The sequence below is a fragment of the Eleutherodactylus coqui genome, chromosome 2 (genome assembly GCF_035609145.1).
Source record: "Eleutherodactylus coqui strain aEleCoq1 chromosome 2, aEleCoq1.hap1, whole genome shotgun sequence".
Classification (NCBI taxonomy): domain Eukaryota; kingdom Metazoa; phylum Chordata; class Amphibia; order Anura; family Eleutherodactylidae; genus Eleutherodactylus; species Eleutherodactylus coqui.
In genome coordinates this window covers 163,307,626-163,451,804 of record NC_089838.1, presented here as the reverse complement: position 1 = coordinate 163,451,804, position 144,179 = coordinate 163,307,626, and the positions used below count along the sequence as shown (strand labels likewise).

The 144,179-nt window shown below is 42.9% G+C and overlaps 1 protein-coding gene across 1 annotated transcript; it reads right to left on the bottom strand.

Moving 5' to 3' along the window:
- Window positions 1-23,540: 23,540 nt before the first annotated feature.
- Window positions 23,541-110,352, bottom strand: MAPK12 (mitogen-activated protein kinase 12). Its single transcript, XM_066591869.1, has 12 exons — window positions 110,002-110,352; window positions 93,973-94,102; window positions 73,791-73,849; window positions 69,961-70,072; window positions 56,805-56,834; window positions 53,306-53,353; window positions 48,325-48,439; window positions 32,428-32,499; window positions 27,963-28,042; window positions 27,770-27,848; window positions 26,894-27,067; window positions 23,541-26,026 (listed from the first exon to the last, which is right to left on the bottom strand). The coding sequence occupies exons 1-12, from the start codon at window positions 110,121-110,123 to the stop codon at window positions 25,959-25,961; spliced, it is 1,089 nt and encodes a 362-aa protein (XP_066447966.1). The 5' UTR covers window positions 110,124-110,352; the 3' UTR covers window positions 23,541-25,958.
- Window positions 110,353-144,179: the final 33,827 nt, after the last annotated feature.

Genomic DNA, 144,179 nt, shown 5'->3' with positions numbered 1-144,179 from the left:
CTTGTTTGATCTTGGACCCATCCATTTGTCACAGGTAATTTTAATTAGCAGGAGACTGCATAAGGGTATAATTTGTGGATGTGCCATTTATGCTTTTCTCTACTTTTTGGGTATACCATATTTACAATAGTGTGAATGTAGAGTACTTTTGGTTGAAGTGTGGTTTTGATGACTTCTGTTTCTATAATAGGGTGTCTAAAAAGCAAAACACACTGGCCCCACGACCGACCGAAGCTTCCCTACAGAAGAGCAGAAAGTCTGTGGGTATCACTAGCAATCTTAATGACTTTTCCAGTGAAGTGGGATTCATATCCAACTTCAGGGCCATTACACACTGAGCAACCTTACAGCTTCATCTTTTTATAATGGTTATCACTAGAGATGAGCGAGCATACACGCTAAGGGCAATTGCTCGAGCGAGCATTGCCCTTGGCGAGTACCTGCCCGCTCGAGACAAAAGATTCGGGTGCCGGCGCGGGGGAGCGGTGAGTAGCGGCAGTCAGCAGGGTGGATCGGGGGGGGGGGGGGGGGGAGAGATCTCCCCTCTGTTCCTCACCGCTCTCCCCCGCAGCTCCCTGCCCGCCGCCGGCACCCAAACCTTTTGTCTCGGGCTGGCAGGTACTCGCTAAGGGCAATGCTCGCTCAGGCAATTGCCCTTAGCGAGTATACTCGCTCATCACTAGTTATCGCCATGTGATCCTACTCTGTGCATCGGGTGGGCTTGATTTTCTTTTCTTTCTAAGAGAATGACAGAATGTATTGGAAACTAAAGGTGTACGTTATTATCAAGCAATCATAACAGCTTTACAATTCATGCGTTAACAAAAATTACACATGACAAATAAATGATTTGCTTTCGACAGGTTCTGCAATATTGCCACAGGGAAATGATCCTACATGTAAACTTTATCAACAAATAAGCTTTTTTTCCCAGCTTTCACCGAAACATTCCAAGACCCATTTTTCTATTGGCAAAGATATAGAGGGCTTGTTATTTGTACAATATGTCAAACTGGTTAGGAGTGAAATCACTATGGAGACCTAATTTGGTCACATGTTGCACATAGAAATACACCTTCTCTGGGTGCCTAGATGGTAATATTCAAGCTAAGCCCTATCATAAATGTGGATAATATGCACCACTGTATGCCTGAAGGAACTATTGTTTTTTTTAAATGTTTTATAGACACAGCAAATCAACACTGGTGTCTTGTTAGTTCCTGACCCAGACACTCAGATTCTTTCCCATCAAGCCATTTAGTACAGGCAACATTAATTGGAATGTATAATAATTACATACTATTGTACATGCCAATGTACAACCGTACTGTATGTAATGTTAAAGTGTCATCACTAGCTGTATTATACCCTTTGATGCCAGTGGTTAAATGCCTGTGAACTATGCACAGAAGTATTGCAGTGTATTATGAGTAATCAGAGGATCAGGTTCCAAACTAGGACATTATACACACACACACATTATGTTTTGCAGCATTTGTAATTGCTCATAGAATGAAATGAATTATGCACAAGGAAGTGCTGTTTTTCCCCCAAACGGTTTCCTTCAAAAACATTTATAAACATTACACAACACATTTTATGTACCTGAATATTAACAGTGGTGTTGTGGCTCTTTTCAGATGCTGACACAGAAAACCCAGTAGCATTGAATATACATCTGGAATGCCTCCAGGAAATACAAAGCACCATTGATGAAACCAAGGCCAAACTTTTGTCTTTCACTGCTAAGCGGACATGATTTTTTTCCCTTTCTTCTTTAGCTGTACATATCGTACTTTTTTTTATTGCTAATTAATTTTTTGGCAATGTTCTAAAAAATATCTTGCTTAGTTGTATATTTTATACGCCACCTTTAGATTCAGTGCACATTCTTTCACGTTGCACCTTTGTCTCCATCGCTGCTCTCCTACTCTTGGTTCCGTCTCCCATGCCAAAAATGGCATTGACACAGAACCTTGGATGAAACTATAGCCTGAAATGTTTGAACCAGACTTCGTATAGGGACTCCGTATATAGAAAAAACGCCCGCGCTCTTTGGGACCTGAACACCAGAGTCAGGCTTTGGACACCGTTATTTTCAAAGTTTTATTCTAACAAATCCTCTGTGCAACGCGTTTCATCGTTATCCACAACGACTTTATCAAGCACAATAACTCTAGCATCACATATTCATTATATATATAGATAACTCACCCCTCGTTGGCAGCATCCCATTTGTTGCGGTGATAATAGGGGTTGGCGTCCCAGGCGTCCGTCTGTTGCTGGCGCCATGTCGGGATCAAATGATAGTATAGTTCTTCCGGGTAGATGACGTGTGTGAGGTCTGGGTGGAGCTACATGTACTGATGTTTCTATTTACGCGGCTATTGGTTGCTGAACTGTCAGTCAGGTGACGTCTGTTGTTTACGCTATTTGCGTTAGATACGTACGAATAGTGTGTAGTCTCTATCCTAATGTTTGCCGCGATGTGTGTCTGTTGTATCCCTGGCAACCGAGTGTAAACGTTGCTTGCGTTAACTACGTACGCATAGTGTGTAAGATACTTCATAGCTCGTGCTGTGTTGTATATCTGTTATACGACCAGGATAAATGTCTCTGGCCGTTTTTTATTATTATTTTCATTGTTATTATTAGAGAATTTTTTATGTGATCCTCCTCTGTTTATATATAGAGAAACCCCGAAGATTTCTAATTATTTGTAATGTCCTTACTTTATAAATCAAAGAGTTTTTTTAAAATGATAGCACACAGCACGAGCTATGAAGTATCTTACACACTATGCGTACGTAGTTAACGCAAGCAACGTTTACACTCGGTTGCCAGGGATACAACAGACACACATCGCGGCAAACATTAGGATAGAGACTACACACTATTCGTACGTATCTAACGCAAATAGCGTAAACAACAGACGTCACCTGACTGACAGTTCAGCAACCAATAGCCGCGTAAATAGAAACATCAGTACATGTAGCTCCACCCAGACCTCACACACGTCATCTACCCGGAAGAACTATACTATCATTTGATCCCGACATGGCGCCAGCAACAGACGGACGCCTGGGACGCCAACCCCTATTATCACCGCAACAAATGGGATGCTGCCAACGAGGGGTGAGTTATCTATATATATAATGAATATGTGATGCTAGAGTTATTGTGCTTGATAAAGTCGTTGTGGATAACGATGAAACGCGTTGCACAGAGGATTTGTTAGAATAAAACTTTGAAAATAACGGTGTCCAAAGCCTGACTCTGGTGTTCAGGTCCCAAAGAGCGCGGGCGTTTTTTCTATATACGGAGTCCCTATACGAAGTTGTCTTCAAGTGGGTCCTGCTAGCCAGCAGGACACAGGAGCCCAGCAGCCGCTAGGACACGCCAGATTGTCTTAAAGCCGACGAGGATGTGGAGGTGCTGGTGAGACCCCTTTACAGGGGTGCTCGCCAGACACCGGGTGAGTCAAACTAAATCTCTTTTTACTCATCTGTAGTTGTACTCTAATTCATTATTGGAGTAACCATATGGAGAATATATAGCTCCAAGCCAGCACGGGTAACGCCTCCCTGACATCTTTATTTGCATGTTTGAACCAGAGACTGGTTTGGTCTCCTTTTCACAAGCTTTTAGAAGTATTGGAAAACATGGTCTTCACACATTAAAGGCTACTGTTCTGTCAAGAGGCAAAGATGCAATGTGAATGGAGATTAATATTTTTTGATCATAACCCACAAATGTAACCATTTTAACAATTTAGATACACAATTATGATAAAACATGCAGAAAAACCAGTGCCCCTCTGAAAAAAAAAGCAAACACCCAAAGGGAGGACATTTTTTTTTCCAGCTGGCACCTGTCTGTATGAGGAAAGCATGTTGATATGTACGCTAGAGAGCCTATTCACACGACTGTATTATGGAACTGTGTGCTATCCTCTTCTCATCAAGTTTTGATGGGTAAGTATAAGCTATGCACTGTGGGGGATCCATGGAGATCAGACAGTACATGGATGGGTGTCCGACACAGACAAATTTGTTGTGCCCAAGAAACTCAAGACGTAACTCGCATCGATGTCCATAATTACGCCAAAAACAGACTCTTCAAGATGCTCTTGTGGCTTTCATTTTTCTTTTGGCTTTGGCAAATAAAAAAAAAGCAAAAGTGAAACAATTTTCTTTCATCCATCCAATCGTAGGAGGCAATAAACGTTGGTACATTTTCATAAACACACCTGCTCTCCTCTCTGTCTGATCCATACAGACTCCACTTCAAATGACTAGTATGAAAAATTCAAACTTGGGCAACTTTTTTTCTAGATGCGGTCATCAGTCGGCAGAAACTATGTTAAATTTCAATCAACGAATGATCGTTTAGCTTAAAATCGTTAATTTAAATCAGCTATGGGTACCCTAAAGAGCAGACCTGGGCAAAGCACGGCCCGCGGGCCACATCCGGCCCGCTGAATAGCTCGGACCGGCCCGCAAAGAGTGTCCTGGTGACTCACCAATGAGTCCGGTGTCAGCAACGGGAAGCAGCGAAACTATGCACTCCGAAGCCTTGTCCATTTTGTTCACTTCTGTGCTGTGCTAATAGTTATTCAGGCCTTACTTATTCAAGCACCTCTACCAATGACGTAGGCTTGAATAACTTTATTAAACAGCACATAAGTTAACAAAATGGACAAGGCTTCGGAGTTTGTAGTTTCACTGCTTCCCGATGCTGAGTAAGTGATGCCACTGTAACTTCTGAGTGCCAGGATGCTCGTTGCGGACCTTGGGGAGTGCCAGGACAATCGTTCCACGCTCGTCATTGGTAAGTGTCAGGACTTTTCCCTTTGCATTGTAATTAGAATAATAATACTAATATTCACTTTTTAATCTCTCTTCTTGGGGCAGCTCTCTGTGCCCTCTCCTAGGAGCATACTACTGTGTATTAAAAAAATCTATTTTCCGAGGTTAGCTGTTAACCCTTAAATATGGCGGCTAACATTAAAAAAAGAAAAATTGATGCAGAATGCCGAGTTTTTAACAAAGAATGGACTTCTAAATATCTATTTACTGAAACCAAAGGTAAAGCTGTGTGTTTAGTTTGTGGAGAGCAGATAGCTGTATTTAAAGATTACAATTTGCATCGCCATTATGAGACTAAACACGGAGAGAAATACAAGAACTTGACGGAGGCAGAGCGGGCACGGGTATCTGAAGATTTGCTAGCAAAACTGCAAAGTCAGCAAGGATTTTTTTAAAAGCTTCACTCATCCAGGGATGCAGCCGTAAAGACCTGCTTTGTAGTATCCTACAAAATTGCAAGAAACAGTAAGCCATTCTCTGATGGGGAGTTTGTCAAAGAATGTTTGGTGGACTCTGCAGCGCTAATTTGTCCTGAGAAAAAAGAAGCATTCGCAAATGTGCCCCTCTCCAGGCGAACTATAACGAGACGAAGACATAGCGGGGAATTTGTTGGTCTGGCCCTCTAAAACCATTCCAATTTCTCATGTGGCCCCATGGGAAAATTAATTGCCCACCCCTGCTAAAGAGAATCAGGCATTCTGAATTTCAAAATGTCTGATCCCACAGGGGGTTTGTGGCAGCTGCTTATTACACTTTTCCCCATAGAAAATACATGCATGTTCAGCTGCACAGAGTATGTATGGGGACCTTCTAAGGTGTAATACCCCTACTATTCAGCCATGACTATAAAATCTCTGGGAAGCGCTGCCATCTAGTGACCATGTGTTACCAAGTTGCCTTTCAGGCAGCTGAACATGTAAATGATACTGACCAGTATAGCTGCTATGTGATTTCCCAATCCTCTAAAATGCTGTACATAGACTTCAGTCTCTGGAGGCCTTGCAGTATATTACTATTTCAGCCAAATATCTGGAAACCATTTCAATTAACACATAAGTAAAATTTTAAAGAATGTAATGTCTAGGATGCCAAACAACTCCTTGATCTCCTGTGCCCATGATTCCTGTTGCCCGTTCCCTTATTTAAATAAAAAATGTTTTATGTTTTTTAGTGGTAAAATACATGTGGAAAAAGCAGAGAATCTGAATCACAAGAGGTTTTAGCACATATTAAATATAATCAGATGTCTCAAATTTCAGGGCGAAACTTTAGAATGCGCCTTTATACAACCTCTCATTCTCTACTTATTATTGTCTTCCCTGTTTTCAGCATTTACTTTACTTCTCTGCCCAATTAGCTCTATTACTGGTTGCTTTAGGACACGTGTCAAACACAAGGCTCGCAGCCCGAATTGGGTCCGCCACTTCTTTTTATGTGGCCTTCCAGCCATGCAGCGTTCTGCTCACCCAATCTGCAGGTCCGGTCCAGTGGCGGAAGTGCGGTCTGACCGCTAACCTCGCCCCTTGGGTGTCTGTGTGCATCGACCTGTACGCAGCGCAGACACCAAGGGGAGATGTCAGCGGTCACAGGCTGCACTGCCACTGCTGGACCAGACCTGCAGGCTAGGTAAGTGGAATGCCTGCAGGGATTCTGCCTGGTCCAAGGCCAATAGGGAGGTCGCTATTACTACGGAAAATACTATGGGGGGGTTCACATATTACAACTGAGGTCACTATGGGGCACACTATTACTACTGAGGCCCCTATGAGGCATAAGCGCATTTTAGTTGTGCAAATACGCCGCTCATTTGCGTGACCGAAAATCACTTACGCCTGCATTTTCCAGTCTTTCCAGCATGTTTTTGTATGCCCAAATACACTGTGCATTTGCATATGCAAAAATGGACGCAGACTGGCCCATTGAAATGGTGCAGGTTTCCTGTGTAGTCACTGCATATTTGCCCCAGTGCATTCACTGCAATGGTCTATTGTGGCGAATAATACAAAAATAGACCATGCTGCAGATTTTTTCATACAATCGTACATTGCGTGAAAATATATGTTTATGTGAACAAACCCATTCAAATCAATGCGTCCTATTCATGGAGTATTACGCGTTTAAAAATTGTGTAAATCCGCTCATGTGAACAAGCCCTTACTATACAGTCTTACAATTACAATGAGCCCTTTAGAGGCAGCCATAAGGCTGATGGGCCCTAGGTGAAAATGAGTGACACTTTTTGCTTTAAAAGACAAAAAAAAAAATCTGCTGTACCCTGAAATTACTCAAAGCATTCCAATTTAATACTGGGTTCACACAAGATGGAAATCTCACAGAATGCCTGCAGCAGGCCATTTAGCGCGGGATTTGAAGCGGCTTTTCAGCCTGTATTGCGTTGCAGAAATCTCTCCCCAAAATTGACATGTCGCGGATTTGAATTCTGCGCCGCATCTCAGTTTCCACGTGGCTTGTCCGCAGCAGACTGCAAATCTCGTCTACTTTGCCGCTGAGTCCCAGTTTTAAAAATGCATGCAGCATTTCCATGTGGAGGGTCCGTACAGAAATTCTGTAGCATTTCCGCCCGTGTGAACCCAGCCTTAGCCTCAAGCATTAAAGGGGTTGTCTCGCGAAAGCAAGTGGGTCTATACACTTCTGTATGGCCATATTAATGCACTTTGTAATATACATCGTGCATTAAATATGAGCCATACAGAAGTTATTCACTTACCTGCTCCGTTGCTAGCGTCCCCGTTGCCATGGTTCCGTCTAACTTCGGTGTCTTCTTGCTTTTTTAGACGCGCTTGCGCAGATGCATCTTCTCCCTTCGGCTGGTCTTGGAAGCATCGGCGTTTTGGCTCCGCCCCTTTTTCGCGTCATCGCGTAGCTCCGCCCCCGTCATGTGCCGATTCCAGCCAATCAGGAGGCTGGAACCGGCACACGTCATGGGGCGGAGCTACGCGATGATGCGTACAAGGGGGCGGAGCCAAAATGCCGATACTGCCGAGCGGAGCCGAAGGGAGAAGAAGGGAGAAGACGGATCTGCGCAAGCGCGTCTAAAAAGGCAAGAAGACACCGAAATTAGACGGAACCATGGCGACGGGGACGCTAGCAACGGAGCAGGTAAGTGAATAACTTCTGTATGGCTCATATTTAATGCACGATGTATATTACAAAGTGCATTAATATGGCCATACAGAAGTGTATAGACCCACTTGCTTTCGCGAGACCACCCCTTTAATATTTTTATATTATCATAAATCATTCCAAATTTAATGTGTTTATGGTTCCACAACATGTATCTCATATGCACACTATTGTTTGTCAAGGTTGTTTCTTTACAGCAACACCCAGTGGTCAACCAGCACAAACTGGAATTGTGTGCGCCTAAAGATTCCTGGTGCAGAAGTCCCACGCCCATGCACAATTAAGGCAACTTTACATGCTTCAAAATCATGTGTAGCAATTTGATGTTACTGTCGGGCGCTGTAAATATGTGCCCCCCCCCCCTCCCCTCCAAGGCTGTTCATCTCATGGCACGTTTCTCAGGATATCAAGAAACAGGTGAAAAGGAAAGGAAGGACTCCTTTGTAGCTTGTGATTGTGAAGAAAGCGTGCAACGTGCCTTTACATGTAGCAATCACTCAATACTGCAAGATGAAATCACAGTCACATGGTAAAGGCTTGTGGAGAAGTTGCACACCAGTAGATGGTTTGACATGGCAACACCCTTATAAATTGCAACACTTTGAGCTGCTCTATTTACTTATACTGTAGCAATTTGCTTATCTATCCGAATTAGAATGCCAGCGAATTTGCAATCACGGTTTTGAATATCTAATGTAATCAACTAATAAACTACCAGAATGAACTTGAAAATTGTGTCATCATACACATTATTAAAGTACTTAAAGCCATCTTAAAGGGGTTGTCCCGCGGCAGCAAGTGGGTCTATACACTTCTGTATGGCCATAATAATGCACTTTGTAATATACATTGTGCATTAATTATGAGCCATACAGAAGTTATAAAAAGTTTTATACTTACCTGCTCCGTTGCTGGCGTCCTCGTCTCCATGGTGCTGACTAATTTTCGCCCTCCGATGGCCAAATTAGCCGCGCTTGCGCAGTCCAGGTCTTCTCCTGTTCTCTATGGGGCTCCGTGTAGCTCCGCCCCGTCACGTGCCGATTCCAGCCAATCAGGAGGCTGGAATCGGCAGTGGACCGCACAGAAGAGCTGCGGTCCACGGAGGCAGAGGATCCCGGCGGCCATCTTCACCGGTAAGTATAGAAGTCACCGGAGCGCGGGGATTAAGGTAAGCGCTCCGGTGAGCTTTCTGTACGTCCCTGCATCGGGGTTGTCTCGCGCCGAACGGGGGGGGGGGGTTGAAAAAAAAAAAAAAACCCGTTTCGGCGCGGGACAACCCCTTTAACCCATTAGTGATGGCCAATACATCTTTTTTACTAACCTCATTATTGGGCTTTTAATCTGCACGTACATATTTTTAAAGGGAGGGCTTACTGGATCCTACTCTAGCCGTCAGATATGGATAAACCTCAGATCTTGGTAATTTAACTCCTTACATGCCACAATCAATAGCAGCTGCAGCATATAAGCAAATGACAGGGGGAGCGAGATCCTTCTGTCACCAACCGACCCCCGGCAGTGTGATTGCAAGGTACCAATATGTTCTCATGGCAACCGGAAGCCTGATAAAAGGCCTCCATGTCTACCATGTAACTCAGCCTATTAGGCTCGACCTCTGGCAAAGTCTAACAGCCTGTCGTCATAGGCTTAGTAGAATGAACTACATAAGTATTGCAGTGTATTATCTTAGCGATCAAACTATCGGATCTTCAAGTTCCATTGAGGGATTAAAGAAAAAAAAAAAAAAAAAAAGCATAAAAAATAACAGTTACGTTTAACGGAAAAAATAGCAGTTTAAAAAAACCACCACATTATCTCAACACGGATAAATGCTTAAAATACTAAAAAAAATTTTTTAAAGCAGCATATAATAGGTATTACCACATTCATATCTGACCCAGACAATGAAAATATTTTCTTATTTATTGCACATTGTGAACGCCGTAAAAAAAAAATGTGGCGGTCAAGCACATGTGGTGTTGCTGTTATCTACAATGGGACGGCAGAAGACAGCAGAGCACTTTTATGTCCCATTAAGGTGGAACGAGCTGTCAGGCAAATGTCAGACAGCGCGTCCCAGTGATGCTCACTCCGGTCCTGCGAGTATCGCTGGCATCCATGAAAGGGCTGCCGGCGGAGCAGGCCTGAAAGCGCTTTCCCCCCGCCCATCTCCATTCACTTTAAACAGACAGTGATTCAGAAGTGAATGACTGCTGTTTATACTGAATGGCTCCGTTCTGTTTTCTTCATGCATTTACATGGGGCCACTATCGCGGGAGCACGGGAATTAGACCAATTCTGAACGAGAATCGTCCCGTGTAAATGGACCTTGACTCTGCTAATTCAGTCATACCCTCAGCAGATTTATCCTGTGGATAGATGTAAAGTCAATTTGGGAATACCCCTTTAATGTTCGAATAGGCTTACATGTTAATATGTAAAGATCACACACAAACATCAGCTCAATTATAAAGAGTTTATTGTGTATCATGCAAGACAACACCATGCTGTATATACATCTATTTAAGGCAGACAACAATTGTTTAATTGTTCCTGAGTATATTCACACAATCAAATAAAGCAGTATGTAAATATTACCCAGTAAAATTACCAATTTGACACTTTTTTCACAGCAAGATTTACAAGCAAATACAGCCTGGCAAAAAAAGTACAACTCCAAACGCATATTGGCACTATATGACCAATAACCGCAGTAAGCCTTTTGTTATACAACACCGTGCGATTATGGTCATCTTCTATTCAAAGCATACAGATCTAGAACAAATTCTAAAACACAGGCTAGTCCTGTTTTAGTGGAAAATTAAATAGGAAAACCCCCCATACATCTAATGTAAAATCTGTAAAACAGTTGTTTGCTAGGATAAGCAATTACTCTTACATAAAGTGGGATGTAAAATGCTCCCCATTCATACTGTAGATGGCCAAGGGGGTCAAGTCCATTCGCTGATCTGATTCGCAGATGAGACTCGCCTATTCAAGTCAATCAGGATACAAGAAGAAAAAAAACGTCTTAGGATGCTGTTTGTATTTCATGAATTCATTGCTAAGAAATGCAAAAATTAGGCCAATTTATTTGGGTTTTTTTTTTTGCGCATTTTGAAAAAAACAGATGACATACTGGAAAAATAAAAACAGAGACAGACCACATACTGGTGGCACCTGGAAATATACACAGATAAACATCCATTTTTGCGGATGCAACACGGACAAGAATTTATACACTCATGTGCTTTTGGCCTCAGGAAGTTATTTGCAGGCTATTCAAAGTTACCATATTTAACATCCTGATGGCTCTTGTAGAGACTGTCAATGGTTTACAAGTTAAACGAAAATCAGAAGAAATCCCCAATATTGGCTTTGCTGGTGGCAGTGCTGAATTATTTCAGCTATTCTTCATCTACAATCATCTGTCACTGGACAAGTAGGATCATTTGTTAGTGCCTGCATTTCTTTTCTTTTACATGGCAAAGTAATCATCTAAAACAGAGTCTCCCAAACTGTGCTCCACGAGCGACAGTCAGGGGTTCCGACCGAGGGTCCATGGTGGCAAACCTATGGCACACGTGCCGACGGGTGCTCACCAATGTAGTGATTACCGGCCCGGACGTCGCAGCTCCCCACCGGTAATTCATGCAGCGACGCCTAACCCGATGCACGCTATGCTGTCAGTGAGCACCCAGGATCCTCCTCCCTCGAGTCCTCTCCTCCTTGGTTCCGCAGCAGAGGACAAATGATGAAATGTTCTGGCTCACACACTGACGCCAGAGTGCACCTGGGATCAGCACTGAGCCAAGAAGGAGCAGTGCTGACTGCAAGAAGAAGGAAAGTATATGGGCTGGGGGGCTATTATTACTGGGGCTACTGAGGGCGGTAATATTACTGTGGGGTTATTACTGAGGCCACTGTGGGGGTCACTATTACTACTGGAGCTACTATTGGGGTCACCATTACTACTGGAGCCAATACCGGGGATGCTATAACTACTGGTACCAATTTAGGGGATGCTATTACTACTGGAGCCAGCAATATAGGGGGTCACTATTACTACTGGAGCCACCAATATAGGGGGTCACTATTACTACACGGGGCAGAGTTGCTGCAGAATTTACAGTAGCTGTAGCAGCAAAGTGGATGACATTTTGAAAATCTTATCCCCACGCTGTGGAGAAAATCTGCACAAAACCCATGTGGATATTGACATGTGGTGCGGGATTTAATTCTGCAGCATGTTAATTTAAATATATATCAGTAGCTCATCCAGCGTTACTCTCTGTGTTGTCTTTTTTTTTCAACTCAGCCCTGTTCTTTTTATAAAGACGGAGGTAAAAATAATATGTTGTGATAAGCCACACACCAACCCCCCCCCCCCCTCCCTGACCACACCCACTGTTGGGCTCCACGAGAAACCTTTCCTTCGAAGAGGGCTCCATGGCTGAAAAAGTTTGGGAACCACTGATCTAAAATGTTAAGCCGCTCTAAAGGGAATCTGTTGGCTCAAACATGCTGTCCAAACTGCAGGCAGCATGTTATAGATCAGGAGGAGCTGAGCATATTGATATATAGTTTTATGGGGAAAGTTTCAGAAGAACTTGTATTTTAAGTATTTATACCTCAAAAAACTATACGTTACTCTGTTCAGCTCCTCCTACTCTATAATAAGCTGCCTGCAGTTTGGACAGCATGTCTGCACTGACCGATACCTTAATCAATATCTTTGAAAAAACATGGCACTGACAGTGGGGATACACAGGGGGTTGGTACCGATATTTAACAAAATGCAACTCTGAGCAGTCAAAATGGCCCCATTAGAAGCAAACTGATCCCCTTATGCACAGTGCAGCACTTTTTTTTTCTCCAAGCCTGTTAATAATCAAAAACCTAAAACAAATTGTTTAAAATTTCTCTAAATTGACATTCATTTGAAAAACAAGAGGGGTATACATTAAACACATACCAAAATGATAGAATCTATAAGTTCGTTTCACTGTAAACAATATTAAATGCAATACTTAGTGCAATCATGTATAGAACAAAATCTGCACACAGTAACACTCCAGCAGTATTGGATGAGCTCTGTTAATTCTACAGGAAAAGGTCATTAGAGTTTTGGATGAACAGAGCTCATTCTATGTTAAATGGCTGTAGGCTTTGGTCTGATACCTACCAAAATGATTTTGGTGTCACTTTAAAATGGCTTTAAAATGACACCAAAAACATTCATCCCTCCTTAGAGAACCGAAGCTACAGCCATTTGAATTGGTGTCGGGAATACTGAATTTACAACTGTCATTTTTAGTTAGTGTGCAGAGAAGTAGGGGAGAGCGGCCCTCAGCAGAAGCATTTGTGATTTTTCTGTATATCTTCATCACAGGGAAGGGGGCAACATGAAATTTTTATTCATGTTATCATCCTCTATCAGAGAGCAATCTTGTGTCAGCGCTTCCTAAATTGGAGGTTCAAAATCCTCTCCTCCATGAAGGAGCGGCTCACCCAATCAGAGGCAGCGCTTCCTGGAGGCGGGGTTTTTGAACCTCCAATGCGGGAAACATCAACAGAAGACTACAAACAGGTTCAGGGGACCTGCAGAGAAGACGTGCGGTGGAGCTAACAGTGGCTTTCAGGTGATGTATTTGGGTTTATGTAGCTAGGGCTTATATTTTAAATCCCCCCTCGCCCCCCCCTCCCCCCGAAAATCATGGCAAAAGAGCGCTACAGCGATATCGCACAGAACAACAATGCATTATTGATGCTTTTTTCTCACGTCTATCACTGTCGCTTGTGTGAAAGAGGCCTAAAAGGTAATATTTATACCACACTCTGAATGTCATTAATATAGATGATATAGCTTTTGTCCATTGCCCCCCGCAAAAAAAAAGTATTAATAAAAGTTAGACAATGTACCCAAAATTAGTTCCTATAAAAATTACGACTCGTCCGCAAAATACAAGGTGTCATACAACTACATTGACAAAAAAATAAAGTTCTGACCGTTGGAAGGCCAAAGGGGAAATAACTACCGGTAATAATTTTAGTCTTAGGAGGCAATAAATTAAGTCACGAAGTGGTTAAAGATGCACTTTAGGCGGCTGAGTTCTGTGTCAAATACATTTGTACATGACAAACATGTACAATAAAAAAAACCTCACATTTTCGTAAGGTTTTTTTTTTTTCAATTTCAACGTGCGCCAATTATATATAGCGCCTATATGGCAGCCACATAAAGATTGGTGATAAACATCAAAATGGGCAAGCTCTACCATCAAAAATATACTGTCTATAAACTTTGTTATGGCCGAATATATAAACAATACATAGTATACAATGCAACCTATGGAAGTCATGAAATGACATGATTGCCAATACTTTATGGGATAATGTAAAAGGTAGTACCTTACTCCACAAAAAACAGGCCTAAAATATTCTGGTTATGCCGTCTGCAAGAACTTAGAAATAAACATTTAAGGGCAAGCAATAAATACTAGAATAATTCTTAACAGAAAAGCAGCGTTGAAGTGATCTGTTTACATACGTTTAACAGAATCATAATTGAAAGATTTTGGAAAACAGATACAGGCTAATTATGCGCAGAAATATTCCAAGCAGTTTTATGATGTGTGAGAGAAGAAAAAGAAACGCAGGGGAGGGGAACCACATTTATTGTCAAAACATCAACGTCTGATTCTGCTGAGAGCTGAGTCTCAGACTGTAAACATGGGCACCAGGAACAGACTCACTGACCTTGGGAGGTATTAGCATATCTGGAAGGATGATTTACAAGTTAATGCATCTATATGCCAGGCACAAAAACCGCAGGCATTCAAGTAACTTTATAAATAAAATTACTTAAGTCCAGTCTTTTAGAAACTTGTTTCCGCATGAAGTAGTAACCATCAGGCCAGGAAGCAAGTAAGTTGAAATTTTCATTTTAGATGATCAGAAGAACTTGATAGAAAGAAACTTACATGTTGTACATACCGGAAATGGAGCGACCACTTTTCTCATAGAATGTCAATGAGCCATCTATGTCCAGATTAAAAATCTTTTACAAAAATAGGGCAATTTTCCTAATAGTGTATCACATTACGCAGTGTAATCTTGACCAGACAGTCTGAACATGGGCCATTATTATATTTATCACAGTGGCTTATGCTGTATGAAACCTTGTGGGTCTTACTAAACATGTCAGACTAACTTTGCACTACCCATTAGTCGGTTTACTTTGCAGTAAAGTTTTGCGCAGGGTGTGATATTGAAGTCCATGTCCCTTTCCAGTGCAGTTTTGGTGCAGTCTGAGTAATTTACTGAGCTCAGTCACCAGAATATTGACTAGGTTCCTAACACCTTAAAAGGGTTGTGTCATTTAAAAAAAAACAAAAAACAAAAACAAAAAAAATCAACACTTACCTACTCCTTTCCAGGCAGTTTTCTTACTACATCTTCTCCTAGCTACTCCAGACGTCACCTCCAGCCGGTCGGATCCTCCTCTTCTCGTTTTGGAGCGTCCATTAGCTGCAGTTCACTGAACGCTACGAGTAGATTTACTGCCTAGCAGCGAGTGCCAAAACATCGGCAGCCTGCTTTAGCGTGCGGAATATCTCGCCGCTAGCGTTTCATATACCATGTGAAACACTAGCGGCGAGACGTCACGCTAAAGCAGGCTGCCAAGAATTCGGCATTCCTTACTAGGCAGTGAACGCTACCTCACAAGTGATGTAGTGTATATTACACTACAAGAAGCAGAATGCCTATGATTGGACGCTACATAACAGGAAGAGGAGGAACCGGACACTGGAGGTGAGGTGACCCTGGGGACTGGAGGAGCCAGGAGAAGATTGGTGAGGATCTGGTAAGAAGGCTGCCTGGGGAGGAATGGGTAAATATAGGATTTTATTGTTTTAATGACAGAACCCCTCTAAGGATATTACCTATTTTTGCCATAAGGACCCAACGATTTTTGGGGGACTTTTAACCCCTTGAGTGGCACGCCCAGAAATTTTCCGTGACGAGCTCCACTGCTCCTAACGACATAGCCCGGAAGATTTCCGGGCTATGTATCACTATGGGAGCTGCAGAGCACAATGCCACAAGCTGTGACAGTGTGCTCTGCCTGCACAGACCCACAGAGAACAAAGCAAGGGCTTTGAAAAACCAGCAGAAGATATTGCCGATATGCCGGCAATCTCCTGCTTTGTTTACAGGTTGCCATAGAGACCATCGGCTTGTCAGAAGCAAGCCAATGGTCTCTGTGGCAGGGAGAGCTTGGTGCTTGGCTGTGAGAGGACAGCTAGGTACCTGCTCTTACAGCAGAGATCAGAGAAAACCTCCGATCTCTGCTGTGTTAACCCTTTACATGCGGCAGTCTATGTGACTGCAGCATGTAAAGGGCCGTCACCGCAGCATGTAAAGGGCTGTCACCATCGGACCCCCGGAATGTGATCAGGGGTGCTGATGGGTCCCTGTGGAAGTCCCCTAAAAGGGACAAAAAAAAAAAAAAAAAAAAAAAGGAAAAACACTTGTCTCCCTTTACTTTGTATTTTTGATTTTTTTACAATCACACATGTGGTATCCACGCGTCGTAATGACCCAGAGAAGTTAATACATTATTTAACCCCTTAATGACATGGCCCCTTTTTTTCTTTTTTCCCCATTTCTTTTTTTCCTCCCCCGTTTAAAAAAAATCACAACTTGTCCCGCAAAAAACAAGCCCTTATATGGCCATGTCAATGGAAAAATGAAAAAGTTATGGCTCTTGAGACGCAACTGCAAAATTAGTTGAAATTCAATGATTAGACCATTTTAAAAAACCTGCCCTGGTGGGCACGACAGGGTGGTAGGAAACCCGCCACTCAAGGGGTTAATCTCCACTTCTCAAAAGCCAGAACTTATTTTTCTGTAGAAAATATGAGAGCTTGTTTTTTGCGCGACAAACTGTAGTTTTTAGAAAAGTTTTACAATACATTATATGTACCAAAAAATGGTACCAATACAAAAGCTTATTTTGGACAGCAGGCTGAGAAAACAATTGTTTTTGGTTTTGTTTTTTACAGCATTAATCATGCAGCATAATATTTTTCTGTTGGTTGGTGCATTTACGATACCAAAATATTTTCTTTACTTTTGCACAATAAAACCTAGTTTTTTTTAATTATTTTATTTTACATTGTTGCATTCCAAGTCCCATAACTATCATTTTTCCATGAATGGAACTCCGAGGGCTCGGGTTTATTTTTTTCACAATGAACTGTAGTTTTTATTGCTACCAATTTAAAATCACTTTCATTGCGTTTTTTGGAAGGCAAAAATGAGCGAATTGCCACCGTAACCCATTGACCCTCTGCAATATATATCGCGGAGATCTGATGACATCAGAGGCAGTGCACTCTGTGAACCCTTTCCATGCCACAATGTACATGGATTGCTGTATGTAAGTAGTTAAGAGCTGAGATCTGTGTTGCAGCAGGAGGGTAGCAATCAGTCACTGCCAGCTCCTGCTGCGGGATGGTACAGGCTCACTTCTTAATCTACAACAGGATGTAAACTAAGTCCTGTGGATGGCAACTACTACTCAGGCAGGATGTAAACTTACACCCTGTGGTATTAAAGGGTTAAAGAGGAACAGTCCGCTCTCCTGATCGGTACGTTTTCATAAAAAGTTGTATTCCCTATGCGAATTCTGGAACATCTTTTCTCAACTGTGTTGTACTGTTCTGTTATTCCTCCTAGAACTTTATGAATATGTTCACACCCCGATGCTATCACTTGGAGGTTTGTCCCTACATACTCTGACATGGCACAGTCTTAAATAGCCAGCTCTGATTGGACAGATTCCCCTTGGAAATGGTGAAGACCACCATCCACTTTTATTCTTTGTTATTTCTCCTGAATATATTTGAGGGAAAAGCAAAAACACAGTTTCAAAAACCATGCTCCCAAGGTAATTTCATGGATAAAGCAAGAGTTTACTAAAAGAGGTGTAAGGAGTGGTGACAGGTCCTCTTTAATGATCAGACAATAACGATCACCAATTACATTGGTACAAGCAATTAAAAACACTTTACTGTACTTTTTTCCAATTTTGTCTAATCATTATATAAGTGTGGGGTTGTTTTTCACTGAGGTACGTAGAACATATTGGCCTTTCAGTTTATCAAGTGTTTTCAACATTGTTATAAGTTTTTATTGGAGCACTGCTATGTGGTAATCAATTCAAGCAAAACTGGACTTCTTATCCATGCTAAATAAATGTTATGTCTATAGCACATTTATGAACTGTGATATCAGTGAAGACCTATTCTAACAAAATATTAAGGGCTCACTCACACATGGTGGCCGCATATTACGCAATCCTAAAATCCCATCGATTTACATTGGGCCATTCAGACATGCATATTACGCGCATGTCCTATGTTGGTGTTTAATACGCTTGATATGGGGGTTGAAAATATGCAGTAAATACATGCATATTTAACTGTATACTGTGTGAAAAAACACAACTTATACATTGCCCCCATACATCTGTGTGAGTGAGCCCTTTACTGTCTTCTTAAGCCATGTCTAACTCCAGCCATACATTAGTTTCCAATTCCTCCCAAATATTTCATGCACATTTTGAAGGTTATAAGAAAAAAAAAGGGGGGGGGGGGGAATTTACCAGGTTCAAGGTACCCAAACCACAGGCAGGATGAACCCAAGACTAGTATGTTCATTTTCCTCAGTGTTTGTTTAAGGGAGAGTCTATACTGCTTTTTTGGACTGCTTATTGTGTACATCAAGAAAGCTCCTGTTATACATCAATATACGACAAAAAAAAGTGGGGAGTAGTGTAGTAAACACTTATTGCATTACTCTGACGAATGCAACAAGAAAAAAACTGATCTCTTTAATAGAGGCCTTAATAGCTTATGGGGGAAGGTAGTCACTATCACAGTCCTCCATTAGGCCGGCTTCACACTGGCGATAGGCGTTCTTGCGATGCGAAAGTTAGTGAAAACGCTTGATAATGAAAGCAATGATTTTCAATGGTATTCTCATTTGCAATGTCTTCACTCAGCCCTCGCAGCGCTAAGAAAATTTTGCGCTATTGCCCATTGTTTTCAATTAGCTCAGCGGCAGCAGCACGAGCCCCAGTAAAAACACAGGGAATACACGATTGGAAAAAAAACAGTAGTTTGATATGTGACCAGGCTTGAGAGACTGTCAGTCGAAACGTTGCCTGTTCTTTTAAACAGAGTAATAAAGATCAGTTTTATTGTATACACCATTGATGCTGCCACTTTATGAAACTTATTAGCTATGGCAAAGGATTTCTCCATCCCCACGAGGATGAAGGAATCCCCTGCCACAGTTGCGGCAGAGGTCCACGATGCTATCCCATTGCTTTCAATGGACCCGGCGCTGCTGCCACCCCATTGAAGCAGTGGGTTGCAGGCAACCCCTGCAGCGATGATTTTCGGGGAAAGGCTTCAAATATAAGCCCTTTCTTGAAAATCATCCCTAGCTGTAAAAAAGGAAAAAAAAAATATTCAACTCACCTAGATGAGCTGTCTGGCTTTTTTCTGTCCCTGGCAGTCGTCTTCTGGAGGCCGGGGATTGAAAAATCCCCGCCTCCAGAAAGCGCTGCCTCTGATTGATTGGTCATAGTGCTCAGCCAATCAGAGGTAGCGCTCAGCCATTTATTGACATCGCAAATGAGAAACCATTGAAAATCATTGGTTTCATTATCATGCGTTTTCACTCACTCGGACATCGCAAGAAAGCCTATTGCCAGTGTTAAAGGGGTTGTCCCGCGAAAGCAAGTGGGGTCATACACTTCTGTATGGCCATATTAATGCACTTTGTAATGTACATCGTGCATTAATTTTGAGCCATACAGAAGTTATTCACTTACCTGTTCCGTTGCTAGCGTCCTCGTCTCCATGGAGCCGTCTAATTTCAGCGTCTAATCGCCCGATTAGACGCGCTTGCGCAGTCCGGTCTTCTCCCTTCTGAATGGGGCCGCTCGTGCCGGAGAGCTGCTCCTCGTAGCTCCGCCCCATCACGTGTGCCGATTCCAGCCAATCAGGAGGCTGGAATCGGCAATGGAACGCACAGAGCCCACGGTGCACCATGGGAGAAGACCTGCGGTCCACCGTGGGTGAAGATCCCGGCGGCCATCTTCGCAAGGTAAGTAAGAAGTCACCGGAGCACGGGGATTCGGGTAAGTACTATCCGGTTTTCTTTTTTAAACCCCTGCATCGGGTTTGTCTCGCGCCGAACGGGGGGGCTATTGAAAAAAAAAAAATCCGTTTCGGCGCGGGACAACCCCTTTAAGCCAGCCTAAGACTGATACCTTGGAGAGCTCCAGTGATGTCACTGACCATATATCAAGGGATCTCGCTAGAACATAATGCAGAGTGAGTGCTCAGGATATTTTATGGCCACCCTGCCAGCACATTTTACAGTGATCTCTAGTAAAGCCTGGAGGTATGTTTGGGGGGCTTGCAAGTATGATATACAGCGATATCAGCCAATAGGCAACAATTTTCCTTCTCCCCCTCAGCTGTCCTTCTGGCTGTGTATGAACATCTACACAGTGATACAACAAAATGCTGCAGCCTATTGAACAACAGCGTGTTTGGTTGAGGGTCATTAAAAAAAAAAAAAAAAAGTGCTGGCTGTATGTCTGGTGGGCGATGCAAAGCACTTCATAGAGGAGCTGATCAGAGGAGTTTTTGTATACAGACACTGAGCATACTGCATGAACTGCAGCCTATGCTGATGCTACAGCATAGTGAGGAAAGGGTTACGCTCTGGTCGGCCGCTGAATTCAGGGCAGGGGCATATGGGATGGCTACACGGTCAAGTTATGTGACTATTCTGCCTTCAGTGCATGGACTGCTGAGACAGCAGACATACAGTGCTGCTGTTTTAATGTATCAAGAGGAAGGGAGGAGCACAGGCACCATAACTCACTGTATGCCTATACAGCGAGATACATCACAGCCTTCCGTGAAAGTTACAGGTCAAGAGTGCTCCCAAGATATGGAATGATCAAAACGTAGTGTGAATGCTCTTATTCTTAAATGGTGTGGTGTTTCAGAATAATCACGCATTGAAATTTGACTGAGAGCTGAGCTTTGAGTCACGGAGGCGGACCATGCTGGCCTATCCCCACCGACAGGAAGAGAGATGTGGGCAGGAGAGGCCAACACATCTAAGCTCGAGTCAAAAGCCAAAGAGCGGTTACTCTGAAATGCTGCAACATTTCAGAATAAAACATACATATGGATAATGAGCATACCTGTCCCGGGTTCATGCAGCCTGCAGTTCAGCCAGCATTAACCTGTTGACAGTTTCCCTTTAAATGCATTTTAAGTCAAGATATTTATTTTGTATTCATATACAAATATGATATATTACAGTTTTAGGAACTGTATTACCTCACTTTATCTGTGACATGGTTCCTTTTCAGTAGGAGGTATAATATAGGCTGCAGTATTCAGTGACATTAATATAATTAACTCACCCAATAAATCTGTCTGTTCATAAATTGAAAATGGAGTATGCTGTATAAAATGCATCACCATCAAAAGAATCCAGTTCAACACTGGTAACCCCAATTATGAAAATTATCAAACGTTGAGTCTTAAAAGATGAAGGTGAAAAGTGCACAATTATGATTATTCTCCCACAGGGCTTCGTTTAAGTCCATTTCAATAGAAATTAAAGTAGTAAAAAAACTAGGAACTTTGTTGCCTTGCTTAGACAAATTTTGTTGAAGCCCTTATTATAAAAGTATGCTACCATTCTGTAAGCCAAACATAACTTAAAAATGAATAAAGTATGTACTTTCTGTACAGAAGTGATCAATCGTTAAAGGAAATCTGTCATTAGATTTAAACTGGCCTCAGGGTAGCACAAAGTGTTGGAGACTAGAGATAAGCGAACGTACTCGGTAAGGCTGATTTCGCAATCGAGCACCGCGATTTTCGAGTACTTCACTATTTGGGTGAAAAGTACTCAGGGGCGCTGTGGGGCGGGGCGTGGCATGGTGGGGCGGGGGGTAGCAGCACGGAACAGGTGGGAGCTCTCTCTCTCCCCCCCCCCCCCCCCACTCCCCCACAGCGCCCCCGAGTACTTTTCACCCGAGTAGTGAAGTACTCGAAAATCGCGGTGCTCGATTGCGAAATCGGCCTTACCGAGTACGTTCGCTCATTTCTATTGGAGACCCTTACTCTAGTGCTGGGTCAATTACTTTTGTTGGTGCCGTTTTCATACTGTCACTGTTACCTGCAGCAGAAACCAAGGCTGGAGTCCTCCAGCCCCAGCTTTTTTCCCTGTACTGTACATAGGGATAAGTCTGTCAATCAGGAACTGATGGGCAGGATTAACCCACAACTTATGAATATCAAGGACTCCACAGCGCATGCATTACATGAAGAGGACTCCAACTTCCAGTGCAGCTAAATCAATGCTTACATGAAAACTACTGCAGCAAAAGCGACCCGTTGCTGGATTCAGAGTGTCAGTACATCATGCTGCTCTTACAGAGGGCAGCATAAACATGCTTGGCGATTAAAGAAATTGTAGCATCGTCCTCAGCTGGACAACCTAGTGGCCCTTCCCAGTACTTTAGATTCTAAAGGATGTGAGGGACAAACAAAAAAAAAATTGATTTGGTGGTTTTACATGTCTCAGCAGATAATTGGCTTATACAATTTAAAGATGCTCTATTATTTTAACATAGATTTCCAGGGCGTGGTAAACATCTCGCCTGCAAGGCTTTTATTTACATTTAAAAAAATACACAAAAATAACTGACTAGTTGATTTTGGCTGTGGTCCTTTTTGCCGATATTGTCTACAATACTGCTTCCCTCAACCCATAAGATCTATGCCTGGTTGGAATTACACAATAGAAATAAAACTACAGTTTGTTCATGGGGACTGTAGAGCTTGCAGTTTTTAAGCTGAGAATTTAAACAGTTTTCCGAAGTTGCAAGGAAAATTGTAAAGGAAGTTTCCATTCAATACTATATTTGTCAACATGTTGTAAGCCCATCTTGGAGACTAGCTTTCTGCTGCTCAAAAATCAGAATGATTTTTATTTATTTATTTTACACTTGATTTAAGAGCTTGTGCTATGCAAGTAGTCTGAATCCGAGAAACCTTTCCTCTTGCACATCCGGCAATTTCTTCTTACAAAGGATCCAAAAAGACTTCTGGGTTATGTAGAAGACTGTACACGTCATTTTACTGAAAACTGTTCTTGATAACTAATTTAAAATAGTCTCTCACATATAAAAAGGAAAAAAAATGTAACTTGTTTAACAGAACAACTGAAGAGTCGTGCATATCTTATGGTGTCACAGAACCTGTAATTAGAACACAATCAAGCCGTCAAATTGCACAGCTCTAAACTTGGAAATTGTGCCATGCACTTTGCATACATGGAACTCACAAGCTAACTTTATCATATGAACACGATTTACTGTTAAGCGGCTTTTTGAGTGTACAAAACTTACAGCCATTATAATTTACACGTGTTTGGCCTTTATTTTCAAAATGCACAGCCATCAAAAAATACAATGTAAACATTAAAATTCTACACTTCAGAAACCTGGAACCAAAAACCAGAGAGCTACTACAGGAGTCTATGTACTCTGCAACTGGGATTACATAAAATTTTCAAATATGGAAAGTCCTGGATCTAAAATTATAAAAAAAAGAGTCTCAGTAAAATTGTATCAAGATAAATTGAAATCTTAGTATGGTAGTCACTTGGCTTGTGCACACCATATGCCTTCTTGCTTTATTAGCATGTCCTGCTAGGTCCACGCGGATGTTTGCTCACAGATGATCCACTAGCACCTCACACCTTCCTAGATCTTCACCTGATCCAACACACCAAGGTATGTGATCACAAATCCAAATTGTGTCAAGGAAGAACACAAAAAAAGCACTGCGCAGCACCAAACACCTATCCCAACCTAGCAGGAGATACTAATATAACAAAGTAACAAGACTGATGGTGAGAGAACTCGCTAAAATTTCAAGAGGCGCCAGAACACCTTACTTGAGTGCAACAGTGTTACAAGTGATAGTCAATAATTACTTCAGAAAGATCACTGATCCAGGGATTTATTCTGATTGCCAGATTGGTGTTTCCCCTAAAATGAGGAAAATTGGCTTCTACCTCACAGGTTTTTTGGCTTCCTCTGGATCAACACTGGGGGATAATAAGCTGAACCCGTGCCTTTTGTTCAGCCTTACAAACTGTCCCTATGTTATGCATTTTATGAAAAAGATAAGCGACTGTCATAGCAAGATTTGAATTTATCTCGATCCACGATTTCACCATTTAATTGAGCTGCAGGACTTTCTACATTTACAAAATGTAAGTGGTTTCAAATAAGGGTACCACTATTCGTAGGATTTATGCTATTCTTCCACATTGAAGTGAATGGAAGCTATTCATGTTTTTACAACCATGGTTCAGGCACGGTATTTTATATAGTACCTGTGCTGTTTCTGAAGTGTCACTGCCTTACAGGCCACCTTGAACATTGTCAGCACTTTTCTTTAAAAGCAGGCCCATTCTGATAACATTATATGGAATGTCAAGTCCACTATGAGTGCCATCAACAGAATGCGGGTGACCTTTACAGCAGTCTGCATCTTGACAATGGAGTGACTAGGCAGGCAAGAGGATACTGCAAAAGCCTTTCATACTGCTCAGGCGACAGACTTCTGTACAGACAGGCAAACCAAGCAATGCTTTTAATGACACATGTAGAGAATCACCGAAACTGTGATACAAGTGCCTTCAACAATTTTGTTCACTTTCACTTCAATTTACACATTTCATTTGAAGATTTTGTACAAAACATTGGAAACGTACCTCCCCATACAATACAGTAAAGAAAGCAACATGAGAATATATCATTTTAGCTCATAGAAAATAAAGACATAGTAGAACAGCCCACTGCAATGTGCACAATGGTCCCGATGCAAATAAACAATATTACACATTATACTGCAAGTAAAAAGTAGTACTGGTAGTCTTGATAACATGCACTGCATTATATTACTGCTGCACCATTTCCAGCTAATGCCATCCTTTCCTTTTCCATAAATAACCGGCTTAGTCATTGCTCTGCTTTCACTTAATAATCTACTGTTAAAATGTTCTCGGAGAGGGAGGAACAGAGCAGTAATTTGTTTTTTTGGAAGTGTGCAATGCTAGTTCTCTGGTGATTAAATGATTACTGTACTGACCTTGGATTACTCCCCTGCACCTGCTACCATGTGTGCAGCGTTGAGCACAATGAAAGACGGAAGCTACATGGGGTGTGTCAAGTGGGAAGAGGGAAATTAAACACATTCTGATTATCCATTTAAAATGACAGCCTAACAGGGATTATCTCCCCATGGCAAGTTTTCTGGAAACGTTTGTGTGTATTTTTAGCCATGTAGGCATTAAACATGCTTCCTTCTGCTAATAGGACTATGCACAACATTATTGTAATTAATAGGAAAAATCTGTCCAGTAGACAAAATGCAAGCATTTCAATTGAAGTGTTTCTAATACTGCAGAGTGTATTGGAATGTGACAGGGCTTGCCCGAATCTACATCTACAGAAGTACAGTATACTAGCAATATTTCACTGCTACAGAGACAGAGCACTTTGCTTAGAACCACAGGAGGCTGGCAGAGTTGACTCAATGCTACTAGTATATTCACAATACTTCTCTTTGATACAGTACACTCTGCAGACAAAATAGGCAAGACAAAAATCCCCACTTTAAAAGGAAATACATAAAGGCACTATATCCCCAAATGGAATGAAAACTGACACGAATGATTGAAAAACACATAATATATCCAGTTTGAGAGTTCATGTCTAATAATTTATATCCTATTTGTGTTTTGAAGCCTTACACCCAACTATACAGACGTTTCCTTAGACTCTGACGCTGGTGGAACGAAGGTTGTCACTTCCTTGTAAGACAGACCTATGGGACAAAAGAAATAGGTCATGAACCCACCTTGAAATGACGCATTGGATTTTTATCTAGGCTACAGTATCAGATATTTTTACATATACGTATATTATTTTTACACATCCATATACCGTATTTTTCGCTCAATAAGATGCATTTTTTTCCTCCCCCAAAAGGGGGTGGGAGTCAGTGCATCATATGGAGCACTTATGACAAAATTCAAGCTGGCCGGCACTACTGCAGGATTTCACATCCATTGCAGGATAGAAGAACAGTTCTTTCTCATCTGCAGTGCCGCTTGTATGTACCACTGATTGCTGGTGGTGCTGCTGCTCCCCCACCTCCACCAATCAGCTTACTCCCTTCTTCGCACCATACCCTGAGCGCCACTGTTACAGAAGCTCTCCTTCGCCCTGAACTATCACCTAAAGTCCCTATTTCCCATTTTCCTCCTCTAAAACCTAAGTACATCTTATAGAGCCAAAACTAGGGCCAGTACACACACATATCTCCACCAGAAAGCTATAATAATCCTGAGTTTTTACTGCTTGATAACCCTCTGTACTTTAGTATGATGACGACTGCCACTTCTGAAAGGAGAGGTTGGTATAAAACTAATGCCAGTTGTGCACATACACTACAGCTAGAAAAATGAAAGTGCCCCTTACTATTTTAGCTTTGTGTCTCTGTCACAGATAGACTGCACTTATAAATCAATTTAAAAGAAAGCAGTAAATGGCACTTGACAAAGCTGGTGGGCAAAATAACCTCACGAAATGAACCAATATGATGCTCCCTGAAGTACGGAATTGTCTTAGGTCAAGACATGCAGAGGATCTCAATATGTAACAATTGCCGTAAAACATGGTCATCACTTACTCTTCCACTCATCAAGAGGAAGGTCTAGATTATCACATGAATCGTCATAAGGATCTGCTTCCATCTCATCATCAGAATCATGGAACTGCTCAAAGTACGGATGACACAGAGCATCAGTCGCTGTTATTCTTTTATCTGCATCCAGAACTAGCATTTTTTCCAGGAGATTCACGGCTAAAAAAAAAACAAAAAAAAAAAAACAGGCATCATTGAAATTAATTACATTTTTTTATTCAGTGTTAGTGAGAAAAGAATTAAGACAGGAACACATGAACACAAAATTTGTTTTACTGTAGGAGATACCAGGGAGTACATACTATAGAATGGATTTGAACCAAAAAAAACCCAAACAAACCAAAAACACAAATCTAATCAACACACACAAACCCTGCCCCTTTGTTATTTTTTACATCTTATATTTGTTGAAATTTACTACTTTCTCCTCATAACCTATGTGGGCAGAATAGTGCCTCCCACCAGAAATATGGAGATTCAAATGTTAGACATGCTAACAACTAACACCCACGAGGTAGCAATATTGGATTTGCTTTGGAGCTCCATTTTGGTTAATGCAATTGGTTTTGTCTGGCCCACTGTGGCACAACTCGAGAACCACTGTAAAGGGAGAGTGAGGGTTAAGCAACCCAATCATGTAGTTTGCATAACAACCATTCTATTTGTATCTATTTCATAGAGCCCTTCAATAGTAAAATCCCCACCTATCACTATAATAATCGTACATTGGTTCTGGCAATCAAATCAAAAACTCCACCGCCCCCCCCCTTCAAGTTATTGCTAAACCTAATAGTAATTTCTGGAAACCAGTTGATTGCATTTTTGATTAACTTTACCAAATGAACCACGATTTAAGATTACCTAGAGGGTTGGCATATCGCAGCAATAATCCAAAGTCTTTCTTCTGTACTTTTGGGAGACTCTTTATATAATTTTTTGCCTATAAAAAGACACACACAAAAAAAATTAATATTTGTGATTTAATTATGAATCAAATAATCTTGACTCAATACAGATTGGATGTGTGAACGTTTATACACAACCATTTACTTACATCAGGGCTTTGAAGTTTCTGCACAAAATCCTGAGTTGGCGTCCCTGTAATTTTCATGATTTCTGTCAGCTGATCCAGATCTACAGCATATGCTTAAAATCATAACGTATATGTGAAAGATTATAATCGGTTTTTTATTACCTTGAGAAGCGCTTTATGCTTAATACCAGACTTGAAAGGGATACTGGTAACTTTCTTTTTTCATTCATTATGTACTGTAACTAGTCACTGTGTGTGAGTATATATTTAATCCCCATTTAGATGAGGCAGATACATTGATGTAACAAAGTATCTCCAAAAGGAAAACGGAGCCAGTAGTTCTCTAAAAAGGATATGCTTTTCTTTATTAAATCAACTCTGCCATTACATATCGCACCTAAAAAGTATTAGCTCGTTCAAACGACAAATCAGTCGTTCACATTTCCAGTATAAGTGAATGAGAACGACAGAATGATCGGTATTTGAACGATAAGTGAACGAGCCAACAAGGATTTTTATGCTTGCAAAAAATGTAAGAACGATTTATCATTCGTCGCTGGCTGTGTTTAGACTGAACAATCATCATTTACTTTTGCCCCTTTAAATTATCGTTCAGTCTGAAAGGGCTTCAAGTCTGCTAACATTACCTTGTTTAGTTATTCCTTTCTAAGGGAACATTCTCTTCAATTGAGACATGTGATCTTATAGAACCCGCCCCAGTACTGGTCTGCTCGCTCATTCTCTCAAGGAGGTCACTACCTCAGTCCCCGGGGAAAGGTGACGCATGTATCAGACAGGAGGCTGCACTGCAAGGAAGTGCAGGACAGCAGAAGTTCAGAGTGTCAAACAATCAAGTGAACATACAGTGATGTGAAAAATGTGTTTAAAGTATTTTTAAAAATCCAGGGAAGTAGTAATAAAACAAAAATATAAAAATGTAGTAGCACTCAGGGCTGTGGAGTCAGAGTAGGTAGAAATGTACCGACTCAAATAAATAAGTGATTTTATAATGTATAAAAAAAATTAAATAAGATTTGAGGTCATCTATAAAGAAGGATCTGATGGAGGTGATCCCATTTCTGAGAACAAATTCATACACTGCACAAATATTGTTTACCATGTTTGTTCAAAACTTTTCTCACTTACTGATTGCATCTTTACAATTTTGAAAGTTGTGTGTTCTGAAATTGCATTCCAATAAATAGCACATAAAATATATCTGTATAACTTGATTAATTTAGAATAATGGTGAGGAAAAGCTTGATATTACCATTTTATACAGTAAATGTATCACTTCGATCACTTGAGTCATATGTAGAAGTAGTAGGTTTGGCTTACCGACTCCACAGCCGTGTTAGTACTTGCCATAAATTGATAGATAAGGTGGTTATTAATAAATGGCACTAATGCCATGTTATAAGATAGTACATAAATGAAGTCTTAGGCATGATTGGAAAATGTCAGTCATATTTTAGGGGATAAATAATTGCTGTCACTCTTGAATAGAAGCGTCAGTTCATAAATATACTCAATCGTTTAAAACAGCAAGTGCAGCTTGAAAAGCCCAAATTAATTTGCCCCAAATTTAGTCTTTACTGTGGCATACCACCACAGGCAAGAAATTGTTTCCTTTCTGTATGCAGCACATAACGTGTAAACACTAATTACAGCTTCTCTTTAGAAGAACACCGATTCCCTAAGTGACGCTGAAGAACTTGCAGAAAAGGGAAAGTACATTTATTTTTAGCTGCAGAGATTTTTAATTATCTTTCCAGAGTGCAAGTTCTTTGCCTTGTTTTAACCAACATATACTCAAACTTCGTCAATTAAGTAGTACACTGTCAATTTCCAGCTGTGTGCATCATAGGCCACTAATGGCACACTTGAACACACCACATCCTGTGCGATCACGAGTGTATGTTCAATACATTGTTGCAATAAGTAGTTAGAGAGTACAATAGTCAACTAGCACTAACCTCTAAATGCCAAGTTTGGTCTTCACCAGCTCTAGAGCCTAGAATGTGCAGTGCCGGATTCAATAAAGTAGAATTGATTTTTAATGTTTACTAGTGAGGTTCTAGATACTGAGATAATAGTTTGCTGTGCAACATTTGTATTATTTCTACTAAGTATTTCTAACGCTGATGGACTACCAGGTTGATGGATGCATAGACTGGACTACCAGTCTGTGGATGCATATTGATTTCTCCATTAAGTCACATTTACACTAAAAGTTATGGAAAACCTGGCACTCAATTTTTTTGCTTAAAGGGGTTTTTCAGCACTAAAGAAAATTGCATTTTTGGACGCCATATCCTTAGGATAGGTCATCATTGAATCAGCGGGAACATGCTATATGGGACGCCCGATCGGCTGTTCACTGGGTCACTGTCACGGTGCATACACGAAGAAACAGTTGATCCACTAAATTGTGCAGTTGCCTGGCTACAGACTCCCATCTGATCAGCTAATGATGGCCAATCCTGAGCATAGCTGGTGTCAACACCCAACAAGGCCAGTCAAATACCAGGGCCCCCAGCTGTTGTGCCTGTCTAAGCCCCTAAGCCAAGGTGTCTCCCACACCCACTTTTCCCATCTCCTCGCCACACAGGGATCATTGTAGGTAGCTTAGTTATATCCTCATTTTGGTTTCATAGACCACTTGGCTGCAGACCTCGGCAATGCATAAACTTGAGGGAGTGCAGAGTGACCTGTGGGGCACAAAAGAACCTGAAGAGAAACTGAGTGACAAGAGGGGACTATAGGAGCACAAGGAAAACTTGAAAAAGCACCCATGGGAGCACAAGGAGATTTGCGAGAGTACAGGAGGATCCACGGAAGACAGGGATTTGAGGGGGCACAGACGGACCCATGGGAACAAAAGGGAAGATAAAGAGGTCCGGAAGGACTTAAAAGGACACAGAGGAAGCAGAAGAACACAAAGGAGAATCATTAGCGGGATGGCGAGCTTGTGTGCCGAGACAAGTCATGGCTGGAAGAAATAGTCATGGTGGTCTGAGCATAAATAGAAAAGAAAATGGAAAATGCAAATGACCAATCAGGGGAGACAATCTGTGATCACTCGAGGTAACTGCACTGTAATCACCATCACTGTGTAGAACTGCTATGATATAGTGACCACATTAGAGATATACTAGAGCTGAGCCGCTGTATCTAAGCCCACCAGGTTAAAAAGGTGGCTTTATAGATATGCTGTCTTCAATGTATATATTTTTTGTATGCTTTGTATAATGAAACTATATACAGTATGATAGCAATTTTTAAACACTTTGCAGGTTATTATGCTACATTGGGCCAATTTTTAATAAATGTGAAAGATGCTGTTTTTGTAGATACAGTATGACGAATCTATTCTTTTTTTAAAATTATTGCACTGAATTTCATCATTTGGTCCAAAAAAGTAGTATATTCCTATATCGATATCTATCCATCATTACTATGCACTTGAAAACACTTCTACTGTACCACCTTGCATGATTGGGGCAGTTTATTTCCAGTCTCTATATAGACTCCAATTACTGTACCCTTGATGACACTTAATAAGGTAGAAACGCGTCGGGTATAGAATTCTTGGCATTTTTTTGAGCCTAATTATTCCATCCTGGGGTATATTTCACCATCAGACCCCAATATAGGGGGCTGGTATATTCTAATCCAGTACCCCATCTCTCCCAATAGTGTTTATGCTGCTAGGATAGAGGTAGAAAGTTGGCATTTTTGTTGGTTTGTCCCTTGTGATACACTATTGAGTCGGGCGATTTGTGATATTTTAATATTTGAATTTTAATTACCCTTTTGTGCTTGCCACTATCAGTGAATATAAGTTATGACGTATTGAAAGGCAATCTACAGAAGTTGTGATGTTTCAGTCCTGTCACTTAACTTTTTCAAACAATCATATTGCAGGAGAAGTCTAAAGGCTGATTTAGATGGGACGAGTGTCGGGCAAACGATGCCCAACGCTCGTCCCAGCAAATACTAACTCCCGTGCTGAACGGCTGCGATTTACACTGAACAAGGAGCGATCAGCTGATCGTCCATTGTTTATGCTACATGGGCGATCAGCTGCGCATTCAGTGTAAATAGCAGCCTTTCAGTACTGAACGGCTGCTGTGTTATGTCAATGGAGTGGGGCGGGGAAGCCAGAGGAAAGAAATCTTCTGCAGCCTCCCCGCTGTGAGCCAGCCATACTAGCTCCTGTGCAGGTGTCTAAACAAATTTTGTATGCACAGCACTAAATATTCGGATCTCTGTCACTGTAGAAAGGTACAATATTTAATTTTTCTTTTTTCAAATATAGTATCAGACAATAGAAGGTAAGAGATTCAGAGAGTTGAATCTGAAGCGCCAGTGGGAAAAAAAAACTATTTTTTTAAATAAATTTAGGAAGCCTGAGAGATCCCCAATAATGGTCAATACATTACCTGATGGTGGAATAAGGTTATACTCTGCAGAAAAAGGATACGGTCATTACCCTTGAAAAGAGGACGCCCAGTGTACATCTCTGCCATGATGCAGCCAACAGACCAGATGTCCACTAAAACAAAATGAAATGTTTAGCTCCAGTCTTAATCCATTTCAGCAGAACAAATCTTGAAGAGATCACTGAAGAGGTGATGTAAAATAGCAGAGAATTCCATGCAGGAAAAAGTGTCATCCACGCTTGCTTGCAAAATAAAATATATAATCTTCCTTTATTTAGACATATTTAAAATTGCCAGGTATACAGATCTCTGGACCAGACGCGTATCGGCTGCACAGAGCCTTCGTCAGTGGTATGACTGACGAAGGCTCTGTGCAGCCGATACGCGTCTGGTCCAGAGATCTGTATACCTGGCAATTTTAACCCCTTCATGACATTTTGGGCTTAAGGACGCAACAATGTTTGGCGGATTTTCTTCTCCGTTTATCAAAAGTCATAACTTTATTTTTCCGTCGACGTGGCCGTATGAGGGCTTGTTTTTGCGTGGCGAACTGTAGTTTTTATCGGTGCCACTTTTGGGTACATAGACTATATTGTATATTTTTTATTTTTTTTTTAAGGATAGCAGGGAGAGAAAACGCATCAATTCTGCCATAGATTTTTTTTATTTTTTTTTTACAGCGGTACTCATGCAGCATAAATGAGACATTCCATTTTTTCTGCGGACCGGTACGGTTACAACGATACCAACATTCTTACATTTTTTTTAGGTTTTCCCACTTTTCTGCAATAAAAACCCTTTTTCTGGGTATTTTTTTTTTCTAAATTGCTGCATTCAAAGTCCTGTAACTTTATTATTTTTTGATGTACGGCACTCTATGAGGGCTTATTTTTTGCGAGACAAGCTGTAGATTTTATTGGTAAATTCTTTTTTTAATCTTTGTTTTTTTTACACTGTTTGTGTCCCTCTGAGGGACTTTAACCACTGCCCTGATGATCGCTGGTATAAGGCATGGCAGAGCTACTGCTCTGCCATGCCTTATCGCTTGTACAGCGATTATAGGCATAGGCAATACAGGACGCCAGTGTTGCCATGGTGACAGGCCGGGCTCTCGCGATGACATCGCGAGTTCCGGCCAGAGACACAGAGGGAGCCGCGCTCCCTCTGTGAACTCTTTCCCTGCCGCGATCCACTTAGATCGTGGCAGGGAAGGGGTTAACAGCGGGGGGCGCATCTCCGATGACCCCCCGCTGTTGCAGCAGGACGCCGGCTGTGACTGACAGCCGGCTCCCGCTGCGGGATAGCGCGGGATCATATGTGATCCCGCGCTCTCTCCAGGACGTAAGTTTACGTCCTGTTGCGGGAAGTACCAGGCTGCCAGGACGTAAACTTACGCCCTGCAGCGGGAAGGGGTTAAATATGTCTAAATAAAGGAAGATTATATATTTTATTCTGCAAGCAAGCGTGGATGACACTTTTTCCTGCATGGAATTCTCTGCTGTTTAAGCCCAGGACCGGGGGCAGGTGAACCCGCTTGAGCAAGCAGTGGATCGTGAGATATATGAAGTGAGCAAGCTGACAGCACACTATTTTCAAGTGATGTAAAATACTTCCCAAATAAAAATAAGCAATTGTATTTACACACAAGGCAAAACTGTAAAACATTTTTTACTCAAAACTGGCAATATAGCCAGCAAATTAAAATAAAAGTCCTGCTGCCTGGGCATTAATAAGTCAGGCTTTTAAAGTATAAAAGCATTAATGGGCTGAACAGAGCCAAGCCCGTTCCAAGCTAGTCACTCTTGTGACTTCGGTGGACAACATAGAGATCTAGTCTGAATGATAGATCCCATCTGTAGCCATCTTTTTGATTGTTTCTTTGAAGCAGTAACTTCTTACACTTGACATTTAAAGGGGTTGTCCCGCGCCGAAACGTTTTTGTTTTTTTTTCAAACCCCCCCCCCCCCCCCCCCCCCGTTCGGCGCGAGACAACCCCGATGCAGGGGTTAAAAAAGAACACCGCACAGCGCTTACCTGAATCCCCGCGCTCCGGTGACTTCTTACTTAACGGTTGAAGATGGCCGCCGGGATCTTCTACCTCCGTGGACCACAGCTCTTCTGTGCGGTCCATTGCCGATTCCAGCCTCCTGATTGGCTGGAATCGGCACGTGACGGGGCGGAGCTACATGGAGCCCCATTGAGAAGAGAAGAAGACCCGGACTGCGCAAGCGCGTCTAATTTGGCCATTAGACGGCGAAAATTAGACGGCAACCATGGAGATGAGGACGCCAGCAACGGAACAGGTAAGTGAATAACTTTTGATAACTTCTGTATGGCTCATAATTAATGCACAATGTACATTACAAAGTGCATTAATATGGCCATACAGAAGTGTATAGACCCACTTGTTTTCGCGGGACAACCCCTTTAAGGTGTTTTCCCATTACTTAAAATTGCTTCGCAATCACTATTTCCTGGTTACTACTGACCAGGACCTGCGACTGCTATAGGTCACAGTTAGTGATTGGTTGCAGCAGACACAGTTGGTCAGCAGCAACCAGGAAGGACATAGTGGTTATGGAACAATTTTAAGAAGTGGAAAACCGCGCTTTAGAAAAAAACACCGACTATACGGGCACTAAAGATATTCATTAATACTCTACTTAGGATAGCTCCCTCTAATTATAGAGGACATGCACAGTCCAGTAGATAATGCTATATAAATACAGCAGATGAATAATAACGCATGATGATGCTACATTTTCTAATATAGGTTGATCTTTCACTTTAACCCTTTAGTGACCAAGCTTTCCCCCCCTCCCCCCATTTTCGTTTTTTCCTCCCTCTTAAAAAAAAATCGTAATTCCTTTATTTAGCCATCGATGTAGCTGTATGAGGGCTTGTTTTTTGCGGGACGAGTTGTATTTTTCAATGGTACTATTTAGTGTAAAATGAAATTGTGCCATCTTTTGGTGCGTCTTGTCTTTATGGCGCACAAACTGCAACAAAAATGACATAACTTTATTCTATGGGTCAGTATGATTACTAGGATACCAAACATTTTTTTCTTTTTCGCTGTACTACTTGTATTTTTTTCAAAGATATTTAATTTTTAAAATTCTGTCACCATCTTCTGCGCGCAATAGTTTTTTAAAAATTTTTCGTAGACATAGTTGTGTGAGTACTCAATTTGTGCGGGACGTCCTGTAGTTTGTGTTGGTTCCATTTTGGATTATATACGACTTTTCGATTGGTTTTTATTGCATTTCTTCTTGGAGACATGACCAAAAAAGCGCACTTCTGGAGCTCTATTTTTTTGTTCTTGACGCCGTTCATCGTGTAGGGGAAACAGTACATTACTTTGATAGATCAGAAATTTATGGATGCAGTGATACCAAATATGTATTTGTTTTATTTAGATTTTATTACAAATATGGCAAAAGGGTTTTTATTGCATTTTTAATAACTAGTAAAGTTTTATTCTTATTTTTACTTTATTTTCTTTTAAGCCGCCACAGGGGACAACAACTTGCTATGCTTTGATCGCTCCTGCAATATGATGCAATGCTATAGCATTACATCATACTGCAATCCGACAGGCAGTCTCCTGCGGGGATGGCTTGGTACGTATTCTGCCATGAAAGCCCTGGGGCCTTTCAGAAGGCAGCCAAGGGGCTGCCATGACACCTGCATGGCTCCCTGTGATCTTATCGCAGGGGGCTGTATGTGACCCCAGATCATAGTTCAGAGGATTTAAATAAAAAAAAATTGCGGCTCATCAGTACTGTTGTCGCCAGGTGTCAGTTGTAAGAAACATCCGGTATTCGTGATGTATGGGGGAAGATCACCCTGCAATCTCTCTTAATACATAAACCGCCGATACAGGCCATCAAAAGTCGTATTGTCTGTCACGCAGGGGTTAACCCTCCCCCAGCAGTTTAGGACAAGTCCTGCTCGTTCTGCAGGAAAAAGACATTAAAAGTAGAACAAGCCTTTTCTATCAGGGCTACCAACATGCTTTTGGGGTCATTTTAAAGATTCTTGGCTCTTACAGAACCGAAGTTACAGCAGTTTGAAGTGGAGTCGGGATACTGAATTTACCGCTGTCATTTTTGAGTGTGTGTGGGGAGGAAGAGGGGAGGAGGGTGAGTAAGCAGAGGACCAGCGGCAACAGAGAAGATCTGCGATTCTCCTGTATGTTTCCCTGTCACAAAGTGGAGGTTGACATGAATTTGTTCTCCGATTGTCACGTTTCTTTTTCCCAGAAAAGGAGTGACATGATAAAGATTTGTTCATCTAACTCCTCTACAGTTTAACCTTGCAGATGCTGCAGTCATTGCTGACCTTGGTATCTAAAGGTTTTCACAGAAAAAAGGTACCAATAAAAACAGGCAAGATGTCCCTCAAAAAACTGGCCTGATACAGCTCTGTTGACTGAAAAGTAAAAATTGTTTGGTCCTGTAATGTGGAGCCACAGTTTATAAAAAAATTAGAATAAAGTGTTTACATTGTGCAAAAGTGGAAAAACCTAAAACTCCAATAAAATGTGGTGTTGTCATAATGATAATAACTTGTGGAATAAAGATATCAATATTTATACCACACTGTAAATATCAAAAATTAAAATAAAATCACAAAAAACTGTGCTGAAATAGTGAATTTCTTTTCTACTGCCTTCAACAAAAATACAAGTTTTTCAATATAGTATATGTATCTGAAATTGATTCCTATAAAAACTAAAGCTAGTCCTGCAAAATGCAAGGTGTCATACAAGTACATTGACGAAAAAATATAAATTAAAAAGTTATAGCCACTGGAACCTAAAAGAGGATGCAATTTACTGGTCCTTAAGGTTAAATATTAGTTAAGTCACTAAGGGTTTAAAAATGAACTTAAGGCAACTGCGTTCTGTCAAATACTTTTACATGAGACACACACAAAAAATATAACACACACACAAAAAAAAGCCCTTTTCGGAAGGGTTTTTCCATTTTTTAAAAGGTGACTGTCGGGACGGTTGAAGTAGTTCAGTAATTTTTGTTACATGCATGGTTGAGGGTTATTTCTCCGCAGTAACAATAACATTTACAGATTTGACCTATTTGTAGAACATGACTAAGGCCCCTCACGCAAGCAGTTTTTTTTCTTTTTAAAGCTTTTTCGCGGGCATTTGAAATACCCGCAAACACACACTGTACTGAACCTTCATTGATTCCAACGGGGCTTCTCAGAGGAGCGTTTTAGCATGGCTTTTCCAACACCATGCTAAATGTCTGTTCTCTTTTTAACACACCACATCACCCATCGCAATGATAGGGTGCATTAAAACGCTGTGTACACCATTTTAAAATAGCAGTTTAGAGGGGGGCGGAGCCTGACCGGCGATGTAGACGGCCGCATCTCAGCTCCAACATTAACCCTGCAAAACATCCTGATAACGGGACCCAGAACCAGCGAAGAGTCACTACATATAGTGCGGGAGCACAGCGGAGATCAGCGCAGACGAGACAGACATCTGTGGAGAGGATGGTGCGCGGCAGAGAGAAAGGAAAGGAAGAAGCCGGCGGCCGACAAAAACAAGATGGCGCCGGCGGGAGAGAGCAGAGAACACACATACCGCGACCCATTACAAGCAGCGCAGACACGGCGCGAAAATTAGCAAGGTATGCCAGGGGGAGAGGGACAAAAAAGAGGAAGCAGCAAGCCCTAAGCAGCAGAGGGGAGACACAGAGGAGCAGGAGAGCCCACAAAGAAATCAACAAATGGCGGGAACAGGAGGGGAGGAAGAAGCCATATATGCAGGAACCTCAGCAAGTGAGAGAAGCAAAGACCGGACAGATACCGCAGACACAATAGCAGACCCCAACAAGCATAGCCAAGACAAAGACATACAAGACAGCATATACACTGCACAAGGCTCTGACAACAATATGCAAGATACCATAAACTAATGCAGGCAACTCCAATAACAGCAAGCAAAATGGCGCACAAAATCTAAATGACATTAACAATAGCAAACAAGACGGCACAAATAATGCAAGCACAGTTGATCACTGCATGCGAGATGGCATAAACACAAGCAAGACAGATAACCGTATACAAGATGGCATGAATACTGCAAGTGCATCCGGACACAGGGTACGAGATGGCATAAACCTCGCAAATGTATACAGCAACCGTGTACGAGATGGCACAAGCACCGCAAATGTATACAGCAATCGTGCACGAGATGGCATAAATAATGCAAACACAACGGATAATTGCATACGAAATGGCATAAACTACGCAAGCATATCCGAAAGCTGCACACAAGGTGGCATAAAAAAATACAGATGATCTGGCTAAACATAAGCAAAGACAAGAAGATGCAAGTAATACCAGAGAACCTACACTGAGACATTTTCGGTGAAATCACTAAATGCAATGTATCGCTGAACAACCTTAACATGCAAATGGGTGATATGCAAACTAATATAAACCTGCTACGACATGACGTGCAAAAAATATCAGAGCGCCTGACAGAAACAGAGCAACGTATAAGCGACGTGGAAGACGTAATACAGCGAATACAACGAGATGTTAAAAAAACCCTGCATGATATACAATATCTACAGAACAAAGTAGATTACCTAGAGAATAGGTCGAGAAGAAATAACGTGCGGATTGTGGGCCTCCCAGAAAAAGCGGAAGGAAGAAACCCTGCGGAATTCTTCGAAACGTGGCTGCCCGAGCTATTCGAGAGAAACACCCTCACCACGATGTTCGCAATCTAAAGAGCACATCGTGTACCTACACGACCCCTCCCCCCGGGGGCTCCTGCCAGGCCAATACTCCTCAAAATACGACATTATAGGGACCGCGATGTCATACTCCAAAAAGCCCGCGAGAAGGGCGAAATCCAATTTAATGGCACAAAAGTCTCCTTTTTCCCAGACTTCTCTACGGAAATACAAAAGAGGCGCGCAACATTTATAGAAATAAAAAAGACGACTACGAAACCTACAAGTACCCTATGCAATGCTGTACCCCGCTAAATTGAGAGTGGCAGCGCTAGGTACAACACACTTCTTCGAAAGCCCAAAAGAAGCCAGCACCTGGATAGATCACAATGAAGAACAAATCCGCAGATCACTGCGTAAATCACCATGAAGAGGCAACACCCAAAGAAACACTTATTCAGAGGGGACCAAAACTTCTGAGACGACAGGACACATCGCTTGGGAGAATGGAGGACTGGTACCCCGATCTGATTGGAAGGCAACGGATCCGTGAGTTCTATGTTGGGGATGTTCGTTGTTTGGTCTCTCTCATATATTGGGGAAATGTTAAATAATTCACAGATAGAGGGGATAATGTCATATGGTAGAAATATGGTTCAGGGAGGGATAAGGGGAAGAAATGTCAAAATAAATGTGCAGAGGATAAGGGGAAGAAATGTTAATATAATATAAATGTGCAGATGATAAATGTACTGAAAATAATGAAAATATATAGAGTAAAGGAGGATAAATGTATATATTTATGGATGAGAAAAGATAGGCCAAATTCTCGCTGGAGTGACCCGTTGAGGAGAATGGACAGTGTTGTGCATACATGTGAAAGGAGTGATGCAGGTGTGACGCTGATGCAGAGATATGGACCCTCCCAGTGCGGCTCGCTCATAAATATAAAAGGGAACGCCAACACCCAGAAAATAGTAACCCTGAGGAAAGTAAAAACTAAGGGAAATGAGTAGAAAGGTCAGGATTATCTCATGGAACGTGAGAGGAATGAGTGACCAGACAAAACGCTCGGCAATATTACAAGTAATCAAGGAGCAAGGCCCGGCCATTATATGCCTACAGGAGACACATCTATCAAAAGAAACCACAGACACACTTAAGTTGGGGGGATGGGACAAAGCTTCCACTCCACACACACGAGGTATTCCAGGGGGGTTAGTATAGTGGCGCACAGAAACATACCGTTCAAATGCTTTACACAGAAAATTGACCCAGAAGGCCGATTTATATGCCTACACTGTAGAATCTACAACTACATATGCATTATAGTCTCAATATATATTCCGCCTCCATATAATAACACAACAATGCGGCAAGTGATAGGATTTATCACAGATATGCCAGACATCCCAATCCTCATAATAGGCGACTAACTCGGTCATTAATCCGGTACAGGACAGACTACGGACAGAAAATGTAAGCGGGGAAAGAAACCTGACATCACTAGGTCGGCTACTAGAATAAATATCCCTGATAGATATATGGCGAGCACGAAATCCTACAAATAAACAATACTCATGCTACTCGACCACATATCAATCCTTGTCTAGAATAGACCTAGCAGTAGGGAACACTAAGTTATACAGTCACGTAACCTCAATAGAATATTTACAAAGAGTCATATCCGACCACTCCATACTACGACTAGACCTACAGCATAGTAATACTGGTAGCTATCCCCAAAAGAGATGGAAATTAAACCCGCACTGGCTAAACATACTAAATAAGGAAAATCTGAAAATAACTTTAGAGGAATACTTTGAAATAAACAAAGACACCACAAATGTGATAATCTGCTGGGAGGCCATGAAAGCATACATGAGGGGGGTATATATACAACAAATCACCCAGGCAAAAAAAGGACAGAGAAAGAGGGCAAAAACTACAGGAAAAACTGAAAGAAACGGAAGAAAAATATATAAAAGAACACTATAACAACACTTAATTCATGGAAAAAAGCCCAAGAGGCCCTTAATAAACACTCAGAGGCAGCGGCCACCAAAAATGGGTTCCAAAAACAGGCATATTATGAAGAGGGAGAAAGAACGGGCCACATGCTGGCAGTCATAGCCCGAGCACAAACTAGCCCCACGTACATCATAGAATTAAAAAAAAACACACAAGACGAGATAGTCAGGGACACAACATCCATAAGAGAGACCGCACAGGTCCTCCCTATACTCCTCAAGATTGGATAAATCGACGGAGCAATTGAGGAATATCTGGCGGGTATAGTAACACAGACTGACAGAAGAACAGAGAGAATTCCTTGATGCACCAATAGACTTGGAGGAAATGCAGGAGGCAGTAAAAGATATGCAAAATAACAAGGCCCCAGGGTAGGACGGTTTCCCGATAGAATTCTATAAACAATACGCAGATATTCTATTACTACATCTTTTAGAGACAATGGCGGAGGAAGAACAGAAGGGGGAATTGCCACAGACAATAAGAAAGGCAAAGATAACAATACTGCTAAAGCCAGAAAAGGACCCCCTGGTAATGGACTCATACAGACCAATATCGCTACTAAACGCGGATGTTCAAATTATAGCTAAAGTCCTAGCCAATCGGCTACCTAGGGTGGCACCCACACCGGTACATCCAGATCAAAGTGGGTTTATACCAGCAAGGTCAACGGCAACAAATATCCGCAGGGTATTTCTGAACCTACAAATACCCGTAGATAACACCGGAAATAGAATCATATGCTCCTTAGATGCGGCTAAGGCGTTTGATAGCGTCGAATGGCAATACTTGTGGAAAGTATTACAAAAAATGGGATGCGGCCCAACATTCGTGAGATGGGTAAAGCTACTGTATGCCGGAGTAGAGGCAGATGTGCTTATTAACGGGGGGGGGGGGTCCTCAGAGGTATTCCCACTATACAGAGGGACAAGACACGGGTGCCCATTATCACCACTCCTGTTCGCACTAGCAATAGAACCCCTCGCATGTAAAATACGAACACACCAGGGAATAGTGGGATTCCAAAGAGAAAACATGGAAGAAAAGATCGCCCTGTATGCGGACGATATGCTACTATTCCTAGGGGATGGGGAAAAATCCTTGGAAACTACCATGCAAATAATCAAAGAATTCGGGACCTTTTTGGGACTCTCCATCAACTGGACTAAATCTGAAATATTACCAATAGACACCCCCGAAATGCAAATCACTAATAGGGAAATAACCCTGAAATGTACCCCAACAATTAAATATCTGGAGGTTAAAATTACCAGAAAAGTTAGCGAGTACGGGAAAATAAATTTAGAGCCACTCATGGGAAGATGGAAACAAAAACTTCACATACGGCGCAAACTACCCATGACAATCATAGGAAGGGTGAACCTCATAAAAATGATATGGATGCCACAGTTGTTATACCTAATACATAATTCCCCCCACTGGATAACACAAAGATTCTTCCACAAGGTCAGGGGATTATTTAGAGAACTCATATGGGGAGGGAAGACCCCTAGGATCAAACTGGAATTGCTATGCAATGCAAAGGAAAAGGACGGACTAGCTTTGCCCAACCCGTTCTCGTATTTCATGGCCTCCCAGCTGCAACACCTCAGAGGGTGGGAGACGGAGGAGACACAGGACGCCAGTTTCAGGATCCTCAAAGGTTTTCTCACCGGGTCACATTTGTTAGAAACATTGGAACGTGGAGCATTTAAAAGAGACGGTCAGAATACGCCCACTATACTACTAATATACAAAGTATGGTGAAAGACCAGAAATATGCTTGGTATAACAAGCTGTACGCAATACACCCCCATATGGAATAACCCATACCTACCAGAGATTAGCAAATTACAAGGTTTCCAAGGGTGGAAAGACAAGGGAGTCATGAGAATGGTTCAGATACTGGAGGAGGGAGAGTTGAAAACCCTTGAACAACTAAGACAGAACCACGACATCCCCAATAGCGATTTCTACAAATACCTACAGCTTAGACACGCTATACAAGCGGAAAAGAACTCGGCAGAAGTAACAGTGACAAAAAACATAGTAGCAGACATAATAGGTAACGCCACCACCACAGCCGGGAAAATATCAGTACTATATTCTTATATACAAGACACGGTTAATGCGCATAACCCGATACCAACTAAAGCAAAATGGGAGGCAGACATAGGCCCCATTGAGGAGTCGCACTGGGAGGAAAACCTACAAATGACGCCCAAATTATCTCTAAGCGAATCGCACAGACTGTCGCAAATATTTCTAATACATAGAGTGTACCGCACTCCGGCTTTCTTGTATAACATAGGAATAAGAACCTCTCCGGTATGTGCGAGGTGCAAAACCCACACGGCGGACCTAATCCACATGCTATGGCGATGTCCGAAATTGCATAGATATTGGGTGGCAATACGGGATACAATAAACGCAACATTTGGTGTACGTATGGATTTTACACCATACGTATACATCCTGGGGTACACACACGACCTCGCGCTAGATGACCACGAAAAACTGGCAGTATCCAGACTATTGTACATAGCTAGAAAGACAATAACCCAACATTGGTTGGACGAAGAACCGCCCACACTAGGGGAGTTTAAAAACAAGGTCAACCAAATCTTACCATGGGAAAAAAGCATATACACTAAATGCAATACCAGGACCTATGGCTGAGATGGATACATGCTCAGAGATAGACAAGGAATGATGGATCAAATATACAGGAGGTGGGGTGGTGAGCCGTGTGGGTTGGCACCTGAGGGTTGGGGACCCAACCCGGGAGAGGAGTAGAAGCAAAAAAGACGTAGCAAAACAAATATCTGTCATATATAAAGTTTATTAAATAAGAAAGTCATTTACAAGATTGGTATACTGAAAAATAAACCGGAAAAGATTAATAGGGCAGGATAAGATAGGACGGATTGGAGAGAGAGAGACCAGGCAACGGGCAATGATATATGGCTGACCTTTGTACGCAGCAAAAACAGTTATCCCTGAACCAAAAAGGTGACAGAAAAAGAAAACAAAAGACAAATAACATGAAGACCAAAAAACAATCGTTTGTTCTAGAAATCGTTACTACTGTTCATGACGGAGGACTATGAACATACAGAGACCCGTCATTTAAAGGACTAAATGTTGAGAGAGAGACCTCAAGGGAGGTGGGAGGGGGAAGGGGGGGAAAACAGTTGTATACAGAAATGCTATAAAGATATGTAAAAGGTGGAAAAAAGTTTAATAAAAAATACACTTATTTAAAAAAAAAAGCAGTTCAGAAACACGTTTTTCCCAACGCCTGTGAGACTGGCCTTAACCGTTAATATAAGCTTTAAATACAAACAATATCAGTCGGTACTAAATGAGACACTACTGGTGTAGCTCCACACATGTAGCAGAAGTCTACTGTGGCAATATAGTAAAAATCATGTGGATTTTGCTTTGACTCTTGATGTGGATTCAGAGTCGTTCCACCCCCCTACATCAAAAGGGGTGAAATCTGCAGTGAGAATCCACAGCAGAAACTGACATGCTGTGGATGTTAAATTCCAGGTGGCAGATCATTGTCAGTATGCAGAATGCCTGCAGCATTCTCTCCTACTAGCCTGTTCCGGGATTCCACAGCAGTGTTTACCTGCACAAATACAAAGAAAAATTGGCAGCATTTCTGTCTTGTGGGAAGCTTACCGCTACTTGTCCACAAAGGATCGTATGGAGCGAATGAGCTCAGCCTTTACATAAGAGGGGTCCGCTTTCAAAATTTCTGTCGTGAAACTTTGAGAACATGATGCTTAATAGTTTGTAGCCATAAACTTTACATCTGCAGCAGTAATTTAATCAGCCCAGCAGCATCTACTATTGTATGGTGCTCCTGCTGGGTTTAACCTGCACAACAAGGGGCTTTGGGCTTCATGGGTTTTATTTCAGTGCATAAACTAAAGCACTATTTTACTGCATTTCAATGTAATAAAACCTCTTCTTGTGGGAGTGAAATTAGAAGTGTTTGTATGCTTGTTCTTCAGCGACAGCGCTATTGTGTTTCTCTGTATAATAGAGATAATAATGTACCTGCTGCCGGAGTTGTGCTGAGTGCACAGAACAAGGTTACTGCAGCAATAGACATTGTACAATTCACTGCAGGGACTCAGAAACCCCACTCATATTACGCATCAGAATATGGCTTTTTAAAGAGGTAGACCGCCTGTTGTTTACACTGGCGAAGTTATATAATAAACCTTGTCATAATTTATCCATCTCCACACAACTCGTATCTATAGTCACTTCAGCTCCCACAATTTATGGAGCTTGGCTTACATAATATTTCCAGCTTATTAAAAATCAGCAACAATGAATCTCGTGCGTTAGGCTGTCATTATGTCGCTATACCCTTGTATTGTCTTTATTTATCACACATGCTGGGATTTATGTTAATTATCCTTCTACACAGCAACTATTATTTTCGCAGCGCAAACTTGAACTCTGAAATACACAATTTTGACAGAGGCATCGTAATTGCAGGTATTAAATCTGCTTCCTAGTTTAGAGAACAGTCAGTTGTGTCATAGGGATCACTGAGGAACATTGTTTCATACGAACAAGGCAAGAGTAGCAGCACCCATAGGTTTCTCTAGTACAAAAGAAAATTACCCACAACAGACTAATTAACTAGTAATTTGAAAGGTCTTAAATTAGTCAGACTCCAAATGCTTCATATATTTTACTGGATGTTACAAGTAGTATTTTATTGAATTTTGCTTTAATAAAATGATGGACGATTCCTGTTTATGTATGAAAAGAAGGCTTCCTGCAATGTCTACATATGATCTAATAGTATGGGCATGGCCAATGGGCTATTAAACAGAATGGTGCACTACATAATTGACAGATTCCTCATATAAGCATTATTAATTATTAAGAAGCCTCCCCATCAATAAAAAGGGTGCAAGTGAATGTCCAATTTCACCAGTGCAACCTCCCCCCTATAACCGTGTCGCTTGTTTACACCCTGCTGAGAAATGGTGTTTTAACCTGCCCTTGCATTAGTAAGTGTGGCCACTGTTCTGTAACATTAAGGCTGGGTTCACACAGGGTGGATTTGCCGCGGTTTTGCAACGCGGAATTTCGTCGCGGCAAATCCGCCCGCGGCCGCTAATCTCGGGATTAGCCAGCCATGTGGACGAGATTTCTCAGAAATCTCATCCACACGGGACGGCTAATCCGCTGCAGTAAGTCTGGCTGAAACCGCGGCTGCAGCCACCGCAGCCGCAGTTTCAAAAGATGCAGCATGTCTGTTTATTTACATTCGTCGCGGCCGCGCTCTCCTCTATGGGAGCGCCGGCCGCAACGGAAAAGCGAGCGGCCGGGCCGCTTCAAAGCCGCCGCGGCTTCTTCCGCGGCGGTTCTCCCAGCGGAAATCTTGCGGTTTTTGCTGCGGCCAAACCGCGAGATTTCCGACGGGAATACGCCCTGTGTGAACCCAGCCTAAGTAATATCGAACCCATTTCTTGTTATTTCTCCTCAGACAAGGGAGACATTTCCAGAGCAAGTTCTTGGAAATGTTTCCCTTCTTCCCTGTCCTAGAATCTGGGAAGAGAGGACAGATCAGTGAGCTTGCTGTCTGATCCAGAAGTCTCTAGAAAACCATAGTTTGTTCCCTAAACATAAGCTAAATCAAAAGGTTTCCTTTTTCTGGGACCCCAGTGATCAGCTGGAATCTGATGAAGTAATACGCCATTCCAATTAAAACCAATGGTCCACCTGACATGGGCGCTCCATGTACTCTTTGTAGCTGTGCTTTGCTCTGGCTAAGGGCTCTTTCACACAAGTGCTGTTTTGACGCTGAGTAGGTGCATCAAAAAAATTGCATCTAAAAGAACCCATGATTTCCTATGGGTTCTTTCAGATGAGCGATTTTTTAAGGCGCCGATAAACCCATGCAACAATAGGAGCGTTTTTGTTTTTTTTACGCTGAGATTTCTCGCCGTCAAAAGATAGGACATATCCTATTTTTTGTCGGCACAGTGCCAGCGGCTCCCATAGTAGTCTAAGGTCGGCCAAGGGAGGGGGAGCGGTAATCTCGCTAATAGCAGCCGCAACTTGCTCGCGGCTGCTATTCATTCCCGTGATTTAACGCTTAGATAGCCACGGCGTTTTAGCGCGGCTGAGTGTTAAAACAGCGCTTGCGTGAAAGAACACTAATAGGTATGGGTCCTGAATGATGGAACTTAATTCAGAATACTCCAAGAATTAAAAAAAAAAAAAAATGTGTTTTTCAAGGCAGGCAACTCCTATAAGATCTAACATCATTGACAATTATTAGTGAGCACCCACTATATTCTATATCCAAAATGTTTGCGTAAGGGCCCCATGTCCACAGCAGTTTATTCGCCAGCCGAAGCTTCCCATAGCATTGCTATGGAAAGCGCCAGCACCTGTCCACGAGCGGAAAATCACTGTGATTTTGCATACGTTACTCCATCTATTAGATAGGGCTGACCAGCGCAGATTCGCTGGCGGCTCCTGCGGCACAGCTTTGCCGTGGGATACCGCATTGCCCGTGAACAGACGGCCTAAATGTGTTTTGCCATAATATAGTTGTCTCATCAGTGTAAAGCCTCTTCCAGATATTCACAACATCTGAAAAATAATCTCTCAGAAAACACACTTCTAAACCAGAAAACCTAGCTTTTCTCATAAGGTAGATTGTATGGTCTCATTTTGTAATATACAGTATGTTCCCGAGAGCTACTTCATTCTGGAAGAATGTGTCTCTTTATAAAACACTGCCTGCATGCCTGTCTAAGTGCTTATAGATAACCTGCATATACTGTAAGCACAGGCCTTCCAGACTTCATGTTTTTTTATTTCTTTAGGACAATGAAGAATGACATATTCGATATCCTATGGTTCCTCCTGGATTGCCATAAACTGGATGAGCTGACTATACAGTTTGTCCAGCACAAATGCTGGAAAGGAACAAAGTCATATGGAGATCAATACGGTCTCAGTTTGAGCATAAAGGCAGCCTATGGTTCTGTCCAGATGCAGTTTTCTGCCATCCAGACATAACACTGGGGTGTAAACCAGGGATGGGGGTTAAAGGTAGCGTGAACACACCCTAATGTATGCAATCAAGAAATGGTTTCCTTGCAACATTGATTATTCAAACCAGCCAAAACTCCATACCAGTCTGTGTATAGTGCATCCAATTGAGAATCACCTCCGGAGCTCGATACCATCTGGTCACCACATAACCTGTCATTTCACTGTCTGTATGCCTTGCCAGACCAAAATCCAGGATCTGTGAACATATGCGAGTGATAAATTATCAGGAAATCATCCAAATGTGCTGTGTGGGAAGGAAAACCAAACTGCAATTTTAACAGAAGAAAGATGACACAAAGTACACTGTGTAATCAATATAATTTAGTCATGGCTTGAAGTTTTCACTCAGAACTTTTGCAGTGTTAGAATGATATACACTGTATTTGCTCTTCTAATATTAGGCATATATGCAGTGCACTATATAAAAGTGTTTTTCCTACCTTCCAGTTTACATACAATCAATAATGCCTCCAGGAAAAAAGTTTTATGTTCATTACAAAGTTACTTTAAAAAAATTCCCAAGAATAATGAAGGAAAGGTGCAAGCATGTGCCACTTCATGCATTAGGCGCATTTCAGGCCATTTGTGCGCCTAAAAAATAACCTCCTACACCAGCTAGGAGTTGGAGTAGATTTGTTTCATAAATTCTTCTTAAATCTGTTGGGCCAGTGTTCAACACCCCCTACCACTAAGCCACGACCATATTTGTAAAACTGGCGCGAACGGCATAAATTTTAAAAAAAAGTGTCAAAGTTATTGCACAAGTAGGGCTTGAGCCAAACTTTTGCTACTTTTTTAATGACTGTTTTACAATTATAAATTCACCACTATAAAAGAATTCATGGTATTAAAATATGATAAAAATGTGATAAATTAGTGACAGTTAAACATCCCCTTTACTAATGAACTAGGGAACTCCAGGTATATTAGGAATGGAAAGAGATTTGGGTATTGGGGACAGAAGCCTCCTGTCAATACAGATAGCAGAGGGAACTAGAGAGATTCTATTTGACCACTCTTGACAGAGTACAGACACCATACACAGTGCTAGGTAGCAGGCACATGAAACAAATCACTTATCCTTTCCAGAGGGCGATTTATATACTGGTAGTACAAAGGGATTCAAAAGATGCCATACAGAATGAACTGTAGTCCTCATTTATCAAATCTGAATAACAAAATTAACACATTGCCTACTATATATAAACGGAATCTGTGCGGAGGATCCAAATGTGTGGATTTTGCACTGTGAAAAATACATCCCATATGCGCACAGCATTGGAAGAAGCCCAATACTATCAACACAGACCTCCATGCTATTGCTCCAATACTCCACAGAATTACTAGGCTGTCACTAGTAACAGCTCTTTTCCTCCATTATACAGTGCACAGAAGGCATACTTTTAACACTTACCTCCTCCCTTGGCTTATCGCTAATCTCTGACTCCCCCACTCAGAGATGGTAACACTCTCGACTTAGTTTTCCTCCGTCTCTGCTCAACCTCTCACTTTACTAACCCCCCACTTCCACTCTCAGATCACAACCTTCTCTCTTTCTCCATCAGGCACCCTAGCATCTCTCCTGACCCTCCTATCTATCGCACCTCTAGGAACCTCCAGTCTTTCCGCACTAAACAGTTTGCCGAAACTATTCAGTCCTCCCTATCGCCTATCTCTCGCCTCCCCTGCCCTAACCTGGCAGCCGAATATTACCACACCATCCTCAGCCGTGCCCTGGATGAAGTGGCACCGCCCGTGACGCGAGCCGTCAAACGCAGACCACGGCAACCCTGGCTCACGTCCCAAACGCGCTTCATCCGGCGGTGCTCTAGGTGCGCCGAGCGGCTGTGGAGAAACTCAAAGCTGCCAGCAGACTTCCTCCACTTCAAATTCATGCTTAAAACGTATAACCTAGCCCTTCACCATGCCAAACAAGTTTATTTCACCTCCCTTGTCTCCTCACTATCCCACAACCCCAAACAACTCTTTGAGACCTTTCACTCCCTCCTCAGCCCCAAGGAACAGGCCCCTGCGACATACCTGACTGCTGGAGAACTAGCTGCCTATTTCAAAGAAAAAAAATCGACCACATTCGAAAAGAAATCTCTGAAAGCGGCATGGTTAGCCCTGATCCCAGTTTCATCAGCACTGCACCCAGCACCTACTCACTATCTACGCTAGAACCAACGACAGAGGAAGAAGTCTCCAGGCTCCTTTCCGCTGCCCGCCCCACCACCTGCGCTAGCGACCTTCTCCCCTCTCACCTCCTCCGCTCCCTTTCCCCAGCTGTCATTACTCACCTTACCACAATCTGCAATCTCTCCCTAACCTCTGGCACTTTTCCCTCCTCATTCAAACACTCCATTATATCCCCTCTGCTTAAAAAACCAACCCTGGACCCGACTAATGCTGCCAACTACCGACCCGTCTCAAACCTCCCCTTTATCTCCAAATTACTGGAATGCCTGGTCTACTCCCGCCTTACTCGCTTTCTCTTGACCCCCTCCAGTCTGGTTTCCACTCTCTACACTCGACCGAAACTGCCCTTACAAAAGTAACAAATGACCTGATGATTGCAAAGTCGAGAGGGGACTACTCCCTACTAATCCTCCTTGACTTGTCTGCTGCATTTGACACTGTTGACCATAATCTCCTTCTTACTATGCTCCACTCTATTGGTCTAAAGGATACTGCTCTCTCCTGGTTCTCTTCCTACCTCTCTGACCGCTCTTTCAGTGTCTCCTTTGCTGGTTCTATCTCTGCTCCACTTCCTCTCGCTGTCGGGGTCCCCCAGGGCTCGGTCCTTGGTCCCCTTCTTTTCTCTATCTATACTGCCCCAATTGGACAAACCATCCACAGATTTGGCCTCCAATACCATCTCTACGCTGATGACACCCAACTATACACCTCCTCTCGTGAGATCTCTGGACCTTTCCTCCAAAATATCACTGACTGTCTGTCCGCTGTCTCTAACACTATGTCCTCCCTTTTTCTCAAACTAAACCTCTCTAAAACTGACCTCCTTGTCTTTCCACCTTCTAACCGACCTCCCCTCAACATCTCCATTCCAGTGTCTGGCACCATCATAACCCCCAGACGGCATGCCCGATGCCTTGGGGTCACACTGGACTCTGACCTCTCCTTTGCCCCCCATATCCAATCTCTGGCCCAAACATGCCACATGCACCTCAGAAATATTGCTAAAATACGTCCGTTCCTAACCACGGACACGCTAAAGACGCTCGTGGTTGCGCTCATCCACTCCTGGCTTGACTACTGCAACTCGCTACTCATTGGCCTCCCCCGCACTAGACTCGCTCCACTCCAATCCATACTAAATGCAGCAGCTAGACTCATTTTTCTATCCAGTCGTTATTCAGACGCCTCTGCATTATGCTAGTCACTGCCTTGGCTGCCCATCCACTGCAGAACTAAATTTAAACTCCTCTACCTCACTCACAAAGCTCTGCATGGCGCTGCGCCACCATACATCGCCTCCCTACTGTCAGTACACCACCCAGCCCGCTCACTCCGATCGGCTAACACACTCAGACTAAACACCCCTGTAATACGAACCTCACATGCTCGCCTACAGGACTTCACTAGAGCAGCACCCATCCTCTGGAATGCTCTACCCCAAGGCATCCGGACAATTCCCGATGCACGAAATTTCAGACGTGCCTTAAAAACGCACCTCTTCAGGGAAGCATACCAAATCTCCTGACCTAGTCCCTCGCCCCTCCCTATGGTGCTCCACCCTGTTTGCCTTCTGATAAATGATCTGTACATAAAATTTCCTATTGCCTGTGTTCCCCAACCCCTGCACCTCCTGTACCACCCTCAACCTATTTGTGTCTAACCCAATGTATCTCACATTGTAATTGTTGCAATTGTTGTATTGTTTTGCATTTATCCATGCCTGAAAGCGCTGTGGAATAAGTTGGCGCTATACAAATAAAGATTATTATTATTATTATACATCCACATATATTACCCCCAACACCACAAGCCTCTTACCTGCGCAGGTGTGCACCAGTAAGGCATCATGACCATGGACATACCGGTAAAACACTGCTTGTGTCCCTGAAGTGTTTTACCAGCGTTTGTGATGTCTGTTCTGCCATCAGAGACCACGTATGGCAGAGAGTATACTGTGCAAGCCCGTGTATCTCACACACGTGGTAATGTGCAGCGTTACTGTCTGTTTCATAACGGGGTTGCATATAAATCACCGCCCATATGCAATGTACTGCGTACACACAGAGTTTGCATATGTTACTCCATACAAAAGTATAGGGCTCACACTGCATGGTACGCCGAGAAATGGAGTATACTGCCATCTATTACTCATACGCATCTACACGCAGTGTCTACACGCTCGTGTGCATGGGTCAATGAAAGTCCATTGGCTTACATTGACTCCATTCACCATGTGTTACGTGGTCATGCATCGCACGCATAATACGCGGTGAAGAAACAAACGCCTGTGAACATAAAGAATAAGGAAAAAAAAAAAAAGAGCTCTATCAGGACCTGCATGCTACTAGAGGACCTGTGCGACATCATGAGCATGTGGGAGGAGTCAGGCTCCAGGATGTGCTGCTGCGCCTTCAATTACGAGCGCCAGACACTACACAGGGGTCGGCGTAGCGCTACTGCTAATGCATTCCGGAAGGCGGACGCTTGGAAAACCCGCCTAATGTCGGCCGAACGACTCCCAGCCAGGGAGCCGCAGCACCCCAGTTGGAATCATTGCATTATGTATTCTTGACATGTTTGGTTCAAGTGGAGCAGCCATTTCCTTCCCACCTTGCAGCGCCTTCCAGACGATTGGCCGCTTGAACTCCATCCAGCACGCTCCTACTAGTATTATTTACTGTAAGCCTATGCAATCTCTCATTGTAACACTATGTAAAAGTTTTCAAATACATTTTTCAAATTTAACCAACTAAATAAGGTCGGCCTCTAACCATAAAATACAATAAAGTGAATAACAGGCAGCTATAAATACATCTGAGAAAAAGTGGTAACAAACTTTCAGTACTGGAGCCATTTAACATACCTTAAGTTCACAGTCTTCATTCACAGCTAAATTTCCAGGCTTTAGATCCTGAATAGAAAAGTTATAAAATAAGACATGTTCTGTAAAACTCAATCAGTGGCATCCCATAAACAGGCTTCTACATTAGAGATTCAAGAGACATGTAAGAGACGTCACCAGATCAGGAGACCCAGTGACATCACTGGTCAGATGGAATGGGATTGAAGCTCTGAAATGACATTCCAACACCAAGATAAGACTATTCATGTATAGTTTTGGGGTGGAGGCGCAGCATAAAAATGTTTGAAAATAATTTGGTAGACCCATTTAAGTACACTTTGAAGCAAACCTCTGGTCCTGGTACAAAATTTTGTCCCGGGACTGAACTGGTATTTAAGAACACATCTCTCATGAATAAGGTATTTTTAGGTGAAGAGGGGTGTCATCACACCCCTCTTGACCCAAGTCACAAGACTCTCACCAGCCAAGCCAGAAACCTGAAGGAATGCGGCCATTCAATAGGTAGCCTTCCTTATTTGCATAAGATATTTTTGTCATAATGCATTAGAGGATACTGGAGATTCAGTTGCTATTGTGGCACTGCATTTCTAGAAGAGTATGGGATGGAATGCCATTTTACGCATAGTAATAGTTGTCTATAGAGAAGCACAGGTTGCTATAGAAATTATTACACAAAGTGATGTTAAAGTACAGCTTCACTTGAGTAACTGGTTGTTGTAACTAGTTCTAGCAAGCTCTCCATAATTAATATTATTTCTGCAGTATATTTCTAGTCGATAACTACAAGGAAGCAGCTGTTATTGGAATATAAATAAAGATCAGGTTTATATAACCGCAAAACAATAATACTTTAACCCTGTAAGGATAGAGACAAGATAGATCTGTAAAGGAAACGGGTCATCATAAAATAGCCTATTGCTTAAGTCAAATTTATATATTAAACATTTTTCATCCCACTGTATATTAAAATCCTAATATCTTCCAGTTTTCACTCTGACCACTAATCCTAATGAGAAGTCTAAATTTTCTATTCTGTACAGAAGCCTCATGGACCACAAACACAATAGACTGCAGGGGACTCATTGACTTCTATGGGAAATAATTCTTAGCAAGCTCTTGTGTAGAGGTCAATGAGAAGGGAGGGGTACATGAGCTGCAAACATCACCTATTGTGAATGTTGGATCCTATGTTATCTGTACATAGGCATCACCTCTCATTCTAATCCTGCCTGTAGTAATGAGATGACTACCTAAACACTTTCTCAACAGAATAGGCTAAAGGTCTATCTACACGCAGAGATAATTGCTCAAAATTTGTCAGAGCCATCATTTAGCATTAGGTACTAGTGGGCTAATCAGCCCATTACTAGCTAACTAGCTAAATTTGTACGTATTTAGAGAACAGCGGCTGATCTGTTCTCTCAATGCATAGCTTTTGTTCTCCCGCGGGCTGCAAGCTGCATATAATGCAATCAGCGCTGCAAACACAGCATGCCGTCCCTCTTTTCAGGGCCAACAGATATTATGCTGAGCTGAACTCAGAGATGGATGAGGAGTGCACAGTAAGTGCACGATGGGCACACATTTACACACAACCGCTATTGCTCAAAAGGTGTCGTTTGAATGAATTTTGAGCGATAATTACTGCGTGTCAATCAGCCTTAAGTTGGAGTGAAAACTGCGGAATGTTAGCTTTTTTTATATACATTGCGACATGAAAAATAAAAAGGGTAAAAAACACCAAGAAAAAAAAAGTTATATAAAAACTTGATTTAAACAATGGGTCATTTTCTGATGACATATTCCCTTTAAAAAGAGTTGTCCAGAATTAGACAAAAGGGTGCGTTGGACCAACATGATTACTCACCAGTAGCTTTTTGGTATACAGGAGAAAACTCACGCAAACATGGGTAGAACACAAGTCCATGCAGATAGTGCACTTCGTCAGATTTGTACTCAGGACCCCAGCGCTGCAAGGTAGCAGTGCTTAGCACTGAGCCACCACGCTGCTCATTTAAAGAGTACCTGTAGACTGGGAGAAGGCCTACGTCCTGACCCATAAATCGAACATCTCCAGCAGACTACAGGAACTTAACTACAAGATCCTGACCCGATGGTACAGGACCCCGGCGGGATTAGCCAAAATATACCCCCAACACTCAGACCTCTGCTGGCGGTGCCTCCGCGAACCGGGGACCTTTGTCCACATATGGTGGTCTTGCACACACATTCAACCATTGTGGCGAGAGGTAGAGGCTTTATATTTAACTACCTGTAAAGGCTCGACCAGCTTTACCCCTGAGCTGGCGTTGCTTTCTATGTTCCTGGGGTCAATGTCTGGTACAAAAAGCTCCCTGCTGCGTTTTTTCATATTAGCAGTCAGGCAGATCATTCCAAGAAAGTGGAAATCCACGACGCCGACGAAGTAATGTGGTTGGAAGCTATGGACAACTTAAAAGACAAATGGAGGAACTGTGTGCTAAAGACGAGATGCGTTACTCTAAATTCTATAACACCTGGGCGGAGTGGTTGCAGTTCCGGGTCTCACCCGGTTTAGAGGCCTGGCTACGTGACGGCACTACCGCTACTTAGCCGGCTTGGACACTCCCACCATCAAGCCCAACTCGCCCAATCCAACGGAGGAACTGGGCCGCGGGGTGTGCTCGGACTGGACAGACTTCCCTAACCCTATTCCTTACCTTTCCCCTTCATCCACTCGTCTCCTTTCCTTTTTCTTCGCTTCTGGACTTTTTTCACCATCTAAAAATTCCAGATATCCCTAAGTTCATTTCTAAATTCCCCAAATAACGGGCTGATTGATGATCAAGCTTCAGGGGAATGTGATTTATTTATGATTTACGATTTGCTAGGTTACGTTTTGTTCGTTTTAACTAAAAACCTGCACGGGGGGCCGGACAGCTGTAGAATTTGCTAAGAGATAAGATGGTTACTATGACTGTAACATGTCCATTGCCATATCTGTATCGTACTCCCTGACGTAGCTAATAAAATACTTTTGAACCATAAAGAGTACCTGTACTTTCACACTGAAGTGCTTGTACTCCACTGGCAGCTTTTAGCTCCTCCCGTATAGCGCTACATGGGGCAGTCTCCAGCTGCTGGATGGAGCTGAATACGACTAATGGAACACAAGTACTCCAGTGTGAAAGTGCAGGTACTCTAAGCAATATGATGCATAGAGCCTTGTTGACATTGAGGGAACTGAAAGTCCTGGGAGAAACTGGTTTTGTAACAAGGAATTTAGTCCAATTTGTTTTTAGTATCTTTCACAACCCACCACTAAGATATTACTGGCACATAACATTTGAAGACAAAGAATGCCCCGGTGATAGTAAGGGAAAACAGCATATAGACCAGGTTAGGCTTGAACAAAAAGTGGAAATAGAATATGATATACAGCTCTTTAAAATGAATACCAACTAAAATAGGACTGATAATTCAGCCATCTAATGTAGTTCAGGTGTTTAAAATTACTTACCCTGTGTATTATACCAGCCGAATGGATGTACTGTAAAGAAACATAACAGATTATCAAATAGCTCACGAGACAAGTGCATGTTCAAAATAAATAGTAGCTACTAGACAAAGACTAAGTTACAGATCACTCAGGTTCATTTCCAGTTAAATAAGTAGCTTTAACAACATGACATTTTTCAGTATTTTGAGTGCCCACCCTTTGCTTTCATTAAAACATTCATTCATTTTTGGGAAACTTGCCTTACACAGCTTTCCAAACATTTAGGAATAGGAGTCTATGCAACTTCTTTTTTTAAATTACCTCTAATTTATCTGTAAGGCTTCATGTCCACGTGCGGGTTGGATTCCATGCAGGGAGTCGCGCACGGAATCCAGCCCTGCACACCTGAATTTTTCTGCTGGCGGCATCCACGCAGATCTCTTCACGTCTAGGTTCACTGTTCTGCGCATGCTCCTCACGGCTCGCCGCTGGACATGCACGGGACAGTTCTGTTTTAAATCTCCTGCTTTCCCGTGGATCGGACGGCTTCCACTGACTTCAATGGAAGCCGTCAGTGTGGGATCCGCAGAAAAATGGAGCACGCTGCGATTTGTTTTGCAGACCAAAAGGTCTGCAAAACAAATCCACATGCTTCTCTATGGGCAGCTTGATTTGCGTCTCTCCCGTGTGGATTCTGCAACTCAAACCCACCCATGAACATTGGGCCGTAGGCAATGGCTTCCTGGTACAAACACTTTCACATAAATATCATAAGGATGGTAGAAAAAAAATTAGTAAAAGGAAACAAATAAATAGTGGACTTGACCACAACAATATTTCTGCTCTCGCTTTATCAGAGGCGGTTTAGAAAGTGAAAACTGCAACCTAAATGGTGGCTGTGGGCATCTTGCACAAGATTTAATGAATCTCCTCTTCCTTATCAGGATAGGAGCACACAGCGGAACTTTTCTACACTAAAATCTGCACAAGTTTGTTGCAAATTACACTCATTGCAATGTAATGAATGAATGAATGAATATATAGCTACAGTGAAAATCCACTATTTGCTCATGACAGGTACAGCATGCCCAGGATTTAAAAATCTGTAATCTAAGTAGATTTTGCTGCGGATTTCTTCTGCTTTGAGAGAATAGGGTTTGTTAAAACCACATTCGCTTACATTATACTGTACTTTGTTGTGGGATTTTGGTGCATATTCCGCAGATGAAATTCCACAACAATTCTGCTACGTGTGAACTTACCTTAACAAAGCCCTCTGTCCAAAGAACCTCATTGTCTAAAGTTCTGGAGTGCCAGTTTCAAACACATAAAGGATCATGCAATACGTACACTAGTAAATTGAGATTAGATATAAAATTGCAGTTTCAGCAAAAATATTTAAAAAAAACAAAAAAACAACTTAAGTCAAGGGAGACTGAATAGTCTTTGATACCTTGCCAATTCTTCTTTAAAGGCTTATACAGTGCTTCCTGTTGAACTGTCCCGCCCCCTTTCTTTGACAAACAATCTTTAAGATTGCTCAACAAGCAAGTTTGTATACCCACATTATAAACTAGGCAGACAACTCATTGCTTGCATTAGTCAAAATCCCAAGCGAGAACACAAACTGTAATGTAGTAAAGGCACAATTAATGAACAGTACAAGTTGTATGAAGAGCATGCAGAATATCGGTGTAGTTATTAAGGTCAGAAAGAACAGCAAGGCACAACATGTGTACAAAGGAATTACAATTCAAAGCTGTGTGAATCTGTTACAATGGTGCTAAAACGTCAGCATATGTTTAATAGGAGACGTAAGAGAAAAATCAGTAGCAAATGCACAACTGCCCATTTGCTGCAAAGCAAGAGACAGTTAATCTTGTTCAATGCAGTACAGGAAATTTATTGGATACGGATTTTCCTTGGTAGGATATACAGTCAAATCTCTAGTTTTGTTGGTGATCCACCTGAAAGCAAATCGGCCAAACTTGAAATCAATGAAACGCGAGGCAATTACTTCCTTAGGAATCAATGTAAATCCAATTAATGCCTTCTACACATTTCAAAAAAAAGCACACCAAACCACATAAATATGGTTTTTAATACCAAGTAGCCTAATGTAGAGCTGTGTGTTATCTGTGGTGTTACATAGGAATGCAGGTGGCATCATTATCTGTCCTAAGACTTATAACGGTTATCTGTGGTGTCACATAGGACTGTGGGTGGCATCAATACTCATCTTCCAGGTGCCGTCAGGGTCTCCACCGTTGCTTTCGGAGCTTCTGATAGGCTGCCGAGCACTTGTCAAGCTGGCAAAGCATCTATTTCGAGTGATGGGGATTGAATTCCCCACCTCCCAGAAAGATTGCTCAGCCAAATCACAGCCATCCGGCGAAACTAGAAGCAGACAGTGAAACTAGAGGCGAAATTCTGGCTTGAAAAATCAGCAAAACTGGAAACTGGCGAAATTAAAAGACAAAACTAGAGGTTTGACTGTATATTTGGGGAAACCGTGTGTGATATAAAGAGATTGGTAGGAATATCTGCATAAAAAGTGTATGTAATTTGATATTTCTGCAATCTTCTAGTGATCACAAGAATAATGGTTAAAATTGGTTTTAAAACTTCAAAAAACAAAAAAACACATCCTCCATATAGTTGGCCAATAGCCAACTGATGGGGGACAGCTGCTCGGGACCCATCAGTCAGCTATTCGCTGGGCCACTGTCAGACTGTATGGAGCAGGAAACATTATACGGTGGCCTGGCATGGTATTGCAGGCACAGCTCCAGTTGAAGTGAAAGGAAGCTGTGTCTGCAATACCATGCCGAGCCTCTGCACAGTGTACTTTGCCACTTGCTTCCTTTTCCACACACTTTGACAGGGGTCCCCTGGCAATCAGTTCTTGATTACCTATCTTGAGGACAGGATAATCTTCTTTTTAGAGCTAGAAAACATTTTAAATTGATTTTTTATTAGTAACAGTAATCATTTCTTACATCATACAACCCCACATAATTCATGTCATTGAGGGCTGATTAATCTTTTCAACAAATTAAAGTTATAATGCAAAAGAAAAAAAAAAAGACTCAAAATAGCAGTATCTATCCTGTAGCTGCAACAAAGCTCTATGTTGCTACAGCAACCAACCACCCCTGCAGATTGCAAGACTGAAAAATGGCCTACAAATCACATATACTGTAAAATACTACATTTTAACAAAGGAATGAGAAAAACTGTGACGTAATAATGCCACGTTCATAAAACGCTATGCCTCCTAAGTGTAATGCTCTGAGAACCACAACAGTTGGACTCAGTTCTCATCTGCATTAACCATTTCTAATCCAATTTGTATCCTGGTTTTCCTAGGGGAACTTTTTTCTGCTGTTATAAAACGGAACTATCTGCTGGCAAAGGCCAGTACCGACACGTTGGATAGGCTCCGACAGCAGAGAGGCTGGCAATATACAGTAAGAGAACCCCGACGGACTTTCTCCAACATCGGACCTGTACAGCCTTAAATCATAATGTCGTCAGACAGTGGATTGGAAAGGGTTAAGGCTTCAGTCATAATTCCATCATCTGTTTGAGGAGCGGAGAAACTGAATTAGAACAGAAAAACTGATCAGTTTTCTTCCCCATTGATTTCAATGGGGTTTCCATAAAAAAGGAAAGCAGTTTGCTTGCATTCCGTTTGGTTTCCATTATTTTAAGGACCTTTTCACATTAGGGTTTTCATTTCAGTTTTATTGTTCAACCATGGGAACAGCAGAACGGAGAGAAAGTCCACGGAAATGTATAGAAGCATCAAGTCCTCAATTTCAATCAGTCTTTGTATTCTTCATTCCGTTTTTTTTTGTTTTTTTTTTTACACTGGATCAAAAAAGCTCAAAACTGCTCCGCTTTTGTTTCTAGTTTTGGACACAGAACACAGATGGATCCTTTTTTGAATGATCAGTCTATTTTTGTTTTATTACCATTTTTCTGCTTCAAAAACAGAGCAGAGGAACAGAATCATGATTGAAACCCTAATGAGTTGAGCCTTCATTGTATTTGTGTGTAAGCCGTCTGCTAAAAATTGTAAGAGGACTGAAGACAATTTATATTGAACAACGAATGGTGTGCATTCTTATAAATGGCACTGCACAAGTCTTTGGGAACTGTTATTTACAATTAACCAGTTAGGAATGGGATCTGTCACTGGGCTTTGTGGAAACCGCTTTCTGCAATGCATCAATTAATAGTAGGGATTCTTAGTAGAGATGAGCGAGCGTACTCGGAAAAGCACTACTCGCTCAAGTAATTTGCTTTTTTCCGAGTATCGCTGTGCTCGTCCCTGAAGATTCGGGTGCCGCTGCGGCTGACAGGTGAGTCGCAGCGGGGAGCAGGGGAGAGCGGGTGGGAGAGAGGGAGAGAAAGATCTCCCCTCCGTTCCTCCCCGCTCTGCCCTGCAGCTCCCCGCTCCGTGCCGGCACCCGAATCTTCAGGGACGAGCACAGCGGTACTCGGATAAAGCAAGTTACTCGAGCGAGTAGTGCTTTTCCGAGTACGCTCGCTCATCTCTAATCCTTAGTTATAACAGGCCATCATAATACTAAACCCACACACATTTTAAATCAAGAAAATTTCTTATCTTTTTAGTGTGTAAACTGGCATAAAAACACCAAATATTTTTACAATGTTGCAAGTGATTCCCTCTGTATGAAAGGGATCAATATATTTTTTTAAACATACAAAACATGAAACCTTAAAAGCTCGTTTAGCCAAACAAAAAAAGAAAGTGATAGTTCTTTTCAAGGCTGTTGCTTATTCACCACATCCGTTAAGGTGGTTTTACACCCAACGATTCATCATTGAATTGCCATTTGTGGTGAACACACTACTATTTCAGTTTGCAATGACTGCAAGAAATAAGTTTAGTCTGATAGTTTTTAGGTAAATTTACTAAATGTCCTGTCATAAAAGTTATTTTTCCACTAATAAATACGATAAATAAAATATTGTAGTTTAATTTTGTTAGGCCGCCTGTCCACGGGCGATATGTCACTGCGTTATCTGCGGCAATAATCTGGCCGCGGGTAATACAGTGAACGGTTTCCATAGACTTAACTATGGAAAGCGCAGCCCGACGTCCATAAGCTGAGAATCAGGGGGACTCTTCGCTCGCGGGATTCAAATTGCGGCATGCTGTAGTTTGCCGCGATTCTCCCCAGTGAGCCTATCAGATAGGCTAACCGTGGAGCCCTGTCATTTCTCCCTCCACGTGGTGGAATATCGCTAGCGATATTCTGCCTCGCCCGTGGACAGGCAGCTTAAGGCCTCATGTCCATGGGGAAATTCAGACCCCCCCCCCCTCAGTCGCGGCCGGATCTTCTTTCTTCGGCCAGCCGTGCACGCTTTTTTTTTTTTTTTAAACTCCTGCTTTTCCGCAGTACGGACAGATTACCTGCGGGTGTCCACTGATTCCCTATGGACGCAGATCACGCATGCGGGAGACCCGCTTGCTTTTAGTAATTCCATTTTGCCCGTGGACATTGGGCCCAAGTCTGTGAGACGAATATGTAGTCACAGTGTAACTCAAAAATATGTTTAGTGATCTAAGGTTATATATAAGCAGATAAATAGTTTAGTTCACTCGCTAAATTGTTCAGTCATTCACATTCGACTGAACGATCAGCGAACAAGCCAACAATGATTTTCATGCTTGTATGAACTGAACGATGAACAGATTCCTTCATCGGTCGATTGTTGGCTGTGTTTACATTGAACATTATCGATAGTCTTTGTTCATTTAAACTATTTATTGAATGATAATCTTTAGGCCAAATTCAAGTCCAAAGGCCCTTTTTATACAAAGTGTAAGATCGCATAAAAACGAAAAGCTAAGTATAAGGCCTCATGTCCACGGGGAAAATCGGGCCCGCTACGGATTCTACATGGAGAATCTGCAGCGGGTCCCTCCTGCCCCGCGGACATGAGGGCTGAAAATACAAATAAATGACAATAAACTCACCTCCCATCCGCTCCGTTTCTTCTCTTCGCGGCGGCGTCATCTTCTCTCGTCGCGGCCGGATCTTCATTCTTCGGCTCGGCGGATGTGCACGATGACGTCGGTGACGTGCCCCGCGCATGCGCCGGGCCGAAGCAAAATGATCCGGCCGCGGCTGAGAGAGGATGGCGCGGCGCCGAAGAGAAGAACCGGAGCGGGTAAGTAAAATGTGATTTTTGTGTCCCGCGGATCCGGACGGCTTCCATAGGCTTCAATAGAAGCCCGCGGGAGCCGTCCCCGCGGGAGACCCGCATGAAAATGGAGCATGGTCCAGATTTTTTCATGCTCCATTTTTTTTAAAATCACTTTTATTGACGATCCGCGGGTATTTATCTACCCGCGGGTGGTCAATGCATCCCTATGGGGTGCGGATCCGCGCGCGGGAGAAGAGTTAAAATCCGATGCGGATTTTAATTCTTCTTTTCCCCGTGGACATGAGCCCTAAAAGAGAGCAGTTAACATTTACATGTTGATATCAATAGGTATGCCAAAGCATTATATGTTATTGGTTGGTAAAAAAACCAAAACCAAACAAACAAAAAAAAAAAAAAACAGGCACACATAAAACCATGTCTAATATGCAGCCACATATGAGTTTGTGTGCCTGTGCAAGGCCTTGCCTGTGATATTTAACTGTTGGCCGGCACAACTACATCACTAGGGTCAACAATTGGAGGACAAAGAAAGCTCATTCTTTGTCTAATATCCCTCAGATGCAGTTGCTGCTATTGACTGTGGCATTTAAGAGGTTAAACTGCTGATAAATGGACCAACATGAAGCTTTCGGACAGATAACCCACTCACTCTCACCCTGGTTGGGAAACCCTGTCCTTGTACATAGTCCCATATGGGTTTATTTTTTATTTTAATTTTCCCCACTAGGTTGAAAAATATAGAAATTCACGGTTTAGAGCAACGGTGGCATCAATGATTAAGTAACCAGATTCTCGTCCTGCTTGGGTTTCAATACACCTTACTATAGCGGTAGCCTGGAACTTGGCACACAGACATAATTGGAGTGCAGAGTTATGAATAGGTTAGGTTCAACCATCTCTGACAATCTTTGTCTGTTATGGCATGTATTGTGACAAACACACCGAGTACTGAAGGGTTTAGCTCAGGAAAGACAGCATTGTAAATGTTTCCTAGGTAACAAGCTCCAAGGCAGTTTGAAACATTTTGTCCTCCGCTTCCAGATTTCTGCTACCTACTAAAGCAGAGGATGGAAACAATTCACAGGCGAGAAGGTAGAACTGAAAACATTCCAGTATAAAGCTGGCCAAACACATGAACAACTAGTTGGCGGAATGAGCCTCCTGATCCCCCACATATAAATGCATGCCTCATTTGGCTGCGCACGCATAGCGTCTCTATAGGGAGAAAGCCATTGCCCGACACCTACAGCAACGGCTCATCTCCAGAGAACATATGGACTGGACATGTTGAAATCCAACAGTCCAATCCTCATTACCAGAGGTCTGTCAGGAGACGCCCATACAAATTAGAGGACCTCAGATTCCATCAAAATCGGCCCCTACCAGCAGGATAATCCCTGTTCACATTCAATCAGATCCCTTTCAGTTTCCTCAATTTATTTTTCAATATACGCAGTACTGGAAACATGGCAGAGTTCATCCACAAGTGCCAAGATCTCCTGACATGCCCATTTTAGTAAATACTAGTCTCCTTAAAACAATTCTGCATTCTGAAATTCCTGATTGATATATGAAAAAAAAGAAACTCAGCACTGTACCCCTTGTCAAAGTCACGCTTCTACACTGTGAGAGACCGTGTAACACCCTATTGACAAAAAGAACGATAACACTCAGTACTCTTAGGCCAGCTCCACACATACGGATTTGCGTGTCCAAACACTGCACACACAATCCGCAGAGATTAGAACCCATTTCTTTCATTGGTTTGTTCACATACGTGTATTTTTGGCCCGCAAAAAAAGATAGAACATGCTTTGCACACCATAGGTCCCCATAGAAGTCAATTGGGGGGAGGGGACGGGTGATATGCAAATACACACGCAATACACAAGGAAACGCATGAAACACTGCACAAATCTGCTGGAAAGAGAATACATCTGGACCTCAGACAAATTAAGCATTTCAACGGGTGTGCGAGTGCCATATGCAGATGCACAAAAAAAAACAAAAAAAAAAAAAACAACCTTGTTCATAGTGGGGGAAAAAAAAGGCACTATGACATGCACAATTGCACATATGCCCGTGTTAAGAAAGCGGCCTTAGGGCTCATGTCCACGACTGTGTTTCGTGGTGAATGGAGTCAATGAGCTATTATTTATCCATGCACACCAATGTGGAGACACAGAGAATCGATACGCAAGAGAAATAAAACCACAGCATGCTCTATTTCTCTGCATACATACGCAGAGTGAGCTTTATACATTTGCATAGGCTGTGTATTAATATGCTGTCCATATGCAATAAATTGTGCATGGGCAGCATTTTCATTCGCATCCCCTCTGAAACAAAGCTGCGAGTTTAGAAGAAAAAAAAAAAAAAAAAAGGACACATCACACTGCGCATGTCTATGTGGGTAGAATCCCTAAAAAGGGTCTGGTCCTTTAGGACCAAAACAGCCTGGTCCCTAGGGCTGGGCTCACACTAGCGGATCGAATTCCACTGCATTGCAGGCGGTCATGCACAGTACAGGTTTTTTTTGTTTATTTGTATTTACTGTACTGTTGCCAAATGATGACGCGGGTACCCGCAGTCCAAAACTAATGTTAATTGCATGTGGGCTACGGGTCAGATGGCCTCCATTGACTTCAATGGAGGCCTTCTGTGCGGAGTCCACTGCAAAAAATAAAAAATACAAAAATTGCGCTTTTTCTGCTGCTCATGGAATATGCAATTCATATCTACGAGTGTGAATGAAAAATTAAAAGATAAGTTTCTTTCAATGCCTGCGTTTTACTGTGGAAACCGATCACAGATTCCACAATTGGAATCTGCCCATGTGAGCCTGGCTTAAGGGGTTAAGGCGGACTATGTACTTTACTTTATATACTGGTTATATCTGCAAATTTGCAGAGGGGAGGGCCGTGTATGACAGCTTCCTGACCCTTAATGACAGCAATTAGGAATGATAAGAATCAGGCAGTTGTGTTTCATATGCCCCACACTTTTGTTCTTGGGAGATAAGCTGCAGGCAGGAGGCAAGCCAAGCGTGCATGTGTATTGGTAAAAGGCAGCCAGGAGAGGCAGCCGTCAGCTGTACAAGAGCTTAGCTAGCAGCATTGTCATGGATAGCCCAAAATGAACAGGAGAGAATTTCTTTGGAAAATCTAATCACTCATAATGAGTACCAACCACAATCTGAGGGTGCGTTCACACGAACGTATATCGACTCGGTTTTCACGCCGAGCCGATATACGTTGTTCTCGTGTGCGGGGGGGGGGGGGGGGGGGTGGAAGAGCCAGGGGCAGGAACTGAGGCTCCCGCCCCCTCTCTGCCTCGTCTCCGCCCCTCTGCATTATCTGCAATGAGGGGGCGGGATGGGGCGGGGCTAAGGTCCGCGAATTAGCCCCGCCCCCGTCTGGCCTCTCCCCATTGCAAATAGTGCAGAGGGGCGGAGAGGAGGCAGAGAGGGAGCGGGAGCTCAGTTCCTGCTCCTGGCTCTTCCATCCCCCCCCCCCCCCCCCGCCCGCACACGAGGGAACGTATATCGGCTCGGCGTGAAAACCGAGCCGATATACGTTTGTGTGAACGCACCCTAAAGCTGGCCACATACATTAGATAAGAATTTGTGGAATCCGTCAATTTCAATGGGACTGAATATTGTACATGGGGGTCTCCTGACTGCCCTCAAGCGGAAGAGAATTGTTTTTAACTTGCCCATTTGTTTTTCTTGCAAGAAATAAGCCAGCATTTATTCCCCTCTTCCCATTAACACAAAAACGCCCTCCGCCGAGCAGGTACAACGGAGGAGCTGGGAGAATGAGCATTATCTCAGGTGTATGGCCAGCTATGGTCTAGAACACAACGTTGGCTCATTCCACTATTTTAGCAGGATCTGCAAGAAACTGGTTGCCAACAAACAGTTTCTAGGACCACCTTTGGAAAATGTAAGCGTCCAAATCCTCTTCAGCAGAGTGTCATTATAGATCCCCTTGAAAACACAGACGGTCTTATTACAATCCCTTTCTTGGGTCATGATGCATAGCAATAACTACTTAAACATTTATTACAATGTGATGACAACCAATTCAACAGTCTTGTATCTAATTAAGAGGCAAACATCTTATCCTAGACACATGTACAAAACATACAGAACAGCTTTTGTTCCTCACAAGCAGAACAGAACAACATGCTTGTCATTGTACTGGGACACATGCTGGGCACTAAAGTAGAAGAGTATTTGCCTTGTTTTTGACTAATTTCGCAGTAGCGTATTTCTGACACATTTATGCTCCTGTAAGGGGACTTTTACACAGGCCCACAGTTACCCAAGCAAAAATTGCTTGAAAGAAGAAGTATGGGTGACTGTCATCCTAAGTAACCACGGGATTAGATAGTTGAGCAAGAATCGCTCACAAGTCTGCACCACTTAGTATTCATCTCATCTAAAAACCAAGCGATTGTTGGCCTGTGAAACCAGGCAGTCGTTCATCTATGAACTGCCCGTTTACTCTGAATGGAGAGATCTCATACGTGTTCCACCTCCATTCAGTGAGCAATTATTGCTTCTGTGTGAAAGCAAATGTGAGATGGACATTGGGACGGCTGACAAGCACTAAAGCACCCGACAGTCATCCTGTTTGAAACTAGCCTAATACGAACAAGTGTCCCAGCCCGACTGCGGGTCTACTGACCCGAACTCTAGACCATTGGATTCCTATGATTCAACACTGAATATGACAAGAGGCCTACAGTGAGAATGCAAGTTTTAAATAACAGATGTTCTCCAGCTGAAGATCACATGCAATCCCATCCACATGTGAAAGGGAATCTGTCACCTACTTTTACCCCTATAAGCTAGACATATGGGCTGAAAATAAGTAAACCACCGAGTCCGAGAATGCAAGTGTTATACTTACCTTCCCCGTTTAACCGGTGCCAGCACTAAAAGCCATGGATCAGTGCACTGAAAATCCTGCTAAGTAGTCTGCCTTCTCTAATTTTATAATGGGTGTACTACTTAAAAGAAGTGCCGCTCAATGAGCTGCTACTGGGGAACAGGGAAGGTACGTATGACCACTTACATCCCCAGACTCCGTGGGTTACTTCTTTTCCGCCCATAAGCTTAGTTTATAGAGCCAAAAGTAGGTGAAAGGCTCTTTTAATGTGTTGCGTGGGAAGGGGTTAAAGTCTCAGAATGCCTAGTTTATTTCTAATTCTTCAAGTCTGTTCTACTAATGCAATAAAGTCATTCAAAAGACTTACTGCATTCCCAGAATTTAGCTGCTCAAAGTAGAATTTCAATTCTAATTTAACTTTTCCAGAATAAAAGCTTTCCTGTTTGTGCTTGTAGAGATGAGTAATGCAGCCATATATGTATGCAGCACCTTAAGGAATATTGTTACCCAGTGCCTGTATATATACACAACTGTGCAGGACTACCTGTTAACCTTCTTACATCATGCATATCCAATACCTGGGCCATCATACTCCCTAATGACCTATTTCTGTAAGCATGGGCCAAATGTTTGAGGATGTTCCACCAACACTTCTGGACCACAAGGTCAAGAGATACTAGCTCGTTCCCAGTGCCAGCATTGGTAGATAATAGTCTTTTTACCATTATTCAAAATTTTTTTAAGCAGCAACTGAGATACCATTATGGGACTATCCATCTCACCCAAAACAAACATCCGTCCATCTCATATCCAGTCCAAATATCAACCCTTTCCAATCCACTGTCTGATGTCTGAAGACATTCTGATTGGAGGCTGTACAGCTCCAATGTTGGAAGACGTCTGGCAGGGTATTCTTACTGTATATTACAGGCCGCTCTGTTGTCGGGGGCCTCTCCGGCATGTCCCATACCACAGTACTGGCTCTAGCCAGCAGATGGCGCCATTGTATAAGGGCAGAAAGAGAAAGCCCCCCCTAGGAAACCCTGAATCCAAAATTGGATTGCAAAGGGTTAAGCAGACCACAGAACTAATAATCAAGACAACATGGCTGCTCAATTATCCACAAGATCGTTCATTAGAACGATGCCACCATCAACATGAAAGACTAAATTGGTTAATCAGGAAGCCAGTTTAGATGGGGGGAAAAAATGAAAGTAAAATTAAAAATCACACTGGGCTTGTTGCCAAACTGTATGGTATGACTGGCTGAATTCAGTTTTATTGGCCAACCATGGTGAAGTTTTCAACTAAACCCATCATATTTTTGGCAGACGTCTACCACCTTGAAAAACGGTTGGCATAAAATGGTCAAATGACATCCAATGTAAGTGTATGGGCAGCTTTAGATTTAACACAGAACCTACCCTTTCCTTCTGAAATATGCGGTTAAATAGTAGAAAAGACTACAAAGATGGAAGTTTATGCTACGATAAGTTAAATAGGCAATATTAGATGTGGAAATGTTCTAGCCCCAGGTAGGTCCCTTTCTGTGCTGCATTACGGCTTTGGTATGTTGTAATAAGGTAAACTTCCAATAAAGCTATAAATGTTTATGGGAGAGTGTCAGATTTCCGTGCGCCATGCACCATCTTCAGGTGACGACACTGGATTGCAGCAGCGAGCATAGAGGGGAAAAAAAATAAAAAAACACATCACCTGGCTCCCCCATCACTTCCCCCAACATCACCAGAACTTAGACTATGGTGCTGTGGGGACATGACAGGTTCCCTTTAACCTAAAAATAAATAAGATAATGGGAGTAGACACATTGTCGTACATTTTAGGAGCCAATTGGAGCATTCCAAGGGCCAGTTTAATGCTCCTAATGACCAGGTAATTAGAATCGTGATATCAATAGAAAACCATTTCTATGAGCATCTCTCTCTGCCTGGCTCCAGATATTTGATCAGTCACAACTATCATCTTTAGATTTAGTTGTTCAAACTAGACATGGCAGTAATCCGGATACCGATACATATTAGGTATTTACCATACATAATCTATGTAAAATTACCAACCTTTAAGCCTCTCAAGATCTGATATACAAGAAACTGAATTCGATCTTCTGACAGTTTTTCATGTTTCATTATCTTTCCCAAGTCTGTGCCCATAAAAGGCATAACCAGGTAACTGTTTAAAGGGGAAAACAAAAAGACAGGACATGCTATGAGTACACATAGGTCAATTACATCACAAAGCTTTCATACTTGGGCAACATTCACACGGGCCAATGTTAGATCCCGGGCAGATTTTTCCAATGTGGAGTTCTGCCTGGGTTTTCATATGAATCTGCATGCTTATTTGGCCCAAGACAACGGGGCAAATCTGTGTGCAGCTGTGCAACGCAGTGTCCGTGCAAAATACGGGCACAGTAATTCTTTTTTTCCCAGCAGTGCGGATTTTAGAACGCATATTCAGAAAAATCTACACCACATGAATGGCACAGATTTACATAGAATTCAATACAAACTGGTGCAGATTTCACTGTCAATTACACCATGTGAATGAGGTCTTAGACTAAGTTACACACTGGTTAGCGTGATATAGGGCCGTGAATCACAGCCCCATATCACACTCCCCACCATGTGAATTCCCCACAGATACGAGGAGGTTACATGTTAAAACAGCCTCGGATCATTTTGGGGATGTAGCGATCAGCCGTGGTGGCGGCTCGCCGAACTTCTCCCATTCTTTTCAATAGGAGACCTCGCATCGCATTGCATGCACGTAGTACGATGCTGCTGCTGGCCCCATTGAAAACAATGGAAGATGTGATGCGAGAGAAGATTGTTTCCTGCATAGCATCGCAGTGCCATGTAAGAAAACACTGTTCATGTGTATGACCCCATTCAAATTATGGGGTTCATATTTGTGCGTCTCCCACCGCACAAATCTCACACAATTTTCCGGCCCGTGTGAAGGCAGCCTTATTGTTTAAAGAAAAGGAAAAAACGACACCCGGCAGATGTTTCAAAGGGAATCTGTCATCATCTTTACACTCTCCTGCCTGAGGGCAGCATAAAGAGGTGCCAGGCACACTAATGGCAGAGATATGTCTGCTATATGTATCAGCAGCAGTACACACAAGACAATAGAAAGTAGTCAGCAATATTCATGAACTGCAGGCTAGCCCCATCAACTCCGGCCACTGACAACTGTCTGCCCAGTACCATGCATAGAGAGGCTGCCATCAGCGGCTGGAGGGTGAGGTGAGGGGCTAGCCTGCAGCTCAGATATTGAGGGCTACTTCCTCTAGTCCTCTGTGTGTGTTCAACTATTGGGGCTCCCACATACTTGCTTTTCTTTAATGCGAATGTCAATGGGACTTTCTAAAGTTAAAAACGCATTACACAAAAAAATCGCAAAGCACCAACTTGCGATGCGTTTTTAACATTAGAAAGTCCCATTGACATTCGCGCTATAAAAATGCAGTGTTAAAAAAAACAAGTGTGTGAGAGCCCTTGATAAAATGTACGATTCTGACAAATGGCTTCATAGATACAGAACAGACATCACTGCAATCAACAAGCCTGTCACCACCCTATACTGCCCTCAGAGAGGCTAGCATAATTATGGTGAAAGATTACCTTTACATTTATTTTAGTACTACTATAATTATGAATAGTGTACAAATCAGACCAGAGTTTTATAAACCACTACAGACAGATTACTGCAGGTAGACATACCACCACATTAAATATTATCAATCTTTTTCAGCTGCTTCCACAAAAATCTGTGTTCTTTTAATTAAAGTAGACCCAACTTGTCAGATGGCTTTTCAGTCTAAGCTGTGGTGTGTACATTCAGGAAAAAACCATTTCTGGCTATTATATAACTTATATTCTGCATTTCTCCACCCCCCCCCCCCCCCATTTTCCTCTGTGCACATCCGATTCTCAATTCACTCAGAAATGGTGAGAGGAGACTGGCTGCTGTGCTGCGTTTTATATTATGTGCAGGGGACTGCAGATTCTGTTCTCCATCTGTAACACACACAGACATATCATCATGTAGGGAGGTGTATAGCGTTACTGGGCAGAGGAGATGTGAATACCAGGAAATAGCTCAAGCAGGGCGTGCGTGTCCCTTCTTCTCCACCTCCCTTCTGCTCTCAGACTTCACAATGACTCCTCCATTTCCTATTCAGTTGTCTCCAGTAACACATGCAACTGCCAGTGAACAGCAAGTTGGGAGGAAGGGAAACCCCTAGTGGCCATCAATTTTGAGGGATTTTTTTTTTTTAGCACAAAGGGTAATTTTAGATCCCTGTGTGGGGAAGAGTGTTAAGGCAGCAGAAATGAAGTCCTAAGCTCTCAATCCCTGCATGGTTCAGGTAGCCGGCTCAAGGTTAACTCCATCCTTCGAGGTCTGTAAAATGAGTACCCAGCTTGGTGGGTGGTCATAAATAAAAAATTACCTGAAAGCGCTGCAGAATAAGTTGGTGCTATACAAATAACAAGATTTATGTTTTACTTAAAATTTATTTTTAGGCACAGTGAATTGCACCTTTTGCTACTTATCACACTGACTACCATATATGCACAAGTGTTTGAACAGTTAGTGAACTCCTAAAACATATAATGATTAGAGATGAGCGAGCGTACTCGGAAAAGCACTACTCGCTCGAGTAATTTGCTTTATCCGAGTATCGCTGTGCTCGTCCCTGAAGATTCGGGTGCCGGCACGGAGCGGGGAGCTGCAGCGGAGAGCGGGGAGGAACGGAGGGGAGATCTTTCTCTCCCTCGATCCCGCCCGCTCTCCCCTGCGACTCACCTGTCAGCCGCAGCGGCACCCGAATCTTCAGGGACGAGCACAGCGATACTCGGATAAAGCAAATTACTCGAGCGAGTAGTGCTTTTCCGAGTACGCTCGCTCATCTCTTATAATGATACAATTTATATAGCACATAAAACAGGCATTGAAAAGTGAGGATAATACTTCTATCACCCCATTCAGAAGAAGAAAGAAAAAAAGATGGAAAATTAAGTGTTTGCATTCAAAGTAATGGTTAGGATTTAGTCTTTCTGAATTTCCAGACAAAAATTTCACACAAGCATGAATATTAACAAGCCATTTCCTTTTCCTAAAAGAAACCACTTGCTTGTTGCAGAATAATGTGCGCCCAGGATTTAACGGTGCAGTGGGGAGCACCATATAATCAAGCAGTATTCAACCTTCTCTTGAGAGGTTCTCTCACCATTCCATGGTGAGACAGTGTACCCTTTTAGGCTCTGATACGCTAGCATCATGGTGCTATTAACAGCCATGACAACAAGGAGGTCTAATTCCGATAGATCCTGCTGACTTAAATGTGTTCCAAGAATTTTTGCTGCAGGGTTTTCATAGTAAAAATTGCTGGAACCCCTGGCTGAAAACAAAAACTGTAGTGTGAACAGCGCAGAGAACATCGGTTATATAATCCCTTCAGAAGTGCCGTATGGGGATTAGAGGACATAGATGATATCCCTACACTATGTGGTCTCACCACCAAGCTAGCATCCTTGTGTTATGAAACAGTAAAATCACAGTCAATCTTAGAGGAGTGAATGCAATAGAAGTTGTAAAACACAGGGCTATTTACCAGAATCCAGTGTTTCAGTAGATCTTATAACCTGTCACAACTTGCTTCTGAAAAGGAGGATCACTGTAGGGCCTAACTGAAAATATGTTAAGTATGTAGCCAGAAAGGATTGCAAATGCTGACATTTCACAGCCAACAGTAAGACATCAGAAAGGCACAAATACGACCCCACACAACATCCAGAGAGTTTCTATGTCCATGCAGTGTTAACGTCTCATCTAACTGAAAATTAGAGCAAACATTTGGTACAAAAAGACGATAACTTACAAGTCAGTGAATTCCTCCAGTGATAAGTCAGGTGTAAATACATCTAGTAGGCCAATTACCTGCAAGAAATTGGTACAAGTAAACAAATGTTTATTTCTGAGCATTTATAGGTCTGCATCTTCAGCTCTATACACAATAGCAAAAAAAGAGAAAAAATTGCAGTGTATTGAAACAAAAATGAGCAATTATTAGTATGTTTTACAGCAAAAAGAGAAATGGCAAGGCAACAAAGAAATAGAACACAAACCTGGATTTCATTTGTGTGTACGCACAACAGAAAGAAACATTAACATTTTCTCCAAAAAGAATAAAATCACAAGATTTCCGGGAGTGCCAGAGCTGTCCTCTTTTGGCTCCCTGCTAGAATTTTGTTCAATTTCTAGACTGCTCAAAGACTTTAGATTATGGTCAACTTAATTTGCAGGTTTCAACGACATCTGAGAGTCAAAATGCCTAAGGCCGGTCTCAAGCATCCGATCCCGCATGTAGGAGCAGAAACCAACCCTGTCCGTGGCCGGCATCCGCATGTACCTGAATTATCTGTACTGCGGATGGTCCGCCGTTGTACATGCGCAGTATAGATTTTTTTTTTTCTAAGTCCCCGCTTTTCCTGTGTTATCATTAGGAGATTACGTGGTATCTGCGACCTTTCCGCAATTGCCACGGGTCGGACGGCTGGCATTGATTTAAATGGAAGCAGTTTGTGTGGAATCTGCGCAAAAATGCTGCAATTCTCTTTTTGCAAGCGAAAATTGCACTCATGTGAGCGGACAAGAGAATGCTCCAGTTTGAATTTGTGCGGAATGCTGTGGATCTTCCGTGCAGACAATGATTGCGGATTCCGAAATTCAAACTCCGCCATGAGAGATCGTCCTAAGGGACATTTCAGACCATTACCTGAATGGTGGGTAGGGAACTTCAGATTTTTACCTTTGTACAGTTGGCTATACACTATAGATTTCAGATGCCTCTATTTTCTTATGACGACTGAAGCTTTTTGTGACACAAGTGTGACAGATACTAACCAATAGCAAATATCTGAAAAGTTGATCTGCAGTGTTAAGATATTTTTGGTTATTTTCAGGTGCTGCAAGTAAGAACTTGATCATACCAAATAGATCTGCAGTGCATCAATGGAAGCACAGACTAGGCCACAGTTCATGGTAGAGAATTGTGTCCCGGAGAGATGAGTGCAGGATTAGTGTGTTTGCATGACCACAACTCCAATCATATAGGAGGATTTGGGACCCCTGGTCTCATGATCAGTGGGGTCTCTAGAGGTAGTACTCCCAGAGATCAGACACTTGGCACCTATCCTGCGGATAAGGGAGAAGTTCATTTGGTGGGACCGCAATGTTTAAAAAAAAAAAAGGCAACCATAATGACAACCTTGACAGGCCATACTTGGAGATTTCAGCTGGCTTACTAATCAGGAGTTTGAGAAAGCTGGATGATATTCTATACCCATATTGGTTTTCACACAGTCTGGGTTAACATAACAGAAGAGTCCATTTACACCTAATGATTTATCGCTTGAACAAGCGAACAATTTTAGTCATACTGAATGATGATATTCACTTTCGCTCGTTTGAATGAGAATTGTTCCATGTAAAAGAGCCTCAGGCCCCCTGTACATGGGCAGGTCAGATTCTGCATTTTCTTTCGGCGGCAGCACTACAGATGGACGGCACAGGAAGCTGTTGGGACCTGCACAGTACAGGGTATTTTTTTTCTTCTTTCCTTTAAATGCTGGCTTTTCCCACGTCTTCGCTAGGTGATGACATGGAATCCACAACCTTTCCACAATGTCACTGAGGAAGGGCTGCAGATTGGATGGCTTCCATTGACTTCAATGGAAGCAGTCCATGCGGAATCCACACAGAAATGGAGCATGCTGCGCTCTCTTTTCGTGTAGAGGAAATCGCGTATTGCCATAGCATGCTAGGAGTGGTATTTGCTGCGGAATCCGGAGGCAGACGCTCCTCCGGATTCTGCAATGCAAATCCGCCCGTGTGCAGGAGGCCTAAGGCTGGGTTCACACGGGAAGGATTTGCCGCATAAATTCCGCATGGATTCAAAAATTAAGTTTCGGAAATTGCGGCAGGGATTCAAAAGACGCATGTCAATTTCCTCTCCACGACTGCGGCCTTGCTCCTCTCTATGGGGAGAGAAAGCTGCAGTGGAATGCTGGCAGCCAAACAGCTCCAAAACACGTAGTGAAATGCTGCGGGCTTTGCAGCTGCGCTTTTCCAGCGGAATTTCCACGGTTTTTTGGTGCGGCCAAACTGTGGGAATTCTGCCCCCTGTGGAGCTAGCCTTAGTCTCCATTCAGGTTTGTGTCAAAGGCTCCATTTGTTGATTCTGGCTCATATGTCAACAGATTTGATTACCATTTACTGGTTACTTTTTTAAAGGTTTTCTAGGTTTACAGAAAAATGAACAACAGGCAATTAGTTAAAAGTGTCAGCCAGAGGAGAGTAGCAAGTCCTATTCCTGAACAGCAGGCACAAACAACAGGTAGAGGAAGGCATGTGAGGACATAATTGTACCATGTTATTTCGCAGTACTAGGCAGTGTCCACCCTCCCTGGGCTTCCTGCCATTAAAGAGGAAGTCATATTCCACAGTGACAGAGGAAAATTAAAGCAATACAAAAGTCTATCTAGTTCAACACATTGTCCTGCAGCCCTAAAAGCAGCATCACACCCCATGGAGTAAGCAATTCCTTCTAGACTAAATAAAATCTGCTAGAGATGTGAAGTTGATCCAGGGATTATTCAACCATCTTAACACCTAACTCAAAACCATTTCTGCCCGAAAGACTTTGAGATCACGTTTAAAATTGTTCAACAAATCTTCTCTAAATACAATGGATGATCCTTATTAGAGTTACAGGCTTGGATAATACTGAAATTAGATCTCTGCAGTGACCCATCACATATAGTTATTACCGTAGGTGATCAGATTGGCTTTTCCCAAAATAACCTCAAATTTGATAATCTTTCAGGGTCCACCAACTGAACTCCCACAACTTTGGTTCACTGCCTACAAAACCCCTTCACCCGTGTCATGGTTTTCTTTGGTCAGAAAAGGTAGCAGCATGCTTGGAGAAACTAAATAGGCATGAGGAGACTTACGGTAGTCCATGGCCTATATGTCTCCTCACACCAACTCTACAGTCTCCACAAAGAGAAAACCGTACCCTTCCAGACCCACATTACAAACCCCTTAGAATCCTACTGTGCACTAACAAGAGGAAAGTACCCTGAAACAGACTATCTTTTCCTTATGGGAAGAATTCTGGTTTGGCTTATACCCATACTCATGTTGCAAAACCTGTTAGAAGATTATACATCAATTTATAGGGAAGCTGCCTTCCCATATGTGGTGATGCAGAACACTAGTACCCAAAACCCAAAAATGCATACTTTTTCAAACTACTATTTTTTGTTAGGATTTACCACTTCCACTGTAGCAATTATCTTTTTCTTTGCATGAATAGCAAAGATTGTGCAAATATGATCAAGAAAAGAAAATCTTCCTAGATACATACAGAATGTTAAAGAGGTTTTACAAGGCTACACTATTGATGACCTAACCTCAGGATAAGTCATCAATAGTTTAAATTGGCTGGGGTCTGCTGAAGAGCGTGAGCACATTGGCCACTTCTCAAGCCTGTAGAAATAAAACTAAATAAACAGATCAAAACTATCATGCCACAGTAGGTCTCTACTCAGGAAGAAGAATTACCCTATTTTGGACATTGTTTTCATCTTCCTTTACAGAAGACTCAGGTTGTTTTCTAACCACCTGTGCTTGCTACCCTGTAGATAGAAGACAAGCTACTGTTAGCAGTCTACACTGTGGGCATATTTGCAGGTCAGCTACTAAGAAAGGACACTAAATACTGAAATACATTGAGCACCACTTCCCAAAGTCAGGGCTAACAAACTATATAGATACAGAAGTAAAACACCAGTACTTCTGTACATAGCTAGAATCATTACCAGGAATCACTGGGGTCTACTGCAACCAGAAGTGCCCACAGCAGTTGCGACTATCTTAGCACTTAACCCTTTGCAATCCAATTTTGGATTCATGGTTTCCTAGGGGGCTCTCTCTTTCTGCCATTATACAATGGTGCCATCTGCTGGCTAGAGCCAGTTCTGCGGTATGTGACATGTTAGAGAGGCCCCGACAACAGAGCAGCCAGTAATCTACAGTAAGAATACCCTGCCGGACGTCTTTCGACATCGGAGCTGTACAGCCTTCAATCATAATGTCTTTGGACGTCAGACAGTGGATTGGAAAGGGTTAAGTCAAGGTGTCTCCCACAGCCCCTTTCTTCCTACCCCATGCCAAACAGTGATCACTGTAGGTAGTTTAGTTAAATCCTCACTTCTACTTCATACACACTCTGCTGCAAAACACAGCAGTTGTTGAATCTTCCTCCTCATGCGCAGCTATGAGTGAAGGAGAGGAGGGCAATTCAAAATACAGAAGCTGCCATGCACAGCGGCCGGGTGCTGTCTGAAACTGAAGTGAGGATATAACTACCTGCGGTCAGAAATCCAGTGCCAGTGGGATACAAAAGGAACCAGATGCAGGGAGACTTGAAGGGAAACAAAGTGACCTGCAGGGATGCAGATGGACTTCAGAATGACATGAATAGGAGGTAAGGACATAAGGAGACTGTAGAAATACAGAGAGATTTGAGAGAGCAGAGGAGGACCCATGGAAATACCCGGGGACTTGATGGGACACACATGGACCCATGGGAATAAAGTGATTTAATGGGGCTTGAAATTGTGGAACAGGATTTGAAGGGGCACAGAAGAACCTGAAGGGAACAAAGGAGAATTATTAACAGGATGGGAATTTGTGTGCAGAGACCAGTCATTACTGGAAGAAAGAGTCATGGTGGTCTGAGCCTCGATAGAGAAGAAAAAGTAAAAGCATATGGCCCTTATCAAAGGAGCAGTCATCGGAGATCACTGGCGGTAACTGCACTGTAATAACCATCACTCCGTAGAGCTGCTATCTGAGCATTATATGATGACAAGATTATGTAAAGATATAACAGACCTGAGCCTCCATGTAATAAAAGTTTTCTATAGATATGCTGTCTGCAATGTATATATTTTTTATATGTTGCGTATAATGCAACTGTATGGTAAAAATTATTAAAGCAAGTCAGATTTTGGGCAACCAACTGCATACACAAGTTGTTGCCCAATAATATGGAGTGTACAATGGTGCCTTTTTTTCCCAGTGTGACTTCACACGCCCAATATAGCCCGCTCATTAGGCCATGTGCTATCTGCAAATGAGTACCACCATCCAATTGGCATTGCTACTGTGTCTGTGGTGTGGCTGTATCCCTGACCATTCAGTAATTCATGAAGTCTACAGTTCAACCCACTGTAGACGCCATGCGTACTAGTGACACTGTGTTTGCGCAGAACTAAGCAGGCGTATGCGCCGCAACGCTTTGCCAGATGGACCGACTTCAAACCTTGAGCCGGCCTTGCTTTTATATAACAAAAACGCTTTGTACTGTCAAACTTATCTAGAATAAATTCACATTCTGAATAGTGTTATGTTCTGCTTTAAAGAGCCTTATACAAAAAAAAAAGTAAAGGAACGGTAGTTTGGGTTAACCAGTCCTTTAGTTTCAACTTTCACCGACATCATTTAGAGTTTGCAGAAGAGCGTATTGTAGAAATCTGATGGAGTCACTTCAGGTTACATCATCTTCAGATATAAAAGCTAAGCTTTGATAAAAAGGTGAAATTGTGCAATCGCCCTTCTGTAGAGGACAAGTACCATTATAGGGTGCCTGGAAAAACATCGGCAGATGTGAAAAGAAAATTGTATATCATTGTCACAAAACAGCATTTAATAGTGTAGCTGTACAGAAATTGATTCTTTGTGCTGTATTCCATCTCAAGGTTACAGGATGCTACAGAATGTTACTTTTCTGATGTCTTACATGGTGTCAGAGTCTCCATGGTGACAGAATGTAAAAATATTGAGAAACTTTTCTTTCACTGTGTAGCAAGCATCCAAGGTCTTTTAATTATTGTTGAATTATCCATACTAAGATTCATCATTTTAAAGACTAATGTTTCTCAGTAGAGTAAACACATGCAGTTTTCATTAACCCCTTAGGGAGCAAGCCCGTCTGTGCCTTAATGCCCCGGCCAAAATTTTTTCACCACATATTGTACTTTATCTAGATGGTAAAAATAGACTGATAGAATTTGTGTATATTTATTAAACGTAAAAAAAGTCATTTTTTTCACATTTTCAACTGCAATATGTACAAACATACTGTACATATTTTTGATGAGATATATTTCCATCTGTTTACTTTATTCAGGAAGCATATTTTAAAACCATTTAGGAGATGAACAAATTTAACATTAACATTGAGGAACATTTTGTTTTCCTACACCAAGCTAAGATTGCAAAGGCTCAAAGGGGTTAGAATGAAAGATACCCCCGCAAATGGCCCCATTTTAAAAATATACCCCTTAAAGGGGTTGTCCCGCGGCAGCAAGTGGGTCTATACACTTCTGTATGGCCATATTAATGCACTTTGTAATGTACATTGTGCATTAATTATGAGCCATACAGAAGTTATCAAAAGTTTTATACTTACCTGCTCCGTTGCTGGCGTCCTCGTCTCCATGGTGCTGACTAATTTTCGGCCTCCGATGGCCAAATTAGCCGCGCTTGCGCAGTCCGGGTCTTCTGCTGTATTCAATGGAGCCGCTCGTGCAGAATGCCGGCTCCGTGTAGCTCCGCCCCGTCACGTGCCAATTCCAGCCAATCAGGAGGCTGGAATCGGCAATGGACCGCACAGAAGAGCTGCGGTCCACGGAGGGAGCAGACCCCGGCGGCCATCTTCAGCAGGTGAGTATGAAGACGCCGGACCGCCGGGATTCAGGTAAGCACTCTCCGGTTTGTTTTTTTAACCCCTGCATTGGGGTTGTCTCGCGCCGAACGGGGGGGGGGGGGGGGGGGGGGGTTAAAAAAAAAAAAACCCGTTTCGGCGCGGGACAACCCCTTTAAATCTATTTACTGAGAGGTGTCATGAGTATTTTTACCCCACTGTTTTTTTTCAGGAGTTAATGCAATTTAGAGAAGAAAAAATAAGATGTCATATTTGCAAATATGTAATTTTAATAAGTTTTCTTTCTATAGTGCACATGAAAATGAGGATTTGCACACTAAAATGGATACCCCTGTTTGTCCTGTGTTCGGATGTAAAATAGAGAGGTCAGCAGCACTCAGTGTATATAGCTGAAAAAACACACAGCTTGAGTCTGTATACAAAAAAATAGGCGTGCACGCCAAGACAACGTCCCAAGGGGTCACGGCAAAGGAAAGAGGTCAGGCAGCACAGCAATAGCAAAAAATATTTTCTTTTATTATTCCTCCATAAGTAGGCACTTAAGATAAGCAATGTTTCAGCCCCAAATGAGGGGCTTTTATCAAGCCTCCAATAAAGGCATACCCAAGTGCATAAGTCCTTATCTTTCAGGGCACAACTGAATAAATTCCAGGCTCCACTGCATACTTGTAGAGCCATCAACCTGCCAAAATGATAGAACGCTCCCCACAAGTGAGCCCATGTTGAAATCTAGACCCCTTAGCTCATTTATCTAAGCGTGTACTGAGCATTCTAAACCCACAGTTTTTTGCAAAAATTATAAAGCTGGGGGGGGGGGGGGAACCCCCCACAAATGTCCCTTTCATGAGTTTTTTTTATTTCAAACAAAGGAAAACTGGGGATAAGCACCCCAAATGTTACAGCACTAGTTCTTCTGTGTTCAGCAATACCCTCTTTGTAGCCCCAATCTGCTTATAGGAGATATGGCTAGGCCTGTAAGGGAGGGAGCACCCATTGGCTTTCACGGCACAAGTGAATAAATTCCAAGCCCCCTTGAACACTTGTGTAGAAATAAAATAATCGGACACCCTAAATAGAATCCCGCCCCCCCCCCCATTCCCTCTGCCCCCCACACACACCTTTTTGGCATTCCCTAAATCCTAGATAAAAGTAATAATGTATAACTGTGTGGTATGTCTCAAAAGAAGGGTAATTACAGAGGTCTGGTTGAGCTGGGCACATGGGGTATTCCTCTTCCTCCCATGCTTGCTGCAAACCTGACACTTTGGGGGGTCTTGACCTCCATGGCAGGAATGCGTTGTAAAAAGTGGGGCTCTGGAAACCTTTGCACCTCCTCAGACTCATAAGCTTGCTGTGATGTGGCGATCTCTCACACAGAAGGTGCTCAACAAGCTGCTCCTGAGACTGCAGAAAAGTGAGCGTTTCCTGGGACTTTTTGTAAGTTACGCAGGTATTATAGGTGGCAATATGAATAAGGTAGATCGCTATCTTTTTATACCATGGGATAACTGCGATCATGTGACCGGGGACCACTCAACAAGGCCTCCGGTTACTGTTCCAGGTATTTATGCATCTGGTAAGAAGCATCATCTCCCATTTTAAACTTTTACATGATTGCCGGTGACATCTTCAGGCTCTCTGCTTCCTTGCTACTAAATGGGGATTTAAAATTTCCTAGGCGTTTCTGGCTTCCACCCTTTTGCCGTGGGTGCGAAGGTGCAGCAGCCAGGGAAAGGTCCTTGCAGGACCAGATCGTCGGGGGACATCTGAGGCCAGAGGTGAGTAAATTTTATCTCCCCTCACAGATCACATCCGTGATGGGAGATGGAACATACTTTTTTAAACTTGTTTTTTAAAATCATCCGTTAACCAGAGATCCTGATGACCGAGGCAGCCGACACTCCCCCAGACCCAGGGGGTTTTATTTTACCAGCCGAGCGTGTTTTTATGGCCCTTTAGATTAAAGCCCAGACACCCAGGATGCATAGCTCCCCCGCAGCCCTACTGACTATCCCTAGTTTCTTTTTCTTCCGGATGGGCTCTTCTTAGGTCCAGCCATAGCACTTTTCAGGTGAGCAATCTCTGCAGCTTACACTCCAGAGGTGACGTGGGACTTCAGTAACACTAACGCCTACCAAGTGTGAGCAATGGGGATGGCTGACGTGACACACCACCACAACGGCCGCTGCTGAACTCTATGCCCCCTTCCCCTCTTCAGTCTTTCTGGATCTGGCTCCTGGCACCATTAAGGTGTTAAATGGTGGTGGAATATTATATATACATACACAGATTATATATGACACACATATAGGTAGAGAGTTCTGCAAGTGCAGCAGTGACAGAGTTATGCGGCCAGGCCTGCTGGTTTTATCCACACAGATGATTCATTGGTGGAGATACTGCTAAGAGCTATTTCAAACAAAAGCATGAGCTGGGAGTGTGGATTGATTTAAAGTGTGGTTTAACCCCTTTACAATCCAGTGTGAGGCTGTTCTGCATATGTTTGTTACTGTAAGCAGTACAGCCTCCGACATCGGAGTGTTGTCCTGCATACTGTTAGAAATGTGTGCTATACACGTTGTATACAGTGAGATTGATAGCCATCTAGAAGATCCTATATTATTAGAGAAATCAGAAATTAAAAGGGACTCATAAATGTAGATCAATATACATATATTTACAGGATTACTACAAAGATGATCTTCCCAATGTGAAACACTCATAACTCACATTTCATTTTCAAAACATTGCGAATAAAAATAATCAGGCTGGTCTGACATGACCGGATTTTAACTGTGGATTTTGCAATCTGCATCCATTCCGTGTTGGCTGAGGCAGACTCAGAAAGTCCGTCATCTGATTGACTGCTGTCTCTGGAGCAAGAAACCGATCGTATCTCTATAGAGACTGTGCAAGATGACAATACAGGGGACCTGGAAGACAGCCCTGAGAAGGCTACACTAACTTCTAGGGTCTACAGTAGGTTATGCGTGGAGGACTTGTTTCTGACAGACGGTCTGGAATAGTTAGTAGAAGCCAACCTTTTTATGATAGTGGCAGACACTTTAGCAAGGTTGGACACCGCACGTGACAAAAACCGCACCCATTCGAGTTCGGCACCTAGGGTTGGCTGTAGGCAGTCTGACAGTAGCCTGCCACAAAGTGAGACAGTTATGACAAAACTGCTCAGACTGTTCGCATGAAAATGTAGTATTACAAGGAGAAAACGCAAAATGTGTGGCTCTGGAGATGAACATGGTGCTAAATTCCATGGAAAGCGGTTGGTAGAGCATTGCCGTACAGGCCTACTGCTAGATGCGCTATAGGAGGAGCCATGTGAAAGGGGAACTAGCAGCCAGGCAGCACTAACCCAGTCTAGAGGTGGTCTGAAAGAAGAAGCACTGGAGTGCCACGTAGTCGCTGCAATAAGGAAGAATCAAACTGGAAACATCCCATGGTAGCAGGGACCATATGCATATAGCAGAGGACTTGAGGACAGGTCCTGTGTGACGGAAAGTTAGGATCCAATCACAGGACAGTGTACTTGTGCTTAAGATAAGAATTTTAGGAAGAGGCAAGTCCTCCTCCAGGCGCAGCCAGACCCAGATTGGAGGAAGTGTTCAGCTGCTCCCTCCCCTCTGGGAGTGTCATATGTAGGCCTGAAGCCAGGGCCTCTATTTATGCCTATGCCTGTTGGACTTGAAGATTCTCCTGGAAGCACCCTGCCAGTTGCCTGACCTGCAGGAGCAGCCAATGCCAAATGCAACAGTGCCACCCATGGCCCCACATGATCCGGCAAGGAAAAGGGAAAAAAAAGCCCCCGGAAGTGCATCTGCCACAGTCACCTTAGCCATGGTAGTAGGATGAAGCAACGATCTGGGAAATACCACAAGAGCGTACATGGCCCTCGCCCCACCAGGCCCCAGAGCACTCTGCAGATGGAGCAAGGGGGCATGGTAAGAAGCAGAGCCACTCCAAAGCCTCAGGCAAAGCAAGTAGCAGGAGTTCAGAATAGGACGGGGCACTGGCATGAAAAATAAGAACAGAGTCTGCAAGAGAACCTACCACTCCCCGGAAAATAGACCAGCCCGGGCCACATCAATCACTCCAGCATGGCAGCACAGCTAGAGCCCCCAACTTAAAAGCCGCAGGGAGGGAGAAGGAGGCACCTGCACCTCTGCAAGGTATGTAAGGAGGTCCCAGGAGAGCTAGGCAGGAGAGGGGGGTGGAGTGGCGCAGATGATTGTGGTAGAAGTGTTGGAGTGTGGTGAGAAGAAGATGGGAGGGGGTGATGAAGCGGTAAATACCTTTCCACCATGGGAAAAAGCTAGCCCGGAAGCTCCAGCAGTGTGTGCCCCTGTGCTCACCTTTAAGTAGGTAAGGAAGTGCTCCATTTTAGGGAACCACTATGGCTGGCAGGTCAGGGTCAAACTAATAGTTGACCGTGTCTCCTTTCCGTTCAAGGGTAGGGCCAGCAACAGAGAGGTTGATGCCAGTCTGTTCGCCGTTCTGTGGTAAAACAGAGAGCCTAGTGCCAGCTTTGTATTCCCAGAGTCCAAAAGATCACAGTTGAAGACTGAAAAGATCCACCTAATATGGAGGCTTAAGCTAAAACAGATTAACTTGGTGCCTGTAGGAGAGGTATAGCTGGCAATAGGAGCTAACACTTTTTGGCGTAGTGGTTACCTCCTAGTGGCAGTAGCTATACCCACAGTCTTCAGCTGTGTGCCCCAATGACATGGTCAAGAAACACATTGTTTGCTAGTGGGTTCAATCTCCCGTGCTTTGCATAGGTGATTCAAGTCTGGGTGACCCAATTAAAGTATGATACATTGCATCTGCTGAACGTGCTTTGTTCTTTCCAAATGGAGGATTCATTGGAAAAGTTAATGCAGTTATGAGCAATTTAAAGTAAATTAACCTACAAGTGTGCGAGGGTTTTATTAAAGGGTGCGATTTAAAAATCATGTGACTTTAGAATAGAGTCACTTATATCTCTATTGTTATTTTCACTTGTGTATATTTTTATCTGTAGCATCCTCATTTAGAATGTGCTCCATGATTGAGAGCGCTGTCCAGCGTACATCTTGTGCCATGTATGGAGTCCTTGAATCGCTGTTCGACGGTGCTTACTGCTGTATGAGAAGTTAGCATGCTGTGCATTTAGAAGCCCAGATCCCGCATTAAAATGCAAAATTTGCAGCACTGAGAACCACTAACAACCTAGAAGGAAGTTTGCTGCTTAACGATCAGGCACTAGCTGGGGCAGATGTGGAAGCATGGGAGTTTGTTTGTTCAGAAGGAATTGGAAAAAAAATGGAAAGGGGGAAGGGTTTGTCTTTAAAGTCCCGTTTAAAGCCCACGCTACAGGAAGACGTGTGAGGAAAATGAATACGTGGAGGCTTTAGGGGTAGAAACACATGGAGGAAAAAATAAAATAATCATAGGTGCTTGCCATAGGTCACCAAATACTACTGAAGCAAATAGATGAAACGGCAAATCACAATGAGGTAGTCATTATGGGGGACTTTAACTATCCAGATATAAACTCTGAAACTGAAACCTGTGGATCACAAAAAGGAAATGAGTTTCTGTCAGTAACTACAGATAATTAGCTTACCCAACTTGTACAGGATTTAACTAAAGGGACAGACATTTTGGATTTCATATGAAAAGACAGACCTGACAGAACAACAGGGTTACAGATCAGAGGGCACCTGGGAAATAGTGACCATAATATAATAAATTTCCACTTGACTTTCAATAAGGTGTTTTGTCAGGGAAGGGGCCACAAAAATACTGAGCTTCGATCAGCTCAGAGATGCACTTAATCGTATTGACAGATAGGGTCCCCAGAAATACAGTACACAAAAAAAAAAAAAAAAAGGGGGGGGGGAATTTTTAGAAACATCTTAAATACTCACAGTGAGCGGTTCATACCTTACAGGAATAAACGGGTTAGGGATAGAACAAAACCAATGTAGCTCACTAAGAATGTAAGGGGGTCAACAAACAAAAAGAAAGCATTTTATATATTTAAAAAAAAAAAAAAAGGCAGCGAAGAAGCACTAAAAACCTATAAAAAGGAAAAAAAATAAATTATGTAAAAAAAGGTAACAAAGCAGCAGAGGTAGAGACAGAAAGACACATTGCCAAAGAGTAAAAGTAACACTAAAACTGTTCAACTGCATAGATAGTAAAAAAATAAATAATAATAATAATAATAATAATAATAATAAGGATTCAAAATAGAAAGTTGTTGGCCCTTTAAAAAAATAATGAGGGAAGAACTCTAAAGGGCGATTATGAGAAAGCAAATCTGCTAAGTAGTTTCTTTTGTCCGTGTATTCACTCAGTAAACTGAAATGTCAGGTGAAATGCACTAACCATTAATGGGGTTATCCGGGGACATCGTTTTGTCCAAAAACGTCTTCAGCCTGCAGTAGTAAAATAACAGAACTCATACTCACCATTCCATGCTCCCCTAGCACTCCTGTCTCACCGACTCTCCGATCCCCACTGGTCTTCACTTCCTTGTACAGAGAGTCGGCGATGATGTCCCAGACAAAAGGACCACGTGACCAATGCAGTCAATAACCAGCTCCCTTCAGCTGGTGAATAGCTGTGGTGCCAACATGACCCATTATCAGGTAATCATCACTCCCATTCAGGAAGGGAGGTTCAGCGTGGACCAGCAAAATGGCAGTGGAGCTTGGAAGGGAGTGCATTAATTATGTTATTTTACTACTTCAAGCAAGTTTTTGAACAAGGCTATGTCCCTGGTTAATCCCTTTAAATCTCCCTCTTTTCTTGATGTCTTCCTAACTGGAGACCTTTTATCAAAGAAAATTATTACTAAATTGTATAGAAAGCCCGGATCTGGCAACTGCTTATTATATCACTCCTCTCATGCAGTTAAAAGTCTAACAGGGCATGTTCATTGGGAAGAGATTATAATCAAGTGTTGTGTTATTTCTGACAGGTTGCGCCATGGTGGTTACCACAGTGGGATCGTAAGTAGAGCCAAAAACGTAGCAGAATCAAAAACCAGATCTGACTAGTTGACACAATCTAAATGACAATCCAACTGTTTAACAGGTCAGACAACAGCAGACACACCTAGATACTGCATCAATTTTTTTTTCTTGTGTCTTTGCTAAAAAAAATTTTTTTAAAAACTAACTAAAAAAATTGCTTTGCAGAAAGGCTTAGGTTAGGGTCACACAGGGCGGTTTTGCTGCGTTTTTTCCGTTGCGGTTTTGACGCAGAAGAACTGCTTCTGCGGCAAAACGGCTTCAAAGGTTAATTTGGGCTTGCGGATTTTGCTGCGGATTTTCGTGCGGAAAAATCCGCACACGTTTTTTCCGCAGCGCTTTTTTACTTTTGTCGCGTATTTGGTGCGGTTTTGGCTGCGTCCATAGAGGTCTATGGACAAAAAAGCGCTGCGGAAACGACCAAAGAATGAACATGCTGCATCTTTTAAAACCGCGACGCAGTTGCATTTCCGCACTGCGGCTGTGCGGAAAAAATCCGTCCTGTGAGAACAGCTTTTTGGCAAATCTCATTTGTGCTGCATTGCACTGCAAACGCAGCGGTTTTGCCGCAGTGCGGATATGCAACGGCAATCCGCGGCAAATCCGCCCTGTGTGACCCCAGCCTTATTGGATTACTAGCTTGTTACTCACAACTTCATCTGCGTGGAATTTTCTTTTATTTATTTATTTATTTATTTAATCTGTGTTTTGCTGTATATTGAAACATAAAAAGTTGAAATAGTGAAAGGAATGTAACTGCAATCTGCTATGTCAGCACAGTTCTGTACACTACGTTTGTGGTCTTGTCATCTTTTGTTAGGATATAAAGGTTGATGCGTGATGCTCAGCATCTAAGGTCCAGCGGCCCTGAGACTGCTGCAATGTCTAACTCTAAGACGCGTGACGGTCAGCATCTAAAGTTTTGCAGACCTGACATTGCTCCAATGTATCTCTAGCTCTAAGAGATGCAGGACGGTCAGCATGTAGGGTTCGGCAGACCTGAGATTGCTCCAATGTCTGTAGCTCTAAAGGAATGCATGACACTCAGCATCTAAAACCTGTGGTCCTCAGATTACTCCACTGTTTTGCCAGTTGTAAGGGACGCGTGACATTCAGCATCTAAGGTCTGGCCGCCCTGCGACTGCTCCAATGTCCGTGTAGCTCTAAGGCCTCATGTCCACGGGGAAAATCAGGCCCGCTACGGATTCTCCATGGAGAATCCGCAGCGGGTCCCTCCTGCCCCGCGGACATGAGGGCTGAAAATAGAATATACTCACCTGCTGCGGGCCGTGCGTGTCTTCCCTTCTTCCCGGCCGGATCTTCTTGCTTCGGCCCGGCGGATGTGCCCGGCGCACGCGCGTGGCACGTAGCCGGCGTGCCGAGCACACCCACCCGGCTGAAGCAAGAAGATCCGGCCGGGAAGAAGGGAAGACACGCACGGCCCGCAGCAGGTGAGTATATTCTATTTTCAGCCCTCATGTCCACGGGGCAGGAGGGACCCGCTGCGGATTCTCCATGGAGAATCGCGCACGGCCCGCAGCAAGTGAGTATATTCTGATTTTAGGTCTCCCGAGGATCCGAACGGCTTCCATAGGCTTCAATAGAAGCCTGCGGGAGACCGGCACCAAATGAGCATGGTCCGGATTTTTTCCTGCACGCGGATCCGCGTCTGCAGGGAAAAATTACATCCGCAGGTATTTAACTACCTGCGGGGGTGTCTAATGCATCCCTATGGGGCACGGATCCACGTGCAGGAAAAACGCTGCGGATTTTAAACAATAATTTACAAGTGGACATGAGACCTAAAGGTCTCATGTCCACGGGGAAAATCAGGCCCGCTACGGATTCTACATGGAGAATCCGTAGCAGGTCCCTCCTGCCCCGCGCACATGAGGCATAAAAATAAGAATTAACTCACCTCTCGCCCGCTCCGGATCTTCCCTTCGCCACGGCTTCATCTTCTCTCCGTCACGGCCGAATCTTCTGTCTTCGGCCTGGCGGATGCGCCGGGCACGCCGGTTGCGTGCCGCGCGCATACGCCGGCCCGCAGAAAAAAGATCCGGCCGCGACGGAGAGAAGATGAAGCCGCGAAGGGAAGATCCGGAGCAGGAGAGTATATTCCGACTTTGGTCTCCCATGGATCCGGACGGCTTCCATAGGCTTCAATAGAAGCCTGCGGGAGCCGCCCCCGTGGGAGACCCGCACGAAAATGGAGCATGGTCCATTTTTTTTCATGCTCCATTTTTTAAAAAATCACTTTTATTGACCATCCGCGGGTATTTATCTACCCGCAGGTAATCAATGCATCCCTATGGGGTGCGGATCCGCATGCAGGTGATCCCGTGGCATAATTTGCCCGTGGACATGAGGCCTAAGAGACGCGTGGCAGTCAGCAACTAGGTTTCGGCACACCTGAGATTGCTCCAATATCCGTAAGCTCTAAGCAATGTGTGATGCTCAGCATTTATGGTCCACGGTACTCAGATTGCTCCAATGTCTTGTCAGCTCTAAGAGATGCGCGACGCTCAGCATCTAAGGTCTGGCGACGCTGGAATTGCTCCAATGTCTGTGTAGCTCTAAGAGACGCGTGACGCTCATAATCTAAAGTCCGACGGGCCTGAGACCGCTCCAAGGTCTCTACTGCTCTAAGAGGAGCTTGTCGTTCAGCTTGTTGATGCCTTCCTGCCTCAGCGTGGGCATTAGATTCTTAGGTTCTAGTAATCTTCACAGCTCGAGCTCTGCTAGAGGAGCGCGCCATATCTGACTTGCACTTGTGTGGCATATTAAAAGCCCAAAAATGGGAAGGAAATGCAATCAAAAGGAAACCATTTCTTTCTGAGGTAAAATTAAAGCTGCGCTGTCATTCGCCAGCTGTGGGCAACATAAAATTAAATCTCAATCCATGGTAATGTGTCTTTCATTCAAGTTTTAACAACAGGGAATTCTGGATATCCCCGCTATCTTAATAATCGGCTACATGCGGCAATGACGTCTGCCCTCAGGTGTCTTCCCATTTGTGTAGGCCTAGTTTATGATGTGCAGCCCCTCCGCCTCACCACCGGCGGCGTGATGGTGCACCTGCGCATCACCAAATAAATGTGTCTTATCGCGCTCTCTTGAGAACTCTATACATTTTTGGGATAAAACGTAGCCCATGTCCTTCCTTAGGATGCAAGCTCTCTCTGACAAATGTCATCAAAATCACTTCAGCAGTGTAGCCGTGAAAAGGTGACTGACAGACAGAATTACTTTCACATTTATAATCTTAGTATGGATGTGGTTCAAAAACAAAATTTCACATGGTCTTAACCTTAGATCTAATCTTATGTTTATACAATGTTTATCCTTTGTTTCATTTCCTCATTATTTATTTAGGCATTAGTAGGAGTGGTGATGCTTTTGTTATGTCATATCATGCTATCGTTAAATTGCTTGCCTCTTGTCCAGGCTACATGCTATGGTTAAGGCCGGTCTCACACGGGCGTATTTGTGCGCGCAAATTTGGTGAGCACAATACTAAAATAGAACACATTGATTGCAATGGGTTCATTCACTTGTGCGTATTTGGAGTGCACAATTCAATTGTGCACTTGCAAAAGGGGGAAGAAAAAAATTTAAAAAAATAAAAAAAAGTAAAAAAAAAAAAAATCACACCTTCAACTCACTACAATAATTGGAAAGCATCATTGCACGCAAAAAGTACAGAAAAACAAAAGGTTGATGCATACACACACACAAAATCCATTCAGCAAAAACGCAAAGCAAACGAGCTTGCAAATATGCTTCGTGTTTTGGCAAAACGCATAGACCCCCATTCTCACTTGTGGGCGTTTTTACCTTTTTATGGATATATTCTAAGATTTATTTTTTTATGAGATATCCTAGAGCTATATACATAGTTTGTTCCGTCTTGTAAAAGACTTTATAGTGGAAGTTTAGATTACGTATTACTTTATGCCAAAAATTGTGCCAAATCTTTGGCACAATTCTCTGCCATTTGGCGCCATTTAGGCCAAGCCCCTTTTTCTGACAAGTTGGAAAGTATGTAAGGCTGTTTTCTGACATAATTTGCACCAGAAAAAGGCTATATCTTGAATAGTAAATAAAGCCCCACTGTGTACACTTTGGGCCACTATTAGTCAAGGACATATCGGAGCTTGAGTGAGTTCACAGGCGGGCAACGAAATTAAATGGACTACAATACCCAAAATTGTAGAGACAGAGGCAACCTAATAACTACAGATGGTCCCCGACTTGCGAACAGGTTCCGTTCCAGGTACCTGTTCGCAAGTCCATTTTGTTCGCAAGCTGAACAAATGCTTGTATGGAGCGGGATCGTGGGTGGATCCTGCTCCATACAACGTCGGGTGCAGGCTGTTCTTACAGCAGGCACCCCGGCGGCAGCAGTTCCGACGAGCCGCGCCGCTCGTCTGAACTGTTAACACTTTAAATACCGCTCTGTCAGCGGTATTTAAAGTGTTAACAGTTCTGACGAGCGGCGCGGCTCGTTGGAACTGCTGCCGCCGGGTGCCCGCTGTAAGAAACAGCCTGCACCCGACGTTCAGGGGGCCCGTACAGCGTCCCACGATGAGATCGCGGGATGCTGTGTGGTTGCGAGGCAGCCGGGGACCTCCTGAAAGGCCCCAGGGCTGCCTATGCAGAGTGCCCATCAAGCGCACGGCTTGATAGGCGCTCTGCATAGACAGCCCTAGGGCCTTTCAGGAGGACCCCGGCTGCCTAGCAGCCGTGATCTGACCGGACAGGCTTCTATCAGGCTTGATAGAAGCTTTTCCGGTCCCTGCACAGTATGATGTCATGCCATAGCATGACATCATACTGTGCAGGACAGATAGTTCGTATCCTGCGAAATTCGTTACTCGAATGTTCGCAAGTCGGGGACTATCTGTATATATAAATATATCAGAGGACAATACAGAAATCTCTCCCATGATCTGTTATACCCAGGACTGTGACTGTAACTGTAACAAGGGGGCATGCTCTACGTCTAGAGAATGGATGGTTTCTACATTAACTTTACAGTAAGAGCAGTAAGATTATGGAACTCTGAGAACGTGGTGATGGCAAACTTAATACAAGTTCAAGAGGGGCCTGGACACTCATGTTTAAAAAAGAAAAGAAAAAAAGCTTTATAGAGTTTTATAAAATTTCCCAACAAACCCCACCATAGGGGAGATTTATACAACAGCAGAGGAGCACTTGTTAAATAACGCAATGTAGCAAAAAAATATAGCAATGGAGAACATATATCTGCTTGGATGCCTTTCTTGAGCACTACGATATTATATGTTCAAGTCACTGATTACTTCAGAAGAATCGGTGATCCAGGAATCCCTCTGATTGGCAGATTAGAGTTGGAAATCATTTTTTTCTCCCAAAATGAGAAAAATTGGTTTCTACCTCATGGGTTTTTTGCTTCCCTCTGGATCGACATTGGAAGATAATAGGCTGAAAGTGTGTCTTTTTTAGCCTTACAAACCATTTTACTATGTTACAGAAGATCTTTAAAGTACATATTGACCTTTGATCAGTGTTAAATACAAGAATAATCTACATGCATCTCATCCTCAGGCATTTTGATTGCAAGGCCTTAAGAAACGAACGATTACAACTCATTTTAAAGACTGGCAAGGTTGGGGATAAGGCTGCTTTGAGCGCATACCACCGAATGCATACATGTGCATGGGATTTTAGTCTACACTAAGGCCTCATTTGCATGGCCTTAGAACTGTCAAATAAAGAAAAAAACGAAAATGTTTAACATGGATTTGACACTTAAATCCGTGGCAGAGCTCCAAAGCTGAGCCATGGAGTTCTACTGCAGATCCACATGCGGATTTAGCTCTAATCAATGGGGCAAGTCTGTATGCAGCCACCTGATGTGGCGACTGTGCCAAGAATTGACAATTCTTATCATATCCCACAATGTGGATCTCAAAATCTGTGATTTATGAGTTATAGCACAGATTTAAATGGAATGGTTTTCTCCATGGACTCAAGTCCATATACAACACATTTAATATAGTGGCAAGCCTTTGTGATTGAACGCCAATAAGAATGCTCCCATTACTATTCATGGTAGAACAAATTACCAGGCAGAAAACCTCCATATGTTCCTATTCTGCTTTATATGCTTGAGCGCTAGTGGTAACACTTGTTGTCAGTGTATAATTTTGCATGACACAGGAATGTACAGCTAATTAGATACTTACATTCTCATGCTGCATGTGCTTCAGAAGCCTTAGCTCTCTGTAGGCTCGTTTAGCAAAAAGTTCAGATTGAAAAGGACGATAAAGCTTCTTGATGGCCACTTTTGTTGCATTTTTATTGTCAATAGATGAGCTGGAACATTAAAACATGCAATTACAAATCAGGTTATGTAACCACAGGAAACATTTGAGAAAGCGTACACTTTTCCCATGTTAGATCCCGTACAAGTATAGATCATCATACAATCATGATTGTGTACTTGTCCATTTTTTTTAAAACAAGCTCCATTTTAACACCCACAGTAATTGTCAACTTCTCCTCTACGAGTCTGTATACCAGAAGAACTGACAATCATGCTGCATGGGTTGGATAGCAGGGTAGCACCCCCAGGCTCCCAGTCCTGGCAACATTTACAAGGGGTTTTCCAATGATTCCCTATCCACAGCCCACTGATCATGAGGATCACAAAGCAGCCAGCAAGAATACAGCAGCGGTTTAGCCTGAATGCTAACACTTCATTTTTTTCAATAGGACTGCCAAAGTTAGGCAAGTGCTTCAACTCTGCAGTAGCCAGTCTAAACTGGAATGAATGGAGTGAGGTGCATATGCTCAACCACCACTACATTCATATGGGGGCTTTCAGTGCCCTCATTCTCATGATCTGTGAGGGTCCAATTGGTCAGACCCTCACCTATTAGAGAATTTTCATATAAAATTTGTTAAATCAATCAATTACACAAAGTTATTTCTAATTTACGTCAGTTTTCAAGATCTCTCCTTACGGTCAGGAAATGAAAACCATCTTTAGAGCTCATGTCCACGGGCAATAGTTCATTGCGTTGTCCGCTGCGATGATTCGGCCGGGAGTAACGCAGTGAACGCTTTCTATAACGTTGCTATGGGAAGCGTAGCCCCGACGTCCACGAGCGGAGAATCATTGCAATTCCAAACACGGCATGCCGCGATTCTCCGTGATGAGCCTGACAGATAGGCTCACCGCGGAGACCTGACCGCTCTCCCGCGGCGGACTATCGCTAGCGATATTCCGTCACGGACATGGACAGGGGGCCTTACAGTCAGAGGCTCAACACATGCCTCGGTGAAGTTCTGAGTGACTTCTAATTGGACCCCAGTTATAGAGCCATGCACTTGTGTCAATGGGACATAGTTAGGATTTGTTATCCTCTGAACGGAAACAAAATTCTTCCATCTTAAGTAGTGAGGAATTGAAACCGTGTAGGATTTCATTTTTCCCATCCCTGCCACGCTCACCTGATTGCCTGTCACACTCTGGAGATGGTCTCTGTACATTGCAGCCACTTTCATGTAGTGCAGCCCGCCTGACGCTTATCAGGCACCAACTTGTTTGTGAAATGCTTTAAGGCTCGTTTAGACAACGATTCTCGTTCAAAAATCGCCCAAAGTAGTCTTTTGAGTGAGAATCGTTCGGTCGAACTGCACTGACATCGCAGTTTTCATTAACGAGTCGCTGATCGTTCTCTTTCAGCATGCTGAAAGAGAACAACCAGCCTTACCAGTGCCGTTTGCTGAGTTCACAGCGGGATACCACTGATACTATTGTTTCAGCTGTATCTTGCTTTGCGAACACAGCGGGAGTATGAAGAATACAGCAGTCCAGCTGTGTTCTGCATACCCCGCACAGAGCGCACAGCTGTATACCAGCTGTGCACTTCGTGAACACAGCAGGAGTTTTGCCGACATCCCAGCAATTTAAATATAAGCCCTTCCTTGAAAATCATCCGTTGCTGGTATAAAAAAGAAAATAAAAGAAGAAAAAAAAAGTGTGTGTGTGTGTGTATATATACACACACACACACACACACACACACACACACACATACACACACACACACACATATTCTAATATATTATATACACACACACACCTCTCCATTGAATGGCCAAGCGCTGCCTGTGATTGGCTAAGCACTCAGCGAATCAGATACAGCTCTTTCAGCAGGCGGGGATTTTAAATGAAAGAACTTCAAAGCAGTGCAGGGAGAAGACCCGGCTACACGTTGCTGAGCCCCAGCAGCGGCGAAGAGGCGAGTGTATTTTTATTTTTACATTTTTTACACATGCCATGAATGATTTTCAGGAAAGGGCTTATATTTAAAGCCCTTCCCCGAAAATCACTGCGGAATTGCCTGTCTTCTGCATACCCTGCTCTGAGCGCTTAGCTGAATGCCAGCTGAGAGCTCTGAGAAGACAACAGCTGTATGCAGAAGATAGCGGTCCCACTTGTCTTCTGCATATAGCGTGCCTTCATTTACACACTTATGCGAAGTGAACACTCAAAACTGTCATTCAAACTGCTGTTTAAGCGAATTTTGAGCAATCATCTTGCAGTATAACGCACAAAATTATGGCTCAAAAGACATCTTTTGAACAATAATCGTTGTCTAAATGGGCCTTTATTTGATCAATCCCATGATGCACCAGTACAGCATTAGTTAAGGCTGTACCATTTCTACCTGCTGGGGGGGGGTTGGGTGCTAATTATCATTACCTTCTAAATAAGCTACAGACCATAAGTATACATACAGCCAAAAGAATGAGCTGTGATCTCTACTATAACTGTGTGATCATCATCAGTAACTTACAGGGAAACCCGTGTCCCCCTCTATGCAGTTTCTGTGGTAGGAGCCATATTATCACATACTGAGACGGAGAATATGACTAGAAACGGTACACATAACACCAGTAGATCTGAGCTGATCAGAACCGAGATCACACGAGCATTTGAGGATAAAGAGGCCAGGAGTTTCAGATAGAAAGGAATAACTAAAACAAGGTAATATTAGCCCACTTATATATACTGGGTGTATGGCTACATAATGACAAAAAAATCCTTTAATTGGCCATTTAAATATACTTGTTTGCTAAGCAAATTCACAGAAATTAGGTTTTCAGATTATGTAAACAAATCTTATTTACAAAATAAAGCCTTAATGAGCACAGGGCCCAAGAAAACACAATACAGAGATTAAGGCCCCCTGTCCACGGCCGTGAATTCGCTGGTGGTAAATCGCCGGCGAATCACGCAGGCTGAAGCTTTCCATAGCGTTGCTATGATAAGCGTCGGCCCCATGTCCACAAGGGGAGAAGCATTGCGATTCTCTGCGGTCAGCCTATCTATTAGATTAGGCTGACCGGTGGAGATCTGCCTCGGGACTTCGCAACGCCCGTGGGCAGCCGGCCTTAAAGGGGTTGTCAGAGTTGTAAGAACTCTGGACAACCTCTTCCTCATACATTAAGATAACAAATGGAGATATACTCCCCGCTCCTGCTGTGTCACTGAGCTCTGTTATTGGCTGCAGCCTCTGTGAGGTCTCAAACTGGGCGGGACTGCAGCTTTAAACAGGGACCGGAGAGGAAGACCAAGCGCAGTCACAGGACACAATGGGAGTGGCGAGAGGAGAGCCCCCCCACACTCCCTAAAAAAATTAAATAAATGCACACTCAGAGGAGCGTGCACACTTCATTATAAGTGATAGAAAAGCTTTGGAGTGGAGGAGGAGACATGAACTCCAGGCTATACTGAACTTTAGTTGAACCAAAACTTAGTTTAAAAAGCAATTTTTCTTTAAAATTCCCATTGCTAGCTACATTTCTTAATGCTTTTTGACAGTTCTTTAATATGTGAAAATTTGAGCACTCTGCATGGCAGCCATTAAAAGACAATCACTGAGCAGACGAGGAGAGGTTCACGCTAGGCAAGCCATCTGGCAGTGCTTCCTGCATATGTTCTCCTGTCCTATTACTTGCAGTACAGTCATGTTCACATCACCTGCAAGTCATGTGTAATCTGTACGCCAACATTTGCTTTTTTTGTACTTTGCTGTGCCAGCCTATTACCTGGGCAAGAATACAGATATGAGGCTTATAAGTGTCATACAGAAGAAGGCAGGAGCATTTATTTCATACTGTTCAATTAAAATCAAGGTGGCAACAGCACCACTCAGAAAAGAGGAGGCTTTTAGTTCAGACCAGCCTAATTTTCCAGACTCCATTGTTTTCATCCGCACCAAAACATTCCTGTCCTTCCTTATTGCCCCCAAGACAGAGCTAGGGGCACTAAAAGCAGCGTCACTTGTTAGGATAATGGGGTCCACTATAAATACACCAACATTGTGGACACAGCTCAAGTGGACTCCAAATGTGAAACAAAGAATGGGGAGATTTACCAAGCAAAATATGCAAACCCACGTTTTTTTTTGTTGTTTTTTTTTTTTTTTTTAAAGGGACGGAAACGGGGGGGGGGGGGGGGGGGAGGACTTTTTACACCAATATTGAAGCGAGTGGCTAAAATCAGTCTTAAAGGCATTGCCCGGTTTGTAAACTATTGATGGTATAAGCCTAGTAAATAGGTGGGAGTTCATTGTCAGGACCCCCCTGTGGATCAGCTGTTCCCTGTGTGCTAAAATGAATTCTGCAGGAAGCAGATAGCTGTGCGCTTACTGTAGTGGCCAGTTTTTGTATTACAGATCAAGCTCTCATTGAAGTGAATGGGAACTTTGCCTGCAATACCAAGCTTGGTCACTGCAGTGAACTGCTGATCAGTGAGGGTCCCAAGCAGCGGACCAGCACCTGTCTACTACTGATGACTTATTCTGAGGATAGGCTATCAATAGTTTGCAACCAGACAGCTCCTTAATGATGCACCCCCCCCCCCCCCATTTTCGTTTTTTTCCTCCACCCTTAAAAAAAAAACTCCTTTATTTATCCATCAACGTCGCTGTACGAAGGCTTGTTTTTTGCGAGCCGAGTTGTATTTTTCAATGGTGCTATTTCATGTACCATATAATGTACTGAAGAACATTTAAAAAATTCTAAATGAAGTAAAATGAAAAAAAGATGACATTCCACCATCTTTCAGTGCATCTTGTTTCTACAGCACACAAACTGAACAAAAACGACATAACTTTATTCTGTGGGTCAGTACGATTACTACGATACTAAACGTATATAGTTTTTTTTACTGTACTATTTTTTTCAAAGACATTTACTTTTTTTAAATTATTTTCTGCCGCCATCTTCTGCACGCAATAACCTTTGTATTTTTCCCATCAACATAGTTGTTTGAGGGCTCATTTTTTGAGGGATGTCCTGTAGTTTACGTTAGCATCAATTACTTTATTGTTTAAAAAAAAACAAAAACTATCGATCTTATTTTCACTATTCTTTTAAGCCCCCCTGGGGGACTACAACATGCGATGCTTTGATCGCTCCTGCAGTATGACTTAATGCTATAGCATTACGTCATACTGCGACTTGACAGGCAGTCTATCAAGCCACCACATGGGGACGGCCCCCGGCTGCAATGACACCTGCACGGCTCCCCTGATCTCACCGGGGGATTTAAATACCACTGCACAGCAGCCATGAGGTGGTCAAAAGAAACATGTATAACACCCTTATAGACAATGTGTCATCTGAAAATGCTCCACTGTCTGCATAGTCATTACCTTTTCAGTCAGCTTGTCCTTATGCAATAGCCAATATGATAACTACTAAGGCCGGCTGCACACAGCCGGATTTTCATTGCAAAATCCAGAGCAGGCGTCTGCCTCCGGATTCTGCAGCAAATACCGCTCATAGTATGCTATGTAAAAGTGTTTGCTCCTGTCCACGAGTGGAAGTCAATTGCGATTTTCCACTCGCGGAGGAAAAAATATAAATATATACCGTATTTTTCGCCTTATAAGACGCACCGGTCTATAAGACGCACCCCCGTTTTAGAGCGGGAAAATAGGGGGGGAAAAAAAAATCCTTACTCACCTCCCCCGGCGTTCTGCGGCGCTGCTGCAGGCTGTCGCTCCCTCCTGGTCCCCGGCAGAGCATTGCTTTCTGGACGCAGGGCTTGAAATCCCCACCTCCAGAAAGCTAATACTGTGATTGGCTGAAGGCGCACGTGTGTTAGCCAATCACAGCCATTCAATGATGTCATTGAATGGCTGTGATTGGCTGACGGCGTGTGTTAGTGAATCACAGTATTAGCTTTCTGGAGGAGGGGATTTCAAGCCCTGCGTCCAGAAAGCAATGCTCTGCCGGGGACCAGGAGGGAGCGACAGCCTGCAGCAGCGCCGCAGAACACCGGGGGAGGTGAGTAAGGATTTTTCTTTTTTGACAGGAGGAGAGAAATCTTCTAACTGATCGCACATTTGTTCACGCGATCGCGAATTTAACGTGCAATCGCGCCAAATGAATCGCGTCCGCGCATTAAATTCGTGATCGCGCTAAAAATGGCGATCAGAACGAATTTTCGCCACATTCGCTTTATAAGACGCAGGAACCCCCCCCCCGCTTTGGAGGCGGAAAAAGTGCGTCTTATAAAGCGAAAAATACGGTATATTGCAATATGCTCTATTGCAGTGTGGATTCCCCATGGATGGTTTCCATTAAAATCAAGGGATCCGCGGCTCTTCCGCAATGACATTAAAAAGCAGGAATTTGAAGAAAAGGGGGAAAAAAAAACAAACTGTACGGCGCATGTTTGACTGCTCACCGTGCAAACCATCCGCAGTACAGGAAAAAGGAGAAAATGTTAGGTACACGCAGATGCCGTCTGGGCACAGGGTCAGATTCCGCTGCGGCCTAAAGCTGTAAAAATCACTTTACCTAAAATGACATCTTAGTACCCAAAAATCCTTCTAGAGTGATGGAGATCTTTTCTTCTTATTTGCTGCTCACTGGCTGTTAGGCAATGCCTCTAGTTCCAGATAAGATGGGTAGGAGGAGGATGACCCATGCTACCCATAAAAGTCTCCATAGTGGAGAGGCGACAAGTGAGCTGCTGGAGAGAAAGGCCCCCAGACGTGCCTGCAGCTAGCTGTAAGTAACTGGTAAGCATAGACTCACATCTGTGTTCTTTCATCCTTTATTAATAGATCTGTTTTTACCTTTCAAAACAAAAAGATGTCTAACTAATGCAAGCTGAAGCAAGGAGGGTTTTTTTTGTTGTTGCCAGATCTGTTAAACTGATCCGTAAGAAAAATAAATATAGTTGGCTTGCATCACTTAATGAGACTCTGTCACCATCTGTTTGCACCCTCTCTGAGAGAAGCATAAGGTAGTGCCTGCCACACTGATTACAGTGATATGTCTGCTGTGGGGATCTAGGAGAAAATTACATGTTATTCGCAGAAGCACATACATAGACGACTACTTGTAGGAGTCCTGGATATTGATGAGCTGCACGCTGGCTCCACCCACCCCACACCAGCCAATGATTGACAGCTCTCTGCTCATTACTGTGCATTGTAGGCTAGAGGCTGGCTGTGGCTAGCCTGCAGCTCATGAATATGCAGGACTACTTCTGTGTCCGGCTGCTACTAAAAAATGGAATATTCTCCTAAACTACTCCACAGGTACAGCAGACATATCACTAATCAGTGTGACAGGCATGGCCTTGCGATTCTCAGTGAGGACTGCAAAAAGATGTTGACAGATTCTCTTTCAACATTCATTATCATCTGTTTTTAACAGATCTGTTTTTTGTTTGAAATCTAGCTCTAGTCCATAACGGCACATTGACAGTTGTATTAAACAGATCCATTTAACAGAAGCTTAAACATAAAAATGGAATAGTTTCTATTTGCTGACAATGCGAGAGACAGCCATAAGGTTTTTAAAAAATAAAACCCACAACGAAGCTTTATTCCATATGATTTTCATTATTTTGGACAAAAAAAAATAAATACTGAAGGTCAATTTATTTTCCCATCAAAAAGAAAGAAATCAAGCGTAACGGAGGTCAACTGCAGCAGGCAAAAAAAAAAGTTTGAACTCAATGCGGATTTCAGAGGATGTGTTTTTTCCAGTCTTTTTGCTCCTAGAACAGAACAACACTGAACATTGATGTAAACAGAGCCTTACTGGGTTAGATCTACTAAAAAAAAAAACAAAAAAAAAACCATCTCCACTGCTCAGTACTTCTCCAGTGTCCTACATGATCCATGTGCGTTTTACATAGTTAGAGAGCAGAATCTTAAGTTCCCTCTGTGCATAGTGAATAGAAGACAACAGTTCGACTCCTCCAAGCAGTTCAGAAAGAACTGAAAATGAAAGGTAGAGCCTGTAAAGGGGGAGAATGTTAGAGTGTCAAAAACAAGTCATAACAGGAAACAAAAATCAGCAGATAGAACTCAGATGGAAATCTCCAATACATCAGTAGTTCATGTAGAAACGAGCACACTTAGGGTCCCCCCTCACATGAACATGGCAAAGCGCCGTGATTGAAAATGTGGCACTTTGCTGCGATTTTACTTTTCCTTTCAGCTGCAAGGAGCTGCTTTAGCGCGCTCCATCATTGTGATGGTTGATGAGGTGCACTAAACCCTCAAAGATAGAGCAGACAGTGCTCCAAAATCACAGCACTGTAAAGTTATATCCAGCGCCACGATCGAACACATGTCTGCGGGGCCCTATTGGCTTCAATGGCGGCGTTAAACCGCGATTAACGTGGCGTTCAAAACGTTGCGTTAATCGTGGTAAAAAGCGCTAGTGTGAGGTCTGACTTCTAGAGTGCGCTACAGTAACTTTACCATGTGGCTGTTCAGAATAAAACATCCCCTGAGGGAAAGCACCTTTCCTGGCTTAATTCCATTAAAGGCTGACTTGGATGAAGGAAGGGAGCGGAGAATTAGGGTTCCACCACACTCCATAGAAGCGATTTTACTGGTTTTCCAGTTTCTGCATGCACTACTAACATATTGGAGGTTTCCATCTGGGAGGTGTTGCCTTTTGTTTCCCGTTACGCATTTCTCTGTCACTGGGTCTGAGCGTCTCGTGAACAGATTGGTGCCCTCCATTTGTTGTGTATGTCCTGCATGGATGGGGATTGTAATATGGGCACATCTGGATGCAGGTGTGGTAATCTACCCTTTATGTAGGGTTGGACCACCAAATGAGGTGAGTTTTTGCAAAACTTTTCACACTGTGTCAAGATTCTTTTAACACATAAGTGGAGCGCTGTCCATTTTTTATCTTATGGTATCTTCTTTAACAAGTCATAATAGTCAGACGTCATGCTATTCCTTGTGTACACACTGCAGTTTATTCTGAAATGCTAGGTATTAGAGATGAGCGAACGTACTCGGTAAGGCCGATTTCGCAATCGAGCACCGCGATTTTCGAGTACTTCACTATTCGGGTGAAAAGTACTCGGGGGTGCTGTGGGTGAGCAGGGGGTTGCAGAGGGGAGTGGGGGGGAGAGGGAGAGAGAGAGAGCTCCCACCTGTTCCGCGCTGCTACCCCCTGCTCCACCACGCCCCACAGCGCCCCCGAGTACTTTTCACCCGAGTAGTGAAGTACTCGAAAATCGCGGTGCTCGATTGCGAAATCGGCCTTACAGAGTACGTTCGCTCATCTCTACTAGGTATGCTTTAAAATTAAGTTTTTATGCAAGTTTTTTTTCTTTAACTTCCCCAAAGTCACTACATTTTTTTTTTTTTTAAATGAAGTCTTTCCGTTTTCACTTGGACAACTGAGCCTCACAATAGGCTAACTGACAGTGTTCTGTAGAGCAGGGGTCCCCAACTCCAGTCCTCAGGGACCACCAACAGGTCATGTTTTCAGGATATCCTATGGTAAGAACACCTGTGGCAATGTCTGAGGACCAACAATAATTAATTCACCTGTGCAACACTGAGGAAATCCTGAAAACATGACCTGTTGGCGGTCCCTGAGGACTGGAGTTGGGGGAACACTGCTGTAGAGATCTCTTTTCCGTCTCTAAGACACATTTATGATGGAAGGTAATAGCTTTATACAAATAGCACAGGATCCACCATTCTCTGCAGGTGATGCTCACAGCTCATCACTCATCCTCCCTGCACAACGTCCTCTACACGCCTCACAGAGCTCGTCATAGAATGGTGGAGTTGGAAGGGACCTCCAGGGTCATCTGGACCAACCCCCTGCTCAGTGCAGGATCACTAAATCATCCCAGACAGCTGTCTGTCCAACCTCTGTTTGAACACTCTCCCATAAGAGTCAATGAACATCTCAAGTCTACTTTTTCCTATGTAGAAGGTTTCTGAAACACTAACTCAGGGAAAATAGCTGTTTCCACAATCAGAAAAAGAAAAACAGGTTATTACAAAAAACAACCCAAAAAATCCTAAGGCCCCCTGTCCACGGCAGTGATTTTGCCGGCGGTTTACCATAGCATTGCTATGGAAAGCACCGGCACCTGTCCACGAGCGGAGAATCATTGCTATTCTCTGCTTGTGGCGGGCAATTCAGAGCATGCTGCGAATTGCCCCAATTCTCCATGGTCAGCCTATCTATTAGATAGGGCTGACCAGCGGAGATTCGGCGGTGGCTCCTACTCCTGGGCGTCGGCTCCCGCTGCGGAGCTTCCCCGCGGGATACCGCATCGCCCGTGGGATACCGCATCGCCCGTGGACAGCTGGCCTTAACCTACAGTTAGGCCAGGTTCACACGGGCACATGATTACCACGTATTACGCAGGCTTTGTACACCTGTGTGATAGACTGTAACTCACAGGTAATTACATTTGCCTCATGCAGTTCCAATCACACTAGTGTGTTGCAATTGCGTTCTACACGAGCACCAAAAAGAATGCAGCATATTCTGTTTTGCTGCGTATATACACAAGATTTGTGCAGTCATAGGAAACAAAAAAAAAAGAAAAAAGGCGTACCGAGCATGACAGCGTGCGCGAGATATGCTGTCACGTGCAGCACAATTTTGCCGCCATACACAACAGTATGCCAAGTCACCACCAGTTGCAGAGCTGTAAAATGCTGCACGACACCCAAAGCGTTTTATGCTTACGGCCACGTGAGTCCGGCCTATGAAGATAAAAGCTACAATATAAACTGAAAAAATATGTTTTACTATCTAGTTTATTAGTAAAAAGAAAATGCATTAAAAAAATTAATCTAGGAGCAACTTGCTAAAGAAAGTGCATTATGCCACATGCACCATTGATGAATTTAGCATGACTGGCATCCAGTGGTGAATTTGGCATGACTGGCATCCTTTTTACGGACTCATAAGATGACACATTCTACAACATTAGTGATGGATTAGGCCGCTTTCACATTTGCGGCGCAGGTTTTATTTTCCTGCTTCATTTGGGGAGCAGGAAAGGGGAATGCCCTGGCCGAACGGGTACGTTCGGTTTCTGCCCATCTGCCTGACATTTTACCAAAAGCAAATGCGCGTCATGCAGCACCATTTCTCTGGTATCTTGATCCAGCGCAGATGTGAAGCCGATCTAAGCTCCAATATTTTGTACTGCCTGGGCATATAAGCAATATCTTTATACTGGTTTTTTAAACTTATGCTTTTTGAAAGCAAAATACTGAAAAAAAAACCCCACAGAATGTGTATTAACAGTCATCTCAGAGTCATTCTGTGGCAGCACTACAGAGATATACCCAATCGATAAAGAATGTGCCAAGAAATCAAAGTATCAAAAAAAGAAAAAGCTTTATTGAAATACATTAAATAATAAAGAGATAACATCCCACTGACAAGAAACTGCATCAGAGTCAGCACAGGCTAATAAATAGCCTGCAGAAGAGCATCTGACATAAGAGGTTCATACTCCTGTCCAATGAACACTGTATGGTGACTGAAGAGAAAAAAGGGTGGTGCCAAGATGGAGCTCAGTGTGAGGCATTCATGCGGTCCAAGGTGTGTGGTCATGTGATGTGGGGTAAAAAGATTTGTATAGCGCCAACTTATTCCGCAGCGCTTTCAAGCATGGGAATAAATTCAAACAATATAACAATTACAATGTGAGCTACAATCAGTTTGAAACAAATGGGGTGGGAGTGGTACAGGAGGTACGAGGGGGGGGGGGGGAGCGAGGTATGGGGAGCACAGGCAGTAGGGGATTTCATGTGGAAATCAGTTATTAGAAAGCAAACGGTGGGGCTGTAAGGAGATGTACGGGTAGAGGTCGTATGTGTTAGACAGGGTGGAAGGTGTGGGGAGCTATAGGAAGGAGCAGGGAGACTAGGTCAGGGGATTTGGTATGCCTCCCTGAAGAGGTGCATTTTTAAGGCACGTCTGAAATTTTGTGCATCGGGAATTGTCCGAATGCCTTGGGGTAGAGCGTTCCAGAAGATGGGTACTGCTCTGGTGAAGTGTTGGAGGAGAGTATGCGATGTTCGTATGAGAGGGGTGTTTAGTCTGAATGTGTTAGTGGATCGGAGTGAGCGGGCTGGGTGGTGTACACACACTATGTGTGCGCCATCATGAACTTTGATGAGGTGTTCAATTAGTTGCTTTCTTGCAAACAGCCATATAAACTTTTGATTGGATATCCTGGTAGTTAGAGGTTTACAGGCAAAATTCTATTGATCCCCTATCCTCGGGATACGGCATCAATAGTTGATCAGCTGGGGTTCACCAATCGAGATCCCCACCGTTCAGTTGATCAGGAGCTTGCTGTCAGTGCTGCAATAATAAAAAAACAAAGGTTAGAGCGGAAGCCACTACACCAATCTCTGTATAGTGGCCAGCCCTTGTAACTGCGGGCACAGCTCCCATTGAGAGCTACACCTGCACTACGTTCCGGTTACTACACAGGGGTCAAAGCTGCAGCTTCCGCTCTGACTCCTGTGAATTGCTGCGCTGACAGCGGGTGCCTTATAGGCTGGGATCCCGAGCAGTGAATCCCAGACAATTATCTATTGATGGCTTACTCGAAGGATAGGTAATAAATAGCATTCGTGCACAGAAATGGAAACCCCCTTTAAAGAGAAGTGTGTCTGGCTATAGAGCTCTGCAACTACAAACCTGTTACCCAACTCAGGGTTTTTTCCTTCTCTGATCTCCTTCAGCCGGACTGGCTTTTCTTAGATCTGGTTTCCAGCATTGTCCATTGTCCGTCACTGCTCAATGCCTTACGTTGAATTTTGACAGTCCAACATCACCCATTGACACAACTTGACATACAAATACCGCCAGGAGCCAGACCCAAGAATGGCCCTTCTGGGCAAATAGAGGCAGGTATAGAGTCGAGTGAAACATGGCTGTAGAGCTATGCAACCAGCCCTGTGGACTTTACACCATTGCAGGTCCTCTAAATCAGGGGTCCCCAACTCCAGTCCTCACGGACCACCAACAGGTCATGTTTTCAGGATCTCCTATAGTAGGAACACCTGTGGCAATGTCTGAGGCACTGGCAATAATTACATCATCTGTGCAACACTGAGGAAATCTAGGAAACATGACCTGTTGGCGGTCCCTGCGGACTGGAGTTGGGGAACACTGCTCTAAATAGTAGGCTCTGACACCCTGTCCTCACCCCCAGGCAAAGGCTATAGAGGCAGAAATAATCCATCACCGATCAATAATTTATTGCCCATTTTTAGCAATACCCAACACATCATTTACATGTGCCTGGTACTGAAACCCCAGTCATTTAGCTGAGCTACACTAACAGATACAGTATGGATGTCCCTATATCAGGTAGGTACAAAGGAGCTAAGGTGCTTCAGTCAGCGCTACTGCCCCTTCATAAAAGTCAATAATGCAGAATCCTGAAAACTCCTATCAAGTGATTTTTACTTGTAGAGCATTACACATTTAACCCCTTAACTGTACGTCATGGAGGTTCAGGGTTTGTATTGAATGGGATCAGGGAGGGGGGGGGGGGTCAATCCCACTGCATACAATGCTGGTGTTGGCTGTTTTTAACAACTGACATGCCCAAAACAGCCGCAATCAGTGTTGACGCCGATTGTGGCTGTTAGCCCTTTAAATGCCCTGATTGAAGTTTGGAGATTCCAAACGCCCCTCATGATGAGTTTGCAGCGTTCTGATTGGCTGCCACGACAGCCGAGACCTTTTAAAGGCCCCCAGGGCTGCCACTGTAGATTGCCTATGAAGCCATGCCTGTGGCTAGCTTGATACACTGCCAGTCAGATAGGCTGTCTATTACATTAAACTGCATGAGTGATCAAATGATTGCAAGTTCGAATCCCCTATGGGACTAACAAAATAAAAATAAAAATGGAGTAAAAAAAAAAAAATATATATAAAAAAGGTAAGAGTTTTAAAGACCTTCTATATTTATAAGGAAAAAAACCACTTGGCATCGCTGCATCCATAAAAGTCTTATTTGTCGCACGTGGTGAAAGTGGTCAGAAAAAATAAAAATAAAAATACACAATATCAGAATTGTGCTTTTTTTGGTCCCCCAGTCTCCAAGAAAAAAAAGTTAATTTAATTAAAAAAAAAAAAAAACGTCCAAAAACGGTACCAATAAAAACTACAGGACGCACTGCAAAAAAACCAGCCCTTGCACAACTATGTAGATGGATAAACTTAAAGTTATGGCAGTCAGAAGATGGTGGCAGAAAATGAACCCTCTTTGGAAAAAAAAATTATTGGAACAGTAGTACAGCAAAACAAAACAAAAAAGTTGATTTTGAATGGTCATAGTCATACTGACCCAGAATAGAGTTATGTTATTTTCACTGCAGTGTGTAGAAACAAGACCTCTACCTCACAGCCGATTGCTGGTCAATATCTGCACTGATGGTACAGATTTTGATGTGGCATGCTATGCAGCATACTGCGGTTTTGATGCTACCCCAATTTAGTTCATGGTATTAATAGTTGCTGACAGATTCCCAATTATATTGATAAAATAATATCTCAGAATTAAAAAAAAAAAAAAAAAACCAAACAAAAAAAAAAAAAACCACACTGTATACAATGTATCCCACTGCTACTTTACACTGTATACAATGTATCCCACTGCTACTTTACACTGTATACAATGTATCCCACTGCTACTTTACACTGTATACAATGTATCCCACTGCTACTTTACACTGTATACAATGTATCCCACTGCTACTTTACACTGTATACAATGTATCCCACTGCTACTTTACACTGTATACAATATATCCCACTGCTACTTTACACTGTATACAATGTATCCCACTGCTACTTTACACTGTATACAATGTATCCCACTGCTACTTTACACTGTATACAATGTATCCCACTGCTACTTTACACTGTATACAATGTATCCCACTGCTACTTTACACTGTATACAATGTATCACACTACTACTTTACACTGTATACAATGTATCACACTACTACTTTACACTGTATACAATGTATCCCACTGCTACTTTATACCCTCATGTGTTTCACAACATTCCGGTCTTCCAGGATGAGATCTGCAGAGCCTGGCATTGCCTCATCACTTCCTACTGAAACTAGAGTCTGTGATAAGACATATCGCTTCACATCGTAACTCCATATAACAACCCTGCAGGCAGGAAAATCTGAGCGCGGCGCAGCAGGATGGCGGCCAACACTTGGCAGCAAAGACGACTCAACCCACAAGGATGAGCCACCTTTACCTACCTTCACATGAGATGCCCGCCACCACCCTAATAAAGGCTAGCCAGTCAGCACACGCTTCTAACCATTAAGGAGGCTCCACCTGCGCCCAGGTAAAGTTACACAGGGGAGCGATCACAGGCGTGCAGCCATCACTATGCAAGTTAGTCTGTGGAGACTATAGATTGCGGCAGTCAGAGCACTTACAGTAATGCTCTATAGGGGAGTTACTGAGATCTACAGATGGCACAATGTCCCTGCAGCAGGGGGGACAGGTCAGCAGCAGGGACCCTCCAGGTGTGTAGCTGTGCAGCAGCAGGAACAGGTGTGCAGCAGGGACCCTCCAGGTGTGCAGCAGCAGGAACAGGTTGGCAGCAGAGACACCCCCCCCCCCCCCCCCCCCAAGGTCTGCGGCAGGGACATGTGTGCAGCAGTGACCCCCCCAGGTCTGCAGCAGCAGGAACAGGTGGGCAGCAGGGACCCTCCAGGTCTGCAGCAGCAGGGACAGGTCTGCAGTTGTGACCCCCTCAAGGTGTGCAGCAGGGACAGGGTCGGCAGCAGCTCCCCCAGGTCTGCAGCAGGGTCCCTCCAGGTGTGAGGCAGCAGGGACAGGCTCTGCAGCAGGGTCCCTCCAGGTGTGCAGGTAGCAGCACTCACCAGACGGTGCCGTAGGCTCCGGAGCCCACAGGCAGCAGGTCCCGGTAGCGCTCCTTCACCTCCCACACCGTCTTGTTGACGTCCTGGCGGTAGAAGCCTATGAGGGGCAGCGGGGAGGACATGTCTCCTGAGCAGGGTGTCAGCGGCGTGTTGTCGGCTCAGCGGCGGCTCCGGTCTCCTGAGAGCGCGCGTCACGCAGCACACATACACCATGAATGGCTGGCCGCCCCCTCCGCGGTGTGGGCCGCTCTCTTTCCTCCCACTCTCGGCGCCTCCTTCTCTGCACTTTCTTCTCCTTTCTCTGCAGCAGCCCCACGCCGTCCTGGACGGGAAGTGCGCCCCGTCCGCAGCGCGGAGCTTTGTTGTCCTCGGTCACATGACCACTAGCGGCGGCGGCTGGACGGCGCAGCGGTAACCCTTTCACTGCTGCGAGGCAAGGAGGGCAGCGCTTGGAGTTTAGACTTGTTCACACGGGCGCTGCATTGATTGCTAGCGCCTGTTTTATGCGGACGTTTTCAGTGCTTTTGTGTGCGCAAATGCACCGTGTATTTGTGCAAAAAAAAAAACCCCGCACAGTCTCATTGATTTTGGGCGCATGAGCGCAGCGCATATTGTGTATGGGGCGCGCAACGTGATTTCATTGGGCTCTTACATTTTTTAAACGCACACCTAGATAGGTCACAGCGCGTATTTTTTCACACGAATTACGCCAATGTGAATGAGCCCATTGGAATGAAGGGGTTCTGTTCACTGCGTATTACGGGTGCAAAATTTGCACGCTAAATACGCTGCGTAAACGCTTGTGTGAACGAACGCTCAGGGTTATTCAATGGAAACATTTCATGGCCACCGAGCCCTGCGATGGGATGGAATGGCACTGCAGGACGCAGCCAAATCCGCAGCAGTGGAGCTCCACACCAGTACATGCAGGTGTAACTGCGGATTTTGGTGCAGAACTGCAGGCAGGTTTAGCGCCATTTTCTGGCCGCCTGCAGATGTTGGTGCAGAATGCTCCGCAGCTGGCTGGACGCTGTGTCACCTAATTCGTCCTGTGTAAAAGCTCCTTAGGGCCCCCATCACACAAGCGTATACATATGTGCATGCACCTGAATGATGCGTATTTGTGTGCATTGGCGTATTTTACTATACATCGTGCGCCTGCAAGGCATGTTCATTTGCATGCGCCAAAGACGATCAGATTGAAACAGCTAATTAGTCCGAGTCCCAAATGTGTTCCTTTTCCTACACAATGACGCAGTGTTTCACGCATCTCCTAGTTTATTTTTGCTCACATTTGCGCATCCCCATTGACTTCTATGAAGACTTAGGTTGCGCAAATCTACAGGAAAATAGTGTATGCTGTTTTTTTTGCAGAACACAAATACGCAGGAAAAATGCATACATGTGAACAAAGCCACTGAAATCGATGGGTTCTATATGTATTGCGCACGCAAATTTTGCGTGCACAAGTACACCCGCGTGAAGCCGGCCTACGAGCTAATTTACAGGGACATTTTTGCAAGCGCAAAATTTGTGCGCGAAAAAAATGCAGCATACTCTACTTTTGTGCCCGTATGTGCACCAAACGTCCCCATAGAAGTCTTTGGGGGTGCGCACAATACGCAAGCAGATGCCTAAAAAAACACAATTCCATGGGAAAAGGATACATTTGGAACTCATTAGGCTGAAAAGTTGTTTAAATCCGGGCGTGTTTGTGTTCTGTGCGCAAAAATATATACCCTGCGAGCGCAAAAAGCACAGAAAAACCTGCTGATACGCACACAGATAAGACTTGTACATAGTGCAGATACATTGTGCTGAGCTCCTGTGTAGCTGCTATAAAGCCTGTGAAGAAGAGCACTGAGCCCACCAGTCAGGGGGCTTTGCAGGGATGGGAAGAAGGCTGCATTACAGGGTCACGTCAGTCTCCCACACAGGGGAGTGCAGGCAATGGAAGCACGTAGCTCATTGTTTTATTACATTCACTGCAAGTGATGTTTAAAATAGGAGTAACATCCTGCGACCCGTCTGGAGCGAGCGCAGAAGTTCCAGGGAAAGAACCATTAAGGAGTTGCCTGTGAATGTCTTCATATGTGATATCTAGTTTAGGCAGGAATTATCTTATGTAACCCTGCGCTGTCCTGCCTGCCCTGCACTGAGGTGACTGCGACGGCCCACATTAACCCCCTCCTCCATCAGTCCTGAAGGGGCTTTTCTAGGATTTACGTTGCAGCCAGTGCAACACCTTTTTTTTTCTAGCCTGCAGCAGAATTTGGTCTGCAGAGGGCGGTGTTTACGGGTATAACAGCCCATGTGGGGCACACTATGGACGCAATACATGCCGAGTTCACCCAACTGTACCCTACTGATGACACCTGACAATTTGTTCAGCATCCGTTAGCTCTGCAACACTGGCCATAAACACTAAAAGCGTTACCCCAGTTCTGAAAACACTTTTTATAACGGTAGAGAATATTCTAAAATAAGAGAGGCTGTGCCCACCAGCCGCCCCCCTCAACCACACCCTCCCCCCTTGCCAGTCTCATCCTCCCCGCTGGGCATCCTTTACATGGCTGCAGCAATGACATGATATACACTCATGACCATTGCAGCCAATCACTGGCCTCAGCAGTCTCCTACCATATGCCACTGAAGCCAATGATTGGCAGTCACACAGATATACAAACACAAAGTTTTTTGCAGCATCATGGAGTCCTCTATTTTATAATAGCCTTTAGTTGTATGTAGTGAGAGCGGTGTCTCCTTACTCAGCTGACTGCTGTTCACGGGCAACCATATCATTTTTATCTTTTTACTTTGATTGATCATTCTCAGCATTCATACTGTGCGCCATCACGTAGTGGAGTCTGCACCCACCGCATCTTTCTGGTAGACCTCTGTGCCAGCTTTGGAGTTAGGGGGTGCAGACTGGGCAATTCCCAAGGGGACCCTCAGGCAATCTGAGCTACTGACTGGACCTGCCAATGTGCAACTGCACAGGTTACTGTACCCTCCCTTATCAGTGGGGTAGCAGTAGGAGCAGCAATTGCAGGGCTCATAAGCTGCAGGGGCCCAAAGGGCCACTTTACCATTAACATTACATTTCAAATGTCAATGTGCAGCCTTCTTCCTGTCACCTCAGAAGCCCCCCCTCCCCCAAACTGTCATCTGTAGAAAATCCCTCAGTGTGTAATTCCCTCCCCCCCTTTGTTATATGTGCTATACCTGCTACAGGACTCAGTGGCCCTAAAATGTTTATGTTGAGTAAGCCTTAACCCGTTAATGACATGGCCATTTTTTCATTTTTGGTTTCTCCTTCCTACTTTCAAATGATAATAACTGTTTTATCTTTGCATTAGTGTAGCTGTCAGAGGGTTTGTCTTTAGTGGGATGAGTTGTACGTTTGAATGGTACCATTTAATGTACCATATAATGTACTGAGAAGCTTTTAAGAATTTCTGTGTACAGTGAATCAGAAGAAAAATGCAATTCCACCATTATTTGGCAGGTAAAGAGGGAGCTTGTTTTTAAGGCGTACATGCTGCAACAAAAATTACATGATAACTTTACTCTGTGGATCAGTAAAATTACAATACAATTTAAATAGCTTTTTTTGCTGTACTACTTTTAAAAAATAAAATAACTTTTGGGGAAAAAAATTCTGCTGCCATGTTCTGACAGCCATAACTTTTTTATTTTTCCGGCGATCTAGTTGTGTGAGGGCTTGTTTTTTTTTGCAGGACATCCTGTAGTTTTTCTATTGGTACCTTTTTAGAGTTTTGTTTGGAGTATACATTATCCCACTCTGTAATTTGAGAAGGGTAAGCATGACCTGCTTTGTATGCTTCATCTGCCTCTGAGAATACTATTAGTAAAGCCATTTCAGCACAAGCAAGTGATGTGGATATGCAAAATGATACACAAAATGAACCTACTCTATGTGATGTTTTTCTAGCTGTAATTAAAAGTAATACTGTTTTGGCTTTCCTCTATGCTCAGGTTGGTAGCCTGAAAGAGGATGTTAGATTTATATGACATAACTTGCATAAAGTTACTAAAAGATTGTTTAAAGCGGAGATACTTATTAATGATATGGAAGAAAAAATTGTTCCTATGCGGGATATATTTATTAATTGCGAGCAATCTATACATGCTTTGCAATATAAAGCAGATGATCTGGAAAATAGATTAAAGGCCCATTTAGACACAGCGATTATCGCTCGAAATTCGCCCAAAAGCCATCTTTTGAGCGTTAATTGTGTCTAAATGTGCGGCTATCGTGCACTATTCGTTCATTGCTAACTTTTAGCAAGCTAAAAGTTAGCATTGACTCTTAGCATCGCGTTGTCAGCAGGATACCACTGATACTATTCTTTCAGCTGGTATACCGCTCAGAGCTCTCAGCGATAGCTTCGAGAACAAAGCAGCTGTCAGCGCTCCTGTTGTTCTCAGAGCTATCAGCTCAGCGGGATACCAGCTGACCTTTCTGAGAACAAAGCAGCTGTTTGCAGATGACAGAGCTCCTGCTGTCTTCTGCATACAGCGTCCGCCTTCATTTTCACGCTAATAAATTTTTAAGTAGCTAATTAGGTACTTAAGAGCTTATGCAAAGTGATCGCTCAAAACTGTCACTCAGACTGCCGTTTGAGCGATTTTTGAGCAATCATCTTTCAGTGTAAATACGCCCTAAGAAGAAACAATTTGCAACTGGTGGGGGTTCCACAAAAGGCAGAAGAATTATATCCGAGATAATATTTTGAGGGATTGCTGAAATCAACTGTTGGGGAAGATACTTTGTCAGCTTTCTTTGCTGTGGAAATGGCTCATAGAGTTGCTGCTAAACCACCTCCACCTGATGCCACACCGACAACTGTTTTGATAAACATAATAATTAGAGATGAGTGAACGTACTTGGTAAGGGCGATTTCGCAATCGAGCACCGCGATTTTCGAGTACTTCACTACTCGGGTGAAAAGTACTCAGGTGCGCTGTGGGTGAGCGGGGGGTTGCAGCGGGGAGTGGGGGGGAGAGGGAGAGAGAGAGGGCTCCCCCCTGTTCCCCGCTGCTACCCCCCCACTCCCCTCTGCAACCCCCTGCCCCACAGCGCACCCGAGTACTTTTCACCCGAGTAGTGAAGTACTCGAAAATCGCGGTGCTCGATTGCGAAATCGCCCTTACCGAGTACGTTCGCTCATCTCTAATAATAATGTCTTGCATTATAAAACTCGGACATTATTTTAAAGAGAGCAAGAGAAATGAAATAGATAACTATGGACGGTCATCGTATAGTTGTCTCTCCAGATTATTCAGTTTACATACAAAAAAACGGATGCAGTTTCATGATTTTAGGAGAAGGTTACGGGGTTTACAGCTGACTTATGCTATTTTGTATCCAGCATAGCTGAGAGTCGTGATGCAGGGGAAGACTTTTTATTTTCATGATTCTTGGGATGTCGCCTCCTGGACTGATAAACATGAACAATATTTATATAATAGCAATAAGTAGTCCTTTTTATTATCGGATTATTGGTAATTAACTGCCTCAAATAAAATAATTTGTTAATAGGTGGGAGTTTCCTGGGTACTGCTCCTTAATATTAGTGATCTTAATGTGATATTGTTTTTTACTTTACCATTATTACTACACCTAGATGATTACAGCTCCATTGATATGGGATTGGGTATGGTGGGGTGTTTTTTTCTCCCTTCTCCTTCTCTTTCTCTGCCATGCAATGCAACCAGTGCCTTAAAGTATATGTGTAAAATAAATAATATCATTTACCATGGTTCAAGAGGTTACTGTGGAATGTGTAGGGTATGGGGACAAAACTAAATTATATGCCGTTTCCTCATCAATTCAACAATTTCAACCAGCTATTGTTTGTCTATTAGAAACATATTTAACAAAAGATACCGTACACTTGCTTCACCATTCTGTTTGAGCACATTCTTTTCATTCTGCGTACTCAAGCTATACACATGGAGTAAGTTTACTGATTCATAAAAATATCTTTTAGATGTGAATAATTTTTTGTAAATTCCATGGGGAGATTTGTTTGTCTTAAAGATATTATTGCACAAAAGAAATATTTTTTAGTGACAATAAATATACCCACTCTATATTTCAGCAAATGTACTAATAAGTTGATGGAATTTGTGGCTATATCATCTGCATTTCCTATGTTAATTGTTCTCATTTTAATAATTGTCTGGATCTGTGTTTGGATAGATTTAATAAAGGCCCCATTGTAGCTGCTCCTTCCCTGACTAATGTCACACATTTATTAATGGAATTAGGTTCATAAGATCTCTGGAGGTTAAGAAATCCAGACGTTCAACAATAGTCTTGTTATCATAGAATGGTAGAGTTGGAAGGGACCTCCAGGGTCATTGGGTCCAACCCCCTGCTCAATGCAGAATTGACTAAGTCATCCCAGACAAATGTCTGTCCAGCCTGTTTGAAGACTTCTGTTGAAGGAGAACTCACCACCTCCCATGGCAAACTATTCCATTCACTGTCAGAAAGTTTTTTTTATAATGAAAACAAAGATCTGGTACCGTGTTAGCCAGTAGAGCAAAATGTGATTGTTCTCAGCAAGAGAAACGACGTAATCTTGTAGATATGATACCTTTTAATGGCTAACAAAAATACATGATGTAATAATAGCGAGCTTCCGAACCAACGCAGGGTTCTTCTTCAGGCTTATGGATTGGATCTGAAGAGGCATGCATATTTATACATACTTATAACATACATACTTATGACAAGGCACAGATATGGATGTGATTGGTTCGCACTTAAAAGGAATTCTGCAACAGCAAACAAACTTTTTTTGTCTAGGCACTGATAGCGGAGTGAAAGTTTTATGGTCCCTAAATTACTGTTGGAGGGGGGAGGTCAGCAGGCTTGAATTGCTACAAGAGATACACAAACATTTTTAGCTAAACACTGATAAGGGATTGAAAGTTTATGGTCCCTGAATTACTGTTGATGGGGATAATAAATGTCTCACACTTCCCATTCACGCATAAATCCTGGGGAATAATTTAACCCAGTATTCAGCGTGTCAAAGGTTGTTATCAATTTATATTCCCAAATTCTTCTGTGGTTTTGTGACTTGAAACCACCCTTCAATATCAAAACTCTCATATCTCCTATGTTATGTCCATGGTTAGAGAAGTGTTAACCATGGACATAACATAGGAGATATGAGAGTTTTGATATTGAAGGGTGGTTTCAAGTCACAAAACCACAGAAGAATTTGGGAATATAAATTGATAACAACCTTTGACACGCTGAATACTGGGTTAAATTATTCCCCAGGATTTATGCGTGAATGGGAAGTGTGAGACATTTATTATCCCCATCAACAGTAATTCAGGGACCATAAACTTTCAATCCCTTATCAGTGTTTAGCTAAAAATGTTTGTGTATCTCTTGTAGCAATTCAAGCCTGCTGACCTCCCCCCTCCAACAGTAATTTAGGGACCATAAAACTTTCACTCCGCTATCAGTGCCTAGACAAAAAAAGTTTGTTTGCTGTTGCAGAATTCCTTTTAAGTGCGAACCAATCACATCCATATCTGTGCCTTGTCATAAGTATGTATGTTATAAGTATGTATAAATATGCATGCCTCTTCAGATCCAATCCATAAGCCTGAAGAAGAACCCTGCGTTGGTTCGGAAGCTCGCTATTATTACATCATGTATTTTTGTTAGCCATTAAAAGGTATCATATCTACAAGATTACGGTATCATTTCTCTTGCTGAGAACAATCACAAAGTTTTTTTTTTAATATCTAATCGTGTCTCATGCCTTTTAGTTTCATCTCATTGCTTCTAGTCTTTCCTTGTGCAAATGAGAATAGGGCTGATCCCTCTGCATTGTGACAGCCCTTCAGATATTTGTAGACAGCTATTAAGTCTCCTCTCAGCCTTCTTTTTTGCAAGCTAAACATTCCCAGATCCTTTAACCGTTCTTCATAGGACATGATTTGTAGATCACTCACCATTTTGGTCACTCAAAGAGGAAGAACAAGGAACTGTTAAAGAATACAGTAGCAATACTGTTATACAATTCAACAGAATAGAGTACAAATCATATATATACAGACCCTCCAGCTAGTAAATCCCATTGCACGTTTCGCATGCAGCACTATTTTGTCCTGGAAAAGGCCAGAGGACATAAGGCAAACCAGACGGACTGCAATAAAGCCATTGGGGTCCGTTTGGTTCCATCATAGGACATTTTGGCAAGGGATTCCATTTTCTTACTCTCATGACAGAAAAACATTCTATATATATATATATATATATATATATATATATATATATATATATATATATATATATATATATATATATATATATGTGTGTGTGTGTGTGTGTGTGTAAGCCCTAGCTCACTGACTTGCCACTAATTCTCTAACTTCCCAATGTTGTACAAACAAGAAATTTGGTATGATCATTTTTTAGGTCCTAAAAAGGAAAATTCAAGGGGTCACAACTCAAAAATTCAATGCTTAGTGCAAAAGTATTGGTGCCCCTGTGTAATGTACCAAATCTAATTCTCTTACTTCCCGCTGCCATACAAACATTAAATTTGGCACACCCATTCTTTAGGTCTTAAATAGAAAAAGTAAAAGGGTCACAACTCGATTATTCAATGCTAATTGCAAAAGTAAGTGCACCCCTATGTAATGTAACTTCTCGGTGTCGTACAAGCGGGAAATTTGGCACGAGCATTCTTTAGGTCCTAAATAAGGAGAGTGGAGGGCTGTTACATTCTGCGGTACATGCAGCCTGAGCAGAATCTAACTCTCCTTTATGTGTATACATATTTTTTTTTTTTTTTTAAATTTGTCTTTATTAAACAGGTTAAAACATACATTCAGTGTTATCGTAGTTTTGCAGGATTTTTCTTTGTTTCTTGTATCAACCTGCATTTTTGTATTTTTATAAAACATAAAATAAAACATTAAATCAAACAAATTATACATATTAAATCAAAACTTTTGACCCACTTTGACCACAAGTTTTTTTTTTTTTTTTTTTTGGTCTACTGACCTGTTTGTTGAGGATCTGCAAAACTTTGTGGAGGCCCCGCACAGTTACGGCACGGTCTGTGTTTCACCCTAGATAGGTATGTCTCCTATTGCCACCTGTTCCTGGAACCAGCAAGTATAGTGGAAGGAGCTTCTCAGTCTATCTTTTACCCTTTGTGGTAATAATTGAATGAAACTCCCCCAGGTTTCAAAGAAGGCTTGTACCTTTTTTTCTTTAAAAAGCGATGTTTCTGCCCAGTCCATTTGAAACAGAAACGCTAGCTTGTCCAGGAACAGTCTAAATGGAGGCCCTGTTGGTTGTATCCATGTCTGTAAAATGGCCTTTAGTCCTGCCGCTGCTATGAAGTGCAGTAATTTCCTGACACCCCTTGAGCAGTGATAGATTTCGGGATCTAAATAGCCAAGTATTGCCCATGTTGGTTCTTGTGGGCAAAAGTTCGTCAGGTGTGTTTTTGTGTAGTCGCCTATTCGTGTCCAAAATTCCTGTATTGAGGGGCATGTCCACAAACTGTGGTATAGGTTTGCGTGTGGTGCTTGACATTTGAAGCAGTTTGAGGTATTGTAAATTCCTATGTGGTATCCTCTGCTTGGGGTTAGGTATGATCTATGAACAATTTGCAATCTCATCTCTAAGAACCTGGCCGATGGTAAATACCTATGTGCCGAGGTTAGGGATTTCATTATCAGCGTCGGTGTGAAATCGGGGTTGTCCGTGGCCCATTTGCCCACCCCCGGATCAATATCCTCCTGCTCTCTCATATTTCTTATTGCCCTGTATAGCTTTGAGATCATGCCCCGCGGACCCGTTTTCCTGGTCATCCAAGTGTCGCCTGTTTGTACCCAATCAGGTTCTTGTAGTCGTGGTATGAGTTCTGTGATGTAATGTCTGACTTGCAGGTACGAGAATAGTGGAATTCGGAGTTCGGGGTATTTTTGTTTCATTTCGTCGTGTGTTAAAACTCGTCGTTCTCTTATGTGTAATAGTTTATCTATAGTATGTATTCCTTGGGCCCCCCATTCCCTAAATATATTGTGGGGATTACCGTCCTGGAAATTGGGGTTGTTCATTAGTGACAAATACAGTGATGTTTGTGGCGATGTTTGGTTATCTTTGCGCAGTTTATTCCATGTTTTCCAGGCCGTCAGTATCAAGGGATTCTTTTTAGTTTTTTCTGGGAGTTCTGCATATGTGTGATGGAGGATATTCTGGAGTCGTATTGTGCCGACCATCTCTTGTTCAAGTGGTCTGTTTGTGAAGTATGACTTATCGTGAATCCAGTCGTGGATGATTCGCGCCTGGGCTGCTAAATTATAGTCTCTGAGATTAGGTAAGTTAGTTCCTCCGTTCTCTCTATGTTTCTGTAGCGCTTTGAGCGCAATACGCGGTCTTCTTCCCCCCCATATAAAGTTCCTATATAGGTAGTTTATTCTTTTTATATCTTTTAGTTTTAAAAATATGGGTAGCGAGTGTAGGATATATAATAAGCGGGGAAATTCTATCATTTTTATTAGGCTTATCCTTCCCAAGAAAGAGATCGTGAAGTTTTTCCATGTGTTTAGGGTAGTTTCTAGTTTTTTGATGTGGGGTTCTATATTTGTGCTATATAGTTTGAGTGGGCTTCTTGTGATTTGTACCCCCAAGTATTGTATAGCATGTTTTTCCCACTTGAATGGATATTGTGTTGACCACGGGGGTTTGGCCGGTCCTCTGAGAAGCAAGGCCTCTGTTTTGTCTAGATTTAAAGTGTAGCCCGAGAGTTTACCGATTTTCTTGATTTCTTGTAATATGGGGGTTAGTGTTTCCCTGGGGTTATTTATCACCAATAGGAGGTCGTCTGCAAATGCTTCAACTTTTATCTTAGTACCACCGCAGGTCGCCCCTGTAAAGAGTGTCGTTTGTGTCAGGTATCTAAGTAGGGGGTCTATTGATAGATTAAATAACAGTGGTGAGAGAGGGCACCCTTGTCTGGCTCCTCTAAATAGATCTATGTTGGGGGTGTTAAGGCCGTTGACTGTGAGGGTGGTAGTGGCGTTCATTTGCGTCGTGTCTATGTAATTCGCAAAGATCTGTCCAAAACCTCTTTTTTCCAATATTATGTTTAAGAATGGCCAGGCCATCTTATCGAAGGCTTTTTCTGCGTCCAGACTCAGTAGCATTGTAGTTTGGCCCTCGGGGTTTTGTGCTGCCACCGTCGCCGCTATGGCGGCTCTGATGTTCTTTAGAGCACTCCTCCCCTGTGTAAAGCCTTTCTGTGCTGGGTCTAGTATGGATGGGAGGATTAACTGGAGTCTGTTGGCTAGTATCTTGGACAGAAACTTGTAATCACAGTTTAGCAGTGCTATTGGTCTGTAGGATCTTGGGTCTGTCAGGTCCTTGTTTGGTTTGGGAAGCAGTATCGTTCTCGATGTTCCAAAGTCTTCTGTCTGTGTGTTGTGTGTGTATATTGTGTTGTAGAGCTGAGTCAGGACTGGCACAATGTCTGCTATTAGTATTTTATAATATTCTGCGGAAAATCCGTCGGGGCCCGGTGTTTTCCCCCCTTGTGCTGTTGTAATCGCCTCTCGTACCTCCTCCTCGTGTATGTCGGCGTCTAGTAGGGATTTTTGCTCTTCTGTTAGTTTTGGTAGATTCACGGATTCTAAGAAGTTATTTATGTCTTGTACGTTTGTTGGTTCTGCCCTATATAGATTTTCGAAGTATTCGTGCAGTATTTGAGCCACCTCTTCTTGTTTTGTTGTAAGACTATCCCCATTAGTATGTCTTAAGGTCAATATTGGCTTGTGTGGCTGTCTTTGTTTGGACAAATTGGCTAGCAAGCGTCCCGTCTTATTACCCCACCTGTAAAATTTGTTTTTTGTTAATTGGTTTTGCCAATGTGCGTGGGTGTGTACAAACGTATTTAGTAGGTGTTTCGCTGTAAGAAGGGTTTGGTATGAGTTGTCATTGTGGGAGTTCGTATGTTCCTTTTGTGCTTCTAGGAGGGAATGATGTAGTGCCTCAAACTCTGTTTGGAATTTTTTCCTCCTATGGGACAAGTAGCTTATGATGTGGCCCCTCATCACTGCTTTTGAAGCCTGCCAGAATAGGTTTGTGTTGTCTATATGCGCATTATTGTCGTCTGCGTAGTTGTTCCAGTGGATTTTCAGGTATGCTCTAAAGTCCTCTGATTCCCATAGGAATGAGGGGAAGCGCCATATTTTGGTTAGCCTTTGCGGGGTTCTCAGTTGTAGTCTCATTACTATCGGTGCGTGGTCGCTAAGGGATATTGGGTGAATTTCCGATTGGTAGTGGTATTCAAAAATGCTGTTTGATATTAAGAAGAAGTCTATGCGTGAGAATGAGTGGTAGGCGTTGGAGCAGCATGTGTATTCTTTGCTAGTGGGGTTCAAGAGTCGCCATGGGTCACATACACTGAGTTGTTCTTTAAGTGTTAGTAGTGCATGTGTGGTTGAGGTTGCTTGGGTAGATGGTCCCGTTCTGTCTAGTGTTTCGTCTTGTATGCTGTTAAAATCGCCCCCCAGGATTATTCTGTCGCTTAGATATGGTTGTAGTTTTTCTATTAGTGTGACATAAAATGCTGGTTGGTCAGTGTTGGGGGCATAGACGTTCACCAAGGCATACGTTTGTTCATCCATTTTCATTCTCACTATTAGGTACCTTCCCTCTGGGTCCGCTATGCTTTGCAGTATTGTGTGTGGCATATTTTTTCTGGTCAGGATGGCTACCCCTCGTGATGCTGATGTGTGTGAGGCTGTGTAACATGCGTCTATCCATGGTGCTCTCAGTTCTCCCTTCCCCTCTTTCTTCCAGTGTGTTTCCTGCAAGAATATTATGTCTGGCTTGTATCGCTTTAGATGTGTCAGTACTTTTTTCCGTTTAATGGGTGTGTTAAGTCCGTCTACGTTCCAAGATAGTGTTTGTATTGTGGTGGGTGTTTGGTATTCTGTTGTTTCTAAGTCTCTAGGCATGTTGGTAGGTGTAGTTTGGTCATAGTTACCGTAGTTTTTGCCTCTTTTTTTTTGTCGCATCCCTCGGTCCCAGCGAGCCGCGGATGCAACTGGATGTTGATCGTGCCGTGCCTGCGGGGCCTCCTGATCCTCCTAGTGGTCCGTTTTTTAAAGGTCAGATGGGTCGGAAAAAAAGAAAAAAAAATGAAAAATGTGAGAAACATAGTAATAATAAACATGTAAACTTTAAACATCTATTTCGCCTTTTCTTTTTTGCGTGGCGTGCGCCACATCCACTGTATTTGGAACAGGATTGTAATAAAGAGCAACAGTACAGTTCCTTTTTTTTTTCATTCTTTTTCAGCCTTGTTCTCCGTTCTCCTCCATCTGTAGGTGTCTTCTTGCTTCCTCCGGGGTATTGAATATTAAGGATTTGTTACCGTCTTGTATCCGGAGTTTTGCTGGGTACAGCAATTGGAAGCGTGTGTTTCGTTCGTGCAAGTTTTGGCAGATTGGGGTGAACAGTTTGCGCTTCTGTGACACCGCCACCGAGAAGTCTTGGAACAGCAGGATCTTTGCCCCTTGTATTATCAGTTCTCCTTGTCGTCTGTAGGCTCGTAGAATTGCTTCTTTTGTTGTCCAGTGCATATATTTTGCTATCACTGGGCGAGGTCTGCTTCTGTTGTTACGCCCATCCCCTGGTGGGCCGATTCTGTGGGCTCTTTCTATTGTTAGGGGGTCATTGGATATATCGATCTGTAGCGCTTGCGGTAGATCCGTGGTTAAGTAGGCTATAAGCTGGCTGTTAGATACTGTCTCCGGTATTCCCACGAAGCGGAGGTTATTGCGACGGTGTCTATTCTCCAGATCGTCGACTTTTTCCCGGAGCATTTCAGTTTCTGTCTGGCTTCTTTGTAGCGCGGTTTCTAGCGTTGCGATGGTCTGTTCTATGCTCTGGTTTTTTGTTTCTAGTTCTGTCAGCCTTTGGGTGTTATCTGTTATTTGTGACATTGCTGAGTTTATGGATTTGTGCAGCGCCTCAAGTCTGTTATCAAATAAGGGGAGAAGCATTTTTGAGACCTCTTGTGCCACTAGTGTCGCCTGCGTCATTTCTGCACTGTTCGTTGGTTGTTCGTTAGTTTGTATAGAAGAAGTGTCCATTGCTTCGTAGTCAGAGCTTGGTGAGACCGCAGCGCGTGGTGGAGTATTTTTTGAAGGGGATGCAGATTGATGCGCAGTCTTACTCTCCTTTTCCTTGATGTTTTTGACGGGTCTACTTTTTTGTTTTCCACCTGTGGTTGTTTTGTCTATGTCTGACTGGCGGGTTGCTCGTGTTGGGGTGCCTGCACTTCTTTCGTTTAGATATTTGTCCATTTTTCTTTAATGACTTCTCGGTGTCGAGTGTTTTGTGCGAGTTTGTTGTATTAGAAGTTGTTTCCTGTTTCGGGTTGCTGGTGGTTTATTTTTTGTTGTGGATGTGGCTTTTTGTCCTAGATCTATTTGTTCATGTCTTTTTTGTTTAGTGTCTTTATGTCAGGTCCCGGCTTTTCCTTTGCTATTTCTGTCTTGTTTTTCTTCTTTCCCACTTTCCCAATGTTTTTTGTCTTGTTTGGATATTGTTTGTGCTTAGGTGGGCTTCGGGTAGGTTTCGGGGGGAGGGCTATGTTTTCCTGTAGTTTTTTGTTTGTGTTCCCGGTTTTGAGACCCTTTCTTTTATGTCTGTTATGATGCTTGGGGTTTTCCCCTACTGTGGCTTCTATTCGGCTCCTCCCCCTGACTCTTATAATGGGCGGGGTTTGTCTCTGACGTCACGGCCTCAAATCTAGGCCGCGGCTTCAAGCGCCGCTAGGCCGCAACGTTCCGGCTGCTCCCCTGTAGGATCGCCGCTGCAGGGATGTCCCCTGGGCCGTTCGGAAGCCTCCCAGGGCTTCACTTCCCGTCTGGCGCTGGGTGGGGGCCTTGTCTGTTGGGGTGTGGGGTCGCAGCCTCTATCGCCGTCCGGCCTCTACCGCTGTCTGGCCCCGGCTCTCTGGCGGCCCCCCGATGTGTCACCTTACCCTCGGTGGGGCTCCCGTGCCTCTCAGCTGCTCCCCGAGGCTCTCACCCTCCTTGCGGCCCGGTCGGCGGTGGTCGCGGCTCACGCGGCCGGAAATCTAGGCCGCGGTCTCAGGTGCGGCCTATGTCGCGGCGCCACGAGTGCTCCCGGTGCGCCTCTGGCAGAAGTCGGCGGGTCCGCTCGCCCTTCCGGATACCCTCCAGGCAGGTAAGGTCCCGGTGGCTGTTGGGGTCGGGGTCGCGTTGTTCTTCCCGGTCGCGTCCCGCTCCTTCTCTCCTTTCCCCGCGGGTCGGATCGGGTGGTTCGCCGGGGGCTTTCCGAGTACCCCTCGGATGTGGGGGTCTTCCGCCAAGCAAGCAGGGGAGATGTCCGTCCCCCGCAGCTGCTTTTTTTGTGGGTCACCAGAGGGTCCCGGTGTCTCTGGGAGTCGTATCGCAGGAGCTCTGAGAGACACGTCCTGCTCCCTCTGTGTCCTGGGCGGAAGTCGTGTATACATATTTTATTCCTTGGTTACTCTAAAGTAACCTTGACTTCATAAAATTTTCCGTGCAAACAACATGTAAACACCTGTATCAAATTAACTCGGGCGAGGCCGGGTATATCAGCTAGTCTATAATATTGATATGAATGAATTCTTAAATATGAAAGAACACAACAAAATGTGTATTTTTCAACTGACAGAAATAGTCTTATGATTACTTACGGTAAGATGAGTCATATTTCCATCATTGCCTTTGAAACATACTGATTTTCAAGAAGTGAGAAATGTCGAATTAACACCAAGTGTATACAATTGTGTCTCAAAGTGACATTGAATATTTACAGATGATTTTCCTTTGTAATAGTGCGTATTAAGCATATTCAGTCACAGTGGACTGTGTTATGGGCTTTTTCTATATGCATTGAAAATAACTGTTGAAAGGTGTTGATTCTCTTTGTGGAGATCCAGATTGCATAGGATGCCTTCCAGGCCATTAATGGTCCCTGGGAAAAGTATACAGAAAGAAGAAAACTGTCTCTCTGGTGGCACTTTTTATGTAGTTACCTTGTAAGTCTTTCTTGAACCCATTATAGAGCCTTGAGACATTACTGTAGTGTAGACCTCTGTTTTCAGGTTTTTGCTTCTCATCAGTACAACTTTTACTTGGGTAGTCGAGTAATTATCACAGTAGTGATGTAACTTTATGGTTCGCTCTCTAGAAAACAAAGCTCCAGGACTTCTGTGTGTTTTGCTATACTTTTATTCCAACCTTCAAAAGCCTTACAAGTCCTGGGACAAAAAAGTATCTGTCCCACTTGTTTTATTATGCAACAATACTGAATCACAGTGGATTTAATTTGACTTTTTTTGACACAGATTGGCATGGAATTACTTTTTAATTTGAAAGTGAAATTATTTTTTACACAGTGATCCACATTCACTATAATTAAAATAAAGTAGTTTAATGCATGATTGTTTATTACAGTGACATAACATAATGAGCCTAGGGTAGTGGTGGCAAACCTATGGCATGTGTGCCAGAGGCGGCACGCAAAGCCCTCCCTGCTGGCACGTGCGCCGGTGGCCGCTCCCAGCGATAGTGAATGCCGGCCAGGGGCCACAGCTCCCCTGCAAGTATTCACACAGCAGCGCTTATCCCAGGTGCACACTGTAACATTAGTGTGCACCTGGGATTCTCCTCCCCTGACGCCTCCTCTTTGGTTCCATGAGAGCAGAGGGGAGGAGGCGTTTGGACGCACACACTGATGTCACAGTGTGCACCTGGGATCAGCGCCACTAGCAGCGCCAAGCAGAGGAGCAGCAGCGCTTCGATAAGGAGGAAGGGGTACGTTTATGGGTCTCAGGTGGGTGCTATTACTACTGGGGCTGATATAGGGTATACTATTAGTAATGCTATTACTACTGGGGCCGCTGTGGGGGTCACTATTACTGCCTGGGCTACTGTGGGGGACACTATTACTGCTGAGGCCACTGTGGGGGTCACTATTACTACTGGGTTATGTTTTCATGTGGCGAAAATGGTGCAGAATGTCCTCAATGGAAATTTCCATGGCGAATTCCGCAGCATTTTCGCATCCAAAAAGCAGTCAAAATCTACACGCTGTCTATTTTGAAATGGCCCTGCCCTTTTAATAATGTCGGAGGTAAAATTATACGTCGTGATAAGCCACGTCCCCTGACACGTTGACACTTTGCGATAAATAAGTTGCAGTTTGGGCACTTGGTCTCTAAAATGTTCGCCATCACTGGGCTAGGGCTATCAGACAACTTTTGGCTACCTATGAGCCATGGCATTACCATGGACTGAGATCACGTGTGATCTCAGTTTTTCTGAATGGGCAAAAAATTGTGCAAGAGTTCTGAATGCTGCCCACAACTTTTTTCCGCTTAAGGAAACATTGGGGGTATTTGAATCGTATTAAGGGGAGCCTGTCAGCTACTTTGAACCCTATAAACTAAACCTATGGGCTCAAAGTAGCTGAAACGCAGAGTCTGGGGATATGCATTTTATATTTCCCTTCCCTTCCTTCGGCGTCATCTATCATATCAGCCACTGAATGCTTCCTGCACTATATGGCGCATACATAGAATAGCTTAGCTTATAGGGCTCAAGGTAGCTGACAGAGTCTCTTTAATGTCTGAGTTTAACCATGTCTTGCTGCCTATCCCTAATTTTCGTCACAATAGCATGACCTGTTTGCACTCAACATTTTTAAAGCAATTTTAATATGAATACCCAAATATCTGAAAGGTGCTGGTGATTAATCTGCTTTGTTATATTAACGTTGGTGGCTCTCTCTAGATTTACCATTTCTGTCATTTTTATAGAAAGGTGAAGGAGAAGCAGGCACAGCAATCTTGACACAGAAAGACTCAGAGTATATCATTATCTCATGTTGAGAAGGTCAATAGAGAATAGGTGCTGCTGACCTAGTGTAATAGTTGACCAAAATGAGTGATAAAGGCCTAGGAAAGCTGAGGCTCAGGCATTGGTTGTGACCTTGATGAAATTAACTACGACGATACAGATATCTTTTAATAAACCTTACTGACATTTGCTTTTTCTGAATAAAAGTAATTTTTATTAAATGATAACTATATACCATATATACTCATTTTTTAATGCTGAAAAAGCCCGCCTTGGCTTATACTCGAGTGAGGTAAAAAAAACAACAAAAAAAACCCTGCAATACTTACCTCCCAGTCGGCGTCTGTGTCCCTGGCGTAATTGTCTCTCCGGCAGTGCGACAAGCTGCTTGAGAATTCTCCCTGCTGTCATCTCCATACTCAGCTTTGAATTTCCCCGCCATCAGCGCTGTGTAGGTAAGCGCTGTGATTGGACTGAGGGCCAGCCAATCACAACCAGCGCTCGATTATTTACAGCCATTTAGTGGATGACATCACTGAATGGCTGTGATTGGTTTATCAAGTGCCAGCTGTTATTGGCTGGCGCTCGATCAAATCACAGCACTTACTTACACATTGCTGACGGGCGAATTCAAAGCCGAGCAGGGAGATGACAGCGGGGAGAATTCTCAAGCAGCTTGCCACACTGCCAGGGAGACCATCGCGCCGAGAACACAAACGCCGGCTGGGAGGTGAGTATTGCACTTTTTCTTTAACTAGTATGTTCTCGAGAATAGCAAGGCTTATACTCGAGTCATTAAGTTTTACCAGTTTTTTGTGGTAAAACTTATTGACTCAGCTTATACTCGGGTCGGCTAATACTCGAGTATATATGGTAGTTGAAATTCGTTTCATCCCAGTCACAACCCACCAACAGGTCACTGCTGAACCTCAGACCTCTTCCACTTTATGTTTCTAGAAAGATATAGACAAATACTTCCATTAACATCACTATAATTTTCAATAAAAGTTTTGCAAACCATTTTTTTCTGAACCTCGTATGAAATCTTTCTCCAATGTACAAAGCGAATTTGGGCCACCTAAGAAAAAATTCTACAAGTTTCCTCTTGTTAGCTATACTCTGTTTAATATAGAACTCTCAGACCTATTCCCTTAGTTTACCCTCAAATTCTTTAAGTCTGAATCTTTCCTCCGGAGGTATTTCAAATTTCTTTAAGTCTATGATCAGGTTAACTCAGATAAACAATCATAGCTTTCAAAATGGAAATTGGACCTAGACAGTAGATTTCCTAATTCAGAGTGGGGGAGGACAAAGTGTGTTGGACAAAGCATATTGGACAAAGCATATATCTAAGGGTATAAAATCCTGGCAGTTATCCCCAAAATATGTGCTTAGATGGTATCTGACTCCCACCCACTTTGCTAAACTTGATGGAAAGTATTGTGATTCATGTGGTAGCAATGCCCCGAAATTTATACATACTGGCTAATTATCTTTGACATTAATTCTAATATGCCTCTACAAAGAATTCTCTCTAACCCACACAGGCTCTTTGCTTTTTCAATGTCATCAACATCCCTCACCATTCAGAAGTAATACCAAGTCATATAATACTAGCCGCACACTTCAACATTGATAAATCTTGGAGCTTCCCCACTCCCCCTCCATTCCAGACACCTTCGTTTGTTGAGCAATTCTTACAATATGAAACAGTTATATGCAAATAAAAACTCCAGAACCAACGATTTCAGTCTTAATTGGAAACCATGGCTCCAATATTATAATTCTTAGAAGTCTTTGTTCTGAATATGGATAATATGTATGTCCTTTAATCCCTTCCCACTACTTTATTTTTCCTTTTCTTTTTTTCCTCCCTACTTTCAAAAAATCATCTTTTTTATTTTTCTGCTGACCGCTATATGAGGGCGACAAGAGAGCCTCCCTCATTCAACAATAAACAGTCTACTTAGATAATACACTGCATTTTCTCTACAGTACTAAGACAGTGAAGCCAGTTTGACACAAACTTCGACTGTATTTCTGCATCTGCAATAAGGACAAGTGTCCCAGCATGACTTTGAGGTTTACTGACCCGAACTTTGAGCATCATAGATTTGTATGATGCTCCAAGTTTGGATCAGTAAACTGCATAGTCAGACTTGGACCCACATCTGTATAATGGACATAGAAATAACATGTTAGTGTGAAACTGGCCTAATGCTAATTTACACCATCAATGAAAATTCAAGCGTCAATCTTAAAATGATTCAGTATAATATGGGATAAAACCAACAGTAAACTCTTATATAAAATACGATGTAAATTAGTTACAAGAAATATATGTGAGACATCTTAGAGTCGTAAATTGTTAAGCATGTATTGTGGTATGCTGCCACCTATTGAATATTCTCGTTGCATGAGGGATGACTGGGAGTCACGCTATTTTATGAGGAATACCACACCCTGAGTCATAAAACAAAATGATAAGTGTTCTAGAATTGATCTTCATGTTTACTGTATAAATGTTTGGTTCCTTATGTCCAGATGACATTTGGTAGTGGCAGAGTGTACAAAAAACCCCCCAATGATACTAGAGTACTGCACTGTATGGGAAAAATAATAATCTTAGGAAGTAGAAACATTTTTAGATCACACACGAGAAAACTGCTTGAAGTATTATATAATTAAAAACTCAAGATTGTGAAATAAATTGATCTTTCAAAGACTACTCAGTATGCAATAATATTCCTCTACAACACACTGTTAGGCCTTGTTCACACGGGTGACAAAGTCGCGTGATTTTGTAGTGTTGCTACAAATCACATGTATGTGCAGCCCATGCTTTCCTATGGGTTACTTCACACATGCGATATTTTGTAGTATGCGACAATCCGACACAAAAACCTCACGGGTCCGGCGATATGCAGGCGACTCATGAGGTTTTGTATCCCATGTTTCCCTATGGAGCCTTCCTCTCTGTTGCATCCCACGAAAACGCGGTTTTCGTGCGGTGCGATGCAACTTTGACAGTAGGAAATCCTACTGTCAAAGCCTAAACTAAGCCCTAACTGCAAGGGAAAAAAAATACACATACATCACCTTAGATGCGCTGTCAGCCCGGCTGCATCTTCTCCCCGGGTCCCGGCACTAATTTTCGTCTTCTGTTCTGGCCGGGGATTGAAAAATTCCCGCCTTCTGGAAGCGCTGGCTGTGATTGGCTGAAGCTTAGCCATGATGTATGTGTATTTTTTTTTCTCTTCTTCAGTTACAGCTTATTTTCAGGGTAGGGCTTACATTTCAAGCCTCCCCGAAAATCCAAAACTTTGTAGCGTCACATGCGACTTCTTAGCGCTACAAAATCGCGGGATTGGCATGAGAACACGCAGGGATATCGCACAGACCAGCGATGCGATATCACTGCGATTTTCTTGCTGCAATGCCCTGTCATCCATGTGAACGAGGCCCTACAATCAGGAGAAATCCTGCTACATCAGTATCTCCAGTTTTCCAAGTTGTTGTTGGTACAGTTGCTAGTGGCATAGCTATAGCAGTTGCGTTCGTCTCTTAAGCTAGGGGCTCACGGGCCCCCCTTGCCACACTGAACTCTGTATGTAGCCACAGTTCCATCAGACAAATGGCAGTGTTCAATTACATGGACGGAGGGGGTTATGGCTTCAGTTGCTTTATCCAAGCAGATGGAGGGACTATGAAACCACGCACCGCCAGCCTTATATGTCCGTAGAAATAGGAAAGTCCCGCAGCACACCTAAGACATGCACTTAAGTGCAGAGGTTCCAATCTGTGTATGCCAAGCCACCTGTGGGGTCATGAACCCAACCCCAAATAAATGCAATGGTGTCCAAGGAGGCGGCAGCATCAACGGTGTAGAAATTGTAGAAAAAGGTTTTATTGCTCCATAAAATGGCGACGTTTCGACTTATTCTGTCTTTTTCAAGCCTTAGTGTTTTTTACCATTTTTGACTCATTGTATCTTAAGAGCTATGCATCCTTTTGGGTCCATAATGTGAATAATGAGAAACATTTCTATGGAGTACACATTAATAAATTCATTGCTGAGTTGGATTGCATTGATTATGAGTTATTACTGCTTAAAATATGAGTTTTATTTTGCGCGATAGAATTTTTCAGCTACTTTGACATGCAATGGTGGCAGAATGATGATAAGAGTGGCAGTCTGAGTAGCTTAGCTGGATTCAGCACCAAAAGTTCTCCTAGTGTGTGAAGTTTCATTGCTCTAGAGTCATTGGAACTGGCTTGGCAATGGATTGAAATTGCCACTTTTTTCAGGTTGCGCGCTGTAATCACATGACAACCCCCTAGATTAAGACCTGTAGCTCGTGAACCAAAGCACTTTGAAGCCTAATATTCTGGCTATCTTAGTTTAGGGTCAGGGTCTATCTTTGTGCAAAGTTTCATTGAAATCTGAGATGGTCGACCGGGAGCGTTGGTTGAACTGACACGGAATGACCCTGTTCACTTACCTGCTCTGTTGCTAGCGTCCCCGTCTCCAAGGATCTGTCCAATTCTGCTGTCTTCTGGCGTTTTTAGACGTGCTTGCGTCTTCTGGCTTCTCTTCGGTCCGGCACGAGCGGCGTTCTGGCTCCGCCCCCTTCTATGCATCATCGCGTAGCTCCGCCCCGTCACGTGTGCCGATTCCAGCCAATCAGGAGGCTGGAATCGGCAATGGAACGCACAGAGCCCATGGTGCACTATGGGAGAAGACCCGCGGTGCACCATGGGAGAAAACAGCAGTGCATCCCTGGGAAAGGAGCGGCGGCCATCTCAGGCAGAAGATTTTTTAAAGTTCATATTTCGTCGGATCGGTGAGTAGCAAGCGGCTTAAAAACTGCTTTAAATTGCTATTTTTTGCCGGGGGGGGGGTGACACGGGGAATGGGGTAAAGTAAAATTTTGATGTTTGCCGCGAGACAACCCCTTTAAGATGAGACATCAATAGTAGATTGTCAGGGGTCTGTTGCTTGGGACCACATGCTGATCAGCTAGGGGGGTCCAAAGCAGAACCCCCCTTTGCCAAGGCAGCATACTCCTGTGCTGAGATGATTTCTGTAAGAAGCAGACAAATCAATTCTTACTGTAGTGGCCAAACTTCGTATTGCAGGCAAAGTTCCAATTAATTTGGCGCACATTTAGACTGGATGATTATGGTCACTTTTGATCGTTTGAACATTTTTTTCAGCTGATATCATTCCGTCTAAAAGCCCCTCAACTTATTCCTGCCTTGGAATTATATAAACAGCTGTTCTGCCCTCCTGAAATCAGCCAACCACTGAATGTAGGTAAGTAGGAATCTTTTAATATGATGAAGATATAGATTAGAGTTGTATTCTTCAACATCAGCTTGAGGAAAAGTTAGAAGGACTATCTCTTGATTTAGGTTAATAAATTATGGATTCTTTGGAAGAAAGAAGTATAAAACAAAGTACTAGGCAATCATCAAAAGCTCTCAGCTAGGGGTCTCTTAGGAGAGATGTCCTGTCCTGACCATGATGAGGAGGTGGACATGTAATAAAAGCACAGCATTCCCATTGATTTCAGTGGGAGTAAAGTCAGCGCTTTTTACTTTCTCCCTTGTCCACTGATGATGACATCTGGTCCTGCTGCACTGACAGCAAGCTGGACAGTCAGCTATCTGGATGCTAGGTCAACAGTTGTTAAAGCTCAGAACATCCATTTAAAGCGTACCTACACTTTCAGATGACTTTTCAGAATAAACCCTGGGTGTACATATCACTTTTTTTCTGGCCATTATATCCTGCAGTTTTTCCCTCTGTAGACTCCATCTCCAATTCTATTTCACAGCATATATATGACATATATACAGATAACCATGCAAACACACAAGACCTAGTAAAGCAGCTAATAAACATCAATCCAATAAGAGTTTTTCTGCTTTGCTCACAGCAAACAGGAGACACATATAATGGCTACAATAAAGATAAGTGCACAGGTTAGGTAAATATAACATAGGGAGAGGCAGACATTGTGTACACACTGACCACAGATCTGAGAGCATGTAAAGCAGTGTGAGTGCACAGGTGTAAGCCTATGAAGATATCTCCCCCACAGCTAAGAAGATGGCCTAACCTCCCAGTTACTAGAGAAGCTGAACAACAAGCAATGGATTGCAGAGGAGCTGCAGTACAGCCTTAATTTAAAGTGGTAAAACAAAAAAAAAATAATGAAAGTGCATTACAAGATTGATGAGACACACACGGGCTATTTTATTAGCAGAATTTATTAGAAAAGTTAGTGTCTTTATAACTTACCAAATCTCCTGATGTATAGTTTGGCTGTGGTAATGAAGTATGCTATGGACTAGCTGTGTAACAGGTCACTTTCTCATCTCTGTTGATTTGGACTTTAGCATACCTATTATACTGGTAGCACTTTTACACACACACATGAAGTTCCACAGCATTTGATGACCTGCTACTCTTGTCCACTATAAAAAGCTGGGGTGCATCAATGCGTCGTTAACATAATTCTAATACCAAAATAATCCAAAAAAGACATGGCCACATGCACATATTATAATTGATGTAGCATTTCTCAGCAATATTTATAAACATGAGGTTCTGAGCTACATTTTGATTAAATTGTATAAGCCTTCTAGACACTTCATGGTGACCTCTTGTTATCAGAGTTGTAAATCTTTCATCAGGCTTACATTATAACTTGGGCCAAATATAAAATATTGTCGATAGGGCATTATACTTGTCCTAAGTCCTCATCACCTCTAGCTCATATCTTTCACTCTCTATGGCAGTGTCCCAAGATTCAGGACATTTGGTGCTTAGCAATCCAAGATCTCAAAGATGTTTTTGACATCTTGGTGTCTGTGACTCCAGAATGGCCTTGTTAAACAATATAAATGCTCAATCCTCCATCAGGTGTCTAACCCAATAAAAACATGTTATATTTTGGGCAGCAGCTACTCATAAAAGCATTTTACAGCAATGTGTTCAATCCACATCATAGCAATTAAGTTTAATTAATAGCAAAGTGGATTGTCTTTTCAGAATGCACTCGGTTGACACATTACTGGACAAAGAAAAAACAAGAACTTCTTTACAAGGTGAAAAATATCTATTAATACGCAGCTATTATCTATAAAGACTACTTTACATAATTGTTTCCAATTAACTGGTTGGTATATAAAAGAACAACTAGGGGGCAGGATGCATATAACATTATCTTGATTATGTGGCTCTTGTTTTTGTTCTTTTTGTTTAGGCCAACATAATTGTCTGTGTTGGTTTTTCATTATTATAACTGTTATGTTATTTGCAATGTGCTGGGCAACGAAATAGAGAGGAGAGGGAGGTTGAATTGAAAAGAAATTTTTTTTTTTTTTTTAAATGAAAACTGGATCCTCTTGTTAGCGCCCTTTTACGTGGACAGAATTTTTCCACATCCTGCACGAAAGCCACGATGGATTCCGCACCAAAATCCACACAGCTCTGTGTGTATTTTGATGCAGAATGAGGATGACGTATTTCTGCCAGCAGTTCAGCATTAAAATCCGCAATGAGACTAATGGATTTTGGTGCTGAATTCGCAATGGGGGATTAAGGTGCAGAATATATATATATATATATATATATATATATATATATATATCACATTTTTACATAATGAGTCAAGTCGCAAGACATTGCTTTATAGAGTATCTAAAAAAAACACAAAACACAATATTGTAAAAGTGTACATCAGGTAGAGAAGTGGTTCAGCCCTCTTTGTTTCTCCAGGCCCGGTGGGTCCCCTTAAGTATATTATTGCACTGGGAACATAGGAGATGTATTTTAGGTGGTCATTGAAAATTTAGTCCTGACAATTGCAATATTATTTTGTGAATAAAGTTGGACTTGCTTTGTTATGACAAACCTTCTTTCCTCTAGATGTAGAGGATGCCCCCTTGTTACAGTCACAGTCCTGGGTATAAATAGATGATGGGAGAGATCTCTGTAGTGTCTTCTTATGTACTGTTTTTATACATAGTTATTAGGTTTCTCCTCAGCCGTCTTTTTTCTGAACTAAATAACCCCAATTTTGATAACCTCTCTGGGTATTGTAGTCCGCCCATTCCATTTATTACTTGAGTTATCCGTCCTGAACCCGCTCAAGTGCTGTTATGTCCTTTTTGAGTACCGATGCCGAAAACTGTATATAATATTCCATGGGTGGTTTGACCAGTGACTTGTAAAGAGGAAGAACAATGTTCTCATCATATGCCCTTGGACCTTCTTTGATGCACCCCACATGATCCTATTTTCCTTGGTAGCAGCTGCTTGACATTGGTTGCTTCAGTTAAGTTTGCAATTAACTAAAATCCCCATGTCACTCTTACCTAGTATTTTCTCACTCAGTGTGTACTAGTGCCATGTATTTTACTATTCAATCCCTTTACAATGTTGTTAATAAATATATTAAAAAGAATAGGGCCCAATACTGACCCCTGTGGTACACCACCAGTAACGGTGACCTAGGGGCTACTTGCTTACCGGATTGCCACCTTTTCCATTCAGGATGGTTGGCACCATGTGCACAAAAGCTCAGGAGGCTCAGATCTTTTTAAACTCTGGCCTCCACTAGCTTTATTTCACATCACAACAAATACTTATGGTACATCTAGAGGGTGACCTCTTTTGTCAGACCTTGTAATGAGCCCAGACTGGTCTCCCACAGACCTCAGGCTCCAAGTTCCTGATATTGCATCTGCAACCTCTCTCTCTGGCTGGCAGCCAGCCTTCCCCTGAACATGTGTGGAACTGATCTTTCTATGTTAACTTTCTGCCACACCCAGAGGTGTTCTCTCTATTTTCAGGTAAAAGAATGCCTGTCTACAGCCCCCCTAAGGACATTCTGTGTACTGCCCTTCTACAATATATATACACACTGTCAACTCTAGGGATGTGGGGATGTCAGTTCACTGGGATCATCAATTCTCCAAGTAAGATGGGTGGCACACAAAGGACTTACTACAGCACAGAGAATTCCAGCTTAAAAAATAGTTTCACCAGCTTTATTGTACTTCACATGGCACCAAGGGTGCCCCTACCATGAGGCAGGATGAGCTTCCTACCTCAGGCGGCAGCACCTAGAGGGAAGGAGGGTGCCTTGATGTGTAGATGGTAAATGCATCACGACCTGCAATGATGAGCTCAACAGTGGAGGCCAAAGGACCTTTGATAATGTCACAAGAGGGTGAAGCTCAGCAGTGGATTCTGAAGGTCCTGAAAGGATGGATGCTTGGGTGAGATGTTTGTTAAGGCTAGAGTGGAATGGGCTAAAGGAGAACTTTCCTCTAGAGTCCATAATCTAGCCTGTTCAGCGTGGAGCAGTCTACAGTGGAGTGAGTAAAAACAGGCCCTCCCTCTGAAGTATGTAGTCTAGTCCAGTGTTTTTTAAGTCCTCAGGGACCCCCAAACAGGTCATGTTTTCAGGATATTCTATAGTAAGAACACCTGTGGCAATATTTGAGCCACTGACAATAATTACATCACCTGTGCAATACTGAGGAAATCCTGAAAACATGACCAGTTGGGGGGAACTGAGGACTGGACTTGAGAATCATTGGTCTAGTCTGTACACTACTAAGGAGGCTAGAAAGGAGTGGATTGAAGGAAGATCTACCTCTGGAGTCCGCGATCTAGGTTGTTCAGTGTGATGCAGGCTAGAATGGAGTGGGTAAAAGGAACTTCTGGTTTTGAGCTGACTTATTAAAATCATAATCTTTTTAGGTAGAAAAACTGATTTATACAGGGCTTCATGTGTTGAAGGTTGCGGGTTCAATACTTGCATGGTTCAGGTAGCCGTCTCAAGGTTGACTCAGCCTTCCCTCCTTCCGAGGTCGGTAAAATGAGGGGGGTAATAAACAAATGACCTGAAAGCGCTGTGGAATAAATCCTTATATGGATTTTAACAGACTTTTAGAATCAATATTTCAAGTGCTGAATCTTTAAACATGTCGCAGCATTACAAATCACTGACTCCAGAGGGATGACATCCTTATAACCACTCCATTCTAGTCTACTGTACATGGAGCAGGCTAGAGTGGAGTAGTTAAGAGGTCCTGGTATTGAGCTGACTTATTAAAATCATGATATTCTTCAGCAGAAAAAGCACCTTAAGGGTATGTCCACAGGTGGCAGAAATGCTATGGATTTTACACAGTGCAAGATTTCACAGCATTTCTGCAGCAAAAACTCCATCAAAATTGCAACCATTGGTGCCAGCTGATTTCAGCCTGCGCTGTGCTCCTCTCACTTCCCAATACTGCATGCTGCTGCACCCAGAAAGCAGCGCACAGTGGCAACTACTACTGAGTACCACAGCCAGCATTTGTGTGATGCCACTTCCACATCACATGACCGTTGGTGACGACACTCCGTAGCAGTTCTGGTGTTCGTTGTGCTCTGGGTGCAGCAGCGTGCAGTATTGGGAGGTGAGAGGAGTACCGCGCAGGCTGAAATCAGCTGCATATCCGCACCTGATTTTGAGTCAAAATCTGCATCAATGTAATATAATTGACTGCATGCGTAATTGTCTATGTTTCCCCATCCTCAAAGAACAGCTCTGGAACATCCTGTGGTCTTTAGCTGTGTCTCACAATGCAACAGAAGAGAAAATCAGATTTTTGTACTTACCATAAAAATCTATTTCACGTCTTGTTCATTGGGGGACAGGGGACCCACCCCAAAGATCTTAAAAATTTCTGATATTGACCTCCTTGTTAGAGTATTTTTCCCCAGAGTTGCACATTGTTCTAAAGCTCTGTTGTGTCTAATGTTTTTACTGTTCACTTTAACTGGTTTAATCTGTTTTCTTTCTATTGGCTGCTCCTACTGCTTACATACAAGCTGGTTAGCTGGGTGCCTGCAGGAAGGGTATAGCTGGCAGGAGAAGCTAACACTTTTTTTTTTGTATAGCGTTCACCTTATAGTTGCAGTAGCTATACACATGATCTTCAGCTGTGTCATCCAATGAATAAGATGAGAAAGATTTTATAAGTACAAAATCTGGAATTATTCTTACCGTTAATTTCTTTTCCAGCAGTCTACCATGGCAGCACACATGGAGATTGCCCACTTGATCTCGTTGGGACAGGAAGAGGAGAGCTCAAAAAGGACACCTCCCACCCCCATTCTCCAGTGGCTTGAAATGATCACAATGGGTACATGGCCCAATCTTTTTATTGCTGAGAAACAACATACCGTTATGTTTACATGCACAATATACAGTAGTCTATCAGGGAGGGAAAGTACGTGCTGCCATGATGGACTCATAGAAAAGAAATGAACTGTAAGAATTCCAGTTTTACCATTCCATCCATCCTGACAGCACACATGGAGGCAATACCAAATTACCACGGACACATTAGGGGGGAAACCCCGGCCTGGAGGGCCTTCCACCCGAAGGCCAGCTCCCTGCCAAAATGTAGATCCAAGTGATAGTGCTTAGAAAAAGTGTGGATGCTAGACCACGTTGCTGCCTTACAAATCTGCTCTGTAGAGGCTTCACTGCATTCAGCCCAAGAGGACGTGAGAGCCCTTGTAGAGCGAGCTCTTATTCCCTCTGGAGCCAATCGATTTCTGGATTTATATGCTTCCTGAATTGCTGTTTTGATCTTGCAATGGTATCTTTTGATGCTGCTTTCCCTTTATTTTGACCCTGAAACTGAAGAAATATCTATCAGACTTCCTAAAGGTTTGTAAGGCCTGTAAATAGGTTAAGACTGCAAATCTGACGTCTAGATTATGTAGGCGCTGTTCTTTGTCATTTTTAAAATTCTGACAAAAGGGGAGTAGAATTATTTCTTGTTCCATATAGAACGTGGACACCACCTTGGGAAAAATAGGGTTGTAATGGCTAGTGGAAAAGCTACTTTAATAGAAGGCTTTGCATGGATTCGAATGCAGGTTCGCAGAAATCTAAAACCACATTAAGGTCCCAAGCGGGAACTGATTTCCTTATAAATGGGTTAAGCCTATCTGCTCTCCATAAACACTTGTACATCCATCTGTTCTCAATCAGTTGGATGTAACAAACAGAACTTAGAGTCGCCACCTGCACCTGCAGGGTTCTAGGGCTAAGTCCCTTATCTAGTCCTTCTTGCAAGAACTCTAAGATCCTCATAAGGTCAGGACTATTCAGATCTGGACTATCTGATCGGCACCAGTGGCTGAATTTCCCTATACCCTACAGTATATAATGGGGGTAGTCTCCTTACGACTCTTTATGAGAGTGACTATTACCTTGAATGAAGGGGGAGAAAGGCATATGCCAAATCCATATCCCAATCCTGGGACAGTGCATCCAGTGCCAGAGGATGGTCTGCAGGGTTCAGGGAAAAGAACCTGCAGCATTTTGAGTTTGACTTTCCTGCAAAGAGGTCTATTTGGAGGTATCCCCATTGAGATGTTAGAAGATGGAAAATGTTTATGTTTAGAGACCATTCCCCTGGATCCAACTCAGAGAGTTTGCGCCAATGTTCTAGGAGCTTTTTACATAAATAGCCGATAGTGACTTTATCTTGTCCTCCACCCAGAAGAATATTCTTTTCGATAACTGTTGTAGATGAGGGTGTCTGGTACTGCCCTGATGATGAATGAAAGACACTGTTGTCATATTTTCGGATATTTTTACGTGTTTTCCACATATTGTATCTTCGGCTTGAATTAAGGTTTCACAAACTGATTTGAGAGCTCTATAGTTTGAAGATTAAGAGCTGACATAAGTCGACCAGGAACCTTGCAGGTTCCTATCCGCTATCTCTGCTCCCCAACCTGACCCACTAGCATCAGTATTTACCGAGATCGATGGACACAGGGAACACTGTACCCCTTTTTTAAGGTTACGAGGTGATAACCAGTAACCCAAGGATTTTTTCACTGAGGTGGACAATTTAAACTTTATATCTAGTGAGGATCGCTTTTTATCCCAGGTAGACAAGATTTCTGGCTGGAGAGGTCTGGAATGAAATTTAGCCCAAGGAACCATTGGCAGACAAGACACTCTCTCTTATAGAAACCCAGTGCTTTTTCCTAAACTTACTAATAGAGAGGATAATATCCTTTCTCTTAGGATGAGGCAAAAATGAATAACCCTTAGAGGAGTCCCAAAGAATTCTAAGTAAAATTTTCAGAGTATCTGGATTTAGGCTGGACTTTTCAAAATTAATAAGCCACCCTAGTTCAGAAAGAAGCGTAAGTTTCTGCCCCAGGTGTTGCTCCATAGAGTCCGAATTATTTGAGATGATTAAAAGATCATCTAGATAAATGATTATATTAATTCCAATACCTCTGAGGAAGCCAATCGGCGCAATGAGCACTTTATAGAAATCCCATGGAGCGCAGGATATACTAAAAGCCAGACAAATAAATTGAGAATGGAGCATCTTTGAACCCATTCTAACTGCAAACCAAAGATATTTCTGGCATGACATATAAATGGGAATGTGATAGTAGGCGTTTGACTGATTAACCAAGGAAATTGTAGATCTAATAGTCTCCATTTTAAATTGATGATTAGAAATATATAGGTTAAGGGATTTTAAATTACAGATGGTTCTGAAAGAACATTTAGGTTTCGGCACCAAAAGTAAGGAAGAATAATAACCAAAACCCTGCTCCTTTCTAGGAACTGGGATAATAGCTCCCATCTGTAACTAATTCTGAACCCTTTTCTCCAATCTTGCTTGAAGAAGAAGGGTTTGATTTCAGGGAACCAAATATTTCCCGGGGGGGAGGGACAAAAACTCAAGCTTGTACGCCAATGATATAATCTTCAGAACCCAGGAATTTCCAGAAATCCGGATCCATCTCCTTGATAATGGAGATGGCCTACCGCCACCACCTATCGGACCTATAGCTTTATTTGTGTTCAGATCTAGGGGGAAATTGCCTCCTTTAGCATAAGACCATCTGCCTGTCTTGCTCTTGCTTCTTTGCTTGGTACGACTTGCAAACTGTTTTTAGGGTGGTAATTCGTAGGGAATCCTCTCTTTTTATCCCCTGCTTTCTCCAGAATTTTTTCCAACACTGGACCAAACAAATATTTGCCCTGAAAAGGAATGGAACACAGCTTATTTTTAGAGACAGTGTCTCCTGCCCATTTCTAAGCCATGGCACCCGCCTAGTGGAATTCCCAAGTACAGCATTCCTTGCAGCAAAGTGCCCTGATTCAGCTGATGCATCCAACAGGAATCCCGTAGCCTTTTTACGTAGTGGGATACTTCAATAATTACTCTCTAGAGGTCTTTTGTTTTAAATGCGATTCCAGATGCGAGTGCCACAGGTGCAGTGATTGTGCTATGGATGTAGTTGCTATATTAGCATCTATTAAATTAGCGGCGGATTCCCAAGCTCTTCTAAGGAGAGAATCTACGTTCCTATCCATAGGCTCTTTTAATTGTGACGCATCCTCAAAAGGCAGAGAAGTCTTTCTAATTCGTTTTGCCACCTGAATGTCTACTTTTGGCATCTCACTCCATAATTTTGTGTCCTCAGGTGCAAACAAGAGTCTATCTTTAAAATTCTATAGATATAGATAGCCTTTTCCCACTCTTCTGTAATTAGTTGACTTAAGGTCTCATTTATGGGAAAACATTTCCTGCACGGAGACTAAGACCTCCAAACATCTAGATGCCAAACCCCCTCTGCAGGGATGCCACATCATTTGCAGAGGGTAGTGATCCGCAGACCGCCTTCGCTCTCCTGAGTGAGTATTCGGACCGGACTCTGTGAGCGCTTCTGCAACCATTCACCGGTACACATGGAGAACTCCCTCTGTGTCCCGCTGGGACAGAAAAAACACTGGAGAATGGTGGTGGGAGGTGGCCTTTTGAAATCTCCTCTTTCTATACCAACGAGATCAAGAAGGCAACCTCCATGTGTGCTGTCAGGATGGACGTAATGGTAATGTCTTATTTTCAAAACTAAATTGATCCTTAAAAAACACATTTTGGAAACTCTTCCAATTTAGAAAAAATGCTAAAAGTCTTAAAATGTAAAAGCCCTATATCCTAAAATATAAAAGGATGTTTGAAAAATAATGCTAAGTTAAAATAAATGTAAGGAACTATTTTGTGTGTTATGGCTGTTACAAGCAGAACATTTTTGAAATAGGATTCCTAAAGTTTATGTATATTTGGGGATTGTTTTGTCCACTAATAAACATGAAATGTCTGAACCAAAAATCATCACTAATGGAAAGTACAATGTGTTATGAAAAAATGTCAGAAAGTAAAAGCATTCCAAAGTTATTACCTCTTACAGCGACATATTAGAATTCAAATAATGGGCTGTGTCTACAAGGCCAAAAATGGCTATGCTTGTCATGTGACCTTTAAAATCACATTACTAACACAAGGCTGGTCTAATACAATACAGTGGATTCAAGCAGAGAATGAGTAAGGCCTTAGTCACACGGGCGTAAATACGCGCGTAAAAAAAACGCGTGACCATGTCCATTGCCACCAATATGTTCTATCTTTTGTAGGTGCGTTTTTACGCACGTAAATACGCCCGTGGGTTTTTATGCGCGTATATACGCGCGTATTTACGCCCGTATGACTAAGGCCTAAAGATGTCAAACGCAATAGCTAAATGAATAGTAATGTGACTTTGCCCAAAAACCATTAACTACACTTTTCAAAACTTTTGACATCTCATTACGACAGCTGTGGGTACCGGATGCCGAGAACCCCTTGGTGCAAAAATACGGCATGGTGCGAAAGCGAGGATGAACTCATTGAAAACACTCATGGCGAGCACAAATTTTGCACACGCAAATACGCCCGTGTGAAGCGATCCTTAATCTGAAACTCTTAAAGCAGCACAGACCTGACTGAGCTATTCTTGGTATCCTTTCCTTTGTCATGCTTTGCATGATAAATAAAGCTCAATGGGCAGGGCTCATTAAAAAGAGCACAGTGGTGACATCACACAGTTGATGTCCCTTGTTCTTTCTCCTATGATCATCGTTAATTAATTTGGACACATGAAAGAACTCAGATCCCAGGAGCCTTATTGCAGATTCTAAATTCAAAGAACTCCAACATTGGCATATGTGAGAGACTTATGTCTATGCTGAGGGACCTTCGGTTCCAAGTTTTGGAGAGTAATCACATAGAGCTGTCCCCACTGCTGCCAGGAGCAGCTTGCCTTTGCTTGAAGTCTCTCTTGTATCAGATGTATG

Bases quoted from the DNA above. Each gene is read 5' to 3' on its own strand.
- MAPK12 (XM_066591869.1), bottom strand. From the start codon at position 110,123: ATGTCCTCCCCGCTGCCCCTCATAGGCTTCTACCGCCAGGACGTCAAC. The intron at 53,354-56,804 runs GTAAGTAATTTT...TTTTCTATTCAG, and splicing joins CGGCTGGTATAATACACAGG to GATCTAAAGCCTGGAAATTT. The intron at 28,043-32,427 runs GTATCCTTTTTC...CATATGCTGTAG, and splicing joins TCTTTTCAAGGGTAATGACC to ATCTGGATCAGCTGACAGAA.